Consider the following 124,120-nt stretch of genomic DNA (forward strand, 5'->3'; position numbering starts at 1 on the left):
TTGTATCACAACAACATTGTGAGGATGAAAGGGCACATATTCTCATGAACCAATGAGAGAGACTGAATTTCAGATATGAGATATGGGACTTGTCCAAGGTCACGGAGATGGGGTCTGGCATCATCGAATTCCAAATCCAGGGCTCTTTCTGTTATCTCAAACCCCTCCTATGGGTGGCCATCGCCTGCCTGGAATCCTCTGTAGAATGAGAATAAATAGATAATATTCAAAGGAGAGACACAGAGAGAATACACAGATACAATTCCACACTAAAGAGCTTTGACGTTGCCGCCCCCATATCTAACTCCCATTCCTTAGTAACCATCCAGTTCCCTCAGCCCACATCTGATTGAGAGGAAACTAACCCCAAGTCTGGCTTCAGTGGTAGAATATTAGTCAACATAATCCAAACATCTGGTTAGAGGCCTTGATCAGGAAGTGGTATTTGACCTATCAGGCCAACAAGGTTGGAGAGGATGTTTGTTGCTGGGGAGTCATGGGTATGAAAGGCTACTCTTTCCCCCTGGATGGCATATGGTGCAGATGTGAAGCCTGGAACCACTGCAGCCATTTTGACGCCATGAAAGCTCTCTTTGATGACTGTGTTAAGCCACTGAATCAAACAAATCTTGAACTCTACCCTACATGTGATTGACTCACTTATGCATCTATCTATCCATTCTTTCCCTAAAAAAGATCTAAGGCAGATATAGGGTAGGAGTCAATAAATTCCTTTTATTTTCAAGTCAGTTTGAGTTGGGCTTTCCTTTATTTCCAACCAAAAGCAGCCTCACTGGAACATGCATACATACATTTATACATTCTTGGGTAAAATAAATTTATTTTTTATTTACCAGTGCTTGGTGTCAGCTCCAACTAAGCCATCCCAATGCCACTGCTCTTGAGCACAAATAACTTAAGGCCTGGACCATTGCCTTCTGTCACTTTCTGCTGGGGTTGTTAACCTGGTAAGCAGTGATCCTGGAGCCACTGGTGGCTGTTTGCCACCCTTGAAGAGAACTTGGCCGAGCATAACGCTAATTCAGAAACAAATAGAACTGAGAGATGACAGCAGGTGCCTAGTGATATTTTTCTCAGCACCTGGACCCAGCTGTGCCTGAAGTCCCTGACTTTTCAGTCACATGAGCCTTTCATTTAGGCTCTCTTCTTTTATCACAAAGGCCCAGCTTGGTCACTGTGCCCATAGGAGGCTCTTGGGGAATGCCTATTTAATTTTCATTGATTGTTTTCCTCAGGGTAGCTACTCTGAAATCCTCCTTGAAAACTCATACATTAGATTCTACCTCTAATTTGGTTATTAAGAGTTCATTTTGACTTAGTCAACAAATGACTGACATTTATGACCTTCTTGTCAGCACCCAATAAATGTTAACCATTATAATTTTTATTTTTAAAAGTCTTCTAGCCCTAGCTGGTTTGGCTCAGTGGATAGAGCATTGGCCTGTGGACTGAAAGGTCCTGGGTTCAATTCCAGTCAAGGGCACACACATCCGGGTTGCAGGCTCGATCCCCAGTGGGGAGCATGCAGGAGACAGCCAATCGATGATTCTCTCTCATCATGGATGTTTCTACCTCTCTCTCCCTCTCCCTTCCTCTCTGAACTCAATAAAAAATAATTTTTTTTAAAAATCCAATTCATCTTTATTCTCTTTAAAAAAGAAAAAAGTCTTCTAGTCTTCTTGACCAGGCTGAAATCAACCCCCCCCCCCCCCCCCGCCTCAAATGAGCTTTTGTCCCCTGCATCTTTCCCATTTGGTTCAAATAAACATCTCCTTCAACAAACATCCTACACCAGTCCCAAGGCTTCAGCAGGGGGAGGCCTTAGGGCATAGCAATCATTTCAACCTTGCACATCCCTGAAGGCTATCCTACCCCCCCCCCAACATAAATACATTATGTACTCTTTGGGATTACTTTATCTTGTAGTTCATTTACCCAATGTGGGGAAAGGACTTAAATCTCAAACTATTTAATGCAGTTCTCTTGACTGGACACACATCTCCCGCAAAGCCAGAGGTCACTTCACCTTCCTGAACAGGGCAAACATTCTATTGTTGTTCTCTTTCATGTTGACCCTTTTTGTCTTGTTTTATGAAGATTCCTAATCAGCAAAAAGCATAGGCTTGTGTGAGATAAACCAAGTTTTATGGAGAGTTCTTTTAATAAAGAATCAGGGATGTTAAAGCTACTCACAGAATTTAAAAGTGATGGGCACTTGCTTGTTAAACCACCCATTATCCACATCTGTACTGAACAAAACAATTACAGGCTTGAAGCAATTGTGAGATGGGGGTTAAGTTTGCCTCATTTCCCATTATAGATTAAAGTGTTTCTCCTGGTGATACAATAATTGGTGCAAATGTTCCCAAGACTAAACATAGTGAAAAGAGCAGCAGCTAATTCAGTCAGAGTAGGAACTTGAGGCACAGGGAGTGGCTGAAAAGGCATAGACATTGTTACTGCATTGTCATCATCATCTTCATCACCACATCATACGTCAGAAGGTAGAGATCCCAGTGACTGAGCAGAGAAGCTCAAGATTGGATCTCATGGATGAAGCAAAACTTTGCAATTACTTATGGGGCAGGGTAAGGATAAAGGGAGCCATCTTTATTTTTCATAGCAGTGTTGTTATAGATTGGATAGGTATCTCCTGTTTGATACCCATTTAAATAGAGGTCCAAGGCTCAACTGAACATAGATATATGAACATAGATCAGAACAAGAAAAAAATCAGTGCAATAACACAGGGCTTAGCTAGATCACTAAAAGTGAAGGCTGCAGAGTCAGTGCCTAAAGAGCAGTGAGCTGGTATCTGGTTCAGGACTTGATCCAAGAAGTCGAGTCATGTTTCAAGATCTGGAAGTTCACTAGTAGTTACCCCAAGCCACATGGAGAAAGTGTCCCAGACCAAGCTGAACACAGAGCCAAGGGCCAGTGCTCACAATGACCGGCCAATCTGAAGACAGAGGGCTTCAGGATGACTGAATCCTCCAAGCAGGACACACGGAGTCTTGCCTTGAATCATCTTAAAGGCACTCCTGGTGCCTGACACAATGAGACGTAGGAAACCTTAATGCAAGGATAATTAAACACTCTAACATTTTGTGAAAGGAGGTAGCAGGCTGTGAACTCTCTCTCCCTGGGAATTCTGAAAACATATATCTTCAGTCAGTGATTTAGGTCTTCCCCAGCTGGGACCTGCAGGAGATAAAGACTGGAACTTCATTACTTTTTCTGAATTGTCTCATCACTTTCATCTAATGTGCTGGAATACTTTACAGAGTATTTGGTGTTCTTAAGAGCTTTAAGAAAGGAATAAATGAAATAAAGTATTCTCATTTTCTGAAAGTCATTGAATTAGCAGATAACATGATACTGAATATAGAGAACCCTAAAAATTTCATCAAGAAACTACTAGAACTGATAAATGAATTCAGGAAAGCAGCAGGATACAAAATAAATATCCAGCAATCAGTTGCATTTTTTATATACCCACAATGAACTATCAGAAATGGAAACTAAAAAATAATTCCATTTACAATTGCATTAAAAAATAAAAAATACATAGGAATAAATTTAACCAAGGATGTAAAAACCTGGACTTGGAAAATTATAAAACACCAAAGAAAGAAATTGAAGAAGATACAATAAGTGGAAGCATATACTGTGTTCATGGATAGTCATCCCTAACTGTGCCTATTGTAATGGGTCATTGGTTGGTGCAATGGCAACAAAATGAAGTTTGCTACTGTTTGGGGCTCAGGAACTCTGCTGGTGAGTCCCTGGACCTCTTCTTTTAGCATGAGCTGTTCCCCTTCCCATTGCTGCACTGGGTGTAGCTGCTCACCAGGACTATTCCCTAGCCTTCCCTGGGAGAACCACATGACTCCTAGCTCATTGACTTGAATCTATGGAAGAGCTCTTAGAAGAAATCTGTTCCTATTCCCTCATTTTTCGGAAGAACAAATGGAGGTTCAGAACAGGAAACTGCCATGGCTGAGCTCACTCAGGTAGGTGGAGGCTGAGCCTCTCCTGTCTCTTTCACATCCACCTTCTTATTACTGATAACACTAAGAATAGCCATTGACATTGAACAACTACATGTGCTGGACACTTAATGTATATCATTTCCAATCTTCACCACCGTTCTGCAGTTAGGCATCATTGTCCCCTTTCACAGGTTGGAATATTAAGTCTGAGAACTTCAATGATTTGTCAGATGCCACATCACTAATAAGGATTTGAGTTTGGATACAAACCCAGGTTTATCTGACTCAGGAGTCCCTGCTCCTTCCCACCAAGACCTCAGCAGCACATGGAACAATTCCCATCACTCTCTGTCTCTAGAGAAAGATTCCTCAACACCCACTCTGGCCTTAACTATTACATCCTCCCCCTCAATGGCTTCAGAAGAAGCTTGGTCTCCCACAAAAACTGTATAATCCCATGGAGTAGCCACTATGAAATCAGGATGTTTCCACTATTTGTCTACATGTGCCTACTACAGCAAAGCCAAGTCTCAGGAATTCCAACATCAGTATGAACAAGCAGTCTATTCTTCAGGACCAATCCTTCTTTGCTTTGCAAGAGTGACTTTCTTAGACTTCCTGGGAGTAACTCTATGTTTACAGTCTGGCACTGATCCTGACTTACTCTCATGTTGAGCTTGGCAAGTTATAGAAGCCCTCTGAGTATCTGTTTCCTTGAGTGTAAACCAGGCTACCAACAACCTGATGGGAAAGCTATGAAAACAAAATCCTGCAAATGTCCTAATACAGGGCCTAACATTTAGTACGCCCTCAAGAAATGATCGTTTCCTTTCTTTTCCCTTAATTCTCTTGTTCTCTGCCCCTCTCTCTCCTCTAGTCACCATGGCCACTTTCCCTGATTGGCCAATCAATGTTCATGCCCCTGCTATTATCAGAGTTTCCTGACATTCTGTGGTCCTTCTGCCATTATACTGCCTTTTCTCTCTGTCTGACACAGAAGGACCCAGGGCAAAAATGGACCAACCGTGGACTCATTGGCTTGGGACACTTGGATAAGAGAGATCATGAGAAGAGGAAAAATGACTGAGATGACAAAATCAAGTATGTTCACGATAGAAAGACTATAGATTTGGTAGAGACTTTTATTGTTCATGGTATCTGATTCAACTCTCATTCCAGGCATATGGAAGTATTATTCTTCTCCATCTCCCTTGTAATTACAGTTCAGCGGGTCATCCATGTTCTGGTCAGTGGCTTGTGGGCAATGGTGATGTGAATCACTTTCAAGCCAGAGTATTTAGTTGCTGGAGCAAGGTTTTCCAGGCTTGGTCCTTCCTGCCAAGGTGAACTCTGAAGTATCATATTGAGGTGAAGCATAATAAAATGATATAGAGTGACTACCCAGAGCAGAGCCTATAGTGACCTACAGTGGAGACATGATGTGACCCACAGTTTGTTATCTTAAGCTCCTAAGAATTTGGGCATAACATAGAATACAGCAGTTCAAACCTTGGCTTTCATGTCACAGACTCTTGAAAATATTTTGTTGCTTTGTGTGTGGGGGCGGGGGGGGGAGGTCAGTTGTTTGTTTTGTTTATTTGTTTGGCCCTAGAAGCAAGTCAGGGCCCTTCAGCTTTTCTGGAAAAGAGCACTGAACTGAGGGACAGGAAGCCCCTGAAATGAGTTTTAGCTCTGACTCATCTACCAACTAACGGTAGGACCTCAGGTTATTCACAACCTCCAAGTCCTCACTTTTCTCATCTATAAAATAAGAGTTAGTATATCCCAAAATGGGGGATCCATGGCATCATTGGTACTTCAGATACTTGCTACTCAAAGACTGGTCCAAGAACCAGGAGCACTGCGATTGTGTTAAAAATGTAAGTCTTTGAGTCCCACCCAGGCTTCCTGCAATTCCACATTTTTAACAAGATCCCAGGTGATTTCTATGCACATTAAAGTTAGGAGAAATACTGATTTTGATGGTACTAGGACTCCGCACTAAAAGGCCTATAATTACAGAGTTAGGAAGTTATTCCGTTTCCACTTATCTTTCAATCTGTCTGATTACTCCATGGAGAAAGTCTCAGTTTGATGCCAATGTGTCTTAATACCTCTCTCACAGTGGCTAATTTTCTTTTTTAATAAGGAGAATGCAAGCCTGCAAGTGTATTTAGCTTGACTATAATGGTATTGTTTTATTTTCACTGTGTTTATTTAAATAGTTATCTTATATTTAGGCAACGGATACCAGTTTTCTATTTAAAGTAGTGTTAGAAATCTCTTGAACACAAACTTACTTAAGTAGAAAAGTGACTAGATTTTTTAAAAACACATAATAAATGTGAAGAAGTGTTTGCTTTAATGTTTCCTTCCATGTCCTGGAACTCCATTGGTCTGACACTACTGACTTCTCTCCACAACTTTATCATTAAGCAATTTTATTCACTTTGCATGGTGTGTGTGTGTGTGGTGGGGTGGTGGGGGGGCAGGGGGGTTGCTATATCTGTAAATTTGGGAGAAATAAAATAAGCATGCTCAGGTGAGTATCCCCTTTCTTCCTCTTGGAATTTAGATAGTCAAAGAATAATTACTCATGATAATTTAGCCTATAAATTGGTAGAATCCTAGCAGCAGGTTATTTATTCAATATACCTTTGTTGTGTACCTATGATATGCTAGGATATGGTTCTGTGTCTTCTCCTGCTGCTCAGAATCACCTCTCCCTTTGGAAAGTTCTGGACCAGCCTCTGGCCAGGCTGATGCATTGTCATTGGTTTCTTAGCTTTTGAATCTGCTCAGAGGCAAAAGGCGGGTGCATTGATGAGCTAAGAATTCTTGTAGAAGAAAGCGGCAAGTAGTCATTATCATGAATCATGAGACAAAAACAGGTAATTGTTTCTAAGGCATCTGGCCAATACCCTAGTGACTTAACCATAATCCATCCTAGCAAGTCATTCATGAAGGATTTTTAGTGATTACCCTGCTAATTACAGACTTTTGGCAAAAGGCCTTAGGAAAGAGGTCACTGCTCCTTCCTTGGAGAGTAACAACTTTTGTGTCTGGGCCCTGCACTTGCTTTTGTCAGTTCTCTGCCACTCAGGTAAAGTGGTGCCCCTTCACCTCTTATTACATCACTCTATTTTGTTTCGATTGTGGTACTTTTCCTCAGTTCTCTGTTTACTTGTCTAGGGTCTGACTCACTCCACTAATCTGTAAGCTCAAGGAGAGCAGGAGCTATTTCTGTATTGTTTATGGCTGTTTCTCAAGTGTCTGGAACCTGGTGAATAAATGAATCAAAACTCTATATTCCAATTGCTGGAATAAGAAAACAGGGATGTGTACTTTCAAGATCTAATTAGCAGTTACTCTGTGGTACCATTGCTTAACCCTGAAGCTGAGATATGCATCAGTTGTTGCTCCTGTGTGTGTCCCTAAATGTTCAACTACATTTTATCTACAGAATTTCTATTCATTGGTTCATGAATGCTCTACCAACAGCTGGAAAGTGTCTACAGTGGCTTATAAAGGTAACAGTCAACAGGTAAAAGATAAGAGCTGATAAGTAGCTGTGTAGGACTCAAGGGAAACCTTATCAAGAAACCATTGTTAAGGTGTAACTTTCTATTGTAATCCATGCAAGAACTGTTCCCCAAGCTTTCTTTCCTGCCCTTTGCTGAGTAAAGTTGACTTGGGCATTCAAAACTAATTTGAAAAAATTATTCAGAGTCTCAGAGCAATTTCTGATGGGACTGTTCAAAATTTTTTGAAATTTATACTCATTCATTTATGCACCATTTTCTTGAGGCAAAATTAAATTATTTCATTCTTACTTTTCTGTTTCTCATGGTTCCTCATGACAGCACAAAGGTGGGTAGGAGTCAGAGGCAGCATCTGGAAAATTTTTTAAATGATATGTATAGAAGCATGGGCTGGTACTTTCTGGTCTTTTGGTCTCCCTATAAATATAAAGTGATCTATGTTGACACATTCTGAAGACCATTAAAATGAAGTAAACAAGGAAACTGGACTGGCATCTGCTTTAGGGTGAGGAAGCAGATGGCACCTGGTTTGTATGCAATTTTTGCTGGGTGTATTGGCAGTGGACTGGAGACTCACTTCACCACTCAAGGTACTGGTGAGTAACCAGGAATTGTTCTTTGATGCTAAATACTTTTCTTAAAATCAAACCCATTTTAAATTTGCAACCCAAATCAATTTTACCTAGCAGAGGCAGAAAAGTCTCAACCCTGCTGTCCTAAACTACAGGCACAAACTTATCTCAGATAATTAAATACACACAGCCACTGTGGTTGTGCCTGGTGCTGTTCTAAAACTGAAAGGCCAGGAAAAATGAGATTTAATCTAGAAATTCATCAAGAAGAAAGTGAAAATACAAAAATAGAGCATTCACAACGCTGCACCCCTTGAATTACAGGCACACACACAGACTTACAGAAACACACCAACATTTCAGTACCTGCCCAATCCATAACAAATCTCATCCCTTCATGTCCAAATGCATCTGGACTAGACTAAGTTTAGGGTTGTCTTTAGTCCGTAATATTAATACCTTACTTTTGTTTACTCTTTACCTCTTAATGTATGAGTGTGATTTCTCTTATATTATTTCATTTGAACATTACAACTGTCTCATGGAGAAGGCAGATAGACATTCTATTCCCATTTTAAAGATGGGACTCTGAGAGTTTGAGCGATTTGCTAAAGATTTTAGAATAAGTAACTAGCAGAGCCTGAATAATGACTCCAAATTTCTGATTCTTTAACTCTCCACCTTTCCTGCACTGTTTCATGGCTTCTTGGATCTGATATATCTTGCTCCTGCAAGACTCTCATGAGTTTAAATTATGGGGATGTGCCAAGACTTCAGGCCTGGATGCTGGTCCAAGGCAGTAATGAGCTTGAACTAAGTGGTCTTACCAAGACTGCCCTGCCCTAGCCAATTTGGCTCAGTAGATAGAGCATGGGCCACAGAAGGATCCCAGGTTTGATTTCGGTCATGTACCAAGCGGGAGGCAACCAATCGATGTGTGAGATGTTTCTCTCTCTGTATCTCTCACTCTCCTTTCCACCCTCTCTAAAAATCAAAGGAAAGATATCCTCGGGTGAGGATTAAAAACAACAAAAGACTGTCCAGGCACTGATCAGTCATTTTTTTCTGGGAAGAACCCAGGGGCTCTGAGCTAGAACCCACAGCCTAAAGGTAAATTTGAACTGCTCCATTCTAGGGAGGGCGTATCAGTCAGCCAGTATTCTCCTCAAACACAAGTCCAGTGAATTTGTTTCTGAGGGCAGGGAGTTACATTTCGTTAACTCCCATATATTTTTAAGGGCTTGGACCAAAGATCCAAGAATTCATGCAGGTACTTTCCATACAAATCAGTCTACCCAATGCATGTTAAATAATTCATTCTCTTCGAGGAGACCAAACATGTCTGGGTTGTTACCATCTAGTCCTCATCTATTAACGATATAACATAGCTCTGGGATATTCGTCTTAACAGAACCAATGGGAAATAAAAGCCTTGTGTCTTTCCTGTTCCCACTCCAACTGGTTATCTGCCTAACTGACCTCACAGATACCCCCCCTCCAAGTTTACAAAAGATACCTCTGTTCCACAGGCACAAATCACAACCTTCTTATTTTCTGTGAGAGAAGAACTCTCATTTATTGAGTTCCAAATGTGTATCCAGCATTGCATTGCATTAGGCAATTCAAGATCCTTATCATTTCTAATTCTCATAACAGTCCTGTGAGGAGATCATTTTCCAGATTTAAAAAAAAGAACGGCTAAGGGAAATGAAATAACCCAAGCTCACATAGACTAGAATTCCTGGTCGGTCTTCACATCTCAAATTCACAGTCCTTCCATTTATAAGATGTTGAGAACCCAAAGAAAAACTTGGCCTAGTGAAGCTTTGAAGGAGGAGGTCTTGATTTTTTTTAGGTGAAGAGAAAAATTCAATCTCTCCCACCCTTTCTTTCCAATAATGCTGAGGGGAGAGGGTAGTGGAAGAAATTTAAGAGCAGCAAGAGCTCAGGTGAGGAGGGGGTACGCTTTCAGAGGGCAGGAAGCAGGTCTGAGTGGCCAGCTTTCCTCAGGGCCAAGTCCAGGAGAGGAGGGGTTGCTGACAGATGCCTTCTCAACACACCAACACTGCAGGCTTGCCTGGTCCTGCTTTCCCAGGGCAGAGAACGGCTCCCATCTCTGGTCCCCTCAGTCTCCGGACAGCCTGAGATACTGAAAGCACATCGTGGAGGCTCGGTAGGCCAGGGAGGAGTTGAGAATGGCAGATAGCTTGGTGTGTGTGTGTGTGTGTGTGTGGGGGTGTGTGTGTGTGTGTGTAAGAGAGGGGGGGTAGCTTGGGCTCAGTAATGTGGGGGGGGGGGTGGCCCGCTCACGTGACTTCAGGAAGGCGGAGACAGGAGAGCTGGAGAGATGACTGGCAGATCCCGGCAGGGGTGGGGGGGCTCTTTGAATAATTGAGGAGCTGTTTCGGCAGCAGCGGCTGCCTCCAGCCTTCCTTTGCCACCAGCGCCCCGCATCACAGTGGGAGAGAGAGCCCGGCTGTCAGTGCGGACTGCCAGCAGCCAGTTCATCGCCGATAACCCTCAGGTGAGTGAAAGTCCCCCTTCGCCGCAGTCTGTGCCCCTGCGCACCCCCTGCATCCCGGCTGGACCTCCGCAGATGGGATGATGTCTCTGGTTGAATGAATCAGGTAGCCCAAGCCACCGGGAGGGAGGAAGCAGGAACATGGCGAGGAGGTTGAGTGCTGCTCCCTCCACCCCCCGCCCGGGAAGGAGCAGGGAGCTGGGTCGGGGTCTCTCCCAGACTCTGGCCCGGAATGGGGCCCGGACAGCTTCCAGCGTCTGGGGACGCCGGGCTCCGACTCCCGGGAGCTGCCAGGCGGGGCTGGGGCAGATGCAGCCTCACGGCGGCCAGGGAGAGAGGCAGAGGAGGGAGCCAGGAGCAGCGTCCGGGCCGCTCGAGGCTCCACAGACGCCGGGCCCCTCTTTTCCTTCCCGTTTTGGCGCACACCCAGCTCCCGCAGCTCGGTTCTCGGGCTCGGAATGAGCCCACGGAAAAAAAGAGACGCTTTTCCGCCGCAGCCCGAGGGGAGGGCGGGACAACATCTGCCCTTTTACCTGCGCGCAAACTCTTCAAAGGGACTCCAGCGGAGCCCGGTGCCCTGACCAGGCCGGTGCGCTCCGGGGACATCTGTCCCCTGGGAGCGGTGACGCCCCGGGCGGCGAGGAGAACGTGATGGGAGAAATGTGGGGCGAGAGGGGGAGAGGGCAGCCCCGGGAAAGGATCCTCACCGCACTTATTACCCCGTCAGAGCCTCCCTCTCTTTCCACATCTCAAAGCACATCAGTTTCCTACGAATCCAGGGGGCCAGAGTAGGGCAGTGTGGCCTGGCAGGACGCAGTCCCGAACTCCTCCTCCCCCCTGAACCCGCCCACCGCCACGGGTAGGTATTTTATATTGTGATTGAAGAATAAGATAGAAGTCCCAAAAGACTAGAAGCGAAAGGAAGGTCAAGGAAAAATGGGGGGAAACTGGAACAGCAAGCCTGCTCCTGACACTCCTGACCCCACTACCTGTGCGAAGCTTGGTTCGTGGAGATCTTGAACTGAGAGGTGCAAAGGAACCGGCTCTGGGGAAGGGTTTCTCACCGAACTCTGGAGCCAGTCACCGGCCAGATGGAGAAGAACCACAAAATGATAACCCGCTTCTCCCCCTCCTCCAGCCCCTCCTTTGGCAGGATAGCTCCGGGCAGGAGCCTGGGCCATAGAGCCCACTGCCGGTGTGGGCGCTGTCCGCGGTCCTGAAAGTTCTCCGAGTCGGGGAGCTAACGCCTCCAGGGAAGTGGCGGCTCACCGCTTGCCAGTATTTCCCTCAAACAGAAACTACGTTAGAACCAAATACAAGGGGGCAGGTGGAGTAAGCGACTTCGAGAGACGGGTAAAGGTGCCTTTGCTTCCCTCGGGTAGAGGAGCAAGGAGCGGGTGTTTCTCCAGGGTCCAGCTTAGCTAACTTCCGATGGGTATAAGATATGTGGTGCCTCTTCTCTTTCCTCCACTGCGCAGTGAATCTTTCTGTTGGCGGCGTTGGAGAAGCAGTTAGGAGTGCTATTCTAATAATCATTTCTGTGGCTTTGAGAAACCAGAAAATTGTGAGGTTACCCAAAGGAAGAGGCTGCATTAACGGAGAGACTAGGCTTTGGGCTATGGCTTTTTCTCTGTTCAGTACCCTTCTCTCCCTCACGGCAGGCTCTTTACACCCTCTAGATAAGATCTCTAAGCATCCCTGTGTGTTTGTTTCTTTGACTAGTGTTTTATATTATGAGTAAGATGGGAAAGAATTAAGCAAATTTAGAGAGGCAAAATTAAGAGAATATTTACTGAACACGTATTATCTGCTGGGTAATTTATCGCATTTAATCGCCATAAACTGCTAACCATAAATATCCCAGAGATTTAAAACAAAACAAAAACCCTAAAGTTAGGCATATCAAATCCACAGCTTGGATTAAAATTCAAGTCTGCTTAATTCCAAAGTCCAAATTATTTTTCATGCCTTCATTTTGGCATTTGGCTTTGGATAGCTATTATTGGGAAATACAGCAAGAGAATGTCAAAGGAGAAAGGACTGCTTTCTTTTTCACACACACTACTCTCTTCCAACCTTTTCCTCTTTAATCTGCTCACCCACCCACTGTCACTCACTCCCACCCTTCCAACTGCTTTTGTGCATGCTGCTTGAGATAACACTGTTCACACAACTTGAGCTTCAAGATTGCAAAAAACAAGTCAGAGGACTAACACAGCAGGCTTGCCTGAAAAGCAGCAGAGCTTCAGGGAGTCTGGAGGACTAGAGCCCACTGGGTTTTCATAGTCAGAGTTTTAGGGCAGGAATAATCTTAAGGTCATCCAGCACTGTAATTTTCCAAGAAGGGGTATTTGGGGACCAGAAGATGGCCATTAGTCTAAGTCATGTGAATATAAGGATTGGAACCTAGTTGACTTGATTTCAGGGCCAGCACCCTTTCCGCTACTCTCCTTGTGCCTCAAATACTCTTCCACGATGACTTCCTTGATTATCTTTGACAAGAACATCACCACCAATGAACCATATTCAGTAATATACCACAAATTCAAACATCTAAAATACAAGCAGCCCTCTTAGCTACTTTTTCTTCTTATTCTTTCCCCTCTGGTCTCACTATTCCAGTATTGTCTGACCCAATGTACTTGAGACATCTGACCCACTTTCCTTGTAACAGTTCTACCTATGGCAGCATTTAAAAAATGGGGGTGGCAATCTGGCATTTCTTGCCTTTATGTTGTCTATGTTTCATCTTGTATGATCTATTCCCAATAAAATAACTTTTCCAAAATTAATTACCTAGAGCATCTTCCTATGTTCTCAGAGGGACTTAAAGGATGTCTTTAAAAGATATAGGCAGAAATGAATAATCATTATAAGTGCTAATATCTATCAAATGCTTACTGCATCATAGGCATTATGCTAAGTTCTTTGATAAATCATTTATTGAATCTTCACAATTCTGTCAAGTAGATAATTCCATTGGAGGTGATCCTAGAGTTTTAGTCCACTCTCATATACAGCAGAACCTGATGTCCTATTCATTTATTTTTGCTCCTATTTCAGCCCACAGTAATATCTCACCTTCTTTAATTGAATTTTTGTAGCCCTAGTAATTACATTGGCAAAGAGAAAAATTTTATATTGAATTGGACAGTTCTAGTCTGCTTCAAATATGTAGAGTTTAGAAATTAAAATTCAATTCAAATAACACTATTCTGCTTTTATTCCTTAATAGTTACCACAACATATCCCCCCATTTGTTATCTTTTACTTACTAGTAAAGGTTCCCATAAGCCTTTTTAATGCACATACCAACATTCTGCTTCAAAACCCATCGAGAATCAATTAAGGCATCACTCATAATTAAATACGTAACTTCTATTGTACTAGGTTATTTTGCAAGAATGCTGTTGCTGGGATGCTCTGGGCCCTGTGAACCAGAATCTTAAATTATCCAGAGCTACTCTGTTCCATATGGTAATCACTAGGCACATGTAACTAAGAATTCAGTTCCTTAATCACCCTAACCATAGTTTAAGTGCTCAATAACCATATATGGCCAATGGTTACTTTATTGGACAGTGCAGATATAGAACATTTCCAGCAATGCAGAAAGTTCTATAGAACAATGTTGCTTTAGAAAGTGCTAAAAACATCCTCACAGCAATTGAGAATTTGGAATTGGGAAACAGACTTGGGACTTTGCTTTGAAACTTCTGCCAAAAAAGGAAAAAAAGACACATGGGCCTAGAACATTCCCAGAAGCCCAAAGATGCTCAGGATAATACGGCTAGCAAAAAGAGCACATGTCTCATTGAAGGAGCTGGTGACCTCTGGGGTTTGCTTCATAGGGACTTTATTTTTTATTTTTAAAAATATATTTTATTGATTTTTTACAGAGATGAAGGGATAGGGACAGAGAGTTAGAAACATCAATCAGCTGCCTCCTGCACACCCCCTACTGGGGATGTGCCCGCAACCAAGGTACATGCCCTTGACCTGAACCGAACCTGAGACCCTTCAGTCTGCAGGCTGACGCTCTATCCACTGAGCCAAACCAGTTAGGGCTATATGGATTTTATTTTACCAACAGAGTAAAATGTTCCATAGATGGGTTTTGTTAGTTTCCTGAATACCACCTTAGAAATAGCTTGAACGTTATTATACAGAATGCAAGTTTATATATGTAATCACATATATATGTAACAACATATATATGTATATGTAGGTGTATATGTATATGCATCTTAGTAAGTATAGTATGATAAATAGGGAAAGAATACAGGACCTAAAGTTAATAGTATATGTGTCATTTACTACTTGGTGACATTATAAGACCTTATAGAGCTCAATTTCTTTATTTGTAAAATGTTGATGAGAATTGCTATACCTATCTCAAAGGGCTACAATGAGACTCAAAGCATAGGTACGTAAAAGTACTTTGTAAGGAGCATGATTGAATCTGTAATGGTTGATAGTTTCATGTAGATGGTATAGTAGAGCATATAACTGTAATAAACAAATAGGGTAGTGTTAACTAAATGCATTTGTGAATGTTTAAATTTCTGGTATAAGTGTACTTTGATTTTGTTGTAATTTTTTCAGTGAAAAGTGGAATGCCAAAGAAAATACCATTTGCGTTGTTGAGATTTCTGGTTGGTTAGGTTCTATGAATTGAAATATTGTTTATGGTTTAGTTCATTTTCCCCTGAACATTTCTTTTAGGATTAAAAAACAAACAAACACTAGGATGTCTCAGTAGGTCTGAAACAGCTTTTTCCTTGTAACTAATAGTTTTAAGTCGATTGTCAATAATTATCCTGTTATAGTAATAGGAGTTTAGAGAAAATATAAAAAGTATTATGGATATTCCTCAGTATGAGTGGGTAAGGGAGATTATTTAAAGGAATATTTTTACTAACTACTAATCAAGATGAGCTTTTACCCATCTCATGAGTATGGCAAAGGGCTCTAGATTCTATCTCTAGTTCCATGAGCTCTGGCAAGTTATTTCCTTTCTTAGAGACCTAGTTGGCCTACCTTTAGCAGAGACATACTCTCAGCCCTGATGCTGCCCAAGCATACCATTCTCAGAACTGTGTTGCATATGGAATTATATTACTAAAGGAAAAATTAGTAAGATTGTCAACTCTGGCCTCTAGTGGATCATGTTGGCGTTAGTAATAAACACCTTTTGTTGGGAGTCATGGTTTATTTATTTTATGAACTTGTTTATCTCTTGGAAGGGCCTGGATTTTGGAAAGGGAAAAAATACATCTCAGAGATGAAAATAGTTTAATTTTTACTGTCTTTAGTTTGGGTGATTTCACGGATCTTATATCCAAGGAAATAAAGAGAACTGATAATGTGGCTTTGAAACGATGGCTGTAGCATGCATTCATTTAATCAATAAAATAATTGATTTTATTGGCACAGAAATGTTGTGGTCATGGGGTGTTTAAAACTCCTATAAACTTGGCACATGGGTGCTCAATAAAGATTGGTTGAATTCAGACCATTGTTCCAGGTCAGTTCATGCCATGCAATCATCTAACGAGAAATGAATATTCCCTGGGGCATTTTTCTTTAGCAAACAAAACAGGAGACAAACACAGAAAGTCAAATCTAACCCTGACAAATACTCTTAGCCCCTCTGGGAACATAGGCAGTGATGGTCAAGAAAGACTGCATCTGAGAATTCTATCTTGCTTCCCTGCTCCAGGGAACAAGGGCTGTGTCAGCCCAAGAGTCTTGCATTTGACTGTGATGAGACAACTTCATAAATACAATGAGTGAGTGGAGTTGTATGCTATTTTTCACTTTTACCTTAAAGAGGTACTTATTTCCTGGAGAAAGTATTTGATTGGCCTTCATGATTGTTGCAGGCAATTACTATTTCTAAATTCAGAAGGAACTTAGCTTAGAATGAAAGCACATGTGTTAATTAGAGAAGAGCTAGTGACATCACAGTCTGGCAGGTCACAGAATATTATCCTTTCCCAGGGATAATTGGGCCTCCCTTTAAGAGTTTTAACTGGTGATTATTGACAAAAATGAAAGAAAAATAGATCATTCTCTTCTAGCAAGTCAATAAGCAAATGCCTGGAATTAACTGATTCTCGTTTGCCAAAGGCAAAATATTCCAACCCAATAAACTGTCCTACAGATGAGCAAGCTGATTTCCATGGCCTGTTCATTTTTCAAATTGCTTTTCTCTTTGTTTTTAATAATAAGCAAATTAAAACAATTACATCCAGGTGTTTGAACGTTCTAATGACAAAATGGTCTTCATGATTGTAAAGACTTAACTGTTCATTAGGGATTATATTTAAACAATATATTATTGTGCCAATATTTTAACAATCACATAACACAACTCTCATTTTACAAACAGGAATTGAGACTAAGAACAATCACTCAAGTTAATAACAGAGGCAGAAGTAAGACTTCAGCCTCCTCTCTTGCAATCCACTGCTCTTTGCATCTATCTTTTAACATCACGCATCTTTTTATTAGGCATAAAAACTTTAGTCAATGAATTTAACCTCTTCCACCAAACTTTTACCAGAGCTGCTAGGAGTAGAAAAGTGGATGTTTTTGGATTTTGGATTATTTCCCTTTGCACTCCCAGGTAAACCAACTACTGATTAAGGATAGTAAACAGGTAAAAATTTCATGGATGTAACTATGAAAAGGATTTAAAACCCCAGAATCCTTGCTGCAAGAATTGGGGCAAGGATTCACTCCTGTTATCTTGATCATCTTTACCTCTAAAATAAGAAATTTGGAATAAGTAGTGTTTCAGGTCCTGCAAGCTATAACATTCTATCATTCTATAAAATGGGGCCAAGAACTGAAATAATTCATACTCTGCCTCATTTAGCCCAAATAATAATAAAAAAAATCAAGGTTTTTAGTTTTTATGTTATTACTTATTTATTGGAAATTCTGACATTTCTTTCTAGTATTTCACCCAGTAACAGTAATGATGCTGATTATTAGCTATTACTTATTTACATTTACTATGACCCTATAATGTCAGTAATGTTATTATCCCCATTTTACAGACAATAAACCTGGATATGAAAGTAGGTAAATAATCTGCCCAAATCTATACAGCTAACAAGTTTGTGCTCTTAACCATCATGCTACACAGTCTCTTTGAAAATCATGTTTCTCAGATAACTGGTGTGTGCATTTATAGGCTACTTAACACACAGCTCCTTCTCTGAGGAATTTCCATTTTACCTACATGTTCTGGCTAGAAGAGCACTCCTCCACTGAGAAACACTGCTTGGAGTAATGTGTTGTTAATTTCCCAATGGATGTGAACAGAGAGAATTTACTTATGGTCTTCTCCCCCAGTGAAATCTAGCCATACTCATGTGAGGTCTACAGCAGCTCAGAATTGGTACTGGACTTCCAATAATTTTATTGAGAAGTAAAATATGGGGTCAGAGATCAATGGTTTTCAAACTAGCCCCCAGAAGTTTCTACAAGAAGCCCCCTACAACTCATTAATCTCTCTGTGCTTTTATCCAGGGTTTCTCAACCACAAACAGGGGCTGTATGACTACCCCTAGGGGGCATTTGTAAATTTGGGGAGCTACTTGTGACTGTCACAGAGACATGGGGTAGGCACTTCTGGCATTTAGTGTAGTGGGCTCAGGTATCTGCACAAGGAATTGTCCTGCCCAAATCACCATTAGTGCTTCTGATAGATCATCTCTATGGTAACTTCTAGATCTGAAGTGATGTAAAAGACTTTCAGATCTTCAGATATTCTATTGTCTTCCATGGGAAGACAGGTAGAGACAGTTTGATTTTTCTGCTTTTAGGGGGGCTTCAGTGACCTAATAGGGCTACAGGGCAGGAGAAGGTCTGAGGTAGTTGGCTGTGTAAAGCTGGGAAGGTGGTATCCAGTGACATCTACTGGATGTCTGTCTGTCAGGAGCATGCGTGACTCCAGGGATGGTTGGGACTTGATAAGTCAAGGGGTCTGTGAAAATTTTCCCTTGAGGAGCGAGCTACTTTATTTCAAACTAGAGGCCCAGTGCACAAAACTCGTGTACTCGGGGGGTGGGAAGGTGTCCCTCAGCCCGGCCTGCACCCTCTTGCAGTCCGGGAGCCCAACTGATGGCTTAGGCTCGCTCCCTGTGGGGAGCAGGCCTAAGCCGTCAGTCAGACATCCTTAGTGCTGCTGTGGAGGTGGAAGAGGCTCCCGCCACCACCGCTGCACTTGCCAGCCGTGAGCCCAGCTTCTGGCTGAGCGGTGCTCTCCCCTGTGGGAGTGCACTGACCACCAGGGGGCAGCTCCTGCATTGAGCATTTGCCCCCTGGTGGTCAGTGCACGTCATAGTGACTGGTTGTTCCGCAGTTTGGTTGATTTGCATATTAGCTTTTTACTATATAGGATTATTGTATTATTTATTTGTATTACAATTGCAAACCTACTTTTGCCCGCCCCTGTATACACTCAATGCCGTCACTCAGCTGGAGACTATCACAGAAAGCGGTGTGCCCATGAAGAAAGACAGTAGTGTCCATGGCTCCCAACATTTGATAATGGAGCAAAGTTCATCCAAAGTTCACTGTAAGTGGCAGATTATTAGATTCATAATCCCAGAGACCTGATAATAGGATGGATTTAAGTAAGATTGGGTAATTTGATGAATCTAAGTAATTGGATGAATTTAGGTAGTAACTAAGAAAATGAAAAAAGACAGCTCTCAAGCCATTTCTGCTTCAGGGGCAAGGTGGTTTTCCTGAATTGATCAGCATGGTGCATTTACTTTAGTATACACAAAATTTACAGTGATAGATATTTTTAGAAAATCAGTGAACTCACATTGTCTTCGGAGGAATAATTTTAAGCCAAAAACAGGTGGTGTTTCAGTAAAAATTATATTGAAAATATAAGTAAGAGAAAGGGGAGATAAATCCAAGAACTGGCGCCTCAGGCAGGACTTCATAGGGTTGTGGTTGTCTCAGTCTGACCAGGCTTATTAGGTACAGAAACTCTATCCTATCAGTTCTATCAAAAAGTCATGTAAAACCCAACCATGCTGCCCCAATCCTGAGAGGCTGCCAATATAGTCACGTGCAATGGGGGATGCTTTATGAGTGTTGCCCAGGTGATTCCCTTCCTGCTATTAGGATAGTGAGAAAACCAAATGAGTGATCAAAGATGATCTGTGAGCACCATCAGGATTAATGCAGTTCGACAGTTTCATGAACTGTGCCATCCAGTCTGCAACAGAGACTAGAGAATTCTCCCAAATTCTACCCAAGAACTCCTGTCAGGTTACTGGGATAGCTGAGCCCTTCAAATAGAGTGTCTTATTTATTTCCCCTTACTCTGGTGTTGGAGAAACTTTGGCAAATTCTTTTGGCAGATTCTGGAAACTTTATTTAATCTATGCAGTTTGTATCTACTGTGAGGATATTATTTTAGACATGTTATTACTTCTTAGCTCATGGCCTATCTCGTGTTTGTTACATGCTAGTCTCCTTTAGGGAGTTCTGGTAGATGCCCCAGTTTAACCACTTATCATGAATAAACCACTCTAGTGGTTGGATTCATTTCTGTAAGGGGCAAATCTCTTGGAATTTGTGCTGATTCTGTTTATTTCATCTTAGAGGGTACCATGATCTGACTTTGTTCTAAGAGACTGGGGTCTAGTTTACCCTTGTCAGAAGTCTCCGAGTGTGGACACTGACATTTGAAACTAACCGTTAGTCACTCTCAATACAGAAAACATGCATGGAGTGACTATGACTCATCCACAAAATGTCAAAGGAACCAAAGTCTGCCCATCCACAATTTAAAAGGTTTTTCTAAAAACCGGACAACATCATTGCTCTGAAAGAGGCCAAATAACCATTTGACTATTTTTATTTTTCCCTTGAGCTGACGGCTTATCCTGATTCCAAGCAGGCACAAACTACACAGACAGCTTGGGATTCATTTTAAGTTCTTTCCTAGTCACACAGACTTTGACACACTTTCTATTCCAGCATCAGAACACAGAAGAAGAAAATATCTGAATGAGTATAGGCTGTCTTGCCAGAAATAAATTCCTAATTCAGACAACTAAAATATGCCACTATAGAACTTAACTATCAAAATAGAAACAAGACTTCCCTGTTTCAATACTATATCAGTGACTAGCCTGTGTTCTTCCTTCCTGCCCCAAGTTCATTACAAACTACAGTTATAAATAAACACTATGGTGCCATCACAGTACATTAAGAATCTGAGAACTGTCAATTGAGCATTATGATGTTATCTCTTTACATAAATGATTCCAATATGACAAGCTGGTGCTCTTCTTACATTTTTTTATTAATTGATTTGAGAGAGAGAGAGAGAGAGAGAGAGAGAGAGAGAAACATAAATTTGTTGTTCCCCTTATTTATGCCTTCATCGGTTGCTTCTTTTTTAAAAATATTTTTTTTATTTATTTCAGAGAGGAAGGGAGAGGGAGAGAGAGATAGAAACATCAATGATGAGAGATAATCATTGATTGGCTGCCTCATGCATGCCCCACACTGGGGATTGAGCCCGCATCCCGGGCATGTATCCTGACAGGGAATCGAACCGTGACCTCCTGGTTCATAGGCCGACGCTCAACCACTGAGGAATGCTGGTAGGGCCATTGGTTGCGTTTAGTATGTGCCCACAGCTTGTCATATCAGGACAACTGAGCTACCCAGCCAGGATGTGAGTGTTCTTCTTAAAGTCAAGGATTACTACATCATAATACTTGTAGTAATAGTAACAACAGGTCACATTTACTCATTTAATTCTATGAAGTAGGTATTATTATCTCAATACTACATAAAAGGATTTTTTAATTTAAATGATCCAAGATCTCATAGCCAGAGACGGTTATGGTCAAGATTCAAACGCTGTGCCAACACCAAAGTCTGCCCATCCACAATTTAAAATTTTTCACTGAAAGAGACCAATCCTAATGTGTCTTATATGAGTGCATAAATAAGAATGACTTTGCAGCTTTACCTTCATGGCCTTATTGGAGGTCTAGAACCAGAGGTCCAAAGATTGAGTGTGGGACTCTGGGCAAGTCATACCTTTTCTAGGCCTCCATCACTCCATCTAAGAAAGAAAAAAAGAGTGGCTCTTTTAAAAAAATATTTAGTTATTCATTCAACAAATATGCTAAAAACTAAAGTTACAATGGGGAAAAAACATACTAAACACTATTAATAAAAAGAGGAATCACAGTTCAGGATATTGTTGCTAAAATAAAAACAATACTAGAGTTTGTGGAGGGTTCCATTCAAGATTGGTTGTTTTGGTTTTCTTTTTTTTAAATATGTTTATTGATTTCAGAGAGGAAGGGGGAGGATGAGAGAGATAGAAACATCAATGATGAGAGAATCATTGATCGACTGCATCCTGCACGCCCCACACTGGGGACCAAGCCCGCAACCATGGCATGTGCCCTGACCAGGAATCAAACCGTAATTTGACTTCCTCACTTCATTTTTCCTCCCTTCATTTCTTGTTTGTGGTTTTTTTGCATTACTTTCCTGATGCTGTATTTTTCCCCACTTCTGTTCATAGGTCCACGCTCAACCACTGAGCCAAATCAGCTGGGCTGATTTGCTTTTCTTAATTAGTGAAGTGATTTGAATTCTTCTCATATAACTGTCAAATAAACAAAATTACAGGCCCAATGGGCCAATATAATACAAATTACTACTTACAAAAACAATGGCCTATATCTTCAAGGTTCCTGTGAAGGGATTGTTAGGTAAATTTGCCCTAAACCGTCACTAATACACACTGTATCTCTAGACTTAAAATAAATTAATATTCTAGAACATTTAGTATTTTCATTTACCTACAGGAACTCATTTCTTTCTGCAAAGGCTGAGATTGTGTGATTAACCCAAAGCCAGAACATAGTTCAGGAAGACTAAAAAGCTATAATGGGAGAACTGATGGCCTGATGGCCTAAGGGATATTTACTAAGCAAAACAGAATGGGGATTTGAAAGTAATTTGAAAGGTCATTTTGTTCCATTTAAGAGAATTCTAAAGTTTAATTTTGCTTATTAACTAAGAGCATATTAAGAAAAATGTTGAAGGAGAGTAAAAACAAAAAATAAGTCAACAAACAAAGGAGGGGGAGGAAATTGCATTATTTTTAATGTACTTCCCATTAAAGGGGAGAACTGAGGTGGGAGATGCCGCAGGAGCATTTGCTGGGCAGTGAGAAGAAGTGAGATGGACTTCTTTCCCACTAATCAAAGCTTTTACCAGTGACCCTGGGTTGAGAATAAGAGGCATCTCACACATTAATAAACAATTGGCTCTTTCTCAGCTCTGAATCATTCAATTTGGCCCCAATTTTCAGACGTTACTTACAAGAGGCAGCATCACGAAGCCATTAATTAATGATCCCAACTTTACTAAGCCTAGAGTTCTAATTTATAGTCAGGAAACTATTTGGAATTTTTAGGTGATTTTCTCCTTTTAAGACAAGGGACATCAAGCCTTTCCTAGCATAAACCAAGACCAAAACAAACAAACAAAAATCCTACGGAAAATCACTGTCATTAGAAAACGAAGTAAATTCTCCAGCCTAATCTCAAAGTCCGCTTATATGCAGGGCTGATTTCTAATCAAAAAGTAGAAAAATATCCATTGCCAATGGAATGTTTAAGGTATAACTTAAGGGTGTGACTGCGTCACATCACTCAGGGTGGTCCATTTTAACTTTGCTTTAATGTTAAAGCAAAGATCTCAGAGTTGGCTTTTTGGTCTCCTTAATGAACTCTATGGTGATCTTTACCTGAATTTGTTTGGGGCTCAGCCGCTTGGAGTTTTTTAGAGAAGTGTTTCACTACTAGCTCAATGGCTATAAGATGAGTGAAACTCACCTCTTTTGGAACTTGAGTGCAGAGCTAAAGAAATTAGGCTTTAAGCCATAGGTAGTGGGAGCCACGGAAGGTTTCAGTGCCATGGAGTTGTGACCCCAAGAGTTCAGGAAGGTTTGACAACAGTGAGAGGGATAGATGAGGGAGACAGAGGGTTGAAATCAAAAAGTCAAGATAGGATATTAAACTGGGGAAAACGTACCCCGAAAAAGTGTTTCATTTCTGTAGAATCAGGGGCCCTTTTTACTATTTCTGGGCTGATGTTGAACCATGTCACCCACATTTTGTTTAAGATGAGACAAATCTAAAGACTGGGCTGGGGGGAGACTAGGGGGAGAGAGCGTCCCTCTCTCCTTGGCTTCACACCTGACTTCAGCTGACAGGAGCCACTCTCCACTGTGCTAAGGTTGATGAGGACCGAGGTGCAGACAGGGGTAAGATCAGGTGAGCTTTGGATGCCTGGAACCGGAACAATGCAAGGAAATGCCCTGGGGAAATGAAGCTGGGATGGTGGACTCAGGTCGGTCCCTCCCCAGCTCTGTTCCTCACCTTTGCTTTTCTGAACCTGAGATGCCTCATCTGTAAGATGATTGCCATGGTTCTTTCCAGCTTGAAAATGTATAACCTCAGCAGCATATTATTAATTTAAAGATGCATTTCATGGATCATGTTCAATTCAATTCCATTTCAGGGACCATTGTACAAAATGCCAGAGCTCCTAAAGGCTTGATTTCCTCACTTTATTTTTCCTCCCTCCTTTTCTTAGTGTGTTTTTTTCCATTACTTTTCTGATGCTTTATTTTCCCCCACTTCTGTTTTTTTCTTCATTTCTAGTGGGAAGGGGCTGCTTCAATAGGACAAGAAGTCAAGGTTATCTATCTATCGACAGGACAGGGCCTACCCAGCCAGCTCTTTCCCACACCATTTTGCTGGTGACTCTTAGCCCTGAACCAGGAAGAAGAGGAAGGTGAACTCTGCCTCCTTTCTGATTCCTTGTTTTATCACTGTGGGTTTTTTTCCTGCCAAGCTGCAGGCTCCCAAACATTCTAGGCAGCTCTTTCCCTTACTGCCTGTACGCCAACAAGGTGACTGTTGTCACCCCCTTTCCTAGGAAAGGTAACAAAAAGGGAGGTGATTTGCATAAGTCTTGCTGTAGTTTAGCTTGACAATAACCACTGTGCACATGACACATACATGCGTAGCCCCAGACTTCTATCTGCAACTGCCCTGTTTAACTTTGGCCTGCCCAAGTCCAACGGGTCAGCAGAGTCATGAAGCCTTACCGCCAAGGAAAAGACCAGATCTTGAATTAGTCACTTATCTTCTGGTCCCTTGAGCTATACTGTTGCATTTGAGAACCATCAGCTCCCTGCCTTGCTCATCGCAGCTGATGCTGGGTTTCAAGTAGGGTCTCCCCTACTTTGCTATCCTACCCCACCCCCACCCCAGGCCAAGACTTTCAACACATTGGCTATTTTACTTCCTATGCCAGTCTGGTTAATAGTTCAAGGTCAACTGTCTCAAAAGAGTGAGAACCAGGAAGTGAGAATCCATTTCTTCTGGTCCCCAGAGCTTAAGGAGACTAGAAGTTTCCTCCTAACAATTCAGAATTCTACAACAAGAACCAAATTATTAGGTGACTAGAAATGCTTAAAAAATAATAAAACAATTACTAAGAGAGGCCTATGTGGAACATGAACTACATAGAGCCCAAAGCTGGAAACATGACAAAAGACTTAGTTACCAAATAAGGGCTATAGTAAGTGCAAGTTACTCTTAAAATCAGAGGTAGCAGTTGGTCCAACCCACCTCCTAGAGTAATAACAATAATATCTATATTTTAATTTGATATTAACATGAACTAGCACAATAATCCTACAAGGTGGGCATTATTATGCCCATTTTTTAGATAAAGAAACTGAGACTCAGGAAGACTGTAAACTTGTAACAGGTGGGCCAGTGGCTCTAACATGAATATGTCTGACTTCAGAGACTATGGCCTGTTTCTTCTGCAAAAGGATAAACTGTTATAACTTAAACTTAATAAAATAAAATCAAAGCCAGCGAACCCCGCTGACCTCCTGGGTCCTGGGACTATGGCCTCTAACTAGCAATGTGACCCTCGGTACACCTTTTGGGTTTCCTTTTCCTTTTGCATGAAATGAGAGTGTCAGGTCCAATTATTTCTTCCAGTTTCAGCACCTGGGAGTGTACTTTCTAGTCCCTGCATGTCTCCTTCACGGGGTCCAGGAGCTAAAATCTTAGCACAATAGACCTCTAACAACAGGAAGTGCCACTTCAGAGGCTCTGGAAATGACTCAGAACATAATTCTGTTCTCCAGAAGAACCTATAATTTATATGACTGCGATTACCCACTAGTCAGGCTGGCTTAGGTAACCTTCGCCACTGTTTATTCCACCGGCATTCCACTCTCTTACGACCTGGAGAGAAGAACTGCACTCAATTTTTTGTCACCCACATGTTCAAAGGGGTAGTGAAATGTGGAGAAAGATGAATATTACACACCCACACATACCTCTTATGTGAAAATGTTACAAGGATGTTAATAGGAGACAGTGCTAGAAATACTTACTGGCAAGGATTATTTAATTAAAAAATCACCAGGATTTCTAAATAGTGGGTGTTTACAGTCTATCAGAGATTGAAGTTGATAGAGAGATAGATACTAAATCCAGTGCTGACTGAATGCAGACCAAAACCAAAGGAGGGACATGCGTTATTTAATGTGAAAATATGATATTCTGTTTGCGAAAGTTTGCTTTACACACAACCTTTAGGAACAAGTGTTTGTTGAAGTGATGTGAGTTTATCTTTTTGTGTGGCTGGAGGCGCATTGGTATGAATCAATACAGAGAGCCTGGGTACAGGCGGGTGAGGGAGGAAAAAGGGAAGTGGAGCAAGATGTGAGTGAGCCCCATTGCTGTTTGGAAAGGCATCATGGTGGTAAATATTGTATTTACTTAAAAAAAAAACCCTGGAAGGATTTTGCTAGAAGAGAGGATGACATTTGATGGACTTTTTTTAGTTAAACATCTAAAAATTAAGCTTTGTCTAAGCCATCTGGGATATCAATCAGCATGTGAACCATTAAAGGGAATTTGACAAACTAAAACAATATTTCTTGTAGCAAGGTTGGCAACCAGACAATGCCAGAAGAAGAAACATCTCCCAGAAGGAATCGGGGAATTTTATTACTGCTTCTGTGGTTTACTATGTCCTTACTCACAAATGACAACACATTATCAGCAATACGCCATAGATAGTCTTTTAAAATGTATACCACTTTGCCACTTGTCATCCATTATTTAATCCTCATCACAACACTGTAGGGTGAGCAGAGCAGATACACTATCCTTGTTTTGTAGACAAACTGAGTTTGAGGAAGGTAGAATGTTTTGTCTAAAGACACGCAATCTTTCTACAACAGATTTGTCTAAAACCCTGGACTTCTGATTCCTAGTCCAGTGATTTCACCACAGTATCACAATAGGATCTGAAGCTTGCAGTCTCCCCAACTATACCGGTTCAAGTGGAAAACCGTTTGTACATTTTGTATGAAGATACACACATAGCAATTGCCCACACTGGGGAGTTTGTGGATGCAAGAAGCTTGCTAGGTTCTGAATTAACCCCCAAAAGACCAAAACATTGTTTATGTCCCTAAGGAGCTGACCGCTGTGTGGCCTAAACTGTGAAAGGACTTAGGGTCACAAGCTGTATTTTCAGAAGTAGCATTAGCACCAATTAAGTCTTCGAGAATTAAGAGCTAAAAGCGTCAGAAGGAGCATGTTCTTGCAGGAGAGAGTGAGGGGAAGGAGGGTTATAAGACCCAGGAAAGGGAACTAATTTTAAGGACTTGGATTTGAAGGTCCATGCAAAAGGGACAGTAGATGTAGGCCCATGGAAAGAGGGGAGTTGGAACTGAGACCCTCTAGTTAGATCCAGGACCTTTAAAGGACCCCACTCTCAGTGAAATGAGGGACTATAAGAATCCTACCCATTGACCACTGATCATCATGGACAAGAAAGTCTTACATAAGAAAGCAAAACCTCAAGCCTTTCCATGAAAGGGTTTGGAGTCCAGAGTCATACTACTCACATGGTATAAAAATCCCAACACTGAGGATTTAACATAAAAATTGAGCCATAGATATCTATGAGTCATCTGATTTAAAAAAAATGCAAAACAATTCTAAAAGGATACTTCCACAATCCAGGCCAGATGGGATATTCAAGAGAAGACAAATTCCACTGATTAGCTCTCAATCAAAAAATTGTAAAACATATAAGGATATATTCCCCATGATTCAGAATGAGCAAACACAAAGAACTGGAGGTTAACATCCAAAACCTGAGATCACCAAAAAATCTGAAGGAGACTAGAAATAGGTAAATTTAAAGTAATTAAAGAGCTAAAAGAAAGGGGGGAGGAAATCACACAAAAAGGATAAGATGTCATGAGAAAAAAAATAAACTGGTTTGAAAAAGGACCAATTGAATATTTAGAAATGAAAAATATGGTCATTGAAATTTAAGGCTTAAGCAGGATATTACACATAGCTAGAGAGAGAATCAATGAACTAAAAGATAGATTTAAGGCACTTGTACAGGATGCAGTAGAGAAAAATAACAGAGATATAAATATGAAAACACCATTAAGAGAATGAATTGAGAAGGCCATGCATTTTCAAATAGACATATCAGGAAAAGAGATCAGAGAAAATGTGTAGGCAACAAAGTTTGAAAATATAATTTCTGTGAAATTTCAAGAATTTCATAAGTATATGAATTCTCAGGTGTATGTCTAACTACCCATTCTCAGCAGGATAAATAAAAATGAAATCATATCTAGACAAATGTAATAAACTTCAGAATCCCAAAGATAGGAGGAAAAATCTTAAATGTACACAGTGAATATAAAAAAATTACCTAGAAAGGAATGACAGTTGAATCCCAGCACACTTCCCAAGAGCAACAGCAGAGACCAGAAGACAACAGAATAGTATGTTCAAAATGATGAGGGAAATGAATGTCAATTAGTTTGCTATATACTTTAAGAGTAAGACAGATAAAGACATTTTTTAACAAATACTGAGTTAATCACTAAGAGGCCTTTAATGAAAGAACAACTAAAGAATATTCTTATAGAAGAAGGATATTGAACCCAGAAGAATCGTGAACAAATAAAGAAATTTGGAAACTTGTGTGCAAACAAGTTTCTACTTGCTAGAAACAAACAAATAATTAGGATAATGACCATGGCAGTCGGTACTTAAAAATGAGGTGGGAATAAAATAGTAGGCAACAATAATGTTGAAAAGTGAGGGAAATTGCTAAGAGCAGAAGGAGTGAAAGGTACTTGCTTTATGCAGAAAGTAGCTAATGATATTGACTAGCTTCATATTTTAAGTCAACAGTTAAGGGTACTAACAAAAAGAATAGATTGTATGACAACCACATGAGTAGAAAGGAAAATTTATTCAGTACTATAGAAAATTAAGAAGAAGCAAAGAAAAAACATGGGAAATACACAACACAAAATAATATAATGGAAAGAAGTCTAAATATCCCAGTAATGCAATTTTAATATATAGGCTAAAATAAAAGATTAATTGAATACGCTACTCCCTGGTGGTCAGCACATGTCATAGCAAGCAGATGAACTCCTGGTCGAACTCCCTAATTTGCATATTAGGCTTTTATTATATAGGATGGGTGACTTCAAGCTTTATCCCATTTAAATTACCTCTTGAAACAAACTTTACATTAGCTGTCAGGGGTGGAGAAAAACAGCACTGGAGGTCTATAATTGCTGTATAATTTTAGCATCTTCATTCAGGTTCTTTAAACCAACCTTCATCAGAAGGAAAAATCCCTTTTTAATTGTAGGATTCTGCCAGCAACGTAAATGCAATAGTTTCAAGTCTCTTTGACACCACAGTAAAATAAACTTAGAAATTTTTTTAAAACAGAAAAGAAAACCCACAAACCTGGAGAAGATATATTCAATGCATACAACTAATGAAAGATTAATATACATCATGTGTCTTTTCAAAGTTCTACAAATGTATAAGAAAAGAACAAACAACAGTAGAAAATGTGCAGTGGTGAGGAACAAGGAATTCACAGAAAAGGAAACCCGTATGGACAAATAACACATGAAAAGACCTACTCAACTAAATGAATAATCAGATACAAATTAAACCCATTGAGGCAAGTTCAAACCTATCATATAAGCAACAGTTTTGAAGTCTGATAACACTAGTTGTTCGTGAGGATGTGCAGAAACAAGAAATCTTACACGTGGCTAGTTGAAGTATACACTTCTCCAACCACTTTAGAGAGCAATTTTGGCAACATCTAGTAAAATTTGGCAATATCTAGAAAAGTTGCTAAGACCCCAGCAACTCCAGCCGCACACATGTAAGGAGACATATAGTAAACAGCAAGGATAGTCACTGTGGCGTTGTTTGTATTCATTGTGAAAGGGAAACAACCAAACTGCCAGAAATAGGCCAATGGATGAATGAATTAGTATTTTCAGACACTAATATACTCGAGTTAAAATAGAATATCTAGATCTAGAAACAGATAAATCTCAAAAGAAAAATTTGAATGAAAAGGTTGGTAATACGTTTAAACATTTTAAACACATATCAAACAATAATCTATGTGGCTTCAACTTCTGTGATGAAAAAAAGAAATGTTTTAAACATCCATGGGAAAGATGCATACCATCTCCAGGACAGTGATTACCTCTATAGAATGTCAAAAATTCCCAAAGAGGTGCGGAAAGGAGAAATTTTATTCAGGTGAACAGTTTACAAGCCATGGAGACACAGCCTTTGGTGGAAAACCAAAAGTACCTTCACTGAGACAAGGGGGAGGCTGTCTTTCAAAGAGAAAGTTTGCCCAGTTTCCCAAATTTGGTCCATTTTATACAAATGAGGTTTTCAAAACATACATTTCTGATTGGTCTGAATTGTGCAGTTCTGATTGTTTGGTATCATGTGCTCTGATTGGTTGGTAAAAAGGCAAATGAGGATGTAATGGTGCCGTTCTGATTGGATGGGCCAGGTCTCAGTCCATTGATCACAAGAGGAGACCAGGAACTTCCTTACAATGGTTGACTTAAGCAGAAGGAGCAGTGTAGGCGTTTGAAAGCTTAGTTTATGGCTTTTTCCAAAATACAAAGTGCATGGGATACTTGTCAGCCATAGCTGCTAGACTCTGGTTATGAATTTGGGCCCCTTTAATCACAATGAATCCCTTTAGACACATGTCTCCTCGGGATTCACACGAGAAAGAAGGAAGAGAGGAGAGTGGAGAGCCTTAGCTATTAACTGGTATCTTTTATTTCTTTTCAGAGAGAACGAAAGCAAACATGTTAAATAGAAGTGGCTATAATATCGCTTTCTATATTTTTGCCTATTCCAAAATCTTTCATATTTTAACTTTTTTAATATTTGCTTTTAGAGGAGGGGCACTGTGCCTGGCCCCATATCAGAGCAGCAAGATGGCGTTGGTAAGGTCAGGGGGATTAAAATGTTCCCAACAATTCTGAAAGAGAGTGGGGTTCTCTGGAGGTTACAGTTTCATGACCAGAACTAAAGAATAATAACACCATCAGCCCACCCAGGCAGGACTCTCACACAACTTGACCAACCCAATCCGAATCTTGCTGTTTCTTCAGGATGAGATCCTGGCAGCTCAGCCACCAGTGCTTTGTAATGGAATGAAGTTCTTCCCAGTTACAACTGAGCCCAATGAATAACTCAGGACCGAGAGAGGTGGCAAAGCCCCAGCCAGTCCTTCTCACCTCTGAAATGCCAGTGGACTGAAGGGTTTGGGTTTAATCTAATTGTTAATTACATATTGTGTGAGACTAAAGGCCCACTTAATAAAACCAACCTCAGTGTGGTTTCCCAAATTCAAGAGAGAAAGAAAGAGAAAGAGAGAAAGGGAGAGACAGAAACTCTGTATGTTGTTAGTTTAGTCTATTTGCTTGTTTTTTAATCCAGGTATTAGAATTTGTAATTAAAAAAAAGATCTATGGCATTTAATTAGAACATGGATTAATCAATATCCCTTTTTTAAATAGTGCAAGCTAATGAGTGTTCAGGGATTTAAAAAAAGATTTGGCAGAGAAAAATAACTGAAAATTACTCTGGGAATGCTACATGTCCTACATAAAAACAATTTAAAAGCTGGTATAACAGTAGGTAATAAATTATAGGTCTTCTTACTTTGTAAATGTTTATAATGATAGTTAATTATTTTATAGTAACAAAAATTTTAAGGAACCAATTTGTTCTACTGATTAAGAGGATTGTATCTTTTCTGGTACCCAGAAGACAATCTTACAATTGGCTAAGAAATCAGTTTTAATTTAATAACAAGCCACCTCCCTAAAATATAAAATAATCATATTCTATATTTTCCCCCTGAACACATTTAGAAGTTGAAACAACGCTTTAAACCACTGTTTAAATGGGGCCTCTCATCAGTATCAATACTGGCAATTGGCAAGGACATATTAATAATTTTGTGAGGTACAAGTTTAGAAAGCACTGTTTTTCTTCTGTGGGGTTTATGGTGACAGTTTTCATACAGTTAGACTCCTATATAAACCTCCCAAGACAGTCACTGAGTCAGGCAGCTACTAGCCTGAAATCAACAGCTCGGATCCTTCATCGGAGCAGGGCCACACACAGGGAGAACTATTTATACCAGGACTAAGCACTGTTATAACAGGAAGGAATTGCCACTCCTTCTGTTTAAGGTGCAAGAAGAAGCTTAAACAAGCCATTCCCATACTATAACCTTATATTTATAGCCAGCGGAAAAAGCCCCGTCATTGAAATCCAACTTTGTAATTCTCCATTCAGAATGACACCGTAGGCAAAACATCATGTTTATCTCTGTCATTTGACATTTTTCATAGGAAGTGGATGTGAATTTTATTTGATTTCCAGCCACACCGTCTTATTACTGTGCTATTCACATCGACCAGAGGGATCTGAAAATAAAACTGGCTATTTGCCCAGATACCTCGGTGTACAAAACACAGCAAGCTAGAAGCAGAATGGGGATTTAGAACTTGAGAATTATAAATCTGAGAGGAAATTTATGTAGTCAATCCTTCCCACACCACCCTATTATTTTCTAAATTTTATATTCTAAACACCAAGGCTTTGGCTGCCCTGCCTGAACTGGACGGCTGCACTTTCCCATGGCTTTAGCCACAGGACAGAGAAGTACTGACATGACCCAGGGAAGCTCCTGCACTCCAGTGAGTAGTACAGCCCAATTTCCCCGGAGAGTCAGGACGGACCAGCCCAGCCAATGCAGTACCCCCTCCCTTCCCTTTAAAAAAAATAATTTTATTTAGTGTAGTTGGTTTACAATCGTATATTGCTTATATTAGTTTCAGGGGTACAATATAATGATTCAACATTTTTATGTCTTACAATGTGATCACTCCCACTAATTCTAGTAATCATTTGTCACCATGTAAACTTATCACAATATTGTCCTATATAATAAAGAGCTAATATGCTAATTAGACCAAACAGCAGAACCACCAAATTTTGTGCATCAGGCCTCTAGTTGACTATATTCCTCTAGTTGACTATATTCCCCTTCACTTTTTCACTCATCTCCCCTCCCTTTCTGGTAGCCATCCCTTTGGTTTCTGTGTCTATGAGTCTGTTTTTGTTTTCTTTTGTTTGTTTGTTTTAGATTCTACATATAAATGAAACCATATGGTATTTTCTTTCTCTGCCTGATTTATTTCACTCAGCTTAATACCCTCTAGACTAAGCATGTCAAACTCACGGCCTGCGGGCCGCATGCCTCATTTATTTGGCCCGTGTTAGCCTTTGAGTTTGACATGCTTGCTCTAGCCCCACCCATGTTGTTGCAAATGGCAAGATTTCATTCTTTTTTATTGCTCTATAATATTTCAGTGTGTGTGTGTGTGTTTGTAAATATGTGTGTGTGTATATATATTACATTTTCTTTATTTATTCATCTATTACTGGAACTTTGGTTGCTTCCATGTGTTGGCTATTGTAAATAATGCTGCAGTGAACATAGGGCTGCAAATATCTTCAAATTAGTGTTTTCATTTTCTTTGGGTAAATACCCAAAATTGGAATTGCTGGTCAAGTTACTAACTAACTATTTTTAGTTTTTTGAGGAATCTCCAGTTTGTTTTCTCCACATCCTTGCCAACACATGTTATTTGTTGACTTCTTAATAATAGCCATTCTGACTAGTGTGAGGTGGTAACTCATTGTGGTTTTGATCTGCATTTCTCTGATGATTAGTGATGTTGAGCATCTTTTATGATATGCCTGTTGGTCATCCCTATATCTTCTTTGGAGAAATGTCTTTTCATGTCCTCTGCCCATTTTTCAATTGGATTGTTTATTTTTTTATTGAGTTGTAGGAGTTTCTTATATGTTTTGGATATCCAAAGCTATAATTATTAAAACAGTATTGTACCGGCCCCAAAACAGACACATAGATAAATGGAACAGACTACAGAGCCCAGAAATAAACCTTTGCTTATATGGTCAACTAACCCATGACAAAGGAGGTAAAAACATACACTAGATTAACAGCAGTCTCTTTAACAAGTGGTATTGGGAAAACTGGACAGATCCATACAAAAAAAATGAAACTAGACCACTCTCTTACATCATACACAAAGATGAACTCAAAATGGGCTTAAAATTTAAATGTAAGGCCTGAAACCATAAAACTCCTAGAAGAAAACATAGGCAGTAAACTATTTAACATCAGCCTGTGTATCTTTTGGATATGTCCCCTCAAGCCAGGGAAACAAAAGCAACAATAAACAAAAGGAACTTCATTCAGCTTCTGTATACTGAAGGAAAGCTTTAAAAAAACAAAAGACAACCTACTGAATAGGAGGACATATTCACAAGTGATATATTCAATAAGAGATTGATATCTTTCCTTCCATTTTGATTCAGAGGCATGAGTCTTGCCCAAGATTAGAAAACTATTAGTAAGAAAGGGAGGACTAGAATTCAGGGCTCTTGCCTCTCAATAAATAGTAATAAACATTTACTGATACCATCAACTTGCATTTTCTAAACAAGCTCCATGGAGCATCTCATTTAATCCTCACAGTAATACTTTTAGGGAACATGCTAGTATTACCCCATTTTACAGAAGAAAAAAAAACAGATGTAGGAGCTCAAGTTACAAGATCACATGGCTGGCCAGTGACAGAACTGGGATTTGAATGGAGGTACTTAGAGGCCGATCTCCACTCTTATCCACCAGGTCATACTTTCTTCTGTTCCACATCCCCCATCTAATGACATTTGATCTACACAGATGAGAGCAACTAGACATGAGATCTCTGAGAACTGGGGCCTTATCCCCCTCATCTCCTGCCCCAGCACCCAGGAGAATGCCTGACACAGAATCAGCACTTGTTGATAAGGTTTTTATAAATGAGATTGAACTTCTCTAGGTAACGAAATTAGGCAACTCCAGATGCACTATTCCTAAAATCAATATGGAATTACATAACTCAGAGACAGTTTCAAATGAAGGCTGATTGAAAACTTTCTGGCTTGAAGCCATAATAAGAGAAAGGTTGGTTTATGGGTTTGTCTGGGTTTATTGCTTTAGCAATTCCAAGGTGCCTGGACTGTGATAAGCGTTTACATATATTATTTTATATAATTGCTCACAACAACCCTGTAAGATAGGTGCTGTTATTAGTCCCAGTTGACACATGAGAAAACTAAAGCTTAGAGAGCTGGAGTAAGTTTCCTCGAGATCACACAGCCAGTAAGTGGTAGAGGCAGGGATGTCTCTAAGTGTACACTTTATATTTATAACCATAGTATGTGTTAATCCAGCCATTTGACCTTCCCCCCCCCAAAAAAAATCTCTTTAGTAGTTTGTTAACATAAAGATTCATGTTGAAGACCCCCCAGACCCTCAATCCAGCTGCGCAGAATGAGCCTTGGGGCCCAACAGCTGGGAGGGGGATGGCACAAAGGCCGTGCCACCTCAGAAAGGAGGCCAGGCCAAGCTCCCTAGAGGGCAAGGTTCTGCCCTTTCCTCTGAGATACAGGCATAAGGATCTGAGCAATGCACAGGTAGCAAACATTTATGTTCCTTATTTTTTTTTAAATATATTTTATTGATTTTTTACAGAGAGGAAGGGAGAGAGATAGATAGTTAGAAACATCGATGGGAGAGAAACATCGATCAACTGCCTCCTGCACATCTCCCACAGGGGATGTGCCCGCAACCCAGGTACATGCCCTTGACCGGAATCGAACCCGGGACCTTTCAGTCCGCAGGCCGACGCTCTATCCACTGAGCCAAACCAGCTTTGGCCATTTATGTTCCTTATAATTATTTATATTTATAACCCAGCCCTCCCCAGCCACACTTTCTCCTTTACTGGACCCAGCTCAGCCTCTCCGCCTCTGCCGGTGGGATACCTACATCTCCCCACCCTCTCCCTGTGGACTAAGCTCAGCTGAGCAGTAGAACAGCCCATTATTATCTGGGAAAGTGGGCTCCACGTTCCAAAGGATGAACTTACCAGTGAACCTTCATACCACATCCCATTCGAAAGTCCTGGACAGCCTATACTCAGGAAAGGGACCAACCAGTTCATCCCCCAAAAAGCAGGGAGTTAGTACAGAAATACCGTGAACAGAGTTGTGCTCCATAACCCACCTGGAACCCACAGGCAAGAGCAGGCAATGTGCCCACAGGAAGACTGGCCCAACTCTGACTGACTAGGACTGAGAGATGGGTGAAAAGAAAGGAATTTCTTAAGGGACCAGAAAGGCCCCAAGAGCATTCTGTCTTAAAAGAAGCTCCCATGTATTAATTTATTCCTCTGGGCACTTCCAGGGTCCTCTTTTGTTTTTCCCCTTAGTACCTTAGTGGTTTCAATTTTACCTTTGTTACAAAGCTTGTGATGGGAGTGAGGGAGAACCTGTAGGCTATATTTCAGTAAGTATAATGTCAATCTGGATATAATTTACCTGAAAATTCAAAGAATTGGCTTCCTTTGATGTGTCTGTGTCTGTCTGTGAAGGGGCAAATTCAATACCTACTTCCTTTAGGTTTTCTGAGGAATGGCCTATGTCTAGATTCTGCTATTAAAAGTACACATGCAGAAAACAGGCTTATATGGTAATTCACCATTCACTGTGCCAATGCTGAAAAAGAGGATCCGTGCCTCCCTCAAAGAATAACCCTAGTATGTCAAACATCCAGAGCACAGGATGCCTAAGTGATTTATTGAAACATGTATTACAATAAGAGCTATGACAATTAAAGCCCACTATTACACAGAGCCCTGCACAATTATCCAATGTAGTCCTCCCATCGACCCTGCAAAGTAGGCATAATTTACAGAAGAAGACCTGAAATCCAGAAAGGCTAACGCCCTCTGTGCAAGGTCACACAAAGGAGAAATTGAAGCGAGGGTTGAGGAAATGCAAATATCATGGACTTCCCAACTTTCCGTATTGCCCCCAACAGCTAGGCTGCAGGCCATCCTGAGCCCTGTAGGAAATCAGTGACCCAGACAGGAAATGGGCTGTGATAGCAACTATTCATGAATATCACATCCTAGATATGTTATTAGCTAAATTCTGAAGCCACAAAAACCATAGAATGACATGTCTAAGTGATAATATAATTCAATGCCTTTATTTTACAAATGAAGGAAACTGCTGAAGGAAATCGAGACACAGGAAGATGAACTGTCTTTTAATTTAACCATCATTTGTAGTGCACCTACTATGGGCAAAACTTTTTGCCAGTTGGCACAGGATAGGCACATATTTGGTAGGGGAGATAAAACAAACACTCCAGTTATTAAAATAATAGACAGAAGAGTTATGTGGCACCATCTTCTAGGAATCTCTTCTAAGCAAACATCAATAATGTGGTTAAAGATTTATACGCAAGCAAGTTTACTTATAACAGTCAAAATTTGATAGAAACCTAAATGTCTAAAAAAACCAACAATAGATGAACGATTACAACTATGTAATGGAACATTGAACAACCATTCAAATTGTATTTTATAAGGATATTTCAATGATCTGAGTAGTGTCCATAACATAATAAGTAAAAACAGCACAATACAATATTGTATGTACAGCTTGAACATAATTTTGGACCATTTTGCACCAACATGTTAGTAAAAGTGGCTAATTTTAGGCAGTGCGATATAGGTAATTATTATTTTCTTCTTTTCACTCTCTGGGCTTTCCAAATTGTCTACAACGAGGGTTATGAAAGTATAACTTTCCTAATTAGCTAAAGAAACAAAATATTTTTCAAAGCGCTTGGCAGCCCCTTCAGAGATTACTTTCACAGGAGCCACGTGAGAGTAACAGAGTATATGACTGGAAAGGTAGACAAGAAAACTGCTAAGAGTGCGAACTTCATTTGTTTTGCATCAGGGAACTGTTGATGGTTCCTGAGCAAAGAGGTGATGCCCAGGGTTGGGCTTTCAGAGAAGCATCCACCACAGGGTCAAGCAGAGGCTGATGGGGCTGTCAGCGTGGTCAAGGCAGCTGCGACCCATGAAGGTTGAAGTGAGTGAATGCTGTGGGAAAGAAGGAAGGGAGCCATGCTGGAGAGGCTGCCCAAGTCTAGCGCTGGCCTTTGTGAAGTTGGAGTAAAAGCCTTCATTCGGGGGAAGGAAATGTTGACCATCAATTAAAGGACAGGTTTCAACACAGCCCCTTGGACTTCATTCTGAATAAATGAAACACAGACATAGAAGAAAAAATGTTGAATTAATAAACTTTGACAAAATCCATTTCTCCTTCGCTTAAAAAGCCAGGAGCTGCCATCTGACTCACGGTTAATTTCATTCTGGCCATGCTGAATTACATTACTGACGTCACGGCAGTGCAGGGCAAGATGTAATAGAATCAATACTCTAATCACTCCTAGCCGTGCCCAGCACAGTCCCCGCACAGAGGGGAGCTGGGAAACTCCTCAGCATTCTTCATTTACCCTCTTCTTGTGCTTGCCTTTTTCTAATTCAGTTCTGAAATGTGCAGTTTTCCCCAGTGACTATCAGAGCCACACTGAGGAGGGGTTAAATACTGGAGAGAAAGGAAGTGACAGGAAGCGTGTGCCCGCGAACATTCACAGTGCCATCTGTAGGAAGTGGACTTCGTGGTGATGGATGTTGCTTCCTTTTTATTTAGCCAGATTTCTCAAGATTGAAAATTAATGTATATTAATTTTAGAAAGAAAAAGAATAATTTTAAAATATCAAATCATGCAAGATACATTTTAACAATAGCTTGGGCATCAGAGCTGTAACAGGAGGATTGGTGTCGGGGTTGACTCCAGTGACAATGTTTGCAAACAAGTCACTTAAAGGCAGAGTTGCCACTTCAGACAAATGTATTCTCCCGACTGTTCTCTTTTCAGGTGTCCCCGCACTGTGGCTCCTTTTAGGTCCCCAGGGCTGAGCCTCGTCTCTCTATAGCCTCTGCTTATCTCCCATCGGACATTTCCACTGAATATTTCACGTGGGGCACTTGGGTTTTAACTGCCTCCTCCCTTATGGAACAAAAAGGTTTTGCCCCATTAGAGAATTTTTTAGTATTTGGAAGACTTTCTGCTGCTGCTGATGATAATGATGATGGTGATGATGATGATGATGATGTTTTAAACTGGGAGCTTCCTTCCCTACCCCTGGAACTACACGAACAGACAGACCCCTGTCTTTCTTCTCAAATAGAGGCATGTGTATTATATAAATAAATGGCAATACATCTTCATGAGTTGCAAGGCTAATCAGTGTCTCCAGAGAAGTGGAGAATTTCCTCAGGAAGAACTTACAGCAATGCATTCTCTCGACCAAAATTCACTGGCCCCCAACAGTGGCCAGGCAGTGCGCTTGGCAGGGAGGTGGAACCTGGGGATGCCAAGATAAACAAGGCAGGGCACGTAGGGCCAGTGGAAGAAAGAGAATCCAGCTCTTGAATTTCGGAATGATAAGGCCAGGATGGAGGTCTCCTGAAGACACTTTGGGAGCTCAAGGAGGGCACCACCAGCTGGAGAAGAGACCCACAAGGCTGCCAGAGATGCTGACGGAGCTGGTTCTGAGGGATGAATGTGATGTCCAAAGGGCTGTCGGTGTGCCTGATGGAGGGGCAGCACATAATGGCAAGGCCAGGGCCATAGGCCACGTGGTGTGCAGGACAAGCTGGAGGGTATGGAGCTGATGGGCCATGTTGGAAAGTTTGAACTTCAGTTCACAGGGCATCAGGGGCCATTGAAAGTGTTCAAGGGAGGAACAGCCTGGGAGAGACACGTGAGTAATGTGGGAGATGGGCTGGCGGAGGCAGAGAAAGGAATAGGTTGAAGGGTACAGAAGGTAACTTTAGAGAAGAGGCTCTCGATGGGAGCATTGCCTCCTGAGGGGTGTTCTAGATATTTATGAGTTGTTTATATTGGGAAGCACACTGGCATTCAGTCAACAGGGGCTAATAATGCTAGATTTGCTCCAATGAGCAGTAAACCATAGAGGAATAGCCGGGAGTCCAGAAATAAACCCTTACATTTATGGGAAATAGATTTTGACAAAGGTGCCAAGATAATTACATGGGGAAAGAATAGTCTTTTCAACAAGTGGTGCGGAGGCAACTGGATATCCACATGCAAAAGAAGGAAGTTGGGCTCATCTTATATATAAAAATTAACTCAGAATGGATCAAATACTTGAATGTAAGAGTTAAAACTATAAAACTCTTAGAAGAAAACATAAGCATAAATCTTTGTGACCTTGGATTAAGCAACAATTTCTTAGATATGACACCAAAAGCATAAGCAACAAAAGAAAAATGAATAAATTAGACTACATTGAATCCAAACACTTTTGCATTGCAATGATGCCATCAAGAAAGTGAAAAGACAGCCCACAGAATGAGAGGAAATATTTGCAAATCTTATATCTGATAAGGGCCTAGTATCAGGATATATATTTTAAAAACTCTTACAACTCAACAAATAAAAACACAAATAACCTAATTTTTAAAGTTGGCAGAGAATGTGAACAGACATTTCTCTAAAGGAAATATACAAGTGACCAATAAGCTCATGAAAAGATGCTTATTAATTATTAGGGAAATGCAAATCAAAACCACAATGAGATGCCACTTCACACTCACTAGGATGGTTATAGTAAAAGAGACAAACTGTGGCTGCTAGTTGCTCCATCCAGGTGACCTCAGCCCTGACTACATTTTGGGATCACCTGGGGATCCCTTTGACATCACTGATGTCAGGTTCCCACCTCAGACCAATTAAATATAAATTGCTTGATACTGAAACTGGACATTGTCATTTTTAGAAGCTCCCCAGTTGACTCAAATGGTTCTAAATGATCCTAAAGGGCTGAGAACCCCTGGGAGCCTAACTTCAAAGACCATGGAGATCTATGCATTGTCCACTGGCATGTGATACTATTCATGGTCCTACAGCCCTTGCCACCAATACTAGTTCAAGTCCAGACTTTAGGGAGAAAAAAATTGGACTAGTGAATGATGATCCATATCATCTTCTGGAGCCAGCTGTCCATCAGTGTGAGGGGCCTCCCCTATGATTGCACACCAGGGAACAGCATGGTTTGACAGTGGGATTGCTCTGGAAGGTGGCTTGGGAGTAGCAAGAACTTCTGTTTAAAAGTACAATGCTAGAAATCATATTTTGAGAAATTATGAAATGCCTGCTCTTTATTCCTTTCTCCTTCTCTGTTCATACCACCATGTGAGCTAATTCCCTCCAAATGAGTCAGTGGAAATAAGAACACTAATTTACATCAAGGTTCTGGATTTCTAAGTACTATCAGGTTGGCCATACCTAATTTAAGATCCAAGACGTCCAGAGTACGTCACAGGAGACCTAGTCACAAATGCCCTTTCTCCCCATTTTTTCAGCGTCTTAAAAGCGTCCTCTTCCCAAGCTGCTTGCCAGCAGACTCCTGCTTTCCAGGTCACTGGAAATACTGGCATGCTGCTCTCCACCAGGAAACATTAGATTCTGCCTCCTCTGTCTGGGAGCTGGTGAGTCTTCATCTCCAGATAAGACAGCGATAGTATTTGGTGATCAGATGGGCAGGCTGCTATCTGACAAAGTAACAGCATTTCTTCTCTTCTAATGCCAAAAAGGATTGCCTGGGTGCTTTAAGCCTGGTGCACCCGTTTTTAAATTTGGTTTTCTGTTGTTGTTGAACAGAGGTCTGTTTTCTCTGTTCATGCCCGATGATTAACGTGAGATTACCTACTCGGATCAGTTCTAAGTCACTAAAGGAAGGTAGAAGAAAGGCGAATCAATTAAATGTGAATAGTTGTTGAGAGGTTACTGGGCACAAGAAACTGTGTTTGGCTCACCAGGGGTTAATATAAGATTGGTTTATTCAAAACCATCTTAAGAAAAAGTGACAGTCTCCCAAACCATAAATGATTCTGTATTTTTTCTTTAAAAATAATATTAGCTAATGTGAACCTAATTGAAAGAAGTTTGGGGGTGGGGGTGGGGGTGGAGGGGAAGCTGTGGAAATGTCAAATTAAATAATAAAATGTGAAGTAGATAAAACTTTAGCGCTTTTAACCAAAGGCTGTTTTGATTATGCTGCATATATTTTGTTCCCAAGGATGGAAGAATTGTGGTAGATTGGAGGGAAGAATAACTGAGAGAGACAACAAAAGAACAGTTTGGGATAAGCCCTTAACAATGTTAAGAATGAGTACACCACCTACTACCAAGTTATGCTGTTCCACTTTGGTCAATTAAGCTCTGCTGGGCCATGCCACATCCCCCACACATGTAGCATGACGTTTTGCCACTAAGTGCTGTTCTACTGTTACTGCGTTAATAATAGAGGAAGGGAAAAAGAGACTTCGATAGGGTGAAGGAAGAAAGATATGCTTTCTGATCCTGTTTGGAAAGAGATGAAGAGCCAGGAGAATGGATGGGTTGTAGGGAAGAAGGCTGGGATAGGTGCAGCTCTGACGACCAATGCATGTGCTTTAGAACCTGACATCCCGGCATGTCCACATTCTAGTTTTAGAGCCTTGGCTTCATCCCCCAAATTCTCTGACACCCAGTGTCCTGTCCTGTGAAGGATACCACCACCATTCTAAAGTTATTTTGGTAGTTATTATGCACAGACTTGACAGCTGTGTTGTCTGGTATAATAGCCACTAGCCATGCAAGGCTATCTAGATTCAAATTAATTAAAATTAAATAAAATTTAAAATTCAGTTCTTCGGTTGCACTAGCCACATTTCAAGTTCTCGATAGCCACATGTGTCTATGGCTACCATACTGGACAGCACAAGAACATTTCATCATCACAGATAACTCTGCAGTACTGGGCTGCTCTAGATGGTCCACCGCTCTGGAGCTACACTGCCTGGGTTCAAATCCCAGCTCTGCCACTTAGTAGCTGTGTCACTTTGAACAAATGCTTTAACTACTCTGTGCCCTCTATTCCTCATCTTTGATTTGGAAGTAGTTAAAAGTAATATTTCCCTCACAGGGTTGTTGTAAAAATAACATATATAAATCAGTTAAAATCATGCCTAGTACATAGTAAGCATCCTGTAAGTGATGCAACTTTTCAGTAAAGGTTACCCAAGATAAGATATGGGCAGCATCTGGCACATAGGAGAGCATGAGTCAATATTTCTACCTCAGATGTGCAGACATAGAAGACAGAGGAAAACACTCTTTTTTATGCAGTACTAGAGGCCTGGTGCACAAAATTCGTGCATAGGTAGAGTCCCTAGGCCTGGCTGGCGATCAGGGCCAATCAGGGCCTTCCTTCCTCCCTCTTGCCCTCCCTCTTGCTGCCAGCTGCCGGCCGGGGCCTTCCTTTATTCTGCGCCACTCCCTGGTGGTCAGCACACATCATAGCAAGTGGTCAAACTCCCAGACAGTTAAACTCCTGAGGGGACAATTTGATATTAGCCTTTTATTATATAGGATGATTTGCATTTTAGACATATAACCATTTAACATATCAGCTTTTAGCCTCATAATAAAAGATTCCCTCTTAGTTTATTTTACCCTTTATCTACTTACAACAGAATGAAACCAAGAGTTCAAACTAATAGGGCACTGTTTCAGTCCTGCGATGTGCCTCAAGGAGAGTTCACTCCTTTTTATTTGGGGATTTCTCACTAACAAAACGGAATGGGGGGCCTGGCCAGACTCAGACCATAAGCAGGAAGGATTTATACTGTCAGCACTTGCCTATGACAGATGGACCCAATTAAGCATCCTCAAGCCCAGACTCTGAACACAGAGGGTTATTTGCTGGGGTAGCCTTCAGTTGTCAAAATATAATATGAAATTTGGCCCATCCCCTTTACCATCCCACTTGGTTCTAGAGAGATTGTGTGCATTAAGAATAGAGGTCCATGAACTCATGGATCTCATTGATACAGAACATAGTAAAGTAAGCTCTCCTTGGGCTGATTCTAAACATTGGGCATCATGGCCATCTCTTCCAGAGGAGGCAAAAAAAAAATAGGTGAGATCTGGGCTGATGTCTTCTGAGGAAAAGGAGGAGGTCAATGACAGCAGTCTCAGACAGGCCACTCCAAGCATGGGTCAAAGTATAAAGATGACCAAAGAGTCCAGATGAACCTGAAAGTTTATAAACCATTTGACCCTTTGCCTTAAGGCATATTTATATTCTTGTTCATATTTGTCAAGCTGATTCTCCTTTTTTTTCATGTTGAACTAAATAGCATTTAGTCTCTTTTTCCCCTTTAGACCACTTTTTCAGCAAAGACATCCTAGGATCAGCATAATGGTTTCTTGATGTTGACTTATACTGTCTAACACATGGTCACATCTCAATATCATTGTGATTCCACTTAATAGTAGATACCATATTAAGAACTAAAACTGTACCAGCAGTGAGAATCTTACGGAGGATGTGTTATTCCTTTTAAAATTCCATTATACTGAAAAAGAAAAAAATCACAGTAGCTTATTCCTAAAAGAATGATAGGAGAGTTCCATGTAACTTGCATATGACATAGACACACAAACCATGGCCCTCACTGCTGTAAAAGGAAATGAGAGTGAGGAGGACTTGGACAACTGTGTGGAATGCCTCTGGCAGGTGAAGTGAGAGAGATGAGGGTTTTAGCACTTTAGTGCATTCATTGAATTTAGCAACAAGGAAACCATTGACCTCAGCAAAAGAAGGCACATGCTCATTATTCTGGGATCTTTTGTTTTGTTTTGAAAAAAAATTTTTTTTTCTGATTTTAAAGGAATATATGCTGACCACAAAAAAGATGAATATAGAAATCATTCCTAAATCCACCATACATAGATCCATACTTTTAATATTTTAGCACATGAATGAAATTGGATCATATTTCATGCACAATTCTATATTCTTTATTGTTGTAGTAGCTTTAATTTATTATATCTTGAGTAGTTTTCATGTCCACGAATATTATTTTAGAACAATATTTTAATGTTTGCTTACTATTCTATTCTTTGAATGCCTTTAGTTTATTAAACTCTGTTCCTATTTTTGAACACTTAGGCTGTTTCCAATTTTTACCACTATATATAAAACTGCAGAGGATACCCTTGAGAAAAAAATTTTTTTCACCTCATTATTTCCACATGATAGGTTTACTTTCCAAAAACATGTATGTCAGTTCACACTCCCTCCACCATCAGTGTACGGAAGCATCACTTCTTTGACCCCCTCCTCAGAAATGAGTATTTTTATTTTTTTTGACCTTTGCCATATTAATAAGAGAAAATGTCCCCTTTTATTTGAATACTTGTGATAATGGACATATTGTTCCATTCTGTTAACTATTTATATTTGCATTAACAGTTGCACCTTACGGTGCTCTGTGAGGAATACATTTGAACTTAAGAACTTGCAATCTGGGAAATTTTTAACTCAGCAGCTTGGAAGCAAGCACTTTTCAGTTGAATAGCTTATAGGTTGGAAATCCCTTTAGAAGTCCCCAAGTGAAATCTGGCATTCCTCTGTGACTTGGGGCTGTTGGAATTGAAATATGCTCTCCCAGCTTTCAGATTTCCTGATGAAGTGGCTTGATATAGTCGAAGAAACCTGCCTCTGGAGAGGAATTCTCTGGGCTGTGAATTCAGAGTGTATCCCTGGGGCCTGCAGCTCACAGATCCTGTGTAGGTGCCTTCCTCAAAGTAGACTCTGAAGCTAGAAATGAAGAGGGCAAAGCAGAGCTCCATTTTTCAAAAACGTATTACATTCTTAGGCTGTCAAAGTCTGTGATTTAGAAGATTTTTATTACTCTAATTGGGTAAAAGACTATTTGAGGTCTCCAAGGAGCTACATGGAATATCTACATCAAAAAGTACTACATGGGATGTCTACATCAAAAAATACAACTCTAACCTTAACTAAATTTTAATAATTTCAGATTAAAGATTTTAATACTATAATATTGTGGATTTTTAATGGTCTTCCCTTGAGTTAATGAATATAAAAGGATCAAAAATATATAGAGATGATTTATTTATAGTTAGAGAAAATGTTTAATTTCCCATCGGGAAATTAAATGCATAAAAGCATTCAGTGAAAATAGTTTTCTCATTTGTAAAATCTGAGACTTGAATCAAATGATTTCTAAGATTCTGTCTTCTTTGATTTTATACACAAAGAGTAATTAACAAAGGAAGTCATCTTACATTGCAATATATGTCTCAAGATAGCAGGGATTATTACAAACTGTGATTGCAAATGATATCTTTTATAAAGAAATATTTTATGCCTAGTACTCTGTTTTAGTTCTATGGAGAAATTGTTTTTTCTACAAATATTTGCTGGTTACCTACAGTGTACTAGTCTCTGCTGTGATCACTAGGGAGTCAGCAAAAAACGACACAGACAAAATCCCTACCTTCAAGGAGATTACAGTCTAGAGCAGGGGTCCTCAAACTACGGCCTGCGGGCCACATGCAAATACAAATATTGTATTTGTTCCAGTTTTGTTTTGTTTTTACTTCAAAATAAGATATGTGCAGTGCGCATAGGAATTTGTTCATAGTTTTTTTTTTTAAACTATAGTCCGGCCCTCCAACGGTCTGAGGGACAGTGAACTGGCCCCCTGTTTAAAAAGTTTGAGGACCCCTGGTCTAGAGGGAGGATACAGACAATGAAAATATAAATAAATGTCAAATGGTGGTCAATTACTCAAAATATAGAAGATGATAGATGATGATAGATAGATAGATAGATAGATAGATAGATAGATAGATAGATGATAGATAGATAGATAGATAGATAGATAGATAGATAGATAGATAGATAGATAGAACATGAGGGAAGGAGAATGAAAGACAAGGACAACTGTTAGCTCAGCTGGTACAGGAAGGTCTCCCTCCACAGAAGTGACATTTCTGCTGAGATCAGAATTATGAGAAGGAGAGAGTCATGCAAAGACCTGGGGCAAGAGATTCCAGGTAGAGGAAACAAGTGTGAAGTGTCTGAAATAAGGAAGAGCTCTCTGTGTTTCAAGAACCAAAAGGAGGTCAACATGCTGAACCAAGAGGAATGGTGTTGGGAGATGAACTTGGAGATGAAGTAGACACCATAACGTGTAGTGCCCTGTAGGCTAGAGTAAGGAATCGGGATTTCATTTTCTTTGTGGTATAAAACCATTTGGAGGGTTTGAATGAGATCCTAGCCTGTGAGAGTGAAACAGTCTGTGCAAGGCAATTTAATATATACTGAGCTGGGGGTTCCATAGGAAATCAGAGGAGAGGAGGCCCAAGTAGTCAACACGCATGATACCATGCAGAGCCCTGTGAACTTGGACCTGGGGCCAGTGGGAGAAAAGAGTGGGAGGTGAGGTCAGGCTGTGAGTTCCTCCCTGACTTGGGTGCTAGAGGAGAAACGTGGTACTTCAGTGCTGAATAACCAGATCTCTGGACAAGCTTCTCTCACTTCTCTCGCTGAGTAGACATTCTCGCTGGTACACGTTCTCTTGAAAGTGTTTTCACAACTGTGTCTGCCAAATAAATAAACAGATGATATTCTCAACCCCTGGAGTGTTGACAAACAGGGAAACAGAATGGGAAATGTTTTTTAAGCAGAAATATTGTCCCAGACTAGGTAAAAATCAATCCTCCTAAGGTGTTTTTTTTTAATTATTTATTTCAAACAAATAAATTTAAGATGACTTCTTACTGTTTTGTTCTGCTTGATGTCAGAAGCAGGTGAATTTTGGATTTATTATGGTTGCTAAAGAAAATCAATATTTATATCTTTACAGAATTAGGTGTGGAAATACAGGAACGAACACAACAGAGTCTCTAAGTTTATCCCTCAGATGCATAGACTTCTACTCGTTCCAGAAAAAAAAAAAGCCTTAAAAACAAAATACAATTGCTTTGCCTAGTATATAGCATGGGCTCAATGAGATGAGTTATATAATGGTCACAGCTATTCACATCCTCCTTTATAAGAAAAGAATATAACCTGGCCCTTTGCCATGTGACTAAAATGCCTTCTATGGGAGGGGTATGCAACCCAGCCCATTAACTAGGGGCTTGGTCATTTGACTTACTTTAGCCAATAGAAAGTCTGTGGAAATGCCACTTCCACCAGAAGCAGAAGAGGCGTTGCTCATTCCTACCAGTCCTTGTTCTTGGCCTGAGCCAGGAGAGAACCACACGTGTCAGGTAGAGCCTGCCCTCCAGCCTGAATCCAGAATGAGCAGACATGTGGAGGCTCGCAGTCCAGACTGACAAAAGGACCTGAAGCCACTCCACAGCCTGGAGCAGAGTCATGGCAAGAGATAAATGTCATTGCTGTGACTTATGAAATTTGAGGTTGTTTGTTACTACAAAAGCTGACTAAAGCACTCAATAACTTATTAGAAACAAAGAAACAACAAGCTTTGAAAAAGGAAGATGAATTGGTATGATCTCTTTTGCATAGCCACTCAGTTGTCATAGATTCAAACTCACCTTTAAAGCCATTCCAAGCAAACCAAAGCCAGCTGTATCTGAGATTCCACACGCAATATAAATGGACTAGCAGTTATTACATTGTTAAGTAATATGGTGGGTGATCAAAAAATACCTGAGTGTTCGCTCCGGCAGCACATATATTAAAATTGGAACGATACAGAGAAGATTAGCATGGCCCGTGTGCAAGGATGATACACAAATTCGTGAAGCGTTACATATTTTAAAAAAAGAATAATAACACTTGAGATGGGTTTGATCTATCAAACACTTAGCAAAGATATAACTGGGGAGATCAGTAATCTGGGAAATCAGAAACCCTGGCTTTTAAGCCAATTGTATATCAGAGTGAATTTGTCAGGCACCAACATTGTATGATTTAAGAGTTTGCACGCGCGCGCGCGCACAAACACACACACACACACACACACACACACACAGAGCAAGACATCTTCCCAACCACTCTGTCATGGTCCAGAAATGCCAAGCATAATAAACTGCGAGCTGCCCATGTACAAATCAGAATGTGATTGGACTAGAATCTGAAACATGTAAAACACTGCTGGTCACTGAAGAACTGAAGATGTTTAGTCTGGGAAAGATAAGACTCCAAGAGATACGACAGTTGTCTGCAAAAACTTAAAGGCTTTTCCTGTAAGCAGATTAGCCCTCATTTGTACAGATACAAAGAGCAAAACAGGGCACAACAATAGAGAGTTCCCAGGCCACAGATCTCAATTCAATTTACTAGGGTGCTTTGTTAGGGCTGGGCAGACCCTGAGATTCAGACACACCTGACCTGTATCTGACCACCAGTGTAAGGTCAGCGTGACTGACAGGCCAGTACATCCACAGTGAGGGCCACAGGCGAACACAGAGCCTTATCTGGCAAGCTCAGAAGGACTAGAAGAGCAACAGAAGCAAGGACCTCAGCAGAGCCTCTGCCATCAAAGACTCTGGCTGAGTGAGCCACAGGTACGAAGGTCAGAAGGGGGTCATGCTTTCAGGGATACAGTGATGACTATAGGTGAACCCACCATGTCCCAGCCACCCGATGGTGTGTGTGCATCTTGGGCAGAAAAGCCAAGAGTATAGAAGAATGAGAGGAGGTATAACCCCCAAGGGCCCAAGCAAATCTGCTGCGATGCCTCTTTAGATAAAACACAGGGAGGGAGAAAGCCACTCTCTGCAAACGTGGGGGAGGGTGAGCATGAGTCCCAGGCAGTGAAAATACCAGGGCGTTCAGAAGAAACTCAGGGGAGTTTCAGCAAAGAAAAGCCCTGGATAAGGACTGGGCAGCAGGCCAGGGGTCCTCTGAGAGCTGCCTATGGAGGCAGAGGTGGTGGGAGAGGGTGTCAGCAGCAGCGGACCAAGCGACCTGGCCAGGTGCCAGAGCAGAGTAGTTTGAGCTAATGCTCCCATAGCACTCACACACGCTGTGCCAGGCCCTGGGCTGACAGCTTCACACGGATTACCTCCTTCGCTCCTTACACCACCTGTGAGCTAGGTACCCTTACTATCCCATCTCATAGATGGCAAAACTGGAACATATAGAGGCTTTGCCCAGGGTCACTTAGCTAGTAAGAGCAGAGCTAGAATTTGAACCCAGAGAACCTGGGTGCTGAATTCTGTCCTTAAAGGAGCCAGGAGCTCAGCCCAGAGCAGGAAAAGCAGTGAGGCTGGAGGGGAGAAGGGTTAGTGCAGGAGCCCCAGAAGGCTCCTTCTGACCCTGCAGTCACCAGGTGGGCCTCATCAAACCAGGCACCTTGCACTCTAACTGTAGCCAGGCCTCTCCAGAGGACATTGATTAGAAGAATTCTGTAGCCATCCTAACTGTCCAGCCAAGGTTCCCTGCTGCTCCAAATGTTTCAGCACAGGCTGGACGATTACTCATGGGAGTGGCATAAAGGGATTTCTGTAATCCCTCAGTGTATTTGCAAAATCAGGAAGGAATGATTAGGGATTGTTTACCATTTTGTTATCCTCTGTTTCTGTTGGGGTCCAACCCCAACGGGTCCAGGGGTCCCCAAAGGTGTGGACGGAGTCGGCGAAGAATGAATGACATGGAAACTGGTTTCAGTTCATCAGCATAGCGAGGTTCTCCCTCCAGGATCTCCAGCGAAGTTCTGGTTAGGAACTCCAACCAAGTTCTGGTCAGGATCTCCAACCAAGTTCTGGTGCCATGTTCTCTCGCTAGGTTCTCCAGCCAGGTTCTCCAGCCAGGTTCAGTCACCAGGTTCTTTTGCCATGTTCTGTCTAGGTTCTCCAGTGAAGTTCTGTAGCCAGGTTCTGTCCAGGATCTTTTGCCATGTTCTCTGGCTAGGTTCTGGTTAGGATCTGATGAGGATCTGATGAGGATCTGATGAGGATCTGATGAGGATCTGATGATTATTGTCTTGATACATCCGTATTTATACCAGCCGATTTTAATCCTGTCAATTTCTATTACAAAGGTTAGGGCGTTTCTTATCTCCATTCCAGGGAGTAAAGATTATGTAGCTTAACTACCCGCCTGGCACTTAATTAAGGGGTTGTATCTCCCCCTAACCTCAGGGAAAAATCCCCACCTGGGGAAACAACCTTTCTCGGAGAGGTGACCTTGGTTAAAACACATGGCGCCAAGAAGGTGAGCAAACATATTAAGAACAGTATGCCATATATGCCAGGTCCCTTGAAACAGCAAGGATGGACCGGCTCCCGGCAAATTCCCCCTTTTTTATTTTTTAAATGATAGCGCATGTAAATCAGCGGCCACCTCTCAGATTGGGTTGTTTAAGACTCAGAAGAAGACTGACAAGCAATGATAGCGAGCATAGCTATAAACATAGTGGATGGAGTGCACAAGGAACCTTGTTCTTGTAGAAGGTTGCTGGCCTCTTCAGTCAAGGGATTTCAGCTGTCCTCAAGTCGGGGGTTTGGTTGTCCTTGTTGATCTGGCTAGCGGGCAGCCATTGGCGACGGGCTTCCCGAAGCATCAGCGAGTTGAAGGGCTGCATCAAAGGGTCCATCAGGGTCGTGCTTGATGGTGGTGTCGGTGTCCGGGGAGGAGTCAGCTGTGCCCTCTGGGTCAGACGATATGGATGATACCGGGGAGGAGGAGGATGAGGAGGAGATAGAGGGTCGTGTGACATAAGGTCGGATTAGACGGTCTGGAATCCACACAGGTGAGTCTGCATCCTGTGGAAACATACAAGCATCTCCTCTCCCCCAGGTTAAAAGTACATCAGGTCCCTTCCAGGCTCCTGTAAGTTTTTCCATTTGACGAAATAAGTGAGTTTCTGCTAAGTGAAAGTTTCTTTTGCTGATTTACCCAGAGTCCTCGGACTTGGCTGAGAGAGTAGCTTCCACTTCTTGCTTTTCTACCATCTGTTGGGCCTCAGTTGTTAACTTCTTCAGCTGACCCCATCTTGGCACCTCAGTCCCTTGCATAGCCTTTCTTTTCTTCTTTTTTCTGATTTTCTGTCATCAGGGCAACTCTAAGTCTTTGGAACGATGGGACAAGGAGCTTCTCTGGGCCCATTGTGGTGATACACGTAATGCATTTACTCAATCCAAAGCAGGCATTAAAAAGAAAAACCCCAAATGCTCTCTTGTATCCATTTTAAGAGTAGGATTGGCGCTTTCCGCTATTACCTGAGTCCTGATCTATCACCCCAGGGATAGCTTGCCAATCCTGCACTTTTCCGGGGTGGAAAGGCTGCAGTGGGGTTAAGGATAAGGCTCCTTGGGCCTACCTTCTCCCATGCCTTTACATTTACCTTTCCGGCACCTTTCCTTCCTCAGAAAAGCATGGACATACTTCTTGTATAAAACATTCCGTCTGACTGGGAGTAACCTTAACTCCTCTGCTAGCAAGCATATGTGTTAAAAGATCAATACAGAGTCTTCTTTCTTTGGACTCAGTACGGCACATCTTCTCAATCTAAGTTCTGTACTATCCACCTTCTTACCCTACTTATCCTCTATAGGGGGGTCTGCAGCACCCTGATGGAGTCCTATCCGTCCCGAGTGTGGGGGTTCTCAATGGGGGGGGCTTACCTAGGGGAATCCTGTTCCAGGGGTTCCCAAAGGTGTGGACGGAGTCGGTGAAGACTATCCACCCTTTTTCTACAGTGGAGTCCTATCCGTCCCGAGAGTGGGGTGCTTACCTAGGGGAATGGGGGGGCTTACCTAAGAGTCCCTGTTCGGGCGCCAATTGTTGGGGTCCAACCCCAACGGGTCCAGGGGTCCCCAAAGGTGTGGACGGAGTAGGCGAAGAAGGAATGAAATGGAAACTGGTTTCAGTTCATCAGCATAGCGAGGTTCTCCCTCCAGGATCTCCAGCGAAGTTCTGGTTAGGAACTCCAACCAAGTTCTGGTCAGGATCTCCAACCAAGTTCTGGTGCCATGTTCTCTCGCTAGGTTCTCCAGCCAGGTTCTCCAGCCAGGTTCAGTCACCAGGTTCTTTTGCCATGTTCTGTCTAGGTTCTCCAGTGAAGTTCTGTAGCCAGGTTCTGTCCAGGATCTTTTGCCATGTTCTCTGGCTAGGTTCTGGTTAGGATCTGATGAGGATCTGATGAGGATCTGATGAGGATCTGATGAGGATCTGATGATTATTGTCTTGATACATCCGTATTTATACCAGCCGATTTTAATCCTGTCAATTTCTATTACAAAGGTTAGGGCGTTTCTTATCTCCATTCCAGGGAGTAAAGATTATGTAGCTTAACTACCCGCCTGGCACTTAATTAAGGGGTTGTATCTCCCCCTAACCTCAGGGAAAAATCCCCACCTGGGAAAACAACATTTCTCGGAGAGGTGACCTTGGTTAAAACACATGGCGCCAAGAAGGTGAGCAAACATATTAAGAACAGTATGCCATATATGCCAGGTCCCTTGAAACAGCAAGGATGGACCGGCTCCCGGCATGTTTCCTTCCTCTCTCCTCTCCTCTCCTCTCCTCTCCTCTCCTCTCCTCTCCTCTCCTGTCCTCTCTTCTCCTCTCCTCTCCGGCCAACTCCAACCTAATTCGATAATCCTACCTCAGTGAACTTCTAAGCTGTAATTATTTTCATCCTGACCCAAACCTGCTCTTACCGTCATTATCCTTGGAACCCGCTGAACCCTCAAGCACCCAGCAAACACCACAGTGATGACTCTCTTCTCCCGGAGGCCTTGTAAGCCTTCCTCAGGTAAAGCTGCGAAGTATTTTGAGAAACTGGAATTAAAGTGCTGGAGAAAGCACAATGCACATTCATTACTCATCCTGGAAACACTACAGCAATGAGCTTCCAAAACTGTCTTTGATGAACATAATCTGGGGGTAATGAATATGGATATTGCCAATAGTCACTGAGAAGCATGTTTTCTCTTGTACATTTTGTTCTCTCCGGTTAAATTTCCAACCAGGACAGGAAATGCCCTGAGCCCCTGCTTGCATCAGTAAAGCAAGCGCTCGGAAGAAAAGACAGAGTCAGAGTCGGGGAGGAATCCTCGCCATCTCTACTGTTGTTCTACTTGAGTTTTCTTCACCACGGTTCTTAATTGTCTATTCAATAGAAACCATCACCTCTCCACCAAGCCTGGTTCATTTCTCAGTGTCCTTCTGAAAGTGTGTGATGAAGGCTGGTCAGGACAAGTATCCCAGAGGATGTCTCTAGACAGCACAGCCTCTGTCATCACTGTCAACAGACATCAGCTGCCTAGAAGCCCAGCCGCCTGCCCAGGGAGAGAAACCGGAAGGACCTGTCCGACTTGTGGCCCCATGGGGAAAATGGCAATGTATTAGGGTTCTCCAGAGAAACAGAATCAGTAGGATGTATACAGATACAGATGAGGTGATTCATTAGAGGCATTGGCTCCCATGTTATGGAGGCCAAGAAGTCCCACCATTAGCTGTCTGCAAGCCAGAGAACCAGGAAAGTCGGCATTGTGTTTCAGGCTGAGTCTGAAGGCCTGAGAATCAGGAGGGACCAGTGTTGTAAGTTCCAGTCTGACTCCAAAAGGAACCAGGAGCACCAATGTCCAAGGAGAGGAGACGATAGATGTGTACACTCAAGCAGAACCAGGAACTCACCCTTCCTCTGCCTTTTTGTTCTCAATGGATTGAATAACCACCCATACTGATGAGGGCAATCTTCTTAGTCTAGAAACTCAAACATTAATCTCTTCCAGAGACACCCTCACACACACCCCAAAAATAATATTTTACCCACTGGTATCCCTAATCCCAGTCAGGCTGAAACATAAAATCAACCATCACAGGCAGTATCTGGTTTTCCACACCCAGCACTTCAGTCACAACTGGTGGTGGAGGGCAGTAGACCCCAACTCTGCCTTGCTAGAATCACCTGGGGGGGCTTTAACAAGTCCCTATATCTAGATCAGTTAAGTTGGGGTTTCTGAGGTTGGGGCAGGTACCAGTGTTTGTGAAAGATCCCTGGGTAATTCCATTGTGCAGCCAGGATGGAGAACCACAGCCTCCCTCAGCAGGAGGTGCACACCTCACTCACCTTTGTACATTGTCTTGGGACTAACTTACCATCACGCATGATTCCTCAGTTAACTTCGCACAGCAGCTACAATGTACAGCTACAATGAGCTTTTAAGAATATAAATGATATTGTTTTGGACAGTTTGCTCAGTAGTTAGAGCGTCGACCTGCGAACCAAAGGGTTTCGGGTTCGATTCCCAGCTTCTGTGGGAGGCAACCAACCAACTCTTTCCTACCCCCCATCTTTTCCTTCCACTCTCTAAATCAATGGAAAAAAATATCCTTGGATGAGGAATGACAAACAAACAAAGAATAAAGAATATACATCACATCATGTCACTTGCCTGAATAAAACCCTCCAATGGCTTTGCACTGAATCTAGAGTAAATTCAAGCCCCTCATCTTGGTTTGTGAGACACTCAACAGTCTGACCCTGCACACCTCAGGCAGGAGAGCCAAGAGTGAGGACAGGAGCTCTGCAATGGACACCCCAGAGCCAAGTGCTTGCTCTGCCTTTATGGGCTGGGTGACTTCCGAGAAGTTACTGGACCTCTCCCTGCCTCCACTGCCTCATCTATAAGGCAGATTTGTTGCTAGGATTAAATTAGTCAACACACGTAAAGCTCTACATAGCACTTAGATCCTCCCCGTCCCCCTGTCCAAGTCTCAGTTCCAGAACAGCCACTCTGGCTCTTGCCTGTGGACCCCCCTGCAAGAAGAGTGACACCTGGCATGACTGGCTCCTTTTCATCACTCAGGAGACAATGTCGTGACCACAGAGACTCCTTCACCCCTTCATCACCCTGTTTGATTTCCTTTGTAGCCTGTATTCATTTGCTAAGGCCGCTGTAAAAAAGTACGACAAGCTTGAACAACAGAATTTGTTGTCTCACATTCTGGAGGCTGGAAGTCTGAGATCCAGGTGTCGGCAGGGTTGGTTTCTTCCCCGGGCTGTGAGGAAGGATCTGTTCCATGGCTCTCTCCTAACTTGTGGTGGTTTCCCAGAAATCCTTGGTGTTCCTTGGCTTATAGATGTGTCACCCTGACCTTTGCTTTCATCTTCACATCTTGTTCTCTCTGTGTGTGTGTGGCTTTATGTCCAAATCTCTTTTTATAAGGACACCAGTCAAATTGGATTAGGTGCCCATCTTATTCCAGTATGACCTCATCTTAACTAATTACATCCGCAATGACTCTATTTCCAAGTAAGGTCACATTCTGCGGTCCTGGGGATTAGAGTCTCAACATATTCATTTGAGGGTATCACAATTCAACCCATACTCTTCTCTTGAACCATCTGGTTCTATTTGTCTACCTGAGTATTGTATTGCCTTGTCTCTCCTCACTCAATGTCATTGTTTATACTGTGTGATTTTTCTGCAGAAAAAAAAAGAAGTCATGCTATGCTTTGTAATGGGGGGGAAAAAAAGACTTTCCAGAAAAATAAACAAACAAATGACCGCCTTTGCATTGTGATTTGGCTCTCCATCACCTCCCATTCTAGATGGGAAGCTCCATGACAACCGGTACCACATCTTCACACACCTAAACCTAACACAATGCCTGACACATAATAGATGTTCAATATATGCTGGCTGAGTTGAAATTAGAACAGATAATACTGAATTTCCCCACAAGAGTGCAAGCAAAGCAGTTGTTCTTGCAGCTTCCCTGGTATACATGTGACACATTTTCTCACAAATCTAGAAATGTGAAAAAAAATAAATAAAAGAATACTGACACTCTAGGGCCTAGAGTCTAGGCTTTTAAATGACTCTGGCATATAAAGTGGCACTATCAAACTGTATTGACACCTAAGGTACTGTTAAGAGTTAAAACACAACAAACCTAAAGAACAAAATAAACTGATGAACAAAATAGATCCGGAGACATAGAAACATGGAACAATCTAATGAATCCCAGAGGGAAGGTGGGGGTGAGGGGGGTGTGGGGAGTGGGGGGAGAGATTAACCAAAGAACTTATATGCAATAAGCATAACTAATGGACAACAAACCTAAAGAACAAAATAAACTGATGAACAAAATAGATCCGGAGACATAGAAACATGGAACAATCTAATGAATCCCAGAGGGAAGGTGGGAGTGAGGGGGGTGTGGGGAGTGGGGGGAGAGATTAACCAAAGAACTTATATGCATATATGCATAACCCATGGACACAGACAATAGTGTGGTGAAGGCCAAGGGTGGGCTAGAAGAGGTCAATGGGGGTGGGGGAGTGGGAAGGGGGGCATCTTTAATACTTTCAACAATAAAGATACATTTTTTAAAATTTAATTAAAACACATCATGGAGCAATACTGTCAAGTCTAGGAGAAAATTTAACCAGTGGGGTAATCACCCAACTCCTAATTAGGTGCTGTTTGCGGAGGCTTTAGAGACAAACAAGGGTTACATTAAGTACTAAGTAGTATTCATTAATATTAGTATATCACATGGGCTGGTACTTATAAATGTAAATGTCCTAGGCCTATCAGCACAATAAAATATCCAGCTATACTTTAAATTTTTCTTTATAGGATTTTTTACCACTTCTGGCTTCCAAAGAAAATAGCTTCATATAATCTTTGCATTTTCTAACTTGACAACACTTTTGAAATCATATAATACAATAGTTGTTAATTCTATCAGACCCAATACCTCTCTTTTGTGATAAGTATTTGGCCACACCCCTCTTTAACATCCTGAAGCAAAATTCATGGATAAACTGCCTGTATATAACATATTTCACTATGTAAACACTCAAGCATGTCCAAATGAGGTTGTCAGATGCATGCACTACATGAAGAAATACTACACATGGGCCAGTTCCAAATGGCAGGCTATTCCACATGTGCGGTGGGAGAGGCAGTACCATGGTAACATTGCCAGGGGCACTGGTGTTCTGAAATGGTGAAGAACTCTTAAGTTCCAAACTAAAGAAATTACGATCTTCCTTCAATTTATCCTATAGTTGCCTTCCTGAAAAGTTCAATGAACTTGTATATTAAAACTGACCTTCCCCCAAAATCCCATGTGTTCATATGTAAAACAAAGTTAGGTTTTAGATTCAGATCATCATAACCAGAATTTTCACCTATTCCCACACATTCAGCATCTCTGGGGCCCATCATCAAATTCCAGGACCACTCCCCCATCCTCAATCTGTGAGAGCAAAACAATGTTCAAAATATTTTTCACTTGGTCAAGTGAAAACCTGGATTATACTGTTCATTCGTAATAGTGGAACTGTTGGTTACTTTAATTCATATATTGTATGAATAAGGATGGATAAATTAGAACTATGCTCATCATTCATTATGTTAAAAAATTAGAATAATTGTGAAATGTTTTACTAACCTTTATTTTTCTTTGTTTGTATTTTCCTGGTTAGACTAATATGTGCTCATTAAGAAATATATTTGGGTGTATGCAACACAAGAAACATTTTTTATTTCATTTGAGAGCAAGGTTCCAAAACAATCCCACGGAATGGCGCTGGCCCTCTTGAGAGTCAGAGGTCTAATTTTACATCCTTATGTGAAAAATGAGGATATTGTGTCCCCCAAAGGATATGCCCCAGAATCACAGACCAACTCTTGGCCAAGCCAGGTAAAAAATACTTAAAGTTTGAACAGAGGAGCACATTTCATGTGCCAGGCATTGTCTTAAGCATGTTTCAGACACACCTCAACTTAATCTTCACATAAACACTAGGCAGACTTTATTATCCTCCTTGTACAGTTGAAACCCAAGTACAGAAAAGTGAAGCAACTTACATAAGGCCCCAGAGGAGTAAGTGACAGTGCCCTGACTCAAACCACGATCTTCCAAACAACTGTGCAACACAGTGCAAACTACAGACTGTCGTTCAGGACTGGAGGGGATACAAGTGGGGAATGAAGCCTTCCTACATATGAGTACACAGGATAGGCCAGCTCTCACAGCATAGTACATGGACCTCCAACCATCCCTCCAAGCCATGGTTTGTTTCCCATTGAGTCTCATCTTCTCTTTTTTTGTGTTCTTTCTGCAGACATTCATGCCCAGGAAAAGGCTGCTTTGGGTCCCTCTGGACCTTTCCTAAAAAGAAGATCCCTGTGCACTAAATGAGTTCCAGAAGCAGCCACTGAGGCTTCCATAGCCCTCTTCCATCAGTTGACTTTCACCAGAACCCCTACTACTCAGGATGAGTGGCTTCCTCGCCTCCCTGGACCCCCGGCGGGTACAGTGGGGGGCTTCCTGGTATGCCATGCACTCCAGGATCCTGCGCACCAAACCGGTGGAGTCCATGCTGGAGGGAACAGGGGGCACCACAGCACATGGTACCAAGCTAGCCCAGGTGCTCACCACCGTGGACCTCATCTCACTTGGCGTTGGCAGTTGCGTGGGCACAGGGATGTACGTGGTTTCTGGCCTGGTGGCCAAGGAGATGGCAGGACCTGGTGTCATTGTGTCCTTCATCATTGCAGCTGTTGCATCCATATTATCAGGTAAGGGTCTTCGTGCAGCAGAAGGCCTGTGGAAAGCATGCTTGCAGACCTATTACTGTTCATCCCACAGTTCTAGAGTATTTAGTGGTGAGATGTAGGAAGTGACAGAGAAGTGGTCTTCATGCTTCCTTTGTGCCTGGACTGCCAGGAGTTCAGGGATAAGTTTTGATTCAAATGTAATAACTACCTTTTCCACTGCTTTTTGATACAAATAATTATTCTGGTGCCAAACCATCTTTCAACTTCTTATTCCCTGCCATGTCCATTGGAAGAGATGTTGGTCCTTTTATAGGGAAGGGAGTGAATACAGCTAGGATATCATTATAAATAAAGGATAGGAAGAGTAGCAAAATAAGTCAGTAAATATGATATGATTAGGATTTGATGAACCTCAAACTGGTACTATGACTCCCAAGCAGGAGAAAACCAGGCTAGAAATACAAAGCCATTGTGAGACTCACAAAGTACATCTTCCACCACAGACTGATATTCTACAGAGTTGCTTTTCTACAAAGTAGCTTTTCTAGAGCTTTTCTCTCTCCTGGAGAAAGGATCATAAAACTCATTATTTGTTGGGTTTGAATCATAAAACTCATTATTTGTTGGGTTTTTTAAATGAGATACCAGGCTTAGGATTTATCATCTGTGAAATGGTTTTTCTATTTCCTTTCCCTCCTCTTCTTTTGAGTTGTGATCCACACAGTACCTTCCCAGAATGCCAGAGACAGGTCAATGGACAACTTGAACGAGAAGGAAAAGGAAAGCATTCTGCTTCTTGATAGTTACAATGCAAAAGCATGAGGTAGATCATGTGGTTCAATCCACGAAGGGGTGAATGTCATGTTCTTTTCAAATGTGTCATGAGGAGTAGGAATGCTAACTTATATTGGGAGGTCTGTGAGCTAATACATGCCATCACAAGTTATGCATTAATTTTTCATATCCCGACTACATGGTCTTCATCCACTTGGAATGCACAGACTAGAAACATGCAACCAGAAAGTTCACTGGTTTGCCGAAACCGGTTTGGCTCAGTGGATAGAGCGTCGGCCTGCGGACTGAAAGGTCCCAGGTTCGATTCCGGTCAAGGGCATGTACCTGGGTTGCGGGCACATCCCCAGTGGGAGATGTGCAGGAGGCAGCTGATCGATGTTTCTCTCTCATCGATGTTTCTAACTCTCTATCTCTCTCCCTTCCTCTCTGTAAAAAATCAATAAAATTAAAAAAAAAGAAAGTTCACTAGTTTATATTTGACACCTTTTTTATTTGATGAGGGAAATATTTCCAGACTGATTTCATCTGTCTCCTGTCATGGCTTACTTCCCTGTTGGTTTTATCACTATCTCCTTTTCTAAAGTCATCCTCTAATGTGTATGAATATCCCAATAATTGAGGTTCTTACAGAACAAAGGATTTTTCCTTATAGATGAAAATAAATTATTCACCTAGATAAATTTCATGAATATTTGAAATTCTGTTAACCTGATTGCAATCATTTTCAAACTTATTTGGCAAAAAAAAAAATTATTTGGGAGACAGTGCCAGATTTTTACCATTAATTTATAGATTTAAAAGTGTTAGCATATAGAGCAGACTAGCAATGGTAGGAATAAAGGCAGACATATAACCAGAGGGCCCTACAGAGACTATAGGGCAGACAGCTAAGAGTCCTTCCCAGTTAATGCAGGCTGCACATTCTCCTCTAGATTCATCCTGTTATGGCCCACGCCCCCAAATCATGATGGTTCTCATGAATGAATCACCCACATCTTTTCATTCATGATGCTACATTACATTTAGAAGCCAAACAGGCCCAGTCCCATACTGGGAGCCTACCCCCGTCACAGTGCTCATGGGTGCTATATAACCTAGACATTTCTACTGCTCAGGTGGACCTAAGATTGGACCAGTCACGTTGTACTGTAGTCTGTGCCAAGAGCCCTGATTGTGCACACTTCTTCCAACTTTGCACTCAGTGAGGTCATGTGGTTAATTTGATCCTCACCTCCACTGGTGCCACATCAGCCACTACCCTTGTGGATACACTCTGGTATTGTCATCACCTAGAATAGTTTTGCCTCAAGAACCTTAAACTAAAACCCCTGTCTCTGACTGTAGCTCATTCCCTTATTGCACTTGCTCCTAAATCTTATCAAGAATTCCCCCAAACCCTTTGACTCCTTCCCATTATCAACCTCTGAAAGACCCAGTAAAATGTAACTGAGGATCTCTGCCTTCCCAAGTCTGCACCCGGGTGAACAAGAGTTCTTGGGAAAGGTTACTCAACCCCACAGAGGAGCACGCCACAAAGTTAAGGTCTCCATCCGCCTTCTGCTGAGCCCATGAGTTCTTACACTTGTCCTTTATCAAATCTTCTCATTGATTTTTCTGCACTTTCACTGCTCAGTTCATATCTCTTCCCTTAGAGCAGACAAACCTTAATACCTCGAATATATCTGCAATGAGCTCCTTAAATATTCTACCACCAAATAAGTCCCTAGCAATCACCCACACTTGCCACTTTTCCTCCAGTTTCAGAGGGTAAAATGTCCTCACTTTCAGGACAACTCAATTCTTTGAGCCCTTAACCCCATCCTTTTCTGTTCTTAATAATCCCCTTCTCTAATTGTGTCCTCAACATCTCCTTGTCAACAGGTTCCTAATCAAGTCTCTCTCATCCTAAAATATAATTCTTTCTAGGCTCACATTCTCCTCTAGCAACTTCCAATGTTTCTCCTTCCCTTCCCATTCAAACTCCTTATTGATCTTAACTCCTCTGATTCATCCCTCAACCCACTGCTCTCTGGCATCTGCCCTCACCATCTAATGAAATTAACCTTACTGAGGTCACCAATGGCATCCCCTTTGCCAAGTCTTATAGATATTTTTCAGCACTTATCTTATTGGAACTCCCTGCCATATTTGACAAAATCATGCCATCTATCTTAAGATATTTTACATTCTCTTGACTTTGTGTGAGAATATAAAGTTCTTATACTTTATATTCTTATAAAGTCTTCATGACTTCCCTTTCTCTACTTGCTCCTTAAATGTTGGTGTTTCCCACTCTACACTCTCTGCAAGGTGATTATGTCCTCTCTCATGGTTTCAGTATTTCCATGCTTTTATCCATTCGTATCTCAATCATATACATATCTTCCAAGCTTCAAACTCTACCAAACATTTCTATCTGGATGTTCCAGACATACCTCAATTCAACATGTTCCAAACATATCCTCTTCCTCCAAACCAGATTCATTTGCTCTCTCTCTCTCTCTCTCTCTCTCTCTGCTTCTCATTCCAGACAAAAACCTTGGTACAACCTTTTCTGCCTCAGCCCTTTGCATTCAATTACAAGTCCCACCACTTTTGCCTACTACATAGTTCTTAAACCAATCCTCCATCTCTATTTTCTCTGCCCCTGCTCTGAAGTCTCTATTAATCAGAACTCTTTTCATTTAAAGACACAGTAGCCAAACACAACCAATCAGAAATGTATTGGCTCAATGGCTGGATCTAGGGCTTCATCTTTATAAATCACAACCTGAACGAAAAGGCATCCTCACCCAGTGTTCACATATAAAATATCAGTGAAAGATTCTAATTGGCTTTTCTTAGGTCATGTGTTCACCTTTATATTGCTAGGATAGGATAAACAGAGCTAACACCTTTGCTGATAGATGCAATGCCAAAATGGGGAAAATCAATCACCAAGATTTGTGGTCATAAATTTGAAAGTGAGTTAGTCTCTACTGTCTGCACTTATCTCCAGGATAAATAGCTGCTTGGTTACAAGAGTGGATGGAGTAAATGGAAAGTTGGAATTAACTAGGTTTAACTTTTTCCAGGCAGAGAGAAAAAAAGCAATGAGGTTAGGAGTGCTTTCTAAGGCTGGAACTAGTGCAGGACCACACAATATAGGTTGGAAATGAGAACATGAGGGTAGTGGTGATTCATAAGAAGTGTTAAGATCACTGGAGATTGGTGCTCTCAATGAGTTCAGAAAATCATTGAAATAAAAATATTGAGAAAGTGTGCTAGAGGATAGAAATGAACTTGAAGAGTGGGATGTTTGAAATTAAGATGTCATAAGTGGTACAGTAATCACTAATGTTAATTTGAGACTAGAACCTGGCTCAGCCACAGATGACCTGTGAAAACTTGAGCAAGTTTCATAACTTCTCTGAGCCTGTTCTCTACTTTGAAAATGGTCATAATAATACTTAACTTCACAGAGTTGTGAAGACTAAATGAGATACATGTACAGTGCCAGGTCAATGCCTGACAGGTAGCACCAAATAAATGGTCATTACTATTTTGTGCCAAACCCTGTATTAGGAGCTTGCCATATATTATCACATTGAAAACTCATAATATCTCTTCAAGGTATGTTTTATCATCTCCAGCTTTACATGTGAAGAAATTGAAATTTAAATAATAGAATCTTAATTCAAATTTGTTGTGCAAATAGTGTCTTTCAACCATGACTATGAATTTAAATCATTTAATAATTTTTTTTCTGAAACATGGACTAGAGAAGGGGGTGGTCAGCTTTATTTCCAGTTCTTTTTTCATATCATTAAAATTAAAACTCGAGCAGAATACAGATCTAATTGACTCCTAAGTTCATGCACTTTCTATAATAACTCTTCAAGCTCATATCTAAAATGTTTTTGGTAGAGATTAAATGAACAGTATGCGTACACAGCATTGGTCCCCATCCCAGTGCACAATACCACTAATTTTTATCATCTACTCATAAGAAACAGTTGGCAAAAATATAATAAGATTGAGTTCAATAAAGATGTTTTGGGTACCATCATATACCAGTCCTGGAGCACTACCATAAATTAATAAGAAATTGTGTCTACCCTAGAGGACCCATAGCTTATTGATGGAATGAACACCAAACCTGACAAGTAACCATGGCATAATGGTACTAATAATAGTAATAGTAGTAGCAATAACTACCATTTGTTGAGCACTTACTGTGTACCAAAAGAGTTCTAAGTACTTAGCACATTATTTTACTTAATTCTCACAAAACCCCCGTGTGATAAGTGGTGTTTTTATCCTCCATTAAAGATGAAAAATGGAGCCTTCTGAAATGTTTGGTAACTTGCTTAAGACTACTGCTTAGGAGGTGGCAGAGCAAGGAACAGTGAAAGTAGCCTGAGCCCACCCCTTAATCACTTTGCTATTCTGCTACTGTATTAGCAGATTCAGATTAGGTTTAATTGCATACAGTGGAGAACTAAAAATGAGAGATAATTTCCCTTATCTTTTATGTAAAAGAAATCTGAAGGGTAGCTGCTATTGGGGCCCACAGTCCCAGGGACTCGGGCTGTTTGATCCTTCTGCTCTACCACCCAGATGCTCGGCTTCTATTCTCTGGGTGACCTCAGAATCCAAAACAGACTGGAGCTCCAGTCAGTATGTCTGAGTTCCAGGAAAGAGAACAGAAAGTTGGGGCAGGTCACTTCTCACATTTCTGTCCCCTTTATAAGAATCTTTCTGATAAGTTTTTTCCTGTAACTACTACTTACATTGGCTGGACACTTCGCCATAGAAAGTGAGGCGTGAGGCTAAGAAATGTAGTCTTCTCATTAGGTATATTGCCAACCCCAGTATTTCAGAGGTTCTGTTGATGGGGAAAGAAAGAAAAAGTGGCTGTCATGCCAGATTTATAATGGATGCATAACCCTAAGCCTTCCAGTTTGCTGAGATGAATTTGTCCTGAAATATTTAAGTAAAATTGGTTCTGATACCCAATAATGCACAATTAGAAAATCTAGAGCCCTTTAATAAAACTATGGAGTTGTGAGTCTTACTTTTCTCCTAGTTTTACAAACCCCAAATCTCTGTTTCCATGGAGTGTCTGTCTCCACTCTGCATTTCACTTCCTGATAACCCTTTCCACCTCTTCATCCAACTAGATGACACCCCAATTCTTCCTCCCCCATGTATCATTGAGGCAAGGCTGTATGATCAGTGGACTTTATTGAAAGTTTGGGCCAGAGATGGGAGATGTAATGCAGTCCATTCCAACAGACAGCAAGCTTACAATTGAATATAGGACACTCCAATTCTTCCTGCCTTTAGAGAATGTCCACCAACCCTCTCTTCTTGGCTCCTGCCTCCAGCCCCATTGATGGGCAGCCTTTCTCCCTCAAACTCCTTAGCCTGCTTCCTGTCAAGCCCTAAGACTCTTGTCCATATCTTATCCAGAGAGTTTTGCTTATCTCTATCTCCCTCCAAGTTAATCCTAGCAATTTTTCAAAGACTATCATCTCCCAAACAGAATGGTCCACCCAAATAATTTACTAAACAAAACAGGTTCTTAGAGGAGAGATTTGGGTGCCAAGCCAAGAAGATTAGATATCATTCTGTAGGCACTGAGAAGCTCAGTGGCATGACCAGATCTGTACTTTAGTAACAGTGGGGAGAGAAGAGAGGTGGAGAAACTGGTGATATGCATATTGTATGGAACAGGCAAGAGATTATGAGGCGCTCGGCCCTAACAGTGGAGGAAAGGAAGCTTAGGATAGAGAGGATTTGAACATGGGTGGATGAGGTAGGCTGAGGGGGAAAGGATAAATGCTCTTTCTAGCTGAGAAAAGACACATAATAAATAAGAATGCTTTTGAAATAATGTCATTAGAGTAACAGATTTACAACACCATTCTGGTGATAGAAAATGAACATAGAAACAGAAAACTCTAGTATAGGGGACCCTCACGGAACACCTCGAAAAAGAGTAAACTAACCTGTGTGTGCAGGACACTGCATGCAGTGCTATCATGTTGCACCTATTTCGATGTCACCAACCCAGTGAAGGGAGGGGTAATTTTAGTTCTGCTCTCAGATGAGGAGCCAAAGGGTCAGAGGTTAAAGTAACTTCCTGAGAGGCAGGCAGATATTTCGTTGCGGAGCCAGAACTGAAATCTCAGTCTGTAGGATTCCAAAACCCATGGCCTTGCATTTCAGCAAGCTGCCTCTGAGATCTTCAAGCCAATATTTCTCATTAGATGTGGATTAATAAGTTGCAATCAATGAGCAGGGTCTAAAAGGCAATAATAATCACACCAAGTAGTATTTTGGGGGCACTCTTAGTTTGTGGTTTAGCTCTAGGGCTTATAATTCATATTTCCTGCCATCCTCATTTGCTCTTTAGCATCTCTGATTCATCATCAGGTGAGCCCATGAATCCCTGGGGAGGTGACAAGGGGAGCAGAGCCCTCTCAAGCAGACGCCTTTCCCAACCTCCTCCTTGGGCTGGCTCTGGGGGCCTTCACAAAGCTTAAGCAGTCTCCCCATTTCAGTATCCATCCTAGGTTGGATTTTTCATGACTGGGGGAGATTTCTAAAGATTCCGAGTCGGTGTACGCTGGTCTTGTGAGCTTCCTTGTTTTGTTTTTAAGAACAAACCATTTTCCCCTCATTAAATTGAAATCAGATTAGAGAGGTGAACATCAGGAAGGTTGGTCTTTTAGCAACATTTTACCATTCATTCCACAAATTTACATTGATTGGTTCCCCCAGAACATATCTAAGAATTGCTCTTAACCATACTGGGAGGTGGAAGAGACAGAAACATTGAGAGGGTGTGGGAGGAAGGGCAACGGTAAACAGATGCATGCCAGTCTTCAAGCCTCTGGAAGACAGGAACTCCAAAATCATGACCAAATAAAACAGCTTCTTGTTGAACTCTTACTAATCATACCAGCTACTCCTGATGTTTGTAAAGTCTTTAGGTCATAACTTATTATCACTCAATAAATGTTGATATTGTTATTATTACTATTGTTTTTACTATTATTAGGCAAATACTACTGTGCATACATCACCTTATTTAATCCTCCCACCCTCACTGCTAGCTGGATATTAATGTTTTCATTCTATGGCGAATCATAATGGCTAAACCATTGAGGACTTACAGTGTGCCTGGCACTAGATGAACACCAGGTGCATAATCCTTCCAACAAATCCTACAAAATATGTGCCATTATTATACTCACTTTGCAGATGTCAAAACTAAGGCTCAGAGAGATTAGGTGGCTTGTTCAGGGCCATGAGGTAGTCAGTGTCAAAGGCCAAGTCTAAGTTGAATTCTGCCGAGCTCCAGAGATTGTTACCCCGACGCTGCTTCATGCAGACACACCCCTCAAAATTCAAAAACTCACCAAAGGGAATCAAATGAGTCAAGGAAACCTTCGCTCTTATTGGGATTTCAAAAGATCCTGTTGCTCACTGTATTCTATTGGTTAGGAGAACACTTTTTTAGCTCAAAACTTCTGTAACCGAGGTCATGGAAATGACTTCTAAGTTCAGTGCCTTTCTGGTACCTGTCAGCAGTGAGAAGGGTGTTGTGAAGTGCTTATAGCTCTTCTATCCAGGGCTGATTGACAGCCCTGTAGGAAGGATGTCAGTTACCAGTTCAGAGAAGGTGAGCACACTGTAATAGAAACTTGCCAGTTTCTAAAATCGCTTATTGTGAAAATGAGTTTCCTCCAGCAAACCCAGGAGAACCTGGGCTTCTTTTACATCTTCTGCAGCCCTTAGCAGGGTGGACAGTGAATACCAGGAGCACCTGGCGTGCCTGCGGGAGGGACTGGCCACCTGCTCTGGGCTCAGGGTGGCAAAGGAGCTGCAGAACACAGGAAAGGACTCTGAGACAAAGAGCTTGGCATCGATGCACAGAAACAAGACAGGCACACCTGCCATAACTGTGATCGCAGCAAGAGATAACAGGGCCTGGGTCACAAGTCGGGACACCTGAGATCTAATCCCAGCTCCATCCTGCAGCAGCTCGGGGCAAGTCATTCACATCTCTTGGCCTCAATTTCTCCCTCTGCAAAATGAAGAATTTAGATTACATTGCCTGTATGAGTTAGGGTAATAAAAAAGAACCCAGGAAGAGGATAAAATTGTAAAGAAAGATCCAATGTCTCAATTCACCCCCAACGCACCCACCCCCCCCCACACACACACACATATCAACCCTATGTCGCAATTAGTCCCTGTACCTGATCTTCAAGCCCTGCTCTGCCATTTACTACTTATCACTTAACCTAGAGCTTCCAAAATTACAGATGTGCCACGGTGTTGATCCCTCAGTCCCCTGGGCAGCTGGGAGATGGCAGAGGCCCCAGGCTAGTCCACTTTACCTGAGAGCAGCCTCACCACTTACACATGACCTCCTTCCCATATCCACACAAACAGTATCATTATGTAGTGTATTCTGCCAGGTAGAAATGTTTGGGAAGTCCTGATAACCTGTCTAGATCTTGGATTCATCATCTGTAAATGGAAATATTATTAGCGTCTGCATCATAACCATCTTATAAGATTAAAATTGTGTATAGGAAGTGCTTAGTATAACCAGTGTGCCTAGCAAATGCTCAGTAATGTTTGCTCTTGTTACCACTCTGACCACTACTATTGGCCAGGCCTCCAACCTAACAAGGCTAGATGTGTCCTTAGCACAGATGAGCATTCCTGGTTCATATTCTGAGGCTTCTCGGTGTAGACCCAGCAAAAGGCCCAGCAGGCCTGCCTCCTACTCTCGCTTTCTCCAGATGAACCTGTGCAAAGAGTATGCTTTTACTTCTGAAAGTATTTTCCCAAAAGGAATTGTCATCTCTATTGGACAATCCCCTTCCAAAAGGCTGTACTTCAAAACATACAGATAGGCCTGCCACAGAAAATAAGCAAAGAAATCCGATAATAATGACAAATTGTGATCAGTGCTATGAGGAAATTAAACAGGGTTCCATGACAAAATACTGTCTCTGAACAAGTGATATTTAAGCAGCCTCAACTCTGTGCAATGAAATGGGCAAGGCACAATGCCCATGGAACAACCACTTGAGACAGGAGTGCTGATGGAAACACATAAAGAGAAGTTATGCCAAGCACCAGCCCTTGCCTCAGACACCTGATACAAGGCAGACTTGGTGCATAGAGTCTAACTGGCCGGCCATGGTAGATCAGGAGCTTTGCATGTGCCAAGCCATCTGCTCTGAACACTCATGCCCCTCCTCTCCTCACATTGCTAAGCCCAAAGTCTGGTACTAAGGGACTATGACCATGAAGGAAATCAGGGAACTCCTGGCAAATTCCACTGGCCCTGGTGAGGGTGTAAGATCACCAAAGCAAAAGGTATACACAGAGAAAAAAGTTAAGGGCAGAGCTTTCTAAAATGGCTATAGACAAAGAGGGAAAATAAGAAGCAATAATGGGGAAAGAAAAAATGTGGGCAGAGCCCAGCCAATGTGGCTAAGTGGTTGAGCATCAACCATGAACCAAGAGGTTGCCAGTTCAATTCTCAGTCAGGGCACATGCCTGGGTTATAGGCTCGATCCCCAATAGGGAGCGTGCAGGAGGCAGCCAACCGATGATGTTTCTCTCTCATGGATGTTTCTGTCTCTCTATTCCTCTCCCTTCCTCTCTCTCTAAAAACCAATAAAAATATATTTTTTAAAACTGCAGGCAAAGAAGTAGGAATAGAACAGAAAGAACAACTTCTTACACAAGGAAATGAAGGGGTAAGCCCTGGTGTCACAAGCTGCAGAAACACTCATAAAAAGCCACCCCAGTGATGACAGCCTGTGGATTGGGAGGCGGTGTAGATATCCATCATAGTGCAAAGGATAGGGCTGTATGAAGAAGAGGGGATAGCAAACAATGGAGGAATCTTTGATTTAACAACTCAAGGAATGCATTCATCTTGGAGATAACCTGTGCCTGTGCTTTACTAAGTGGCTGTATATGTGTGAAAAGCAATTATTTGTTAACTAGAGGCCCAGTGCATGGATTCGTGTACCGGTGGAGTCCCTCGGCCTGGCCTGCAGGGATCAGGCCAAAACCAATCTCTGGATCCAGGGTGTGGATGAAGCAGATTCAGGGCCAACAGTGTCCCAGCAGCAACCTAATCCACAGCCAATTCCGCGAGGAATTGGGCTCCCTCCTCTACTGGCTGGAGCGTCTGCCCTCTGGTGGTCATTGCATGTCATAGCTACCAGATGAACAGTCGAACAGTCAGACGGTCACTTAGGCTTTTATATATATAAATATGCACTACAAACATTTCATACTATACTTCACCACCGGCCATTTTCATGGATCTGGCCTCTAAAAGAATCCCTTGCAGAGCAGTTGAACACATGTATACATGTATGTATAACTTTGGATGTATATGCACATATACATAAATGCACACAAACATATCATTAGATCTTATTAACTCTTCAGGAACTTTCTATTTTGGAATAAATTTAATAGCCAACAAATGAGTCAAGGAAATGACTCATTTGGGTATGAGGTGGTGTTACACTTGAAACTTTATAAATACACCAGCTTTAATAATTTCTTAAGCTTTTAAAGAAAATAACCAATCTAATGAATTTCTTTTATATGTGAACCATAGATATGAATGCCTGCTCCTTTGCAAATGTTTCTAAGAATGTTTTCACTGTGAAAGCACTCAACATTATAAATCGGTCAAGAGCACTTAATATTTTCATTAGAGGAATTCCTCTTTCAAGAAGCCACCAACATATCCAAGGGAGTCACCGTTCTCTTTACTAGAGTTATCTTGCAGAAAAGTCAGCTAAAATGCCACCATCGCCATTGCATCCAGTAGGGGCTGCCCACTTGGAGACAATCCACCAGGATCATCTAGGTGAGACTCTTAAGAAGAACAGTAACCTGCAGGTCCTTGTCAGCTCTGTGCAGGTACAGTGCACAGTCATTTACCAAGCACACCATCCTTCCATCTCATAGAAGAGTAGGTGGCAACACTCCTTAACATACAAATTTCATACTTATTCCCTATGGAAGGCCAAATTCTCCTAGAGTTTTGAAGGCCAGGGAGTATAAAGGGGTAGGGAAAAAAAGAGGGAGGTGAAAGTGGAGGCAGTTGTATCAGAGAAGCAAGAAGAACTAGAAGCGGGAGTGGTAACCATATCCTCATACCCAAAAAACTGTCTCCATTAGTCTCCTAAGTCCTTGGTCCTGGCCCTGCTCCACCCTCCTTGCATGTTGCCCTAATGTAGAAAGAAGTCAAGATGGCACCCTCTTAGGAGGGGTTTCTAATGTCTCTGGGAAGGTCCTCCTTGGGGAGCAAATCCAGGCCCACAGAAGATTTGCTGTCTCACCCTCCTGGACAGAAGATTTGCTGTCTCACCCTCCTGGACAGTTGCTGGCTGCAGCCTGTCCCCGTGAAACCTCGGTCCCACCTGCTCCTCAAATGGGCCGAAGAGACCACAGGAGAGCTCAGGTGTGTTCTCTCGGTGCTCCCCTTTAACTCTGTCCATTACATTCTCAGGGCAACAGGGTGGTTAGGTCTGTCATCTCTGCCGGTGCCATTTCCATCTGTCCTAGGATTGGGGGCATTGCCCACTCCAACAGAGTAACGAGCTGCAAAATATTTGGGTGACAGAGAATTGCTGGTTGTCGCTTCAACTCCCACTCTCCTTTGCTTTCTGCACAAAGCCTGTTTAGGTCAGTTATCAGAGTCATCTGGGTGAGGGGCTGTCGGTCTCATAAAGAAAGTTTGAGCAAGAACATTGCAAATTTCTTTACTTTGAAATTTCTGCATTTTTGAAATAGGACAGATGTTTCCAGATTAAAGGTTTAACACCAACGAGGAAATCTTTCTGTGTTCTGTTTTAGAAGTGAATTGGCACACAAGGATTTGGTCTAGACTCCAGGTGATTTCTGATTCCCTGAAATGCTGTCTCTAAAACTATCAGCCAACAATATTTGCTTCCCACCTCATTTATTTCACCTCCAAGGCAAAATCTCCTGCATAAACACTGCAGAGGCTACTGCTAGGTAAATCTCTCTGAGAGTCCTTTCCCCTTGGGTAATAATAGCCAGAGCTCCCACTGGAGGAGGGCCAATGACATGTCAGCAGCCTGCACAGTAGGAGTCTCCATCACCATTTCCATGTGAAACTAGGGCCCAGTGAATTGGATGACTTGCTCAAGGCCACAGTAATAATTTTTGTTGTCATTTATTAAGTACATACTGTGTGCCAGGCACTGGGCAACATGATCTGCGTGTATTCTCTTTAATTGTCATAACCTCTCTCTGGGTCTCTCTTCGGAGGCTGTGAGGCTCCCGTGATACCTCATTGCCTCTCCTACAGCAAAGAGGGGCTGCAGATAGAGGCCTCAGCATTCCCTCACTGCTTACCTGAGCATCAGATGAGGGCCTAAACATGACTTTGCCTTTCCCTTTTATAATGTCTTTTCCCCTCCAAGACTGCCTTTGATGCTAACCTAAGGTCACCTACATTAAAATGTTAAGAACAGAGTAAAGGGCAGTCCCAGCTCCTCTGCCACCTCAGCAATGAAGAGGGAACAAGATGAGAAGGTGGCCTCAGGGAACAGCTAACCCTGTGGGTTCTTTAGGTAGAAGCAACCATATGAGCATTGTTATTATTACCATTTTCATCATCATTTCATACACAATGCAGTTCTTTAAAAAGTAAAATAATGAACACCAATGATGATAATTAGAAATAACATGACCAGATAATATAATACTTGAATTCATCATGTTATAGAAACTATTATAGCAACAGACATCAGGCCTCCAATAACCTCTAAACTATTTTCATAGAGGGAGATCTAGAGAAGAGAGTACACAGATAGTCTAGTCACATTTAATCAGAAAATAATCAAACTTCCTTGACCTGTGTCAGGGATTACTTCTCTGTTATGCGGACAGCTTCTTTCCTTCCTGTTTCTAAGCTGATATATTGGTGCTGTGGTTTGGAACTTTTGAGTTCTCTGCTCACTACCCATCTTTAATTGGAGCCCTGTCAGGTTCAGTAACTAATTGTGCCATACGATCCCTGATTAACGATGCTGTCCATCCCCTAAACCCAGGCTCTCACTATCCACCTGGGGCCTGCTTTGGCAGAAAAAATTGTCTCTTCTTAGACACAAAGAAACATAGGCAGTTCCAGACGCATTTGTAAAAATTGCCCGGGCTTCGCTGACAGGTGAGTGGCCCAGGTTGCGTTGGGAGAAGAGACAGTAGCAGGGAGATGGGAGGGAGAGCACGCCTGATGGATTACTCCCTGACACAGAAACACACAATTTTCTTGGCTTATCAAGAACACTGGGAAGAGGACATCGGTGCAGATCACAGGGTCCCACAGCACATGACAGGGGGCTGAATAGATGATTCTCGGAATCTAGCAACCTGCTTCTCAAGGGGGTCAGCAATGATGAGGACACTTCATCACCATCTGGAATTCAGTGTCACAGAGAAAACAAAGGTTTCCAAGAGAATTCACTCTCGATTTCTCTCTGAGGTCCTGGGATTTCTCCCAATCTACATTTAAGCAGTACTAGCAACCACAGCAATGTATATGACGTGTCTTAGCCCTGTTGTGAATTTATAAATGGAACAAAGATGTTTTAAGAAAATGAGAAGGAAATGGGTAATCACCATCTCAGCAAAATGCTATGTTTGGCGAGGACTTGTTTAAAGACGTGTTTGGGCCTAAGTGGTGAGCTGCATGGGTGTAGTCCATCAGCTGATTCCATCCTGTGTCTGGGAGGTGACGCATGATTGACATTCAGGAGAAACTGCCTTCAGGAATGCGGAATCATCCATTTGCCAGATCAGCCCACCCCTACCTTCCTACCTGTCTACCCTGTATGAAGTATTGTAGTTATAGTATGTTCGACACAACTTATCAGGCCTGGTACCTGCAACTTATGCCCATCACACAAAGCAAGACCCTCTGAGATTGAACTCTGAGCAGCACTCAAGACGTTGCTGATCCCAGAGGCCTTAATGAAACTGCAGGGATGGCAAATCGTTTTCTTGGACAGCTCCCTCCACTCCCCCTTATATCTCCTGATAACCTCTTTCCCTTTGAGCAGCCCTTCTGATGATCTGAAAACCTTACTTCAAAACTCAGTTTTACAGTTTCTTAAAGTAGTTCATGCATTTCCCTCCCATTCCCTGCAACCAACATCTCCTTTCTTGTTTTATTATAATTGTTGGTGTTCTGGTCTGTCTTCTCCACTAGACTATAAGACACACTCACACAAAAGGGATAGTAGTCTTTCCGTTCAACTTTGAACCCCTTAAAGCTAACACAGATCATGGAGATGGCGCCTTATAAATTTCTTGGATAAATGAATGAATTTAAAGCTCCTAGACCTGGATATCAGGAGACCTCTGTTCCAGCCCCCGCTCTGTATTTCATTGAATATGCAACTTCAGTCTGTGGCATCATCTATGAAGTAAGAGAACAAACCCAATGAGCAGTTGACACTTGTGCCCATGCCATGCTCAGTACAGGCCTGTGCATCCACAGAGGACTGTCGGGGCTTGAGGGAGGTGTGGGATGAGGGAAATCCTGGGCAGGCCGGCCTCAGGTCTCCTGTCCCTCTTCAAACATACCAACCTGCCTTTACTTATTTATGTATCAGGTTCTCAAATAAGACTTTGTGTGCAAAGAGGGTTTCACAATCAAGACAAAGCTTTAAAACTATAGAAGTAGATACACTGTCCAGTCTTTTTCAGCTGGATTCCCCCAATCTATTAAAAAGGGCCCACCCTCTCAATCACTTGCTCCCAGTCCACCTCTGGAGACTCATCTTCCTCAATTCCTAAAATAGCCTTCGTGTGCCATCCCAGCTATGCCTTTTTATGTGCCTGTAACCACCTTTTCCCATGTTTTTCTGCCTGGCAAAGCCCAGCTCACCCTTAAGATACAGCTCACTAGCCTTCCTCCTCCTTCCCCGCTCCCCCATAAACCAAAGATGCATGCCCCCAAGAACCGAGCTGACCCATAGAACTCCAAGAGCACCTCATAAACACTCTATAGTATTAAAACTGGCCATGTGGAATCATCTGTTTATTAAACTCTTTCCTGATTGAAAGGTAGATACTTCACAGTCAGGAGATCTGCTTACTTATTGTTGTGTCTCTGGTATTCACTTCAGTGGTCAATTTAGTAGGCACTTAACAATGTGTGTCACATAAAGGAAGGAAATTAGGAAGTCAGAAGTTCCTTAGGAAATTAGTAAGTTAATAGATAAATAGGTTAGTCCATAATTTAAACTACAAGTTAATGGGAAAGCCTCTTTATTGGAGTAGAGAAATTAGCATTTGAGTGTGACTAACCACTAGATTTAATCTTTCCAGGTGAAAGAATACTTTTTAAAAGTACTTATTTATCTAATGGCTTTCTTCAGTGGAAAATGGAAGGAAATACATTTCTTGAGTCAAGAAACACTTCTCAATCATTTGCCTACTCTCAGCTGGGTCTTTCTCCTTTCCACCCTCTTAAATTGGAGAATATTGGCCTTCTGGTTCTAAGAGAGTATTAGAGAGCCAGGGTAAACTGTGAGTGAAGACATGAAATTAGAAGAGGGGGAGCATATAGTAATATTTTACAATAGTGTGGCATGGTCTCAGGCACAGTTGGAAAGTTCAACAGTGTTCATAGGCTCTCTGGGGGTATCTAACCTCAGGCTGACCTAGTATGCCTGCATATGATAGAACCATGAACTCTCTGAGTTGGAAAGAATTCATGTTAAAACGTACTAAAGTTTTCTGAACCCCAAATCATACATCATTTGGGGTACACAAGAGAGGATTGACAGAGAATATTTCAAATATGGAATCTCCTGGTATCTTGTCCCAATCTTCTTTTTAATGTGTAAATTTAAGTGCTTTTTAGGCTGGGAATGTGTCAATTTAATTTTAAAAAAGTAGTCCCGGGTATAGAAATAAAACAAAACACTAGGGATATGACAAGATGAAAACAGGGATACACTTACAATATACTTAAAGAGTGGGTAATGGAAAAGAATATCAGTTGCAGGCTATGAGAAATCACTCATTTCCTCTAGTCCTGCTGAAATGGAGCCTTCATATTTCTCGAGGACCTAGACTTGCTATCTCTGAACAGCTCTAATGGGAACCGTACATCATGTGGTCTGCAGCATGCAGTCTCTCATTGATGGCTATCTGGACCTCAACATTGCACTCTATATTGATTTTCTCCAGCTACATGGTTATACTTTTGGAATCAATATGCCTCTCCCTCTCCAATCACTTGATGGGCAGCCAGGGAATGCACTTTGACAATAGCACTGGCAAATATGATTAGAAAGGTAACTCTGGGGGAAGAATTATTTTTAAACACATTACTAAATTGAGTAAATATTATTTATAAATCTATCTCTCCTTTAAAATAGTGATTCTCCACCCAGTACACCAAATCAACTTTAGGTAATAAATACTTTGCAATGCTTCCTTTATGCTTGTGAAATACAAACTCGGGATAATGTTACCTTCTTATACACTTAATTTAAAAAAATAATGTGCCCTGAGTATGAAATATAAATGTAAGAAGAGTAATTTCTAATAAAAAATATTTATTTTAATGGGTGAATCTGAGAGACATAATGTTAGGAGACATAATGAAGTAATCAGATGTTTCCCATCGTCTATAGAACCACTACAAATGCAACTGCTGCAAATGTACACTCATGTAGGTGTGCTGTGTGGTGTTCAAAGACCATGAGTCATGTTGCTGTGGATGATGTAGTTTTTCCAGAATGATGGCCAACTTTTGGTAAATTCCAAACAAAACAAATTACAACTGTCCCTCAATTTACCCCATTGTTGTAGTCCTGGAAAACTCTCTGTTGATAAAGCCGTGGAAAAATGCTTTGTGTTAATATGCAAAATGGAGGTAGATTTAGAAATAATAAACAGGTTTTTACTTGCATGATTGCCCATTGGCTTCTTCAGAAGTCATGTGAGACACGGGACCATGCTTCATTCTGGGGACAGTCCCACATGTGGCACAATGTCTAACAGCCCAGTCCTCTGGCCATCTAATGCAGCTTGTGCCCACAATTATCATGAGGACAACAGACACTCCTACAGATTTCCAGAATTCAAACCCGAGGAGGCAGTACCTTTGCTGAGGACCATTGGTTTGAAGAATTTTCTACAGAGCTTCCCCAGTGACCCAGATTCCAGCTGTGAAACCAAAGAATGATAGAACTAGAAGCTACCTTAAATCTTCTCTAACTGCCCCCTCATTTTTATCCAGGTGAGGTAAGTGACTTGCTCTTGGACACCCAGTTATTAGGATAGAAAATCAAGATTACCCTGTCAGCACTTTTTAAAAATTTCTTATTGAATAGAAATATACCCTTGAATTTTTCTCTTTACACACCAGGTACTTGAAAATAGATAAATGACACAACATTTTCCAGTTTTTACCAGGATATTTGGGGTGAAATCACTCACTTCTCACCCCTGAGTTTCAGTACCAGCTGTGATGCTCTCTACTGCCCACTACAAGCCTGGATTCCTGCAGACACATAAATGAGAAAGGTTAAAAATATTATCAATTCCCTTACAATGTGTTCAAAGGTATGATTGCTGAGAGCAGAAATTGTCTTACACGGTTAGTGGCTAATTGATTTTCTCGCCATTCTCCCCAACCTCCAGTCACCAGAATCCAAGCAGGAGCTTGGGAAATGAATGGCTAAGATTCCATATGCTCCTGCACTGTGCACAGCCTGACTTAGGACAGCAAGGGGCTGGTCCCTTCCTAAGACCTAGTGAAGTCTTGGCTATTCGGTTCTGATGATGAACTGAGTGTTTTAAAATTTGATTTGGCAGATCAGATATTAAGTAGAAACTGTTAGATTGCACAATACTGAATCCCCAAATTACATTTTCAAACTGAGCCTGTTTCAAAAGTATTGCTTGGAGGAAAAAAAACAACAACAGTTTATAGGCCTTATATATTATGAGGAGGTAAAAATAGGTGGAGAGAAGACATTCATAGCATATAAATGTGGATCCTATACCAAAGAGGAGCAGTTAATTGCTTCCTAGTCCTTCCTCGAGCTGCGCTAAAGAACAGCCTACTCGGTAATGTGCCAACTCAGCTCTCTTCAGGAGAAAACACAAAAATCCTTCCAGCGAGAAAGTCTCATTAGGTCCTCATACTTGGTGCTTATACACCCTACAATTTCCTCATGGAAGAGTTCCTCAGGTCTTCTTTCCTAGACCACATCCTCTTAATTTTAGACTCCCTCCAACAATTCAAACATTGGGTGTTAGAAGCAGCAATTTAGAAAGGAGGAAGTTTGACTGCTCAGGGTGAGCCCTGTGACAGCAACAGAGAGAAATAACTGACCGTCCAGGAAAGAGATGGAAAACTGTTTTTACAAAGTGAGGGAGGGGGGCTGACACAGGAACTCAAAGTAAATAGCAGCCTGAGCCATTTAATGTAAGCACAGATGGCTTTGCTAGTCCTGAGAGCATCTCCATAATACAGAACAACATAGTAACTGACATAAAAGAAAAATTAGGTTATGCTCAATATATTTTGCAGCAAAATTTCAATTCTAGAGTAACGGAGAAGGGAGATCCTTCAGAAAGCATCCCAGTCCCATTCCTTTATTTTACTAAGAAGGAAACTGAAAGCAAAAGGTGGAACAGGTTCAAGGTAGACAACAGCACAGCCCTTCTGATCCAGGGCTCCTTCCATACGGACACCCTGACGACTGACATCACTGAGAGGAAGGAAAAGCGACATTACATCGCATGGCATCATTCAGTGTGTCATTGCTCTGACATTTGGTTTTGCTTCTCTGCATTGATGTATCCGCCCTTCCAAAGGAAAAGAAACCTGCTCTCTTTATTCACAAAAGAGTGAACTCTTGTTCCCTGATTTGTGATGAGAGAGCTTCAGGGTTGGCCCTTAACAAATTGGGACTGGAGGTGAAGTTTACTTGGCGTTCCCTCTGACATCCTCCTCATCCCATTCCTGCTGTGTTTCCTCCAAGCTGTCCTACATCTGTCCTCCGACTTGGCACCTCAGCCACTGGCCCCACATCGGGAGCTCCTGCACAGTGTAGGAAACTCTCCCACCTCCCAAAAGTCTGGTGTATCCCCAGCCTCCTTCTAATTTGATCTCTAATTCCATTAAACAAAGAATGGGGCAATGTACCAACATTTTTCAAAAATAGGTGGGGAGTGCCCAGCCGACATGGCTCAGTGGTTGAGTGTCGGCTTATGATCCAGGAGGTCACACTTCAATTCCTGGTCATGGCACATGCCCGGGTTTCAGGCTCTATGCCTTGTGGGGGGCATGCAGGAGGAAGCCATTCAATGATTCTGTCTCATCATTGATGTTTCTATCTCTCTCTCCCTCTCTCTTCCTCTCTGAAATCAATTTTAAAAAATTTCTTAAAAAAATAAGTGGGGAGCTTGTTAAAATACAGGTTCCTGGTCCCCATATCCTGAAATTATGATTCAATAGATGATTCTGGCGGAGTGGGCCCGACTCTCCCAGCTGCCCGCCTGCACGTTCCTCTCCATCCAAATACTTCAAACTATCTCTCTCTGCCATGTCTTTACCTCATATAATACCTTCTTTGTCTAATTAACTCCTCCATATTTCTCAAAACCAGCTAATGTAGATGTCTCTGATCTTTGCTCTCATTCCTCTGTGTTTCTATATCACTGAGCTTTTCCAACCTACCATGATTTTCTGGTACATCTCCCCTTGAGGGCAAGGCCTCATCTCACTTGTGTGTGTGTTTTTTTATCCCCAGCAGCCCGACAGGCACATAGTAGGCACTCTAAAACTGTTCATTAAATTATCTTTTGCATGTGGTCAATTTCCTTGTTAATAACTAGTCACTTATTTACATTTGAATATTTTATCAGTCCCCTAGATATAGTACAAGATGTTCACAAATCACTCAAAGTATCCCTCTCCAACGAGATGCATCTTCTGCAAGATGTAAAAATGAAACAGAAGAATTTTACACATAATCTAACCCTGGTGCCAACAGCTGTAGGGTCATAATGAGTTAGGTCCATATTCACTCAGGATATCTGACACCTATGAACAGTGACAGAGACCCATACAACAAACAGGGACCGTTCCAAATGAAGATCAGTTTCTAACAGTTCCTTAGAATTAGTTCTGATTGCCTTCCAGGCATTCCGGTTAAAAAATTTTCAGAAGGGAGGTTGGAAAACATTACTGGCTTTGAATGGGTTCATATACATAACGTTCTGTGTATGTGTTCTTCAATCCCAGAGATTCCCGGTATTTTCTACCCAACATCGTAAGCCACCAAGAGGTTTGCTCACCTCCTACCACCGGTGTGTTTTGTCCCATGCAGGTGTTTGCTATGCAGAGTTCGGAGTCCGTGTCCCGAAGACCACGGGGTCGGCCTACACCTACAGCTATGTCACCGTGGGGGAGTTTGTGGCATTTTTCATCGGCTGGAACCTGATCCTGGAATACCTGATTGGCACTGCGGCCGGTGCCAGTGCCCTGAGCAGCATGTTTGACTCGCTGGCAAACCACACGTTCAGCCGCTGGATGGTGAACAGCGTGGGGACCCTCAATGGCCTGGGTAAGACCACACCCCTCTCACCTCAACATGCAAACTTTCTGAGCCAAATGAGTGGGTTCTCCTTTCAGGATGCAACTTGGTAAAATGTATCAATAGCCTTAAATATGTGTTTGTTTGCTTTAGTGTGTGTGTGTGTGTGTGTGTGTGTGTGTGTGTGTGTTGTTGTTGTTGTTGTTGTTGTTTTTGCAAAGTAATTCTTTTCCTGCGAATCTATCCTAAGGAAATCAGTCTAATTTCCATAAAGCTTTCTACAGAAAGATGTTCATCACAGCCTTATTTATAATAACAAAATTAATTGGAAACAGCCTAAATATTCTACAGTGGAGCAAATGGCTAAGTAAATCATGGAAACATACTATGTAGCTAGAAAATAAAAGAAAGACTAGGAAAACTGTTGTAATAACATGGAATGTTTTTAATGTAATGGCAGGTGACAAAGGATGCAAATCATACATGTATCATGTTAATAAATACATAACAATAAAACAAATCATGTAAGAACTGTAAGAAACTTCTCCATTGGCTTCCTCAGAAGATTTTTAAATTTTTCATAAATAAGCATGTATTAATATTTAAATGAGTAAAAAATGAATATATTTCTAAAATGGAACAAAATGGGTTCAGTCTAGCAGAGGTCAAGGATGGCAATGGAACGGAGTGAATACTAAACGATCAGAAGCTCACGGAGCGAATACCTTGAGACTTCAGGCTCTGTCTATCACTTGCCTCCCACTTTCCATGCTGATGTCTGACTTTATGCTTTCACATTCATGGGAGGCTAAACATTAGTGGTGGAAACTTTGGGGTTCTTCCCCGAACTTTGAGGGACTGATTCTGAGGCTGTGTATAAGTCCTTTAACTTTGGTGTCTCTATCTGAGAAGAAGTGACAAAAATGCTGAGTATCCAGATACCATGAGAAGATAAAAATGTATGGAGACCACATCTCCTCAGTACACTAATTTCATAGAATTTTAAGTCTGCACGGGTCCTCCAGCATCAGGGAGTCCCACCCCTTAACTTCACAGGGAGGTCCAGAGGAGTGAGGCACTTGCCCAGAGTCAGTCAGTCCTGGCTTTGGGTCCTGGGTGCTTACTTACACTGTGTACTTAATAGCAATTTAATTTAACTTGACCTCTCTGGTTACAGGCAAAAGTGCAGCTGAAATTCAGGAGCCTGACTGCTGAGGCAGTGCCTTTTCCACTCCATAGAGGGCAGGAGTCCACTGGCCAATGGACAAGACCTTGAAGGCTGTCCACCGGTCATTTTCTCTGCAGCCCCTTACACATAAATGGAAAGAACACCTTTCTTCCAATAGTTTTCAAAGACACACATTTTGAATTTTTCTAATGATGAAAAAATTGCTGGAATGGAAAGCAAAATTCATGGACTATAAAGTGAACAAAAATGAAGATAAAACAATTTTCAAGTAACATGTTAGGCCTATGTATACATCCCAAATATCCCAGGAGAGTCCTAACTTCAAATGTTCTGTGCCATGATTCCATACGACTCTTGTAACTGTCATATCATGTATCCCAATTTAGGGTCCAGGATATCATGTTATTTTGTCTATATACCAAAACCTTCCCATTTGCAAATAGACACTTGTAGACTACAGTGTAGTCACATACATGCGCACGCACACGCACACGCACACACACGTACACACACACACACACACACACTCACAGCATTTCTTCTCCCTCTGTGACAATCTGACCACCCCTCTCAGAGCTGAGTGCCGATGCCCTGGGGAGGGGCTGGGAGTTTGCCTGGCCTTTTTTCCCTCTGGACAATATTAACTCATGTCTTTCCCCTCCAGGGAAAGGTGAGGAATCCTACCCAGACCTTCTGGCTCTGGTGATCGCGGTCATCGTCACCATCATCGTCTCGCTGGGGGTGAAGAACTCTGTGGGCTTCAACAACGTGCTCAATGTGCTGAACCTGGCGGTGTGGGTGTTCATCATGATTGCAGGCCTCTTCTTCGTCAATGGGAAGTACTGGGCTGAGGGCCAGTTCTTGCCCCACGGCTGGTCAGGGGTGAGTTCATTCCTAAATGCCTAGGTGCTTCTCCCATGCTCTGCCTTCCAGCCCGTGATGAGTCTAAGACGTATTTTCGGGAAAATGCTGCTGTGTCTCATAATCTTCACGCCACCCTCTTCACCTTTCACTGGAATGTTCTGAAGAAGTAGCTCTCATTTTATTTTGTTTCATAAACATTTATTAAAATCCAATTTTATAGATAATTAATAGATTTGTTGTGTTGGTCCCTTGCAATATACCTAATACTAAGTGCTTTGCCCGTAATATTTTATTTAATCTCCCTAATAACTATGCAAGGAAATATTTACATTCTGGTCTTTCAGGTGAAAAAACTCACACTCAGAGAGGTCAAATGACTTGCTATTGAGCATACAGTGTAGGTAAGCACAAAGGACCCAAAGCTAGGACTGCCTGACTCCAAAACCTGTAGAATCTCTCTATAGTTTATTTAGATGACAGACAGTCCATCAATAAACAAGGCAATAACAAAGGCCAAGAGAGGGACGGGTGGGGAAGAGATTAGTGTTTCTTGGGTATGGAACTAGGGAACAAACAGTTTTTTGTTGTTGTTCTTTTTTTTTTCTTTTCTTATCTTTTTCCTTTTTTAATCCTCACCCAAGGACATTTATTTTATTGATTTTAGAAAGAGGGGAAGGAGAGGGAGAGGGAGGGAGAGAGAGAGAGAGAAACATAGTTGTGAGACAGAAATATCGATCGGTCACCTCCCGCACATGCCCCAACTAGGGATTGAACCCACAACCTGGGTATGCGCCCTGATCAGGAATCAAACCCTCAACCCCTCAGACGAGATGATTCAACAAACTGAGCCACACTAGTCAGGACAGGAACAAACAGTTTTTAAATCTAATCCCCACATTTGACCCAAAGTGGATAGTCCTCTGGGGTCTGAGGGCAGTTGAGTGGGCCCATGGTACAGTTTATAAATTCCATTCCACTGCACGGTTCACACAGAGAAATCCACCTGGTGTGGTCTGGGGGTTGGCAAGACAGTAGGCTGGACCAAAAGGACGTGTTCAGATCTCACCCCTGTGACAAGTGGTTCTAAGTCGCACCTGGATTTTTCTCTAGGATAACTAAAAAATGTTTACTTTATGGATTAATTGGTAAAATTCACCAGCCCGTTCTCTTTTGTTCTTTAATAGTTGAACATAAATCAGAGAATTTTGAGCTGAAAGGGGTCTTTCAGCCACCAGGTCCTATTCCCCCATTTAACAGGTAGAGAAACTGAAGCCGAGAGAGGCAAACCTGCCTAAGATGGTGGCAGAAGCAAGTCCAGGATTTCACCAACTTTGCTTTTGTAGCTTTTTTCTTAGACTGTTTTCTTCCAAGATGTTCAGGGACCAGAAATCTCTCTTGGAGAACACTCAAAATAACTTCTGTTATTTTGAACCATGCCATGCTGTTCAATGCAGAGAAATAAGCAAGGAAGCAATTTCAGCCAAGATTTCTAGTCTTCTGCTTATCTGTAAGAATTCCACAGAACCACAAAGTTTATTCCACCTCTTTGAAATGAATAAATCCTGAAACTGGTTAAAACCAGAAGAGACAAAGAAACACTGTTGACCCTATTCTGGATCCCTAAACCTGTATTCGCTTGTGATACAAATCGTTTCTTTCCCATCAAAAAGGAGAGAGAAAAAAATTATAAGAGTGACCAAAAAAAGTGTCTTTCAAAAACTCAACTGCATTTTCATCATAGCACACAAAAATGTTCTCACCATTTTCTTAACAAAGTAAGAAATTACTGGGTCGTGGACTTTGGCCAACAGCTAACTTCTGTGCTTTCAGGTTTTCTCAACTATCAAGTGGGAAGACTAATTGTACCAAATGTTTGCAAAAGAGAATAAAACCTTGGGTGTTTTGATGTGCACAGTGTGCAGTTAGCAATAGTGATAATAACAGGAGGAGGAGCTGGAATGTATCACTACCTGCTAAGTGCTCTTTGAATTGTGCATTGTTCTCCATGAATATTATCTCCTTCTGACAACAAAACTTTAATGCAGGTGCTGCTGTCCCCAAGTTACAGATGGAGGATCCAAGGCTCAGAGAGGCTGGGTTTACTTACTTGAGGTCACTGAGCTAGTCAGTACCAGGACTGAAATTCCTGCCCAGGTCTGGGTGGCTCCAAAACCCTTTACTACATCAATGCCCTGTGCATGATGACCCTCCCTTCTGAGTCTTCTTAAATAAGATAATTAATCTGACAGGTTATATTTTTATTTCCTTTAAGCTTTCCCAAAATCATAAGAGTCTTGGACCTAGGAAGAGCCTTCAGAGATGGCCTAGTCTCGTTCTTATCTTCAAAGGGGAGTATAATTAAACCAGCCCAGGCCAAATGTGCATTGTTTACCAAGATATCATGTCAGAGCAATTCAAACGCTTTTTTTAATTACTTGGATTATGTTAAATTTTCAAAATCTTCCTAGTAGTGCCCTAGCCGATTTTGCTCAGTGGTTAGAATGTCATCCTATGGACTGAAGGGTCCCAGGTTAGATTCCGGCCAAGGCCACATGCCCAGCTTGCAGGCTCAATCCCGTGTGGGGTGTGCAGGAGGCAGCCGATCAATGATTCTCTCTCATCATTGATGTTTCTATCTCTCTCTCTTTCTCCCTTCCTCTCTGATATCAATAAAAATATATATTTTTTTAAAAATCTTCCTAGTAGCTTTCTTGAATGGCACACACTGTAGTCTAGGCCCCATGTGAAAACTGGAAAGAGTAAATACCCTTTGCCTATGCTGAAGAAGATGAGTCTTTTTTTTTTAAATATATTTTATTGATTTTTTACAGAGAGGAAGGGAGAGAGATAGAGAGTCAGAAACATCGATGAGAGAGAAACATCGATCAGCTGCCTCCTGCACATCTCCCGCCGGGGATGTGCCCGAAACCCAGGTACATGCCCTTGACCGGAATCGAACCTGGGACCCCTCAGTCCGCAGGCCGACGCTCTACCCACTGAGCCAAACCGGTTTCGGCAGAAGATGAGTCTTTTAGTGTTTCTTCTTGTGCTTCATCCTGGGGTCTTTATTCTCTTTGGGGGTGTCCTCTTCCCTTCTTTGGGGCTCGACATCCTTCCTCAGTCAGGAGCCTGCCTCATCAAGGAAGGAGCTCAGTAAGCCAGCTTCAAAGGTTCCCCATTTGCATATCCCGGGTTCTCACCAACTTTTATAGCAAGAAATGAAGATCAGAAATCAGCCATAAAAATCAAGGAAAGATTCCATTCCCAACACTTAACATTTTCTTTATGACTAACTCTTCCATATACAGTTTTCCTTTAATCTTCACAACAGCCCTGCAAAATAAATACAATGATCTCCACTTTTACACCAAAATAACTAAAGCTTAGACCACAGATCTTAATCATAAAAGAGTTGAAATGTGGTCCCAGTCCTGGAGGAGCCAAGCACTTACTTATATACTCTAATACACACTGGTAGTGAACACATGGGACCAATTGTCTTTTCCTTTCCTTTTTTTTTTTTTTCACCTTTGGCCACTGACCTCCAACCCAAACCTACCACCTTGAGTAGGCTTGCCATTGGCCAGCAAAACAGTTCGGCTGGGATTTTGGATTTCTCACTGCAAATCCCTTTTCCCTGCAGGAAATCCAAATATGTGCCCTAATGGCTGTGATTTAAAGCACCATCTGAGCACAAAGGACATCCCAGTGTGAAGATGTTGCTGACTCATCCGCTGGGCTATCTGCGTGGCCTTGGATTTCTGCAGAGTGAATTTCCTCTCTGGCGAACTGGCCTGGGCCTGTTCTTTCTCAAGTTTGGTTTCAGGTCACTTTTCCAGTCCAGCAAGGCCACTTTGAATATAGGTCCTATTTTTTAAGGTCCCAGCCTTCTCATGAGCATTTCATCCACCACATTAATAAGCACACTCCCTACTCTGTTATCGAGCAATTGTCAACAAAATGAGTTGCCTACTTGGCCGCTACATGAATTTCTTTACTCCCTAGGGGAAACCTGACCTACAAGGGGATTAGTTCAGAGTTCCAATCTACTCCATTCTTCCTCTATTTAGGTAGGATGGGATGGAGGAAACCACTACGTAGAGGATGGTTCATAAGGATACCAATACATGACTTGCAACACACTTCTCAAGTACTTTGAAAGGGTTAATGAGCAATCTGTCCTCTAGCCATGGACCCCTCATAGGCCTACTCTTTCCCTGCTACAACTACTTCCTTCCAAAGAAAATAGCTTAAGGAATGGGTTACTCACTTACAGGTTCTGGGTCAAATGCTTCTTTGGTCTTGAAGAGCTTAAGAACAACAAACATTTTTCCCCCAATATCAAGTAACTGCTGGCCCTCGGCTGAACCCCTGCTTCCATCTGCAAATCCTCAGCCCCTGAACATTGTTGAATGTGTTATTTGTTCTTGATGCTATCTTATGGTTTTTCTTTAACCAAATAAGATGCCCTACAAGCACAAATAGCTCCCAGGAAAATGGCTCATAGCGAGTATTTGTGGGGAATGCTGACAGCCTCCAAAGGAAAAGTTCTTTTCCATGTCCTCCACGTTTGAATCCATTTGCTGGAAACTAGTAGTACATTCCACTGTCACTGCAAACAGGCTGCTGGAGCATGAGCGTGGTAGAAAATGTTATTAAAGTTGTAGTTTCGTCTTGTTCCTTGGGAGTGAATTCTATAAAGGTGCCTAATTACCTCCTAGGCATCTGGCAGAATGGCCAAGGATGATATGGAGGGCAGCCTCATCCTACTGCCTCTCAAATATCAGTAAGGCACAGGGGGGTCAGCTTTTAGGGACCCCACACACTGAGTTGCAGGCCACTAATGACATTGCTTTGGACAACTAATTAAGCTGCATCCCTCCAGCAACTGAGACACGAGCTGCTTCCCCACAAAGGTCTATAGAGGCACACACCCATCTGGATCTCCCGGCTGGGCAGCTATACCAGCTTTACTTTGGAAAACATTTTCTGCTGTGTCATCAAACTAAAAAGTCAATACTATTTTTTATTTATGTAAAACAGTAAAGGAAAGTTAGGGTAAAGTACCAGTGAAACCAGTAACACACACATACACTTCACCCACCCGTTTTATTCACAGATGCTCACCCTTAGGTACCACACACATTTTCATGCATGGAAAGGTATTCTAATCATAAATACCAGTGTCCAGAGTAAAATGGAAAGCAGTTTTAGTGGTTAGTTGAGTAGAGATACACCCATACACAATTTTACTTCATGGCTCCTTTGTATTTACCAATCAGGGATCATTTGCTTGCAAGGAGATAACCTCATTCAAACTAACTGAAGTAAAAAGGAGACCTTATTTGTTAACCCCATTATCTTCTCCTTGATGATCTGTTTATTTCATCTACAACTTGTGAGGCCAGGGTCTGTTTGATCTTGGCAGGTGGGCTGGCTTTTCTCCCTTTGCCTCCACTCCCCAGGTTCATTTCCCACCCATCATGCTCTGTTCTGTGCTCCAGGAGACCCCTTTGCTATTTCCGGTTGGGTTCAGCCAATGAGAGATATTATCATGAGATGGGAAGGTGAGAGGAGAGCAAGGCCAGAGTATGTCCTCCTCACTCCCTCCCAGCCTTAGCTCCTATAAGCTCTTCATTGAAATAACTTCATTTGAACCATCTCAGTTAAATTCTGTTTCCTGCCTAATGCAGTAGAACCTCCCAATGTCCGACCTTTGATCTCTCCAGTCTTTCTTCAACCATCTTTTTTTTTCTAGTTATGCATAGGCAAATTCAGGCTAACAGACATTCTCTTTGCAAACTTATTCTCGCTCTTCCTAACTTGGTTATGTTAACTTTCTGGTATCTAATTATTATCAGCAATTGCCACCTATCCTTTCATTCACTTGGAAAATAGCATTTCTGTTTTTAAAAATAATATAGATATTTACTCATCTTATTCAGTGTTTACCTCAGTCAAGGCTGCATTTTTGGTTGTGTGGTGTCCTCAAGACTCCAAGCACTACAAGGTCACACTCAGAGTACTTTTTGCTCAGTACTGTCTCCACACCAAGCACAGTGCATGGCACATGGGAACAGCTAATAAATATGTGTTGAGAACAAGGAGAAAAATGAGGAGGAGGGCAAGGAATTTGTGTGTGCCCCTGGGTTTCATCTGTCCTAGAAAAATTTACAAGGTATAAAAATACTACTGGTAAGAGATAATATTTATTGAGCAACTACTGTATTCTAGGGCTGCAATTTATTATATTACCTCATTCAATCCTTGTAACAACCCTATGAGCTATCACTCTCTCCATTTAAGGGATAAAGAAACTGGGCTCCAAGAGGTTAGGAACTTGTTCTAGGTCACCAACCCAGTATGTGGCAAAACCAGGTTTGACAGTCTACAAAGTCTGGACTCGTCACTAAAGCTGATTCCGCCCACGTGCATGGCCCTGGGATTCCCCCTGGAGCCTATAATATACCTCTCCTCCAAGTGCATGGTCCAAACTTTAGAATTGGAAAGTGTCCTCTCTGACTTCCACTGAGTCTTCTCTTCTTCAAGTTAGACATCCCCAGACCCCCAGGTATCCCTCACATGGTGTGGTTTACAGACCTCTCACTTTTTTCTAGGGTAGCTTAGCCCCAAAATTCTTGTTTAGGGCTCTCCTCCACTCCTTTCCTCCGCATTGAGCTCTTCTAGTATCTATGACCTTTCAATTAGACTTAGAACTGATCACACTAAAGAGGCATGGAACTGTAGCCCTGGAACATCCTAAGTGGGACAGATGCACCTTCAGACTGACTGTCACATCAGGTCACTGTATGATTTACAAGAGGGGTGTGTGTGTGTGTGTGTGTGTGTGTGTGTGTGTGTGTGTGTATGTGTATGAGTGTGTGTGTGTGTATGAGTGTGTGTGTGTGTGTGTGTGTGTGTGCAGGTGCTAAAGGAAGAGTAAGCAGGACCTGTCTTCGGGAAGCTGTCTTAAAGCAAAGCTTTTCTTGATTGGGGCAGCTTAGCGAGCCTGCGATCCCAGCATGTGTTCATCCTTAAAAAACAGAAACGTTTTCTAGATAAGTGAAAACCAGCACGTTTCCAAGCCCGTGACCCTCCATGTACATCTGTTTTCTCCCCTTGTGTGAAGGCTAAAGACACTTCCCATGCCCTGAAATGAAGGACTTTGCTGGAGTGAAATTGGGAGTTATCTCCTCTCCCAGAGAGTAGCTCTCTGGCTACAGAACTGCTTGTTTGAGAAATTCTTTCTACTTGAGTTATTGGACTAGACCAGGAATTCCTAGATTTGGGGGAGGGGAGGGGGGATGGATTCCTTGGCTGTCTGGTGAAGCCTGTAAAGTTCACCTGAGAACTGTGTTTATAAATGAATAACCTAATTACATAAGAAATCAGAAGGAATCAATTATATTGAAATGCAGTTATAAAAATATTTTTAAATTGTGATAGAATAACTATGTGTTTTTTTATTAGTACATTAAATATTAAAACATATATCTATCATAATTTGAAAGTAGCAATGAGCACAACTGATATTCTAAGATCTCTACGATGACCCTAATATGATAGAAAAATGATTGCTATCAGTGACAAAGTTATCACCTACATTCCTGAACAAACAGAAATGTTTGTTAAGCATTTCGTGAAAGAAATGCTTACATTCCATCAGAGGTTAGTGAAAATAATGATGTCATACTTTCTCAACAAATTCACAGACCCCCTGATTGCACAAACCCCAGGATAATCCCAGTTAGGGAACTGAAACATTGGAATCCTAATGAGAGAGACTGTGGAAGAGACCAACTCATTTTGCAGATGAGCAATGGTGGCTTTTGAAGGGTTGAGATCTTCAATATTGAGATGGATCTTGCAAGTTCTTTAATTTAGTTTTTTTTTTTTTTTTTTTACTTATTGAGAAGTCAGTGGGAAAGGTAAGAGTGAAAATTTAGGGACAGGTGTCTGCTTGGCCTGTGTTTTATTTTTATTTTTTTTAAATATATTTTATTGATTTTTTACAGAGAGGAAGGGAGAGGGATAGAGAGTTAGAAATATCAATGAGAGAGAAACATCGATCAGCTGCCTCCTGCACACTCCCTACTGGGTATGTGCCTGCAACCAAGGTACATGCCCTTGACCGGAATCGAACCTGGGACCCTTGAGTCCGCAGGCCGATGCTCTATTCATTGAGCCAAACCAGTTAGGGCTTGGCCTGTGTTTTAAAATTTCATCATTTATAAACTGAATGAGCAGAAAAGAAAAAGAAGGTCAAGTCTGCAAAGACCCTCAATCCTGGATCCCCTGTCTAGAGCTTAAATGCTGCCAAGTCTCCTCAACCCATACACAAGTCCAGAAAAATCTCTCTCACCTTCCCCTAAAGGGACATCCCCAAGCATTCAAAAAGGCACATGTTTTTTGCTTTCAGCTGATAATGAGGGTGCTAAGATAGGTGCATTTATACTTCAGTAGATTATCCTATATAATAAAGAGTAATATGCAAATTGACCCTCACTCAGTCATGCCATCACAAGATGGCTGCACCCACAGTGGAGGCGGGAGGTGGAGTTCCCGTAACGAGCGATCAGCAGGGACCTGAGGCTGCATGGCGCCGGGCCAGGGCAGGGACCTGAGGCCACACCCCCTGCCCAGTGGGGTTTGACAGGGGACCTCAAAGCAACTCCCCCATCCCAGCCCAGGCCGGGGGACCTCAGGCGGCAACCCCCGCCCCAGTGCCAGGCCAGGGGACCTGAGGCCATGCCCCCCACCCAGTGGAGCCTGACATGCCCCAGACTCTGACAGGAGGAAGATTTTCATATACATTTTACTAATTTTCTTTCATCTCTGACATTTCTATTATAGAGAAAGGGAAAATAGCAACATTAAAATATTTCCTCTAATTAATTCCCTTTTAATGTGCACAAATTTTGTGCACCAGGCCACTAGTTTTAAATAAAGTAGCACACTCCTCAAGGGAAAATTTCCCACAGACCCCTTGACTTATCAAGTCCCAACCATCCCTGGAGTCACGCATGCTCCTGACAGACAGACATCCAGTAGATGTCACTGGATACCACCTTCCCAGCTTTACACAGCCAACTACCTCAGACCTTCTCCTGCCTTATAGCCCTATTAGGTCACTGAAGCCCCCCTAAAAGCAGAAAAATCAAACTGTTCCTACCTGTCTTCCCATGGAAGACAACAGAATATCTGAAGATGTGAAAGTCTTTTACATCACTTCAGATCTAGAAGTTACCATAGAGATGATCTATCAGAAGCACTAATGGTGATTTGGGCAGGACAATTCCTTGTGCAGACACCTGAGCCCACTGTTTTAAATGCCAGAAGTGCCTACCCCATGTCTCTGTGACAGTCACAAGTAGCTCCCCAAATTTACAAATGCCCCCTAGGGGTAGTCATACAGCCCCTGTTAGTGGTTGAGAAACCCTGGATAAAAGCACAGAGAGATTAATGAGTTCTCCTAAGACATGGGGATAGCCAATTTAGTGATTTTTTTATTGCCCCGCTTAATTCCAAAAATGATTTGAATGTATTGAATTACTTGTTTTTATTTGGGCATAATTCTTCTTATTTCCATTTTACATGTGAGGGAATGGACCAGTGTCACACAGCTAGAAAGAGAGAAGATCAGAACTTAGCACAAGTCCCACCATGTTACCCCCTCTGCCACTCAGTAATGTCTTCTGGGCATTAGGCAGTTGTGGGTACCACATGTAAGGCCCTGGTACTGCTCTGGTACTGACAGATGTCATCATCCCTACAGGTGCTGCAAGGGGCAGCCACATGTTTCTATGCTTTCATTGGTTTTGACATCATCGCCACCACCGGAGAGGAAGCCAAAAATCCCAACACGTCCATCCCTTATGCTATCACCGCCTCCTTGGTCATCTGCCTGACAGCATATGTATCTGTAAGTACCAAGACTTGTGGGACCCTCCTCATGGCCTTTTCATATTTGACCCTAAAATGTGGCTCTGGGGCTGGGTCCCCTTCTGTCAGGAAGTGATCCTTTCCTTGTGCCCTTGGTGTTTGTACACGCGTCCATGCTCCCTATATCTTCACCCACCGATGAAAAGATGAAAATCAGGACTCCAAACTGGAGATGGGAGAAGCCCAGGCCCTCCTTTAAGTCACTGCCACTGAGTCACCATCCCCAACTGCCCTACACACAGGCTCCTGGTGTCCACTGCTGCCCGGGGATGGTGTGCTGGGAGTGGGCCGCTGTCCAAGGATCTCAGATCATAGGCTGGCAGTAACGGGTGGGTGTGCAAGCAGAGACTTTGTGGGCCTCTGTGCACCCTCCTCAATGCTCTTCTGTCTTCTGGGAGCTTCCCAGCAGTGAAGAGGCGAGGCGAGGCGAGGCTCCCCCAGAGTCAAGAGAGAGAGTACAACGTCCTCTGAAGATGCTCTTCCCTTAAATGCCGGCGGGGGGTGGGGGGGGTGCAATTTCTTTCTGCTGTTGTTTTAGAGGAGCTTAAGCTTGCCTCTTAGGGTTTCCCTGTCAAGGGTTGTCCTCATAATAAAGTTTTCAGACTTGTGTCCTCAGGATGCTCCTCACACTTTTGATGTGTCATCTCCCAGCTCCCACCCTAGAATTTCTGTCACAGAGATAGTTCAGCCACATCCAAGATCCCCCTCACCCCCTGGCAATGGAGAGAACCTGCTGACAAGCCCACAGGTGTGTGTTTACACAAATACTCCAGGCCCTGAGGGCCCCACTCCAGTCAGCAGCTGGGATGCACACTATAAACCCTGTGGCTCCTGCTGCTACAGCATGGGAAAAGCACCTCCTTCCCCTCCCCCCAGAAAAAAATATTTTTAAAAAATATGTTTTTATTGATCTTTTAGAGTGAGAGGAAGGGAGAGAAAGAGAAACATCAATGAAAGAAAAACACTGATAGACTATCTTCCTATTCCCGGTGTGCCTGCAACCCGGGCACACAGGGATTCAAACCGGTGAACTCTTGGTGCATGAGACAACTCTCAATCCACTGAACCACACTGGCCAGGCACAAAATAAAACCATCTTTAGCAACCACCTAAAGAAGCCAACCAATGGATCATTAAGGCAAACTGCCAAATGGGATTGTCCTGGAAACCAAAGGAAAGCACAAGAGCAGCTTTGGATGTGGTTTGTAGAAATTCAGTTGCCCAGCCAAACATTTATGGGTAGGTCATTTATCACCTCCCACCATGCACACATATTACAAGTGGTTTCCTCTTATCTATATCCTGATTATCCCTGAAGACAGAGTGTTCAGGGAGGTGTGGTGTGGGGGGAGCAGCAGAGACACTCTGCTATGCATTTCCTCTCCTATTCCTTGTACCTCCCCCTCCTCCAGGGGTCGACCCTTGCAGCACAAGCACAATAAAGTTCATAATAACTGCTCCTTCCTTAGAATGGCACTTCATAGACTACAGAGCACTTTCAGGCATCTACCAACCCTTTGCCTAGCCTGCTCTAATGAGGCTAGGAGACACAACAGGAATTGCTGTAAGATCAATCCCACTCTGCTCCAGCCCACCCCACCCCACCCCCAAAAGGGACATTGCAAGTGGTGAGTGGCTGCTGGGAAATATTTGTTCAGAATGCATGGGCCTTAGCCATGCCTCAGGACTTGTTTGTTCCTGTGCCCGTCAGCAGTCTGCCATTCCACCACCAGAAGAGCTGAATTGCTGGGCTGTGGCAACCCATCCTACTGTCCACCCTCAGCCCATGGCTTCACTGGAGGTTCTCAGCTCCTGAGGAATAGGTAAAGAAGTGATCTAGAAATGCATCGCTCTCTCCCTTTCAGGCTCTGAACTCCTTTCCTGATGCCAGCATTGGCCTTTGCAGGCCAAAGGGGAGCCTGGCCAAATGACCGGTGGGTCCCTTGCCTGAGGCCAATTCTGAAGGGAAGGATATTATGGCAGATCTATAATGTATATAATAAAAGGCTAATATGCAAATTGTCCCCTCGACTGGGAGTTCAACCAAGAGTTCGACCAGGAGTTCGACCAGGAGTTCAACCAGGGGTGGGGCCGGCAGGACAACTGCCTGCAATCCCTCCCCCTGGCCAGCACCACCCCTGATCGCCTCCCCCCCACCCCCCATCAGGGGCAGGGCTGGCCCACCAACTGCCTGCCACCCCTCCCCCTGGCCGCCCGGCCCAATCAGCCCAATCAGGGTGGGCTGGCCTGACCCCACCTGTGCACAAATTCGTGCACTGGGCCTCTAGTAATGTATGAAGGGAGATAGATCCTGGTTAAGTGATTCCTGACTAAGCAAAGCCATGGTGGTCTTATGGCCCAGAGTAGAATTGGATTCCACCCTGAAGCCGTAATTTGTTTGTTGGCCTGCCTGGCTTCTGGGACTGAGCCACAGAGAAGAAATGGAAAATGAGTCCTCATCTGAGTCTCATCAGCTTATTGGCTATGGCTCTCCTACACAACTATCTTTGGAGTTCTGATCTCTGGTCTTTGGGGTGACAGGGAGTACTGTTAAGACCTTGTAGGACCCTGAAAGTTGAAAAGAAATGAGAGTCATGTCCATGTGGGCAGGGTTCTCATGGTCGCTGCCGGGCCTTGGCTCCAATGCCTGTGGCTGCAGCTCCTCCCACCTGGGAATTGCCCTTCATTGAACTGTCAGTACTTTCATGGGGCTGAAATACCTGCAGACTTATTCCTCAGATATGAAAGGCCCATTGAAAGATATTAGAGGTTATCTGGTCTAGTCCACTAAGTCCATGTGTGGGGAGAAAATAGAGACTGAGAATTCCAGAGGCCAAGTGCTTATAAGGGAAATTATGTGCCAAGAAGTGGCAGGTCCAAACTGCCGTGCAGCCCTCTGACTCCGAGTCCTCTGACTTTCTCTCCTGTGGGTCATTCATCCATGCTGTCAGTCCCCTCTACCTCCAGCCATGTTTTCTCTTGTTTCCACAGGTGAGCATGATCTTAACTCTGATGGTGCCATATTACGCCATTGACACGGAATCCCCGCTCATGGAGATGTTTGTGGTTCATGGGTTCTATGCTGCAAAATTCATTGTGGCCATTGGGTCAGTTGCAGGACTGACGGTCAGCTTGCTGGGCTCCCTCTTCCCAATGCCGAGGGTCATTTATGCCATGGCTGGAGATGGGCTCCTTTTCAGGTAAGGTTTGTGCTCTGTGGAATTAGTTCTGTTCTGTCAGGCCTGTACAGGGAGAATGTCACCCGCTGTCAGCCTGACTGCAACTTTGATCTGCGTGCCTGTCACACAGACTGTGGAACGTGTCACATCCTGGCAAAGAGTTTGAGTTGAAAGAGCTTATGCCCTGAAACAGCTCCTCTATTTGACTCTGGGTCCCTCAATCCAGCACAAACTGATCTGTTCCTCTGTCTGCCCCCTCTCCTGTTTGACATTGTATATTCCTTTGTAAAGATGGCGAGTGCCAAACTGTGACACTGGGTGGCCGCCAGAAGGGAGAACCCATCCTGTTACATCTTAGGCCTGCCCTCATCTTGAGGCCTGGTACCTGGCCCTGTCCGCACAGCCCCTCTGAAGTTTAAAAAGTTCAAAGTTTTCATCAAAGAGAGAATAATACCCTATGCACTGAACCTAATAATAGTAATAACAATAGCTATCATTCATTGAATATTGGTGCATCCCAGGTGCTTTGTATACAGTACGCCTTTAAGTCACAATAACTCTGTTTTGCAGATGAGTAAACTAGATAAGTATTCTCAGAGAGGCAAAAACCCTTGCCTCAAGTCCCCCAGCTTCTGAGTGGTGAGACAGGATTTGAACCCAAGATGGTCTAACTCCAAAAACCAGACTTTTAACCACACCAGTAGAGTGACATTTCCAGCTCCCTATCTTGAGCATGAAGTGGTCTATCTGCCCCCAGCACAGAGGTGATGTGGCCCCATCTCTTGGTTCCCAGTGTCCACATGGAAGGGGCTTGCAGGGAAAGCATTCTTCCAGTGCACAAAGCAAGGTGTAAACCCTGGAGACCAGAAGCCCTTGGGTGCAGAAGGAACCAGCTCAGGGACTTTATCTCTGCCATTGGCTGTCACCTTCTGCTCCAGTTCCTCAGCCTGTCCCCTGAAGTCATCACCAGGTCTGAGCTGCTATATTAGGGAAGCTGGACAGATCAGGGAGAATCTGACCAAGGTGTGGGGGTGTGACAGCTACACACATCCACAAGGTTTTTCTTCTGTCAAAGAAAATTAAAAGGAAAGACACTGGGTTCCAAGAACAGTTTATTGTCTTGTGTAAATCCTGAAAATAAGGGAGGAGTAGAAGAGGCAGGAGTGGGGAGGATCATGAAGAGAGCAGGAACCTAATTAAGGTCCACAGGAACTGCTAAGGAAGCAGCAGCCATTCAATCACTCTTGTTGGCCTCCAGTTGGTAACTGGCTGAATTTATCCTGCACCAATGAGTACTGGCTCCTAATTATTGTGCTATTTTACTAGCTTACTTCTTATACTTTTGTTGTAAAGCTGTGCATCCCAAGGTTTGGCATAAGTCAGACTCCGGAGGTTTTTTTAATGCATAGTTTGTTGAGCCCCACTCCCAGAGATTCTGATGTGGTAGGTCTCAGGTGAAACCTGAAATATCTATTTCTCACAAGCTCCAAGGTAATGCTGGTGCTGCTGATACACGGACCATACTTTGGTTTACACAGGTCCAGAGGACCCCCAAACATTTATCTCATCTAGTAGGTGTGTGACTATCACTTCTTCCGAGCAAAGCCTGGATTTCAATTTAGGTTTCTGAAATACCTCCTAGATTCAAGATTCAATCAACCCTTCACATCACATAATAGACTAGGAACTTTAATAAAAAGTTTGTCTCAAAACTGAGGAATTACACTATTTTTAAATTATATTCCAGGAACAAAATCCTAGAGTCAGAAGCACAGCTATATTTAAAGCAGTGAATCCATAAGCCAATTGGAGGGGCCGGACCAGGGGGAATTAAGCCCTGTTAGAATCAATCACCATCTGTAGCCATGTTAACCCTGTGCTTCATTAACCCTCCAGGTTCCTAGCTCATGTGAGCTCCTACACAGAGACGCCAGTGGTGGCCTGCATCGTGTCGGGGTTCCTGGCGGCTCTCCTCTCGCTACTGGTCAGCCTGAGAGATCTGATAGAGATGATGTCCATTGGCACACTCCTTTGCCTACACCTTGGTCTCTGTCTGTGTCTTGCTCCTTCGATACCAACCAGAGAGTGACATTGATGGTTTTGTCAAGTTCTTGTCCGAAGAGCACACAAAGAAGAAGGAGGGCATTCTGGCTGACAGTGAGAAGGAAGTATGTTCTCCTGTGAGTGAAGGAGAAGAGTTTTCTGGCCCTGCCACCAACCCATGTGGGGCCAAGAACTTACCATCCTTGGGAGACAATGAGATGCTCATAGGGAAATCTGACAAGTCAACCTACAATGTCAACCACCCCAACTACGGCACTGTGGACATGACCACAGGCATAGAAGCTGACGAATCTGAAAACATTTATCTCATCAAGTTAAAAAAGCTGATCGGGCCCCGTTACTACACCATGAGGATCCGGTTGGGCCTTCCAGGCAAAATGGACCGGCCCACAGCAGCTACGGGGCACACGGTGACCATCTGCGTGCTCCTGCTCTTCATCCTCATGTTCATCTTCTGCTCCTTCATCATCTTTGGTTCTGACTACATCTCAGAGCAGAGCTGGTGGGCCATCCTTCTGGTTGTTCTGATGGTGCTGCTGATTAGTGCCCTGGTGTTTGTGATCCTGCAGCAGCCAGAGAACCCCAAGAAGCTGCCCTATATGGCCCCTTGCCTCCCCTTTGTGCCTGCCTTTGCCATGCTGGTGAACATCTATCTCATGCTAAAGCTCTCCACCATCACATGGATCCGGTTTGCCGTCTGGTGCTTTGTGGGTAAGCAACTTCCTTGGGAACCTTGAGAGTTCCCTTTTAATGCATTGAACAGCTTATCCCAAAATAACCTTCTTGCTGGGCTAGGTATTACCATTCCAAGAAAAATCTGGCTGGTTCTATGGACCCTTGCTTTCTGCATTAGAGTCAAGAAAGTCAGTTATACCCTCTCTGCCTACTGTGGTCTTGGTCGTTGGTTCTGAAGAATGATGCTGATCAATCCATCACTTCCATGAATACTATTACTGGATAGTCTTCTTATGGATAATTAATACCATAAAAAGTCCACTTTAAATGAATCCACATAAAAAAGAGGGGAAAACAGCATTATAAACGTGAGGGTGGGAAAAGTTGATTGGCATTCTATCTTAGAAACTAAAAATTATGGGGAAAAAAAGTATTTGACAAAATTAAATTAAAATAGGAACCATGCCATACTTTTTTAAGTGAGCAAAGTGTAAATTAAGTATGGATTTTTTGGCATCATTTTCATCTGATAAAATTGCATTATGGCACCATTTAACATCCCTCAATTCATATTGACTTTCATAAACTATTCAAGATTTTTTCATTCCCCCCCCAACCCACCCCCAAGGTCCTGTCTTATCCTTTGATATTCCAAGCATTCTCTTGGGAAGTACCCATCACGTCATCATCCTTCTTCTGTTGATAACTGAGATGGGTCTGTCAGGTCCTCAATTGTTCACAGCTTTGGGTATGAATTAGAGTTGCTCTCTCTAAGCTCACTTTCATTGCCTTCAAGAAGTTCCGTACCTTCCCCAAAATTTCTAATTTTCCTTTGTGATCTACTTATATTATATTCACAATAGATGTTTATCATATCTAACAATCACTGATTTTATGAGATGGCTGGGGATTGGTGCTAATAGTAACCTGAGAGGGATGTTTAACTGGAGATTGATTTTAAAGTTCTTTAGTCACTATTTTTATGTTCTCTATACAACTTGGTAACCCTAGGGTCTCTGTTAACAAATACTTAGTTAAGGAGGATCCTTAGGTGCTTTGAGGAATAGGAAAGCAATAGAATAAGTAACTCCTGCCTTAAGGAGAGGATAGACAAATATGCATGAATCAACTAGCCTGGTCAGGACAGTACAGAGACTCATGGATTAGTAAACAATCCACTCCTTGAGGCCAGGGATATAGGTGTTCAACATTATGGCCTCTGTGCCTGGAACATAGTAGGTGCTTAATAAATACTTCTCTGTTATTATAAAGCACTCATTAAAGGAGAAACAAAGAAACTTCCTATCAGCAATAGCCAGAAAGGACTGTGAAGAGGTAGAACTCGAACCTGACCCTATAAAGATAAGGTTTAGATAGAGGGAAGTGGGGGGGAGGGGGGAGGGGAGACATGGTACTCAAAGGAAAAAGCATATGTCTTCCAGCAGATTCCTCTCCTCTGAAGGACATTCTGTATCTTCCTATAAGTATTTTGTTTCAATTTTCCAGTCTTCTAAGTCTCATCCCTTGTTAGACATTACGGGTATTTCTCCAGGGGACAACATCACTAACTTGTCAAAGTTTTAACCATTTATATGATTCATTCACAATCTCTCTTCTCTGTTTAAACATTTCTCCACTGGACCATGTAGCTAAGCAATGGAAAGATCCTACCATGGGTAGAGTGACTGAAGTGGGTAGAAATATTTTAGTTATATATTTGTGAAATGAATGAAAGTATAGACACAAAGATACATGGACTTACTGAATCATCGCTAGACTATTAAAGCTGGAAGGGGCCTTCACTTTCTAGGTCAGTGTTACCCACAGTGGGGTGACTATTCCATTGGTAATATTTGGGCTGATTTTAGGGGGTATATGAATAAGCTTTTTATAATTACTATACATCTTCACATTACTAGAAAAAAATAGACATACTCGTATAAATCTGGTGATTATTTTTTAATTTAAAAAGGGAGTCAAATTAAGAAAACCATTAGTACTGAATAGTACCAGTGCTATATGATTCTTAGTAATAATTAACATATATAACACTTATCACATAGTCATTATTCTGAGGGCTTTCTTTATATTAACTTATTTAATCCTCACAGCAATCTCCATTTTACAGATGAGGAAACTGAGGTATCTGACTGAGGTCACATCGCTAGAATATAGCAGAGCCAAAATTAGAACTCAGGTAGTGTGGGTCCAGAGTCCATGGCCATAGCCACTACACTAAAAATGTGATATATAAATAACTCAAGTTTGGAAAACACTAATATAGTCCATGGCCTTCCCACTTGTCCCTCTCTCAATTTCACAGATGAGCAAACTGAACCTCCAAGAGGTTAAATTACATGATCAAGGTCAACAGGAAGTTACTCGTGGAGCTATTACTACAATCCAACATCTCCATGCTCAGATCTGGGGCACCTACCTCCCTACCACGTTCCTCTGAGAAGACCTTTTTATTGGATCAGAAAGTTTGATATGTAGTTTGTGTGGATCAACACATAACATCAGGCAGGGCTGGCTTCCTGGGCATATGAACTGGGCAGTCACACAGGACCCCACACTTGGCTGAATACTCTGTTGCTGCCTTCTTGAATTCTTAACAATTTTTTAACAAGAGGCACCATGGTTTCATTTTGCACTGGGACCCACAAATTAAGTAGCTGGTTCTACATAATATCTATGGTCTCTGGAACCCCAAAGGCATTTTGCAAAGGTGGTGAGGTGGCAGGGACCCTTGCCTTTAGAGTCAAACATCACTGGGTTCAACTGACAACTCTGCCACCTTTGTCTTGTGACCTTGGGAAGTTTACTTAACTCTTTTGAGCCTCAGTCTATAGGTTACTCATCTGTAAAAATGCAGATAATTTACTAGCTTTGATGTGGTGGCTGTTTTGGGGATTAAATAAGAAAATATTGGGGAAAACAACAAGAACTATTTCTTTCCTGCCTTTCTTTTCAAAACCTGAAGTGATTCATTGTCCCCCAGACTAGCTATCACATGCCAAAGTACAGCGTGAACCTGTTCTGACTCAGGCTGCCCTCCCAGTTATCAGAAGAAAACTCCCAGAGAGCCTTTTGTAATAAAGTTTTGCTGATAGCACAAACTTCAAGCTCGCTCCAGAAACCGATACTCGCTGACAGGGGAGGATGCCACCCTACAGCCTGGGGCCGGCCAGACGGGCACAGGAGCCCACAGGTCAGCAAGCACCCAGCTGTGAGCTACTAACTGCTTTGGCATGGTGATCTTTGAAGGCTGGTGTACTAGTCAGCTCCACCTAGAACAAAGATGTACACATCAGAATCACCTGAGTTGTTTCTAAAACATTCTACGCCCAGGGTGTCCGCCACAGAGATTTTCTGATTCAGTTGGTCTGATATGGCCAATACTGGGGGTATTTTTTGTGTGCAGGTCACTTTAACGTGCAGCCATGTTTAAAATGATCTACAACAGTAGTTCTTAAAGTGTGCCCCCCCCAACCAGCAGTGTCAGCATCACCTGGGAACTAGTTAGGAATGCGTTTGGACCCTATCACCACCAAAACAGAATCTCCAAGGGCAATTTAGGTTTTAACAAGCCCCCCCCCATGTGATTTTGATGTATGCTTAAATTTGAGAGCCACTCATCTAGAGAGAAGAATAAGAAGATAATAACAAGCAAGGCAGATTACTTAATTACAAAACTCCCTGTTTTTCAAAATAAATGTTTGCTTATATTAAATACATCCATCCCACAACACCAAATTGACTTATAAAGTCTTTAACGATATTATAGAATAAATATCCCACCTCTAAACCTCTGAGTCTCAAAAAATGTCAGATTTTTCCTCTTAATCTCTATTCATAGAACAGTAGAGATATTTTTAAATGGAGCTTCTTATGAAACATCAGGTAATTTTTTAAAGATTTAGGCTGAGTCATAACTTGATAATCTTCCTGATACATTTTTTACCCAACCCTCTATAAATGAATCTTAATACAGCATTTTGTCACAATGTTTTCCTAAGCTTAGACCTTCAGAAGACACGACTCACAGAGTTAAATGAGGCACAAGTCCCAACAAGATTACCCAGCACTTGTTTCTTTTCTTCAGGAGAGAGAAGTAATCCAACAGCAAATGGTTAATAATCTCAACAAAATGAGCACAAAGCAGCTTTCATTCTCCTTTTCTCTTGGCTGATGCAGTTTTGTGAAGACCACCTCAAAGAGTTGGGCAGAGTCTCGGGGATACGAAAGTAGGAGGGACCAGAGAGAACACTGTGCAATGGGTTTTCAAGGGCGTCTTTCAGGTCAACTCTTCCCTATGGGCCATTATTATGAATCAATTATCTGTTAGACCAGTTTGTGGGCTCCCTTCCCTTGAAGGCTGCCAAGTTTTCATCTGAAATGTTTTCAGTCCCTCTGAGGAAAACAAACTCTTGCCTATAGATGTAGAGAACAGATAGAACTTGTGATTTGGACAATGGAGCCCATATATCCTGTACTAAAACATAAATATTCCAAAGAGAAGACACCACCTATGGTCTTTGAGCTATCATCTGAAATCTTATTGGAAATTGACCAAAGCAGCCATTGTGATAAGGGGAATAGGAGGAAAAGAAGGGGGCCATGAATTGGGAATTGAGAGGGCATGGAAATAAACAAATTCCCGATGAGCTGTTCCATACATAAGTTTGAAATTCTCCTTGTAGGCAGAGGAGAAAACCACTGGCACCTTCAACATCAGAAGAGTAAGAAAAATCATGAAGGCCAGGCTGAGGATGGCAACAGGGCCAGTGGGATTCCAAGAAGGAGGGAGTGTGGCAGTGGATCCTGCTGTAGTCAAGTATGCCTGCTGGCAGAGGGGCTGTGCAGGACAGGGAGACACGCAGGGAGGAAGGGGCGGGGTGATGAACCCAGGGGCACCTGAGAATGAAGGGCGAGAGGGCCGTCACAGAGATGGAAGGCCCTGTCGTGGGCATGTGCAGTGCACCTGGAACAGACTTAGAGCCATGAAAGAGCGGAGGCTGGGCTTCCTTCCCTCCGCATTATGTGTATGTGTGAGATTCATTCACGTCGTTGCCTATAGTTCTAGGCCAGTGGTTCTCAACCTTCCTAATGCCATGACCCTTTAATACAGTTCCTCATGTTGTGGTGACCCCCAACCATAAAATTATTTTCGTGGCTACTTCATAACTGTAATTTTGCTACTGTTATGAATTGTAATGTAAATATCTGATATGCAGGATGTATTTTCATTGTTACAAATTGAACATAATTAAAGCATAGTGATTAATCACAAAAACAATATGTAATTATATATGTGTTTTCCGATGGTCTTAGGCGACCCCTGTGAAAGGGTCGTTCGACCCCCAAAGGGGTCGCGACCCACAGGTTGAGAACCGCTGTTTTACTTTGTTCATTCTCCTTGCCATCTAGCCTTGCTCTGTGGTAATACAACCCAAGGGATTTATCCATTGTGCCCATGGACATTTAGCGTGTTTCCAGTTTGGGGCTATTAGGAATAGAACCTCTATGAACATTCCTGGACATGCATGTGGTGGTCACATGGACACATTTCCCTTGGGTTTCTGTTGAGTTAGAAGAAGAACTGCTGACTTGGATCATTAAATTTTTTTAATGATCCAAGATTCTGTTTTGGTGGTGATAGGGTCCAAAACTGCATTCCTAACTAGTTCCCAGGTGATGCTGACGCTGCTGGGTGGGGGGGGGGGGGGAGACACACTTTAAGAACTACTGTTCTAGATCATTTAAAATATTTTTTAATATTCTTTAACAAAAGGCATTCTGTCTCATGGCCATTATACCCTTTAAATAAAATAAGCGTTCCCAGCTCCATTTTGCAGATGGGAACCTGAGACCTAAAGTAATGTGGCTTTGTGTCAGTTTAGATTAGTTTCAGGGCCAGGGAGAGAATCTTTCCAGCCTAAGCCTGCTCTTCCTGGCCACTCCATAGTAAACCTTACTGCTATTACAGTCAACAGGACTTGTGTAAAAAATAACCAGCAACGTGGGAGTTGGAGACTGCGCTGGATGGGAGGACACCTCCGTACCATCCAGTCTTCGTTTCTGCATTGGCAAATGTGTTTGGAAAGTTGATCCCAGAGTCATAAAAATAAAAAGGCCTCCGGGCAAAACAAAGTGCCCCAGTTATCTGCAGCGGGCAGGGCTTCCTGATGGAAAGTGCTCCCCAGGAAGAGGCCGCTCCACCCAGCCGAGGTCAGGTGGCCCACCTCGTCCCGCCCTGACACGGAGCTCTGAGCAGAGGACAGGCAGCTCCCGGGGGACTCCAGAGGTCGGGGGCTGCTCCCCGGCCCGAGTTTGTGCCTGCAGAATTGGAAACCTGCTGTTATCCATCTGCAGGTGCCCCAGTCTCTTCTCAGAGTTAAGTTTTTGTTCTAGGTTTTCTCCCAGATGATCCAGAGGACCCTTCCTCCTACCCCTCTCCCTTGTAGGTTTGGGGTCATTTGCTTAATGATCACAGAGCAAATCTACACAAGTAGACACGGAGGCATATTGCCTGCTCATACTGAGGTGCCCCGGCATCTGAAGGCAGGCTTGGCATTTCTAAACCTTCCATTTAGGTGGGATGGGAACAGCACCCACTCTGGATTCAAGAGATGTGAGTTCTGGTGCCGTTTTGATCACTGATGGACTATGCAGTTCCTAGCTTCTCAGGGATGATGAACAAGAAAATGCTTTTTTATAAAGGGCTTGACGATCACAGAGTGTCCTACTACATAAAGCCCTTTCAATTGCTGAAGGCAAGGTCCTTCCTCCATCTAGCCCCAACTTCCCCTGGGCACACTTTCCACCAGGGACCTCTGTCTAGAAAAGAAGCCAGAGCCTCCCTTTGAATAGTTCCCTTCACTGCAAACAGCCTTTCAGACTGACAGCCATTACCTTTGACCAGAGCTGGCCTGCAGCCCGCGGGCCCCAGCACAGCCATGCCTGTTGTTAAAATACTGAACCTCTTCTGCTGCTAACTAGTCTCTGCCTCGAGTGCCCCTCCCACCAGGACCCACCAACTAAACATTAACTCCTGTCCCGCAGGGGAGCCTCCAGGGCCCATTTTTGTCTTTGTTTTTGTTTTTGTTTGTTTGTTTTGTCTGTTTGTTGTGTTGTGTTGTACTGCAGCATAAATATTGATTCCCTTCTGATTTTCAGTATCACACCTGCCTTTCACTTATTACAGATATAAGATATGTAACTACGAAGCAGTGGATCAAAGTTTTTAAGGAATGGCAGAATTAAAGATGCAAATAGAATAAATAACAGTATTTATCAATTAGCCATCGTATTCTCGAGGCTTGATTCCAAATGACTTCAGGCTTATGCCAAAATCAAATCCACTCTCAAAAATAAAAACTTGCCATCTTTAAGTGTTTACAAAAGAATATAATACCAGTCCCGGTGACAACCTAAATAGTAGTGCCCAAAACTATTTCACGCAATGACAGCATCACTGAAAAAACTATATGGCCTCATGAGGTGAAGAGTTTCCCCCACGTATGTAATAATTCAGGGACATTATTACTAGTAGATATCAGATGATATTAACAAATGATTAGTTTTTATTTATTTTATTTTCCATCACCATGTATCTGCTCTATGCCCTCCTCCACCTCCACCCACCCCGTCCCCTCTCACCATTGTCCATGTCCATGAGTTCTCTCTTTTGTTTTAGTTTTTAAATGTGTAATGATACTAAGTTAAATTTTTAAAGGAGTCTGTTTTAGAAATATATACATAGGATGAAAGGGATTTGTCTCAAAATAATCTAAAGAGAAGGAATCAGGAGAGTGGGTGTCGGGGGGAGCTAGTGATGTGTCCATGGGGTTCTTTATGCTTTTCTCTCCACTTTTACATATGCTTAAAAAAAATCTTCAAAATATAAAATTAAGCAGAAACTTTTTCAACCAGTCTATACTTCATAGCCACCCCTGGTGGATGGACGCACCCTGGACTAGGGCATGGAGAGACGCAGAGGATCCACAGTCTGACCACTAACTGTGTTGCTGTGGACAATCCTTTCTCTGTTCTGTGCCCAATTTCTTGTCAGTGAAATGCACATAACCATAACCACACACACACACACACACACACACACACGCGCGCGCACACATTCTCAAACAGGCTAGGGGGAGTCTAAACAAGGTAACATTTGTATAATCTTTTGAGCTCCTTGAGATAAAGGTGCCACATCCTTTAAGATCTCAGCACCCAGAGCTGTTGTGCGAAGTTTAGTTAAGATGATTCAGGTTTCCCAGAATCCCCGGAGATTTTTCAGAAACTACCTCATGCTGAGTTCTCTCAGCCAAGTGAGAGAAGGAGCAGAAACAAAAACCCCTGCTTCCACACAGGAGGCTTTTAGCAGCTCTGTTTACTCCTCCGACACAAAGCCTTTGTTTATGTGTGACAGATGGTGCTCCATGTTCCTCTCCTCTCCTCTTCTCTCTCTCCTCCCTCCCTCACTTCATTGGTTCCCTTCTGTTTCTTTGTCCCCCTCCACTTTTTCTTTTCTCTGATCCTTCTCTGCTTCCCACCACTCTTCCTGAATTGGCCCGAGGGTCGGCAAGAGGGATAAAGGCAAACAGAGAGCCAGGACTTGGAGAATACCTACTATTTATTCCGTCGGGCTGCACGCACAGTTGCTTCTTGATTTACAGCACTCATATTTGAAATGTGTTTTTGAAGGCAGAGTGATACACCTTTGAAACTGTAGGGGGCTCAGAGCCCATAAATATTTATGTGGCAGGTTTCCTTGGTTTGCATTCCCAAAGTAATCATAGTCAACATATTCTCTCTCTCTCTCTCTTTCTCTCTCTCTCTCTCTCTCACACACACACACACACACACACACACACACGCACACACACGTTCCTTCCGGGTTCAGCCACTCCCAAAGAACAAATGTAGACCTAACCTCTTACTGAATAGTCACTGCAATAAGTATAGTCTGTAAACCAGCCAGGGGAGAGGAGGTGTGAAGGACTGGACATGAAAGAGCCTTTTCTAGATCCATATGGAATGCGGGTTCTGCTCCTCTGAAACCTAAGGAAGTGATTTAGCCTTTCCCAGCCTCTGTGTCTTCTGTAAAATGAAGACAAATGAATGACCTATAGACTCTGAATATCTGTGATTCTATGAGCACTTCACACCCATAAATATCAATCTACCTGGCACCCCAATACCTGCTGAAGGTAGGGGATGACCTGTCAAAGTAGATGTCAAACCAGTGCTTGAATGAGGTGATGGGTGGCAGAGAAGTTAGGGGCAATGGGAAAAGAAAAAACGGCTCTGAGTTCAGGAGGGACATAAATAAGGTCAGAGATGGTGATCAGAGAGTATGATATAATAGATACCAAATGGGAGTAGGAGGCAAGATTTGGCACCTGCCTGGATATCTAGGAAAAAAAGATAGCAAAAAAGCAAAATTAAGTGAGAGGATGAGGGTATCTGCTAATTCCACTTAGTCTCCTGAAATTTATTCTCAGGTCTTAGGCATGCTTCCACCAGAGGCGTTCTCCAAGAAGCGGCATACTGGCCCTTTTAGAAGAGGTCTTAATTTAGCGCCTCATGCTACGTAAGGATAATGACTACCCCCCATGGCCACTCCCACCCCCAGACAAGAAAGGAAAAATCCCTGCTCAGAAAAATAAAGTCACTATTTGAAAAGTAATAGCTACATCTGCAAATGATTAACTCAAGGATTTATTACCAATTAGGACTATAAATCTCTGCTTACTTTGGCTGCTGAAAAGTTGATTTCATGGGGAATTGTGGGGGGGGGGGGGCGCGGTGATTTGAGACAAGGAAGAAGAAATCCAAGCTTAAATAGACACACTTCAAATTCAAAAGGGAGCAGGGTTTTCTCAAGCACCAGAGCGGAAAGCAGGCTTGACCTTGCTATTCTAAGCAAAGAGCCCAGCAGATGCCTCCAGGGTTAGCAAAGCCAAAGGGACTAGTGCCACTTAGAAGAGGGTGTGGGGGGCCTGGAAGGGGGTTGCATAACCGAGAGCCCCCCCGCCCCAATGGGCAGGCCATAATATGGCCAGAGTCAGCGGTGGAGTTCTATGTTCCTCATCTCAGGGGTTCTCAGACTTGGTGGACCATTGGAATCACCTGTGGAGCTTTAAAAACCATACCTATGCTTGGGTCACACTGCAGCTCAATTAAATCAGGTATCAGTGGGGCTCAGATATCAGAGCGGTTCAAAAACCTCCCAGGTGACCCTCAGGTGCAGCCTCGGTTGAAAACTACTGCTGAACTGGTATCATTCCCACAGCAACCCCATATGATAGGTACAATGCTCTCATGGTTTACAGAAGATAAAACTGAGACACCAAGAGGCTACGTAATTACACAGTGAATAGTGGTGGAGGCAGGATTTGAACCCACAGCTCACACTCTTGATCATCATGCCCTATGGCAGTGATGGTGAACCTTTTGAGCTCGGCGTGTCAGCATTTTGAAAAACCCTAACTTAACTCTGGTGCCGTGTCACATATAGAAATTTTTTGATATTTGCAATCATAGTAAAACAAAGACTTATATTTTTGATATTTATTTTATATATTTAAATGCCATTTAACAAAGAAAAATCAACCAAAATAATGAGTTCGCGTGTCATAGGTTCGCCTCACTGCCCTATGGCCTCCCATGGCTATAGTTCTCCGTTTTCGAGATAGAAAATGGGGCTCTCAAATTATTTTTAGATATTGTATCAAATAATTCTAATAGAAATGAAACATGGGCCCATATTAATGCTACAAATTGATTAGAGAGATAAGTTTCTTTCCTTTGCTTGGAGTGACATCAAAACAAGGAATTGCACTGGATATGTCATGCTTATTAGGAATCCTCCTTCATTCATTCCACAGATATTAAGTGCCAGTTTTCTGCAGAGTCTATAAAATAGAACCTCGCTGTGCAGATAATCAATCGCACAATAGCTGTTCTAAGGGCCATCTCAGTGGCATGCACTAGGCGCTCTGGGAGGCCACAGAAGGGAGTGGGCAGCTCGGGGTGGCAGTAACGTATTGTGCTGTCAGTGAGTGAAATATGCCAAGGGAAAGCATGGGGTGACATACGCATGTTGCTAAGTGGCGAAATAGAAGATGGAGGCCTGGGATAATAAAATGTCAGAATGTTGGGAATGCACTGTTTCTAATCCATAAATATTTAACCCAAGGTTAAAAAATGCAGATTCCTGGCTGGCACCTACACGAATGTTGTGAGCTGATTGTCAACAGGGGAGGTGGGGGCTGGGGTGACCTAGAGAACCCACATCTTGTGTACGGAGTCAGCTAGTTCTTACCTCCAGCCCTAAGTAGCCATACAGGAATATGGGTGCAGTGTTGTCAGACTTTTTTAGGGGAAGCTGTAAATATGGGTTGCCTAATGTCCAGTCTCCCAATTTGTAATGGCCTTTCATTCTAGTCTCTTCCAAAGTCAGTGTAGACCAAAGAAAACACACCGACCACCAGCCCTGCTTGCACCTTGGAGAGGGATCTTCCCACTCCTCCCATGGATCCCAAAGCAGCTGCCTGGGCCTTTCATTCACCTGTGCCTTTCCCTCCTGCAGGAATGCTCATTTATTTTGGGTACGGCATCTGGAACAGCACCCTGGAAATCAGCGCCCGCGAGGAGGCCCTGCACCAAAGCACGTACCAGAGCTACGACGTGGACGACCCTTTCTCCGTGGAGGAGGGTTTCTCCTATGCCACCGAGGGCGAGAGCCAGGAGAACTGGGGCGGGCCGTCCGAAGACAAAGGCTTCTATTACCAACAGATGTCAGATGCCACGGCCAGCCCCCGGACAAGTAGCAAAGCGAAGAGCAAAAGCAAACACAAACAGAACTCGGAGGCCCTGATTGCGAACGATGAGTTAGATTACTCGCCAGAGTAGGAGTAAACAACACAAGAAATCCATAGAAATGGTGGTGATGTATTTTCAGTAACTTAACCTGTGGGCTAGAAGGTGAAAACGTTTTTGCCTCTCATTTCACAAGTCCAGCCTTCCCCAAAGTCAGTCCCCAGTCATAGCCTGTCATTTACTACTTTTGCTCTTCAGGATAGTTCTGTTGAAGAGACTGGTCCCCTTATAGAAAAAAATATTTTTTAAAAAGCTACAAGAAATTCTAACTTAGATGCAACCATCAGAGCTGATGGCAGCAAATGTTTCCCAGGCCTTTGCTCTGCTGGTTGAATCGTTTTTGCTTCTTATGGAGACCCCAAGAAGCAAGGAGAAAACTTCTTGGACCACACTGAGGCTGCAGCTCCTTGTGGAGATGTGCCAAAGCCGGTGGGAGTGGGCACAAGGCAGCATTTCTACCACCTGAGACCACAAGGGCAAAGCTCTGTGCTCAGCATACGGGCTGAGGGCGGCTCCCCCAGGCCTGGGTGGGCAGGTGGCATTGGCACTTCCTCAGCAAGCAGCATTTTGTCCTGAAATCTCACAAAAACAAATTCATGGAAAAGATACATGCTTCTTGTTATTCACCAACGTTCTCACGGTCTCCAAAATATAACTTTAGGATCCCCCAAAGGTCAGGGACTCTGAAACCATTTCCCCAAAGGATTCAGATTCGCCACAAAGCAGTCGTGCAGACCCAGTAATGGGGTGAGGAGCACCATCAAAGCTCTACGTAAATGCCCACAAAACATTAAATAACGTCTCTTGCAGCGAAGGCCAGGGGGTGCGGGCAGAAATTAACTCCCTGTCAAGCCTTCTCTTATAGCCGATTCTAAGCTCCTGCTGATAGAATGGAAGGGGGCAAAGGTGGAGCATGATTTCATGGCACTAATATGCCTTGAAGAAGGAGGCTGTTTGTTTTATAATCAGATAAAAATCTTTACAAGGAGAAGTGACCCAGCCACTGAGATCACATTGCAAATTCTACTTCAGATTTCTAAAATTATAAATTCTGTCGTGTGTTGGTTGTGTTTTTTTTTAAAGATATGCCACCATTTGATTGGTGGGTGCTGCTCTGAAAACAAAAATGTTGAAGCACGGCTTCTTAGGTAATTGCATTCCATGAGATCACATTTCACTTCTGAGCCTTATTCTTCTGGGGTAGCTCACTTTTAGACGTGTGTTTTTCTCCCTGTTATTTCCCAGAGCGATTTCACTGAAGCCCAGAGAAATAGCTACCTGGTGAGTCTAAATCTGGGCCTTAGGAGGTGCTCTGGAAGGAATTACTTTGAAACAAGCTGGAGGAGACAACCTGCAACAGGAAAAGGCTCATGGTCTATTTACTGCTCTTGGGTTGCAGGGATTCCAACACTGCATGGAGATATGTGCACATGTATGTGAAGGCACGGGGCTTGGGTTAAGCTAAAATCTCTGTGAGAATTTCTGAAAATGGGGCAAAATAGCAAATTCCTTATTCTCTCTCTCCTGGATCTAGTGTTAAGCCAAAAGTTTTCCAGAACACATCAACAAATGTTTAAATCTATTCTTTTTTACAGGTTGAGGTTAGTGCCATCTTGGCACACTGTAGGATTATGGACAGGAAGCAGAAGTCCGTTTTTCACTCAACGAATCCTGATTGAGACTGTACCATGTGATAAGTGATAGGAATGCAGAAAAGAGTGACATGTGCCCTTGGAGGCTCTCAGCCCAGGGAAAGAGCAGCACTGCAGCCTGATAGTTGTAAATAAAATAGCTGAACATCACAAGTCCCCATGGCTGATGCACTGGGCTTTAACATAGCATTTTTAAAAGGTCAATTGAAACTATAGTTTTTTGTGTGGATTTTTTTTGTTTCTTTTTTTTATTGTCTAAAGTTTTACATATGTCTCCTTTTTCCCCAATTGACCCCCCAACCTTAGCCATTCCCACCCCAGGGAAGCCCCCACCGCCCCATTCTGTATCCATTGGTTATGCTAATACGCATGCATACAAGTCCTTTGGTTGCTCTCTAACCCCCCTTCCCCTACCATTTGTCTCTAGATAGATCTATTCTTGTTTGAAACTATAGTTTTAATATGCTTTTAAATAGATTGCATATCATACCCATAGCCAACATGTCATTTAAATTCAAATAACTACTATTTTCTAGACCTTCTTTTTCATTCTTTTATATTAATTGTTTATAGCTCAAGTTTTCTGAGGCCATTTGTCATTTAACTGTAATGCTTAGCAATGCTGTTGTTGTTTGTTTGTTTTTCTCCCCTAACCTCAACCATAAAGATACAGTACCTGGTCTGTGAAATAGATCCTTGGGCATTATTTGTAATCTAATCATCAGCAATTTTGTGAAAATGAAGTTTTGAACTGGTTTTAGAATTCAACGAATCTGCCTAGTTTAAATAAAATCTGGTTAAGCTTGGGATATATCCAGGTAGGTAGTGTGGGGCTGTATTCATTATTATAAATGTTCAAAGAGAAACATGAATGCAAAATAACCAAATCTTAATGTGGGTGAAAGAGCTTCCTTTTACTAGAGAGGTTTTAGGTATTAAAGTCATAATAGTCTGGTGGCCGCTGTATGCAATTTCTGGAGCATGAGGAGAGAGAACACAAGCTTTGGAAATACCATTGGCATTGATTTCATGAAGATCCTATGAACTACTTCATTTCAGAAGTCACTTCTCCCAAGTAGTATCTCTTTTAAGCTTTGATCTCTTTATTTCTCTAAAACTTTTAAACTTTTTAGTCATCTTCCTAGCAAACTTGGTTTTTTAAAATTAGTCAATATGATAGAAAAATGTTCTTATAAGGTAAATAGACCTATGTTCCCCACCTCTCCTGAAACAGTCCCAGATTTCACAATGCAGTTTTCGAATATCATCAATCATTAGGATGATTTTACTAGTGTTTCCTGACAATTTTCTTAAGACCACATTTGTGAAACCACATTAAAAGTAAGATCACCTTATAAATAATTACCATAGAAATTTAGCCCCCTTGAAAGGAGTTCAAGGAGGACCTACATTTTATTAAATTCTTCTCTGCAGCAAGAGCTCTTCCAGTGAGGTTACATCATGTGGATTGGTGGTTTGGAGCCAATTATTTGATTTTTTTAAGTTGTTGTTGATTTATTGGTACTCTGCTTCATTTTAAAAGGAATCGAGGTGGCTATTAAGTTACATATAATACCCCAAATAATTAAGTAGGGAGCTGTGGGCAAACAAAAAGGATAAAACAAAGCTAGAAGTGTGGTAAGTACTCAAATGCAGAAACTTGATATGCAATGCTAATTGCCAATGAGGGGCAACTTGAAAAATAATGCGATTGTTGGTAATGACAGGAAGTACAAATAAGAATAAATCTTCCTCTATAAGGGCAGATTGTAATAATCTAAGCATAGGTTAGTAAAACCCACAGATAAGTTTCAGGCCTGGATTTTACCAGGTACCTGTGCCTGGCACATAGTGGATGTTCCATAAATATCTGAATGAATGGATGAATGGATGGATGGATGGATGGATGTGTGATGAATGAAAGGAAAATAAAATATAATTTATTCAACAGGTTTTTATGGAGTGCTTATTATGTGCTATGGCATACAAAATAGGGGAAATAAGATATATAAATAAAGAACAATCATAAAAATGACAGGTAAGATGAGGAAGTTATAATGTTCAGTGAGGGTTCAAATATGGAAAAGACCTCCTTCCATTGAAAAGATCATAGAGAATGCAGCCCTTGGGTTGAGCCTTGTGGAATGGACAGAATTTTACAGGTAGAAATGGGGGAGAGGCTTGCTGAGTGGAAGATCAGCATGAGTAAGGTGTAGAATGTGGCTGATAGCTGTCTCCTGACTAATAATTTGTATTGTGCCTCCTTCAAGGAAAAGCAAGAAGCTAGTTTGGCAGGAGCTTATGAATTATGCATGATTTATGTATGTAACAGTAAGAAATTTGAGAAGGCAGGTTAGGGCTCACCCACAGATAAACGTGCAAGTGGAACTGAGCTGGCTGGCTCTCCTTGGGTGGGGAGGCACTGGGGAAATGATGAAAGTATGAATCAGGGAACATTGGACTTTAAGAAGCTGGGGCAGTGACTTCCTCTGCCTATGCAAGGAGCTAGCAAGTCACATAGACACTCCAAGTTGATTTACCATATTAAACAGAACAAATATCCATACTGAAGGCAATATATGGTTCTTCCTTTGATCATTAACCTAACATTTAATGTATGGACAGATAAGACAAAGTAATATGCAGCCACTTTAAAATTCTCAACAATAGAATTTAAACAACCAAACCTGGTAAGTTTTTATTTCTATCTGAGCTACACAGTAAAACCTCAGCTCAAGACTTTACTTAGCTTGAGCACAAGGAGTTTGAGAATCAGCCTAAAAGAGTAGATGAAATTGCTGTTGCCTTTCCCAGCAGGTTTTACCAGGTCCAGAGATATCAGTGGAAGCCCACTGAGGGTCAACCACATGTTCCTCAGATTAGAATGTCTTGGTGGGTGGGGATGTCAGAAATCAGGAAATGTGTTTGAAGCTAGAGATGGGGTCAGCTTACCAAGTCCAGGCAGCAGTTAATGTTCCACTCTTGGATTTAAGCCTTCAGGTTAGTGAGCAATCCACAGATGGCCTTCATTTCTCACGCTGGGGCAGAGGGAGGTGCAAATGAAACACATAATCCAAAGCTGGCCAACTGGGGCCAGCACTCCATTGTCATGCCATTTGGAACAAGACTAGTCAAGGAAGGCGTTTCTATCCAAAACTTTTACTAAGCCTAAGTTACTCTTGTGTGCAAGTACCTCCCTGATGCTGAAGACCTGTTTGTCTACAGGGGGCTTCTGAAGGTCCCAAGAGAGAAAGGTGCCTCCTGGTCAGCAGTGAAGTCCGGCCCTGAGACAGCCAATATTTGTAATTAAACAGTGCGCAAGTGCAGAAACAGCATCCCAGACACCGGCCCCACCACAAGCAGGAACCAGGATGCTGTTTCACCTGGAGTTTACTTCATGTTTTTCCGTTGGAATGGTGATGGGTAGCACAAAGCCTCTTTCATGTACATAACTGTTATTCCTGTGTCTACTTGTATTTTCTCTAAGACTTTACAGGAGAGGCTGTTGTGATCGCTTTTCCTCCTTAAGAGCAACTTCCTGTCTGAAATGCTTTCCTCTTCTTGTTGAGCTTAAGTCGTACATGCATCACTCTGAAACACCTAAGCTGTTGCCTTTTGCCAAAATTACTTCTCCAAGAAAAAGACATTCTTTTTTTAGGATTTAAAACCCAAAAGGGATTAGTGGATGTTTTGAAGTCTTTCAAAAACGAACCTATGTCCTGCACTATCGACTAAAATAGTGTTAGAAATCATTACACAGTATTCTACATGCATGGGATTGCAACATTCATATAGAGCTTTCACAAAGACAGCTTTGGGCTAGAAGTCTTCTGAAAGCAGGTAGCTCTAATTTCTTACTCTTTAAGAACATTCAAGTGCATTTAGGTACAAAAAGAAAAGAAAATGGCTTTGTATTCAAACTAGGAAATGGAGGCAGTGTGGATTTTTTCATGAGGGACTCTCTCTGTGCTTTTTTTTTTTTCTATTATGTGTTCCTGACATTGACTTGGTGACATTGGCTCAAAGGAATTGTGGGTGATGTAAATTTCTCAGGAAGTGCAGAGTAGGGAGGATTGTGTTCAGTCCAATATTGGAATGAGGGACGGCTCCTTACCCATCTCCTCCTGACTGGTCTGGCAGTTGTGATGCACTTGTCTCACTCACACTCCCAAAGGCAAGAGTCTATACAGGAAATCATAAATCCCCACTTTCCAAAACAAACACACTGTTAATGCTATGGCGGCACATAAATACCTCAACTGCCTGGGCTAACAGAAGGGGCTGCAGGTTTTGAAGAGAGCCTGTGTTGTTCTCATCCCACAAAGTTACACCGTCTGACAACAGGACTCGACCTTCTAGCTTTTTCTCACTGTGGAAAAGAAAGGTTACTGTTTAATTCATACCCAAAGTTATAAGTACAGCCTGTAAATTTTACTAACTTGTTTCATTTTTGTTTGGTCCTTGAGAAGTACAACTTGCTTTTTGCAGCTGGTAATTTCTGGTGTTGTTCTTTGGTATATCTTTGATATATATATACATGTATATATATACATATATATACATATATATACACATATATATGTATATATATCATTGCTGTATTTGTTAAAGTTTGTTCGTTTTGTGGTTTTTAATTCCCATTGGTGCACTGTACAATGGGGTGTTGTAGTGTATCATGAAGAAAGAAATAATATGCAGATATGTTATGGAGTATATTTTATTTTGAAATTGACTGTGGTGTTGACAATATATTGATATGTCAAGATACTAAGGGAAAATTCTAAATTTACCAAAATGTGTATATTTTAATAAATGCATAAAGCTTTATTGTGTGCCTTTAAGTTTAAAAATGGGTTTATAAAAAAAAGTGAGAAACAAAGTGTCTTACTATAAAATATCCACAGTAATGTAAAGCTTTTACCCAGGAAACTACCAAAAGAAAAAAAGAAAAGAAAAAGAAGCTTTCCCATATTTTGTTAACCTTAACCAGTTCCAGAAGTCTGGTATATTCTTTCCATTCTAAAATGGAGATGAATAAGTGAATCTTGCCTTAAATGTTTCAATCAATTGTCCATTGTAGAAAAGCCAGATAAATGAGCTCTATTTTATTTTATTGGTTTGAAACTAATTGCATTATTGTGGAAAATTTGTTTTCAGAATAAAAATATTTTAAAAACTACCGACTATTAAAAATATTTTAAAAGCTAACCGACTATTAAAATTTAAATTTGAAGAAAGTCAGTGCCAACCTACATTTTAAAATTCCCTTTACTTCCACGAGGAGAACATGAGATGATTCAGTCTCCCTCTTACCAGTTCCTTCAAACATGGCGCAGGGCTCTATCTGGACCCGGCTCACTGCGCTGCCTCCTGAGTTACCCCACTCTCAGTGCTCACTCCCATCACAGCCACACACACCCTCCAGCCTCAGCCCCACAGAGCATTCAGTTCCATTGGCCCCATCCAATTTAAGGACAAATTGGAAAAACAGTACCTGCCTCCAATCCCAAACCCAATTGTAATAGCTTAGTGGTGGGTTAATCTATTTTGTTTTTGATAGTACAGGTAGTGACACCTGGGGAAAAGGAGAGTGGTTAGCAGGGTCGCATATTTTCTACACTGCATGCGATGCAAGCAACTCACGTGTCTTTATTTTCTGCAAACTCAGGATCTCCCTTGCAGAAGTTCACCTGCCTGGGTGGCAGTGGAAACAAACGTTAAATGTATTCATTTACGGAATCTCAGGTGTCTTCCTGTTTAATCTCTTAGATGATTGGGTCTCTTTGGGATAAAGGCTCAGTCTTTGGATTTCCTCCCCTTCCCCTTGCTTTTCCTCCAAAATGAATTCTGGGAACAGAGCCTGTATGATCTCCTAAGTTGGGGGTGCAGATGAGTTGAGGGTGCTTTGAACACTTAATGGATGCTGCTACAGAATGGCTCCCTGGACTGCTCCCTGGACAGGTGACCACTGAAGAAAGACTAGGCCTTCTAGCCAAATGGGTTTCATAATGACATTCATTTCCAAAATCCACAGGTCTGGCATTCAGTCCACAGTGGTCTAGCACACCAGTGCTTCTATCCTTTCCAGCTGAGTGGCCCACTAACGCATCCAATATTTTTAGGCTTTCTCATGCCAAACGTGAAGTTTCTTCCTGTTTGTATGGACTCCAGGCCTTTGCTGGTCCACTGAGCCCACAGCTCTTCCACTTTAGAACCCACTGCATCCTCCTGAGACCTGGGGAACCACAAACACTACCTCAGCCTCAAGAACCCAGTCGCTTCCTTCCCTAATGATACACTATTGTTTCTGGGCTCTGGTTATTGAAGCTTATAACCTGTGGGATGCTTCAGCTTGCTCACAGGAACGACTGTTAACTTCTTAGAAGTTTCGTGAGTCCGTTGCTAAACACAACCATCATTAAATAAACTTTCAATTAATTATATTGAAAGCAAAGGTAGTAATTAACTATTTTACTACATTTGACTGCTCTCAAGGTTATTTACAACTATTATACCTGTCTGGGGAAAATTCTATAAAATGGCACACGATTGCACATGTTTGCCCAACTCCATGTTCAATGAGTTTGCTTTGGGAGCTTGAAATCAACCATGTTGGGAGAATTTACACCATGCAAATTGGCAAATGTTTCAAAATCAGGGTTGTTGTTGTTTTTTTGTTTTTCCAGAGAGCTGTGTTACACATTTAGCAGCACACTGCTTATATCCTTTCCAGCTAAGTAGACCACTAACCCATCCAGTGTTTTCGAGCTTTCTGACCCCCACCCATAGACAGGGAGAACCGGGACAAGTATTTTCCCCTCTCCATCTTACCTCTATTTCTCTTCCTCCCTCCCTATCCAGAGGGCCAGCAGGGGCTGGCTTTCCACGCCTCTGTCACCTGACAAGGATTCTCCTACATATTATTCTCCTTCCCAGGAACAATAAGCCTCATAACTCAGTCTTACGGGTGGAAGGGTTGCCCATTGGCCTATTACATATAATATCCAAGAAGAATCACAGGACAACCTGAAAGTAGGTATTACCAATATTTTTTAAAAAATTGAATATTTCAAAATACAACCTCATTACATGGGCCTTAAAATTAAAAGGTAGTTTAATAACAAGGGTTGACAAGGGTGCAGAGTCTAATCCTTGTGCACTATTAGTGGGAATATAAAATGATACAGCTGCTGTGGAAAACAGTATAGCAATTCTTCAAAAAAAATAGAATTACCATATGATCCAGCAATTCCTCCTTTGGGTATATATCCAAAAGAATTGAAAGCAGGGTCTTGAAGCTATATGTTCATAACAGCATTATGCACAATGGCTAAAATATGGATGCAACCCAGGTCTCCATCAATGGGTGAATAGATAAGAAAATGTGGTATATACATACAGTGGAATATTGTTCAGCCTTAAAAAGGAAGGAAATTCTGACACATGTCACATCATGGATGAATTTTGAGGGCACTACGCTAAGTGAAATAAGCCAGTCACAGAAAAACAAAACAATATAACTCCAATTTTGGAATACCTAGAGTAGTCAAAATCACAGATACAGTTAGAAGAATGGTGGCTTCCAGGGACTGGAAGAGGAGAGAGTGGGGAGTCACTGTTTAATGAGTATAGAGTTTCGGATGTGCAAGATGAAGAGTTTAGAAGAGGATGGTGGTGATCATTGCACATCAAGATGAATGCACTTAATATCACTGAACTGAACACCTAAAAATAGTTAAGATAGCAGGTTTTATGTTATGTATATCTTACCGAAGTTTTTTAAATTGTAAAATCAATTAAGAGGTTGTTCAGAGTATTACAGCTGCTTTGGAACCCTCTTCTCCTTAGGTTGTAACTCAAAACCATTTTAAAAATTAAATACCTCATTAGAAATTTAAAGGATCTTCATATCGCAAACATTACATTGACAGCTCTGTCACATTTTATGCTCAGCTATCAGCAGTTCACTGACTGGCAATGGGACTCCTTTCTGTGTCAAGTTCCTTCCTCTCCTGTACCCCTGTCTGAGGAGAGGTTTCTTCCATTCTCACACTGGCCTTGATCAAATCAAGAAAAATTCCAAGCTACTGGGGCTCAGAGAGAAAATCACACTCTCCATTTCTATGAACTAGAAATCTGAATTCTCCAAACTTTTATTACTTACATGTGTAAGCCTAATACTTACCCATCAGAGCCATTTAGAGTGTTTTCAGGAAGGGATGAGCCCTCCGTAAGTCAATTAACTGGATGAGATAAGTATTGTGGCAGGCTTCCCTTCAGAAAAGGGAAATACAAAATGACTTATGACGCTAATTAACTTCAAACATAGGAACAGGAATACAATTTGGAACAGAATCCAAAGAGGAAATAGTCCATCCAAATTCAGTTCTGGTGGCTGGAAGACTGATTGGATTTCCTTCCTAGCAGAGACACTCCTCACAAGGTACAGTGTAGAGGCGAAGGGGGGTTCCTAGCAATGGGATTTCCCTGTTCTATGAAGCTCTATGTCCAAAGTAGCCCCTTTAATGTACTGGAAATAAGTTCTAGGTGTGGATACAATATCCTCAATTTTCTCACCAGCCTTGTCAATCTTGTACAAGAATGTGGATAGTGGCCTAACCAACCGTGGTGGGAAGGACACGTGAAGATGTGCTGTGGGCCTGGGAGGCCAGTGGAGGGAGTCACCTCTACCCTATCTTCTCCTTGATGCCCAAAATGCCTCCATTGGAAACACAGTCTGGCATTCCTCAATAGGAAAGATCTTTAGATGCTCTCAGAGTTAACTCCCCCTGAAGAAGGAACACAGTGTCATAACTCATCCACATTGAGATCTGAATGGCTGATAGCAGTTTCTTCTTGGAACACACATTTTTCACAAGTCCTGAGAAAAGATTATGGTAAAAGGTTTATACCAAAGACTATATCTGTAATTGCAGAAAGAAAATACCCTAAAAATTGAAATCAACCTAATATTCCAAACTAGAGGTTTAAATAAAGTATAGGGTAACATCCATTCAAAACTGTCTTTAAAAAATGTTTTGTGACATGAGGTCATCATTTTGTTAAACTTTTAAAGTAGGATGCAAATATTTTATATAGTATGTCTTTAGTTTTGAAAATATCCTATATAATAAAGAGGTAATATGCAAATTGACCATCACTCCAACACACAAGATGACCACCCCCATGTGGTCAAAGATGGCCACCACAGATGGCCAGGAGGACAGTTGTCGGGGGGACCCAGGCCTGCAGGGGAGGACAGTTGGGGGGGGGGACCCAGGCCTGCAGGGAGTGCAGTTGGGAGGGACAAGGCCTGCAGAGGAGGACAGTTAGGGGCAACCAGGCCTGCAGGGGAGGGCAGTTGGGGGAGACCAGGCCTGCAGGGGAGGGCAGTTAGGGGTGACCAGGCCAGCAGGGGAGGGCAGTTGGGGGGGAACAGTCCTGCAGGGAGGGCAGTTGGGGGGGACTAGGCCTGCAGGGGAGGGCAGTTAGGGGCAACCAGGCCTGCAAGGGAAGGCAGTTAGGAGCAATCGGGCCAGCAAGGGAGGGCAGTTAGGGGCTATTGGGCCGGCAGGGGAGCAGTTAGGCATCGATCAGGCTGGCAGGGGAGTGGTTAGGGGGTGATCAGGCTGTCAGGCAGAAGCAGTTAGGGGGCAATCAGGCAGGCAGACAAGCGAGCGGTTGGGAGCCAGCAGTCCTGGATTGTGAGAGGGATGTCCAACTGCCTGTTGAGGCCCGATCCCACCACAGATATCGGGCCTAAACAAGCAGTCGGACATCCCTCAAGGGGTCCCAGATTGGAGAGGGTGCAGGCTGGGCTGAGGGACACACACACACCCCCATGCAAAAATTTCATGCACCAGGCCTCTAGTATACTTTATAAATGTGCAGAAAAAGATTTAGAAGATTATATAAAATGTTAACCATTATTTACCTCTGAGAAGTCTTTTTTGGAATGTTTTTCATTTTTTATACTTTTTTGTTTTTTCCAAGTGTTCTTCAAAACATATTTTACTTTTATTTTCAAAAATAAAATGTTGTTAATCTTTATGTCCTATAACATAAGAGCCTTTTCAAAAATTAGCCATGTCCTAAGTGACAAACCAAGAAGACACCCTGTCGCATCTCCTCAAACAATGACACAAATAACAGAAGCTGAAAATAATACATATTAACTATAAAAGCAGTCCTACTGTACATATAGAAAATTTAAATTTTTAAAATCTGATTAAGAAATCTTACAAATGAAGAGTCTGCAAACGGTTTTTTAGAAGCATAAAAATGCAAACTATCTGGTTGAAAAAAAACTGAATGGCATCAAGGAAAATGGAGAACTGCCAAGTTTTAATACAAATTTTTGCAAAATTCATGGAGGAGAGTGACAGAAGAACATAATGACTGAGAAAGATAGTCAGTGATGGACTTCTCCTATAAGGTTCTGTGTATTCAGATGGCATAGTCTTTTTTACCAAAGCAGCTATTTAAAAAAGTAGTAAAATTAATTAAACTAATAATCAGACTTTTGAATGTTTATCCTAGTATTAAATAATCTATACTAATAGTAGAGAAATATGCAACTTGTCTGGGGACGCCATCACAGTAAACAGTAACAACCAAACAGCCGGCTGCTTGGGGCGACAAGGCTGGCAGGGGGGGTAGTGAGGGATGACCAAACGACTGAACAGCAGGCTGTGTGGGGCGACAAGGCCGGCAGGGGGGTTAGTGAGGGACGACCAAACGACTGAACAGCAGGCTGCGTGGGGCGACCAGGCCGGCAGGGGGGACAGTTGGGGCGGCCAGGAAGCAAAGGGGTGCAGTTGAGGATGACCAGGCCAACAGGGGGGGCAGTTAGGGGTGACCAGGCTGGCGGGGGGTGGGGCAGTTGGGGGTGACCTTTTTTTCTTTTTTTTTTATTCTGGGCCAGCTTTAGTTCTGAGGCTCAGCTCCAGCTATGAGGCCTCCACTGCTAAAAGCAGGTTTCTGGCCTTTGTTTACCTTCTGTATTTGAAACAATGTTGCTGTCCTGCTGGCTGAAGCCTGGCTGACTAAAGCAGGTTTCTGGGGTTTTGTTTAGCTTCTATATTTGTTACAATGTTTCTTAGAGTTGCAGCTCAGAGGCCGGCAAGGCAGGTGGGGAAGCTTGGCTTCCTCCGTCACTGAAGCAAGCAAGCCTCCCTGTTCGCGTCAGCTGCCTGGCTACCGGCCGCCATCTTGGTTGGAAGTTAATTTGCATATCTCCCTGATTAGCCAATGGGAAGGGTAGCGGAAGTACGGCTAATTACCATGTTTCTCTTTTATTAGATAGGATGTTAACCATTATTTACCTCTGAGAAGTCTTATTTGGAATGTTTTTCATTTCTTTATACTTTTTTGTTCTTTCCAAGTGTTCTTCAAAACATATTTTACTTTTATTTTCAAAAATAAAATGTTGTTAATCTTTATGTCCTATAACATAAGAGCTTTTCAAAAATTAGCCATGTCCTAAGTGGCAAACCAAGAAGACACCCTGTTGCCTCTCCTCAAACAATGACACAAATAACAGAAGCTGAAAATAATACATATTAACTATAAAAGCAGTCCTACTGTACAGATAGAAAATTTAAATTTTAAAAATCTGATTAAGAAATCTTACAAATGAAGAGTCTGCAAACAGTTTTTAGAAG

General features: G+C 42.2%; 1 protein-coding gene and 1 non-coding gene across 2 annotated transcripts; both read left to right on the forward strand.

The window, feature by feature from the left end:
- The first annotated feature begins 48,747 nt into the window (after nucleotides 1-48,747).
- Nucleotides 48,748-48,854, forward strand: LOC111826075. Its single transcript, XR_002829320.1, has one exon. It is a non-coding gene; the product is annotated as a U6 spliceosomal RNA (small nuclear RNA).
- Nucleotides 48,855-59,286: 10,432 nt separating this feature from the next.
- Nucleotides 59,287-110,838, forward strand: SLC7A14 (solute carrier family 7 member 14). The gene is given in 8 exon segments (XM_023753915.1): nucleotides 59,287-59,590; nucleotides 80,797-81,033; nucleotides 82,857-83,074; nucleotides 92,832-92,978; nucleotides 95,990-96,198; nucleotides 98,074-98,209; nucleotides 98,211-98,952; nucleotides 110,516-110,838. Coding segments are annotated over 8 exon segments (2,316 nt in total).
- Nucleotides 110,839-124,120: the final 13,282 nt, after the last annotated feature.

This window comes from Myotis lucifugus, unplaced genomic scaffold (assembly GCF_000147115.1).
Source record: "Myotis lucifugus unplaced genomic scaffold, Myoluc2.0 scaffold_53, whole genome shotgun sequence".
NCBI classification, from domain to species: Eukaryota; Metazoa; Chordata; class Mammalia; order Chiroptera; family Vespertilionidae; genus Myotis; species Myotis lucifugus.